This window comes from Lissotriton vulgaris, chromosome 7, assembly GCF_964263255.1.
Source record: "Lissotriton vulgaris chromosome 7, aLisVul1.2, whole genome shotgun sequence".
Lineage (NCBI taxonomy): Eukaryota > Metazoa > Chordata > Amphibia > Caudata > Salamandridae > Lissotriton > Lissotriton vulgaris.
Genome location: NC_141695.1, coordinates 1362167639 through 1362311817, shown reverse-complemented (window position 1 = coordinate 1362311817; position 144179 = coordinate 1362167639). Strand labels below are relative to the sequence as shown.

The following is a 144179-nucleotide window of genomic DNA, read 5'->3' as shown; positions in this document are numbered from 1 at the left end:
GCTTTCTTCTAGAACAGTTTAACTTCGAGATTGTCTAAAATCTCTGTTTCAAAGCTACCATATCGGGGCCACTGTGGACACCGTCTTACCTGGTATACCTAATCCATACTTCATTATACGTGATGGGGCCCACACCATGTTTTAAATAGAGCTCATAGGTCGGAGTTCCAATCGGAGGAACCGGACGCGAGTCCTCCAATCGGGAATCCCTATTACAACCACAACAAAATATCTTTCCAAGTCTGCTAAGACCAGGCATCTTCGCTCACTAGTCTAGCTTCAAACTTCAAAGGAATATCAAAGACGATAGTCTCGCGAATACACGAGTCCCTCGGCTTTGGGGCCTGCAGGTCCCAAATCAAAGAATCCCAAGGGGATAACCAAAACAAAACTAAGGACTGGGAGACGCTCCACTCATACTTAACTGAAATTTCGATGGCGTCGCCAGAAGACCCGTCTATTGTCTCGCTTTACAAATCGTTTAATGGCTCCAAGACAGGTTGACAGTCAGGGCAGCAGTCCTTCGTAGCCGTCGGAAAGCGGGGAACCTCGCAGCAAAGACTTTCGGACCACGACGACATACAGAGGTCGATGAAGTGGCAGGCCTTCCTCCAGAATTTTCACACGAAGCTCCTCATGATCTTCAGGCTTGGACCGGTACCGCTGAAGTCGCCCGACGTTGGGCGCCAACTGAAGAACCGGGTTTTAGAACCCAGCGGCGCCAGGGGAAACGCCCGATGTCTTCGGGTTCACCTGTCTTAGAATACAGAGACACGGGATACTTCTCGGTGATGTCAAAGACCAAGTTTATTGGCTGCAACCAGGAACAGAGGTCTACGAAGCACAACACGGGTGGTTCGCTAGAGACTGCACAAGTTCATAGAGCGAAGCATCGTCTTTTATGCTAAAAATCACATTCCTGGCTAGCATCAGTTACATACAAACGAACCAATCAGATGATGACATTTCAAACATATCGCATGACGACAAACCCACTTTCCGTTGTCCAGCCCACCAGAAATGACAAGGCAAAATCCAACATTCCTGCTCGGACAGGCCGGACGAACACATAATAAAAGACCTCAACCCAAATCAGAAATTAAGCCATAAAGGAAGGAACAGAAACAGATGAGAAGCAAGATAGAAGGGTGTGTGCATGTACCATAAACTCAGCAATGTCCTGCTCTTGGATCTCTATCTGACCAGCTGCCTAACAAGGAACTGGCTCAACAAGGTCAGCCTCGGGCAAGGGAGTCAGCTCGTTCAGGTCACACAAAAGTCAGCTAAAGGTGTACGTGTCCCAAGGAATCGTTCGGCCCTAGTCATCAGCCTATGTGAGGGCAACCACAAAATGGCTGCTGTACACAAAATGGAACCCGAAGGTTCGAACGAGATCCCTGAATACGTAGTGTTTCCATAGATCGATTATGACGAAAACACTCGTACATACCGCACTCGTCATTTGCGGTCCGCTGATACCAAAATCGTCTTTATCCGACGACCTTTATTGAACCGGTTATGTAGGCAGAACTTCGAGAAAAATAAAGACACAAATTATCGAACACAAAAGCATGATCCACATTAGAAATCTGAACTCCTGTGTAGCCACACATTGGGTTAACACTTCACATACCATTCCCCAAATCAGGTTTACCATCTTAGAGAAAATAGATCAAGTTCCAGGGTTAGATTTGAATACATTTCTTGCACGCAGAGAAACGTTTTAAATAAAATATCTGGGTACTATAATTCTGGGGGGCCTCAATGACCATTACGAATTATTGTATTTTGTATAATTATTTATCTAAGTATTTGCCATCTGTATGCAGAGTTATTGTTACCACACGTTTATGTAAAGGATTTGCACATGTTTTTTCTCTGGCAGAGACATCAACACACTTCACACAGGACATATCGCTTCACAAAACATCACTTATGTATATTGCTTCGGTCCGATATTTGGGACGGATCGATTACACATCGGCATACCGTTCGTCTTTCGATTTTTAGCGATACTAGGTCCTTTGGGGATCAGCAGTTTTGCATTCGTCCGAGCCTTTATTTATTCTGAGTTAATTTTTGGAACATCTTTTGCATATCACATTGAGCACGCTTAACACTTACCTTCCTAGACTAATGAATCGAGTTTCATGAAAACATGAGTGTTACAATAAAGTTTTCACGGTTGCTAAGCGTCTTCTATTGGTTGCTATGCTTTTTTCCCTTTAAACGTAGCACACACTAACGCACGTCATGGCGTCTGCTTTCACTCGATGAGAGTGGGGTTTCGGCGGTTGGTTTGCATAGACTTTAAGGTGAGCACAGAGGACAGCACGTTCATTAATTGTGAGTTTCACATAAATCACACTTTTACTTAGAGTAGTTGGTTTATGCGAACATCTCTCGTTTTTTGTCTTTTAGTATTGAGCTATATCAGTGCTGTGTCTGGTAAGCTTATGCCTTTATTTATGATAACTCACTAACCTCTACCACAGCGTGTACGCCTAGGAAACTTCATGTTTTTTTTCCATTATCAGGGACGAACCCGGTTAAAGTTGCAGCGCGGGTGAGATTTTAGCTTGCACCGAGGCACTATGCTCGCATGTGAATTTTACACGCTTACAATAAGTAGGCTGCAAAAAACACAGTTGATGGACAGAATGCAGAACAATGTCTTACATTCACCCCAGTACAAAGATCTGGGCCTAAATCTATCATTTTTTTGCACTCCACACCACCCTAGGTCAGACAATGGCTATATGCAAATCAGCCTTGACCCTGTGCCTCATGGGAACAGTCCAGCCCGAACTACCAAGCCATGTCTTTCCCAGACCGGAATCAAGAATCCAAGGACCGGTTTCTGGCTATCAGCCTTCTTCAGCCTGGATAGCTTGACTCCAGTGATGTGGAGAGCCTGGGACTCACGTCTGAGTGTACCCAGCCCACTTGGGGTGAAAATTGCAAAAAACACAGTTGATGGACAGAATGCAGAACAATGTCTTACATTCACCCCAGTACAAAGATCTGAGCCTAAATCCATCATTTTTTTGCACTCCACACCACACTAGGTCAGACAATGGCTATATGCAAATCAGCCTTGACCCTGTGCCTCATGGGAACAGTCCAGCCCGAACTACCAAGCCATGTCTTTCCCAGACCGGAATCAAGCATCCAAGGACCGGTTTCTGGCTATCAGCCTTCTTCAGCCTGGATAGCTTGACTCCAGTGATGTGGAGAGCCTGGGACTCACGTCTGAGTATACCCAGCCCACTCGGGGTGAAAATTGCAAAAAACACAGTTGATGGACAGAATGCAGAACAATGTCTTACATTCACCCCAGTACAAAGATCTGGGCCTAAATCCATCATTTTTTTGCACTCCACACCACCCTAGGTCAGACAATGGCTATATGCAAATCAGCCTTGACCCTGTGCCTCATGGGAACAGTCCAGCCCGAACTACCAAGCCATGTCTTTCCCAGACCGGAATCAAGCATCCAAGGACCGGTTTCTGGCTATCAGCCTTCTTCAGCCTGGATAGCTTGACTCCAGTGATGTGGAGAGCCTGGGACTCGCGTCTGAGTATACCCAGCCCACTCGGGGTGAAAATTGCAAAAAACACAGTTGATGGACAAAATGCAGAACAATGTCTTACATTCACCCGAGTACAAAAATCTGGGCCTAAATCCATCATTTTTTTGCACTCCACATCACCCTCGGTCAAACAATGGATTTAGGCCCAGATCCTTGTACTGGGGTGAATGTATGACATTGTTCTACATTCTGTCCATCAACTGTGTTTTTTTGCAATTTTCACCCCGAGTGGGCTGGGTATACTCAGATGTGAGTCCCAGGCTCTCCACACCACTGGAGTCAAGCTATCCAGGCTGAAGAAGGCTGATAGCCAGAAACCGGCCCTTGGATGCTTGATTCCGGTCTGGGAAAGACATGGCTTGGTAGTTCGGGCTGGACTGTTCCCATGAGGCACAGGGTCAAGGCTGATTTGCATATAGCCATTGTCTGACCTAGGGTGGTGTGGAGTGCAAAGAAATGATGGATTTAGGCCCAGATCTTTGTACTGGGGTGAATGTAAGACATTGTTCTGCATTCTGTCCATCAACTGTGTTTTTTGCAATTTTCACCCCGAGTGGGCTGGGTATACTCAGACGTGAGTCCCAGGCTCTCCACATCACTGGAGTCAAGCTATCCAGGCTGAAGAAGGCTGATAGCCAGAAACCGGTCTTTGGATGCTTGATTCCGGTCTGGGAAAGACATGGCTTGGTAGTTCGGACTGGACTGTTCCCATGAGGCACAGGGTCAGAGCTGATTTGCATATACCCAGTGTCTAACCCAGGGTGGTGTGGAGTGCAAAAAAACGATGGATTTAGGCCCAGATCCTTGTACTGGGGTGAATGTATGACATTGTTCTACATTCTGTCCATCAACTGTGTTTTTTTCCAATAAGGAGGCGGCGTACCTGGTAAGCCACAGTCCCCTTTATATTTTTTTCAACTACCACCACAAACATATGTGCACGCCGAAGAAGCCTCATGTGTTTTCTTTATTTTCAGCGGGGAACCTCGCGTTTGTTGTTGCAGCGCGGGTATGATCTTATCTTATATCCTAGCATGATGCTTGTACGTTCACATTTCACGATCCCGGTACCTCACTTGAACTGGTCTAGACACATAAAGTCATTCACATGTAGCACGAGTTACAATTCACGATTGCACATGCCGATTGGGCAACCTTGGAGTCCTGGCTGGAAATGCCTTGATCATTGTCCGTCATTTTTTCACTCTTTGGGCACATTGTTATTCACGCTTTTCTCTCTTTTTTGTTTTTGTCCTCATTCGCCTCTCCCCGTCCCTGTTTTCACGATACCGCCCTCGGGCGCTTCATCTCATATAGTGGGATTGTTTAGCTCTTAGGAGGTAATGCACCACCTTGTCCGGTCTACCTCAAGCCTTGTATCCGCCGAGATTTGGTAAGACTTAATCATAGGATTTGTTTTTAAACCTTTACCTTAACCCCCCCCCCCCTTCCCCCATCACCCAAAACATAACAAAAAGGGAGTCCAAAATCTATATCTTTTCTTTTGCCGATCGCCCAAATCTAGCCTGGCTATAGTTCTCATTGCTCTCAACCAATTCAGTTCTGAGGGAGGGTCTGCGGACACCCACATCTTACAAATCTCTCTCCGGGCCACCAGTACAGAATAAAACACCAATTTTGCTTTATCATCCAAGCCCTTACCTTGAAGGTCCGCTCTTCCAGTCATGACAAGTTTAGGGCTTACCTCAATCTGGAGGCCCAATGCTGTTGACAGGCACTTACTTACAGCGTCCCAGAAGACATTTAGTCCCGGACATGTAACGAACATGTGTAGATCATCTTCATTTAAGCGGCTGCATTTAGGACTTGCCACCATTCCGCCGGGTTTAAATTTTGCCAGTTTTCGAGGAGACCAATATGCCCTGTGGAGGGTAAACAAGTGATTTCTCCTTAAATTCTCAGCTTTTACCACCTTGTATAGAATCAACATAGTTACTTGCCATTGATCTTCTGTAGCAATCCGGGGCAAGCACTCTCCCCACAGGGTGTCCGGTAGTGTAAAGGGTCCATCCTCCAGCTCCACTAATGACCAATACCACTTTGAGACTTCTTTCTTATATTTAGTCTCCGTAGCCAGCTGCTCTTCAAGATGATTATACTGACCAATACAATTTTCCTTCCAGGCCGCCCAGCTTTGTATCTGTAAATATTTAAACTTACAAAAATGTACGTCCCCACTTCTGCTCACAGTATCTCCAAGGTGCTAAGCTACCCTCTATAAAGAGTTCGCCCCACCTCTGGGGACCCTCTGTTTTCAGTGCCAATGCCAAGACATCCTTAGTCCAGGGCGGTGCTCCTGGTGTGTCCCATATTGGTGCCATATCACTCAAAAATTGTATTTTTGTTGCCCTCCTGATTCTATACCAAACCGTCGCTAAATCTTTCAACACTTTTAATCTTATTTTTTAAAGTACTTTGGGTCTGCAAATTTATACATGAATCCATTCTGCTTCACCCCCTCCAATTTCAGCAATGCAGACAACATTTTGCCATTGTCCGAACTCCCAAGGGTGGCTAAAAGCATTCTGCAGTTTTTCAACAAAAAGCCCAAGAATAGATCTGGAAATCAGGAGCCGCCAGTCCTCCCTTCAAAAGTTGACCTCCTAATCTTTTTCCATGATAGGCAGGACCCCTTAGACGCCCAGATAAATGACCCTATCTCACTCTGCAACTTTATAAGCCAATCCTTCTCAAAAAGAAGCGGTATGGAGTCAAACAAGAAAGTTATCTTGGGTAAAAGCATCATTTTCACTAGGTTAACACGGCCATATATTGTTACCGGCAGGTGTGCCCATCCTCTCAAAGCTTGAGAAATTTCTTTCCTAACTTTAACTAAATTAACTTTAGTAAGCTCTCTTAGGTCTTGTGTTATTCTCACCCCTAAGTATCTTATCTCTGATTTACAGACTATATCTTCTGTCTTTCTTAAGTTCCAGGACATAACCTCCGTTTTATCTTTGTTTATAAGATAAGCAGAAACCATCCCAAACTCCTTTGTTATCTTATCTAGACACCTCATCGACTGCTGGAGGTTAGCAGCTAGTATAACTATATCATCCGCATACAGCCCAATCTTTCTGGCCCATCCCTGGAATTCAAAAGGGGCAATCCTCTCTGCCTCTCTAATTCTGCAAGCTAGCGGTTCAATATAAAGATCGAACAAGAGAGGAGATAGAGGGCACCCTTGCCTCGTACCTCTCATTACCTTTATTGGCTGGGTTAATGTCCCATTCACAAGTACCCTTGAAGTGGGAGATTGATATAACCGTTCCACAACTGAACTAAAGTTTGGCCCCATTTTTAGATGATTTATTAGGGCCTTCAAGTATGTCCAATTCACCTGATCAAACGCCTTGGCGGCATCTAGAGCTATTACCGCCTAGGGAAGGTTATGTGTAACTGCCACATCGATACTACCTATAAGCGAGAAAGTTAGCTCTTTCAAATACCTGCCTTGATTAAACCCCTTCTGGTCCTCATGTGTAATCTGGGGAATAACTCTACCAAGCCTGTCCGCCATAATCTTCGCAAATAGCTTATAGTTGCAGTTTAAAAGCGATATTGGTCTATACGAGTCCATGTACTTTGGTGATTTCCCAGGTTTAGGGAGTACTATAATATTCGCCTCATTCCATGATAGTGGGAGAACAGCTTTTCCCAGAAAAACATCATTAAACACTTTTGTTAATATAGGTGCCATGATCCCAATCAACACCTTCTATACCTCAACGGGAAGCCCATCCCGACCTGGTGCCTTCCCTTTCTTCGCCTGCTTAGTTGCCACCACAACTTCTCCCTGCAAAATCTCTTCATTCAAAATTTCCTGAAACTCTTCTGATAGAGGTTTCAGTTCCTTCACCCACTGCTCTACTGCCTGTTTATCCGGAAAGAGATCCTCACTATATACTTCTTCGAAATGCTTAAAAAAGGCCTCCACAATATCTTTAGTGTCGGTAACAATTCGCTCTGGCTCTCCACTTTCACCTCCTTAATCATATTTCGTACCCGATCTTTCCTCGCCTTCCACTCTTACAATTTACTTGTACCTTCACCGTACTCAAAATGCGCCAATTTGCCGGCTTCCCATATCTCCTTAACCCTATTACTTAAGACCATATCCAGCTCTCCTTTTAGCTTTTCTAGTTCCTGGAAATTCTTATCTTTTGCCTCACATCCCCCTGCTCTCACTATCTCTGCCTCATGCACACTGATTTCCTTTTCCAGATCAGCAACTCTATTATAATAAATTCTCCTTTTAGCCGCACCCAAAGTTCCCAGCCTCCCCCGAAGGAAAGCCTTGCAAGTCTCCCAGACAATATCTATTTTTGCTGAACCCACATTCACATCCACAAAGCAGTCCATATCCTGTCTTAATTTCTCGATAGGAGGGATGGTGGAGGAGGTTCTGACACACGACTGGCTAACAAAAAAAGAAGCAGAGTTCTTAACACAAAAGTCACCTAGAACACCATACTTCTATTGTATTCCTAAAATATATAAAAACATGCACAATCCACCCGGAAGACCCATTGTCTCGGGCATCGGGTCAATACTTGAACCCCTATCAAAGTTTGCTGACGCCTTCCTCCGACCCCTAGTGCAAGCCACGGACACCTATCTCAAAGATATGAAGGCAGTCTTACAATTACTACAAAATGCAACTTTCAACCCAGACACTCAGCTCTTGCTCAGTCTGGATGTGGAAAGCTTGTACACCAGCTTGCCACATGACGAAACGTTAGCCATCATTGAAGAAGTTCTGTACAGCACCAATTGGCAATATCAAACACCCAGAGGAGTAGTGCTGGAATGCATAGCACTAGCACTCACAAAGAACTTCTTCGAATACAAGACAACGATCTATCTCCAAAGCCATGGTACAAGCATGGGGAGCACCTTCGTTCCAAGTCTAGCGGGACTCTATGTACACCACTTAGAGACAAACAAGATTCTCCACGACCAAAATCCCTTTAGACAACACATTATTACCTGGAAGAGATACATCGACGATGTGTTTGTCATTTGGCAAGGTGATCTGGAATCAGTAACACAATTCATGTCATGGTTAAATACCCAGAACACCTACCTGAAATTCACGCACACAGTGTCAAAAGACACACTTGTCTTTTTAGACCTGAATATTTACCATGAAGAGGGAGTCCTCAAAACGACGACCCACTTTAAGCCCACAGCAAGGAACTGCTTGTTAAGGTTCGACAGCTTCCATCCCCGACATCTCCGGGCGAACTTACCCTACGGCCAGTTTCTTCGCCTAAGGAGAAACTGCACTGACCTAATTGCCTACAAATCCCAGGCAAATGACCTCTAAATCAAACTACAGATGAGGAAATACCCAGACAGGATCATAAATACTGCCAAGAAAAGGGCCAGAAACAACAATAGAGACGCACTGTTGGAAAATAAAACACAACCCAATTCGAAACAAACAAGACCCATATGTGTGACTACATACAATACACATTCCAACAAAATATCAAAGATAATCAATAAAAGATGGGGCATTCTATCTAGTAGAACACTAGGTTTTGAAAAACCACTATTCGCTCACAGAAGAGGGAGGAATCTTAAGGACATGCTGGTCCACACCCGCCCAAAACCAGACTCATCAGTGTCACTTTCAAAACATGGAATACAAGGCCATTTCCCATGCGGAAACTGTGCCAGCTGCCATTTAACAAAAAGGAGCAAACAATTGACATTCAACAATGAAACTAAGTGGGAACAGCGCACAATGACCAACTGTAACAGTCGCAATGTAGTGTACATGATCACTTGCCCCTGCAGCCTAGAATATATAGGCATGACCACAAGAGCAGTGAAAACACGGCTAAGTGAACATATGAGCAACATACGTTGCAAGAAGAGCACAACCAAAATGGCTACACACTTTCTGGAAGCTCAACATTGTGTTAACGATATCTGTTGGACAGTCATAGAACAATTACCATCAGAATCTGGTCTACTCGAAAAAGAACAACGATGGGTGTTCCGTCTGGGGACCCACGTTACAGGCCTAAATGATGAGATCCCATGGGGACAACTGACATAAACCAGAAAGACCACACCCCGTTTTTTTCCCCATGATCATCCGCCTATACTGTGTACTTCACCACTGTAGCGATTCAGGTTGATCATCAAAGTACATACTCTGTAAGGCCTAATGTAACAATGGCCTTTTAAAGGGCGTCATCATGGATAGGATCCCACAACAAACTAACCATGATAAACTGTAAATGCCCCTCAAATGACAACATCATAAAACCTGGTATGTTAGAAAATTCTAGCACACACATTCTGTAAACTTGTGTGCGCATTATTTCATTATGATCGGACCTTCTTCTGTATTTAAAAACGCTTATGTATGCGAGCGTGAACGAACAGATGTGTCCCAGCAGCATCCTTTCGCACTAAACAGCACATGCACACGACCGGGAAGTAGCGTCTCGCCAAAAGCCATGCACAGGAAGTAAGAACGTCCAACACTGAAAGGGCGCATACGCGGAAAGCCGGTGCTCTGCAAAGACACGCACACCTGACTGCCAGCTTACGGAGATGAACCGGAAAACCCATGTTTGGGCATATCCGGCCAATCAAGGGAAATAATTAAACAATTAACGGCAGTACAAAATCGACGAACCCTCGGGAACCACCGTACTCTCAGCGGAGCCACGTAAGGGGTAGTCAGGCAGCAGTGTCTCCTAGACTTCGTGAGTATGCTTTACGAACTAAGATGAACACCGCAACGAGGATGTAAGTACCAAAGAAAACTTCAATTATGCATCTTTTTACAGGTAGCGAATCTGCACGTTGACCCCTACGTTCCTGAGGCTCATGAGGCATTGGATTTGACTAATAACAGTATGCCATTTCATTTCCCTTTCCTCTCACTATTTCTGAACCCTGAATATTATTATCACCAAAAAAAGGAATGGACAAAGAACTCGTTCTTAGAGTGTGTGTTTTATGTTGAGTGTATTGTATGTCTTGTATATGTCCTTTTTTCACGCCAGGCACGAATTCACAAATAGAATGACATTTCTGTCTAGTGATCGGAGCCCACACAATGATTGCATATTTTTCCACAGGTCACTGCGCCTAGTGTTTTATTTAAAGGAGCGGACCACCCAAAAATATTTTTTGTCCCCTTCCTTTACAGGTCGACCATCTGCGACGTTCTCATCTTGTAGGTACATATTAGGACCTGCACTAGTTTGCACTTTTGTAAATAACTACATGTTTTAAGTAGAGGTACGTGAGTAAGGTGGGGATTTGTGTACCCTGTCCTGAAGAAAGAGCTTAGTCTCCGAAACATGTCGACACACACACACATGGGAGGTAGTGCATATAGTCTTGCATATTACACCTCCATTGACTGCACGTTTTTAATAGCGCCAGCCAGAGGGCAGATTAAAATTGTTTTTACCCCACGAGCCAGGCCCTTTTTAAACCTCACTCACCGTATATAACCTCACTACTCACGCACATAATAATTCCTTCACACACACCACACATAGTCCAAATAAGTGCTCCCGCGTAGTCGCTTGTTGAAGCACACCGCATCCCGTAGAGGGGTACGAAGACCCCAATGATGAAGCATGACACCAAGGGTTCTTATGGTGTGTGAGGGGTATTTTACAACACAGGGTGTTCCCAACCGGAGTAGGGAGACCCTCCCTCAGTGGATTCCTATTGTTTATTAACTATTGACCAGGGAGAACAAATCCACCTTTGATCTCTCTCTCCTCTTCTTGTTAATTTAGTTAATTTCTCCAAAGCCTCATGGTCATATAACACAGTGCGATCCAACCTCCAGACTGAACCAAAATCACCACTTTCTGTCCTTAAAACCAAAGTAACTGCTGAGTGGTCTGATATATGGACCCCTACATAACTTATCTGTTTCACACTATCCATCAATCTCAGATCTATTAAAATATAGTCAATCCGTGATCTATGACTATATTTTTTGTTATAGTAAATAAAGCCTATTGCCTGACCTGACCTCTGTCTCCAAACATCACATAGACCTAGCTGGTCCATCAATCCCCTTACTCTATTTGACATTTTACTATTGATGAACGCCCTACTGTTAGATGATCTATCTAGCTTGTGGTCCAGCACTGTGTTGAAATCACCAGCAAAAACAGTTTTACCCGAGAGACCCACTATCTCCTTAGCCAGTTCATCTAATGGCCCCACATCATCTTGATTCGGACCGTAATATCCTATGATATTATAAACCTGACCTCTTAGTTTGAGACTAACAATCAACCATCTGCCTTTAACATCCGCCACCTCACCCTCAACCTTGTAGTCTAGCCCTTGTATAACCATCACAGCGATACCTTTCGTGACTGCTGTTTGACATTCTTATCCAATTTTCACTTTTGTTGCAGTTCCATACGGAAGGAACAGAGTTCAATCTTCTTATTTTAATTTGGAAACACCCCTGGAGAAGGGTTTAAATAACCCGAAATGCATTAGGAATTCTTTTGAACTTTGGATGTGAAATGTATTTTAGTGTTTAAGAGCACATCAGCACGCAACAGAGAGTTGCACATGTTTATTGTTTAATTTTGTATCATTTAAAATTGCTGGTACTTTACAATATAAGACTTTAATAACAAAAGGTCTTGAAATCTTTTGGTGTTACATTGTTTTGACTTTTTTAAGAAAATAAAAAGTTGAAAGAAGAATCTCAAACCGTAGGGACATAGGCTGTGCGTCTCACAGACCTGGGTGTTCCCAGGCCTTGCAAAATGTTATTATAGTACAGGGGTTAGGGCTATACCCCTCAGTGAGAGAGCACGCTGATACATCATAAAACATTTGCTCAACCTTTTGCATAACATTGCATGCATACTCTCCATTAGGTGTGCAGGTCCACCCACATACACGGCCACTTGATTCAGCCATCTTGAATCTTAGATGAGCAGAGGCCCCTAGAAGCATCTGATTGGTCAGTCCACCAGAGTAGTGTCCTTGGGCCCCGATAAGTGGGTAACTGCAGAAGTAGTCCTACCCTCTTTTTGGGGTACATAAGGGCTCCCCGAGAGTTAGATTAGTCCAGACTTCGTTTTCAAGAAACGACTGGCTTTGCCTGAACTTTTGTCTAAAGACTCTTCTGTTGTTGGGCAATGAACTCTGCTGCTGGACCAAGTCCGGAACCAAGACAAGACTACCTCTGATAGGAAGACTCCTACTGTAACTTTGTCTCTGTGCTCTTCCAAGTTCTGCTACTTCTGTGGATGTGCATCTTCTAGAGTCCCCCACGGCTCTGCATGCACCAAGATAGCAAGAAGGAATTTCCCTTGGATTGAAGGAGTCACTCCCCTTCATCCACAAGCACCTTGATGACAACAACCAACTTGTGAATCCTGTATGCCACGGACAGCTCCTGGCTCTAAAACATAGGTAGTTGTTTGTTGGTTCTCTATAGGCCTGACCAGGCTTTCCTGCTACTTGGGAGACTGTAATCCCTCTCCAGCCAACCGGAACTGCATCCCTGTGCACTGAGTCTGTTTAAAGTTACAAAGGCACGTTGTCTCTCCTGACCAGTGGTGGTTTCTCCATTAGGGCTCGGGCTGTGCCCCTCTGAAATTCCTCGCATTTACATGAAAACATATTAAATAGATCTATTTATTTAGAGATACGGTTGTATCTCTAAATAAATTGATGTATTTAAGTCTGAGCTGTCTGTTTCAGGCTGCCTGCCCTGCCCCACTCTGAAGCAGGAGACGGAAGCCAGGCAGTAAATCAACTTTCTGGCTGTAATGCATGATGCAGGGCTTTCTGTTTTAAAGCCCTTCATTGCTATTGTGATCTAACGCTGTATGCACTCTGTAGGCCAGTGATGCAATCAGGGTCACGGTTTTGGGAGTCGGAGACTTAATCCCTGCCTGACTTCAGACGTCCGTCATTCAAGGGCATAGATCCCACCCTTTCGTCATACGTGAGAGTGGATGGAAGTACGTCTGAACTGGTGCCTTGTTCTCGGTCATAGTAAGTATTTGCATGCTAATGGTGTGTTATGTATATTGTCCGGAGACCCTTATCCCACTAACCTCCCCCACAGTGACACCCCAGGCCCTCGCTGCAGTTTGCTAGCTCAGTGAGAAGTGGAGCTGCTGTATTTGTTCCCTTGAGAAATGGTTCCTAATAACGAGTTTGGTACTTGTTCCCTTGCAAACTTGATCCAAATATCCGAGTCAAGCAAGGCGATTAATATGTGCTTACAGTGGACAGTTTTCTGATGTATGACATTAAAACTGGCTGTGTCTTCATGCCCCTAAGTAAGTTAACACTGGTGCCAAAAACATGGATTGACGTGCAAACAATGAATGTTAAAAACATTAAGGGAAATGCATTTCTGCGATTTAGTGCCTCTCTTACTTCACATGCTTCACTTACCTAAGACTAAGCTATTTTATAATGTTGATGTTTATCTGTATTTTTTTCTGTGCATACGTTAAGGCTTGAGCCATGCCAGGTGTTTATGCGGGGTTTAGATTGAGCACACAGGCGCTAAGGCTGAAGCAAAACAAAGTCCCTGTCAGTCTGTTGGCCTCTCTACAAAGCACACAAAACAATGTTTATGTATTCCATTTGCAACTGAAATTATGTGGATATGTGTGTGAAGAGGGTAAACAGATGTCAAAATATTTACAAGGCAAAAGTTAGAGCGATTAAAGGGCTTAAATTTGAGGAAGTGCAATGCATGTTTGTGGGCAGTAAAGTGACAGAGATGCGAGGAAGTGCATTCAAGGAAGAGTGAAAATAGGATGCTGAAGAGGAAAGAGAGGTGGTTGAAGACGTGCAGATGGTAAAGAGATGCAGAGAAAAATAGGATACATATCTAACATAACTGAAGGCCAGAACTCCTTCCACAGGCCGCAATGCTATTTAATTCACATACTCACAGTTTCAGAATTGAAACATTTGCAATGTTAATTATTTATAACAAATCATTGTTGTTACTCGTTTATCGTAAACAACTAATACCCATTGACAAAGCCAATCATACTTACAGGCTTTAGATCCATGTCAGTTGTTGTGTCATTTATCTGGATACAACTACATCTCAGAGAGAACCCAAAATACTGGTCAGGTGGCACTTTATGGGAATCACAGAAATGTATTTGACATCAGGGCTCAAAAAATCATAAAAATTGCACTAGACCTGCAGGTCTAGTAACCTAAAAAATCTCCTCGACCTAAATGAAATACACTTGACCTATGACTCTGAAAGCAAGCAAATGTGACAAGTTAACAAGATTTAAAAGCATTTTTGTTGGTCATTAACTTTGTGAGTAATAAAGATGCCTTTAAATCTTGCTATCTGGTCACATTGCCTCTGCTTTCAAAGCCAGAGGTCAAGTGTCAGTTTGTCTTCCTACCCGTCACAAAAGGTGGGTAGGACCTAAAAATAGCTCGTCTCGCAAATGTGAGCGGTTGAGTTGATTTTTCGAGTCCTGGAAATGGTCCTTTATAAAGAGCCCCTACTTTTTTCATCCCACTTAAATACCTGTCTGCACATATTCCTATATGACTGGTTGTAGCCAGCAGCTGTGGGTGCTTCTCGAAGTCTGGTTAGAGCATATTTTCCAAAGTTAATGCTGTATACAGTGGAAGACACTGGACAAGCATACATTTTAAAGGGCTAAAGCTGTCATGCTGTAGAATTTACACATTACAGTAACTGTTGAACATATTAAAGCAGAAGATATAGGGCAGTTTTTAATGTGTTTAATATTTCAAGACTATCCGTTACCATTGCATCTTAAGCCTTGCTATATCGCTACATTCATTTGCTTTAAAATGCACCATTTGCCAATCTTTTTTCCATTTCTTTCTCGGGAGAGGGACTCACCCTGGACCCCAGGTTTGTCCATTGAACTTGTTCACATCGCTCGCTATATAAAAGTCATGCTCAACATTTATGCCTCACCAATTTCAAATGTCACCAGCCACCAATGCTCCTGACCGAATGTCTTCGAGCTCCAAGAAGACCCAGTACTACACAGCTCCAAGAGAAACATCCTCCCTACATCTCCTGCGATGTGGGCATCCATTTTCTGTGTGCTACTGAGGTCTCCCTGTGATTCCCTGTGCCTGCTGACAGAGGGTTCTCCTGAGGTCTCCACTGATTCCTACTAGCTCTCCTGCTTGCTGAGGGCCGGCCCTGATATACCCTTGCTGGTTGAGTCCCCAAGACCTTGTTGGTCTGTATCTAAGCACTTCTTCATGCAACAATTCTGTTGCGTTTGCCAAGGCTTGTTGGTGGTCCTGCCCGCCACTGACCTTCCTGCATCTTGCCAGCCGACGTGGGATAGCTCATTGACATCTCGTGTGCTTATGCCATTTCACCTGGGCTCCACAGTTGCAGCTTCCAGACCCCCGTGCTACAGTAAAGTACCTCCAACAAGAGCTGGCATCAGGCTCCTGCTCTGGGTGGTTTGGACTCTGTCCCCTTGTCTTGCACGCCTGTGGAAAAAGGTAAGGCTAGGACCTTTCTCAGGATTTGCCCGGCGCTAACCGCCCTTGTACCATTCAAGTTTACCAAGCAATGAGGCAGGCGCCGGAGACCAGAAGGCAGGAAACAGAAGTTTATTCCGACGGAGCAGAACACATCAGATCAGACAACAAGGTATCGTCTCGAGGTGCTCTAACAGCCTCTCGGAGGCCTGGCCTCTTATACACTGGTTTATGGCATGTGACCTTTCTTTATTACAATCAGAACATTTGTAGCATAAAGGAAAAGACATCCCCGTAATCCTCGTGTCAATCCCACCCCCATATACCTTCACAATAGAGGTCCTCAACCTGCTGATAAGAGGAGGGGGTCATCACGCAGCTAAGTGTTCCGTCGAGTCTTAGGATGTGTGCGCCTGATCATATCACAGGGGGTGGGGAGGCCTGGATCAATAGAGGGTCCTTTGAAGGAGAGCGACCTCATACAATAAGGGGCAGTAAATGATATCTCCCGGCTTAGGCAATGGCCTCGGACCTGTGTGGACAGTCGGACACGGGGTGAGGGGCCATCAATGGAGTGGTATTCATGCTGCGTGGACAATCCAGTGCAGAGGGGAGGTTTATCAACAGAGGGGCATTCATGGGAGGAGAGGAGGTGTTGGTCAGGCGCTGGTGTGACTCCCAAGGACAGGGTCATGCAGAAGGGTCACGCTCATGAGGGGGAGGGAGGGGGAGCCAGGGTGTGCGGAGGCTGCTTGCTGGGTCAGAGGGGCGTGCTGGTGATCGATCGTGGACAGGGAGACCATGATATCTAAAATGGCTGCCGTGCACGTAGTACATAGGTGACAAGCTGGCGCAGATGATGTTCAGATCGCAAACTAAAATTCCACAGTCCTCCCTTTTAACATGTCTCGCCAACTTGTCAGTTCGGATTTATCCCCATAAGGCCACGTATTTCTACTTCATAGAGGGGGCTCATGTGCTCATTTCGGAAGTCCAAAGTCTTTGGGCACATACAGTTAGAAACAAGGCCGCACAAAGGTGGCAGACATTGGATACCTAAGCAACACCCACATAATATCACAACAGGTATCAGCACGAAGGAAAACAACTTCCAACCCCAATTCTTCAAAGTGTCCCAAAACCAGCTCCCAAGCGACCATCCTTCCTGTTCTTGGTGAACCTCTGAGGACAGTCTGTGGAGGTGTTCAATGGCTTTGTAGACTGAAGGCGAGTTGTCTTGCACGTAGGTGCAGCAGCTGGATCCGATGATGCGGCATGCTCCTCCTTGGTCGGCTAGGACCACGTCTAGGACAAGACAATTTTGAAGGGTCACGAGGCGGACCGCCTGAAGCTCCGCAGTGTTGTTGGCGAGGATGCCAGCCGTGATGTTGATCGTTGTTTCTACTGCCTGGGTCAGGTGTCGGATAGCACGGCTGTTTGCCATTGGGCCCCACAGAGGAACAAGACCCTTTGCTGCATCCAGGAACTGTGCTCCGGTGGAGTCGGCTTGTCCAAGGTCGTCTGCACGCCTCTGCCGCTGATGGTTGGCAGGGGCTACATATGTGGGTGGAAGAACGAAGGCAATGTAACAGATACCCCTCCAACCCTTCGGGAGCCAGGTGTAAGCTTTGGTGCCACACACAAAGTACATGTTCGGAGAAGCAACAAAGGAAGGGGGGTCAGCTGAGTCCAATGTTCTGGTGATTCGGCAGGCGCTGTGACCCACCAGCTGCGTTCCATGGCCTTCGAGACACACGAGACCTGTGACATTGATAACAGACAGGGCCACAGTTAGAGTGGCGGTAGTTTGTTTTTGCAGATGAGTGAAGGTGGTTCTGGCTGGATTGTGGAGCACCTGTACTTCGACTCGTTCTTTGGCTGGAATGTCTTTGATGAAGGTGGCGCCTGCGAGCGCAGGACACAGGGCAGCAGGGGTCTTTCCTGTTTTGTTCAGCCAGAACCCAGAGTAGAAGTGTGACACTGTCCGGCTGGAGGTGGCGTTGTCCTTGTGGCTCTCTTGCATGAGGATCAACCAGGCGAGGCAAGAGCCGTGAACTGAGAAGGGTGAAGGGATGAAGGGGATGGAGTGTCCAGTGGCATGCGGGAGCAACCCGCAGATCCAACAGTTCGTAGCATTCGCAGCAAGGTTGTGTTGCAGACAGATAAGGCACTGCTGAACTAGGCGTCTGTCTGAGTCAGGGATTTTGTCGTTATGCCAGACTTTGGAAATGAGTTCGATCATGGGTGCAGATCCTATGTGTGCGGGGGAGTGAGCCATTGTCAGTATGGGAATCAGATATGAGTCGGGCAGCAACCATTTGCTTGCATCCTTCGTTCGCCAGCAGCCCTCCTCATCCTTCAAACCCACCCTTGCCCACTTAGTCAGCTCGTGAGGGGTGCTGGCCGACTGTATGTCTCTGATCATTATCCTTGTGTCACTCCATGTTTCTGCTTGTGACCTGGTCATGTACATGCGTGTCACCGTCCTATTCTCAGCTGTGGTTCGTGCAGTGATGTCGGCCAATGCATTCCCTTGTCCGACCAAGTCTGTCACCCTTTTGTGTGCCTGACATTTTATCACCGCTAATCGTTTGGGGAGGAGAACTGCTTCAATCAGAGCGGAGACTAGATCTCCGTGGAGGATCGGGGTGCCGTGGGACGTCAGGAATCCCCTCTCCCTCCACAGGAGCCCAAAATGGTGGACCACTCCGAAGGCATACTGGCTGTCCGTATATACGTTCGTGGTGGTCCCTGCGGCTATGATGCATGCTCGGGTGAGGGCTATCAGCTCTGCTGCCTGGGCAGATCGTTGTGTGATGCAGGCTGTCTCAACTACTGTTCGGGCTGTCGTTACTGCATAGGCAGCTGAAGTGGTGCCATCTGGGAGTTTGATGCATGAGCCGTCTACCCATAGCTCTCCATCGGGGTCAGGAAAAGCAGTGTCTCGGAGGTCAACCCTACTCCTAGTTTGTTCGTCCGTGAGGGTCACACAGTCGTGGATGGGAGGAATGTCGGGGTCATTTTCAGGCAGGGGTAACAATGTGGCAGGATTCAAAGTCGTGCATCTCTTTAGTGTGATGTGGGGTGCAAGCAGAGTCAACTCGTACCCTGTCAGTCGTGCGCTAGTCAGGTGTTGGGTCTTGGTCTGGTTCAAGAGGGTGTCGACTGCATGGGGTACTAGCACTGTGAGGGAGTTGGAAAGTACAATTCCCTCGCTCTGACGGATAGAGACAGCAGCGGCGGCTACTGCTCGAAGGCAGGCAGGCAAAGCTCTGGCTACAGGATCAAGAGTGGCGGAGAAGTAGGCACAAGGGCGCTGCTTAGGACCAATTGATTGAGTTAGGACAGACAATGCGCATCCCTCCCTTTCGTGGGTGAAGAGGGAGAAGGGTTTGGAGTAATCCGGGGTTCCTAGGACAGGCGCTGAGCAGAGTGCATCCCGTAATTCCTTAAAGGAGGCTTGACACTCAGCGGTCCAAGGAAGCGGGGAGGGGACATCTTTGGTCAGCAGGGCAAGTAATGGTTTCACAATGAGGCTGTAATTAGGCAACCACTGTCTGCAAAAAGAGGTTAGGCCAACCAAAGAGCGGACCTGCTTTTGTGTTTTTGGGATGGGGGTGTCTAGGATGGTTTGGATTCGGTCGGGTGTAAGTTTCCTCCCTTCTTTGGACAGAAGATGGCCTAGGTAAGTCACCTGTGGCTGACAGAACTGTAACTTCTTTTTGGAGACTTTATGGCCATTTTCTGCAAGAAAGTGTAGGAGTTGGACGGTGGCTGTCGTTGCAAGCGGGGTGGTGTCGGCCGCCAGAAGGATATCATCGACATATTGGATCAACACCACTCCCTCTGGTAGCTGGAAGGCATCCAGCTGTCTTTTGAGGGCCTGGCTGTAAATGCTGGGACTTTCAGTGTACCCCTGGGGAGCTCTACAAAATCGGTACGAGCGGGATTTTAAAGTGAAGCCGAAGAGATAACGGCTGTCTGGATGAATGGGGATAGAGAAAAACGCGTTCTTAAGGTCGATAACAGAGAAGGTGGTGGCAGTGGACAGGATGAGGGTCAGAATGGTGGTGATATCAGAGACTACAGGATATTGGGGTACAACCACTTTGTTAATCTCTCGTAAGTCGATGATGAAGCGGTACGCTTTCTCATCTCCTTCACCTTGCTTCTTAACAATAGGTAGGATTGGGCTGTTGCAGACGTTGCTAACCACCTCTTCAACCACTCCTGCATCTACCAGAGACTGAATGATCGCTACCAGTGCCTTCTCACCCTCTGGCGATATCCGATATTGCGGGAGTTTCGGGAGCATAGCGTCCTGTCGTACAGTTATGTGAATAGGATCAATCATCATTCGCCCCACATCAGAGTCATTTTTGGCCCACAGGTACGGAGGCAGGGTGTCAAGCAGGGACAGGTCAGCGTCAGTTATGGAGCACATGTGTCGTGGGGGGCGGGATCTGGGCATGTCTGGGTTGTCGTACAGGATGACTCATATTCCATCTGGGGAACACCTAATGGTAGCTCGAAAATGTTTCAGTAAGTCAATGCCCATAATGGCGTCAGGGGAGTTGGAGGAGAGTAGAAATGTCGCGTCAGTGGTGTTGTTTTCTAGGTCAAAGGTAATAGGTACGGACAGGGGGTTAGTGGAGGGCGTTCCATCGAAACCTATCGACGTTATGTGTGAGCCAGACAAGGGTGCCCTTGGAATCAGTCGTTTTGATAACACACTACGTGTCGCCCCAGTGTCTACCAAGAATGGAGACTCTGTACCCAGGACCTTAGCGGTGACATAAGGACCTTGCTGGTCAACACAGAGCTCGACTGGATCCCTCCCTTGCCCCTGGCAGTCCTATGCAAATTCGGGGGCATTTTCACCTTCGGACAGCTGATATTGGTTCTGTCGGGGACGGTCAAATGTGTTCAGTCTCCCTGATCTGTCATTGCTGGTGTCGTTGGTGCTCCCTCGTCCTTGTACTCTATTTCTCGGACCACCTGCCACATCCCTGGAGTCTCTATTTCTATTCACTTCTAGCAAAACCGGACACTGGGATTTCCAATGGCCGAACCCTTTGCAGAAGGCGCATTGGTCATTGCTAATGTCTCTCCGTCCAGTGTGGGATGTTGGGGTGTGATCTTTAGGAGGTAGATCTCTGGGGGTGGTTGATTGGTAGTTCCCCCTTTGGTGTTCCCGTCCTACCGCTATACCCTGTATCTGGGCTATCATTACCCTTTCCTTTAAATCTTTCTTCTTTTTCTCGGACGCCCTATCATTCTCATTCTTTTGGTGCTCGTAATACTGAGCCATCTGAAGGATAGCTGCGGGTTTGGAGGCCCCCCAACTACTCTCACTCGTCTGCAGTTTTTGGGAGACTTCTTGTGTTAGTCCCTTTACATAATTTTGCACAAACAGGTGCTGTCCGGTTGCGGTGGTCATGTCTTGGCCACTGTAGTCGGAGAACACTGTCTCGAATCGGGAGAAGTATTCTGACACATCTTCCTGGGGTTTCTGTCGACAGGCCGTGACTATCGACCAGTCTACTTTTCTTTCCGGGACCAGTGTTTTTAACTTCTGGACCAGTTTGTCTGGGAGTTCCAGTATGTCTTTCACTGGTTTACTCCCCGGCTCTCGCTGTCTATCTAGTTTACCGAGTTGGTCCCAGGTATGTCCAAACAGATCCGTGTGGTCAGCCTTCCGGATTTGCTTCCACACATCAGCTGGCAGGCATAACCCAAAGAACAAGTCAATGTCCGCTAAAGTCATTATTGTCGAAACCAAGGCTGTGCCTAATTCGGTATAAAATGCCGTCGGGTTCTTTCTTAAATCGGGCAGGGTTTGTTTGAAGGTTAGGATATCCTGTCGGTCCCATGGTTGGTAAACCCAATTGTACACAACCCTCCCCTTTGCATTTTCATTATTAATATCATCGCTCGTTCCCTGGCCCCGTGGCGGGATCCAGTAAGGAGCCGCTTCTCTGATAGGCATCATAGTATTGGCTACTTCTGCCGAGGTTGTTTCAGGGACCGTAACCTTGGCTTCTGGTTTCTGTTCCGCGAGGTGGCGGAAGACCTCAAGCATTTGCATGAAGAGCTCCGTCGCCTCACGTTCGGTCCCATCTCCAACATCAATCTTCCTATACAGTGTTGTTAGTTTAGCGGGACCCTTACTCTGATACCTATCTTCATACGCGTTCAGGGTGTGGTAGCTGAATCGCAAGATGAAATGCCGTCTGTGGCTGTCGGCATGTGAATTATATATGCTCATTGTGTATTCTTCGCTCTCCCTTCGTTCTACCAATGTCTTTGCTATTTTGTCGATCCCATCCCGCTCATCTTTGCTTAACCTACTTAGCCTGGCTGATGATTGTTTGCTAGCCTCGGGGTCGTCTGACGAAGTTGTTAATGTGGCTGGTGCGGAGGCCGTGAGGGCCGGTGCACTAACACTAGGGTCACTTTCACTCACACTCGGGGCTTGCAGGTTTTGTTGGCTGGGAGCATATGGAGGGGGCATGTAGATGATTGGGGGACCTAGCAGTAACTCATCGTTTGTCCGTTGTTTGGAGGGCAATTCAGGGTAGAGTGCAGAGGGGGTCCTAACAGGGCATTGGCCTGTTGACCCTGATTCTTGGTTTTGTGTAGCTTCTTTTCTTTCTTTTATTTCCTCTTCTAGTTGCTTTGCGGCTAGGTGGGCTGCCTTTCGTAATTCTTTCCCTATTTTTGCTTCTTCTCTTTTCTTTCGTTGTTCCGTTTCTTTGCGCCACATGCCGATACTGTCGAGCATAGTGGGCGTGGTCTTATTCTTCTGGAGCGCTATTTCTAATGTTCTTATTTTATTTTCATTAAAGGACCCTATCAGTGGCCACTGACTTTCAGGGTTCTTTTTCGTATATTTATGCCATAGTTTAGTGTAAGCTATAGCGACTAGTCCATACTTAGTGAACATGTCCTTATTAGGGGTGCCCTCCAGTGGAGCTGGATGGTTCATCTCTAATAAGCGGTCCGGGCTAAACAGGCTACCAACCAGTGGGGAGAAGATAGGCATGACGGATTACAACGGGGACAAAAGTCTGCACTACCTATCTTATCACGGCGGGCAAAGACTAGGCAGAATATTTCTATTCTCCGTTGTTTGCCGGCGGTGAATACCTCAAACGAACCAATACCGAATAATCGGTCAATCAAAACAATTCAGTGGGGAGAATAAGTGGGCACGAAAAGTTATCGTTACCTACTCTTTCTCTCCCTGCAAAGAGAGACCTTGTTCTTCCCTGTTTGCAGAAAAAGAATCTCCAGACAATAATCCACGAACGACAGTTCGGGAAACAGTGGGGGAGGAAGATAGGCACGACGGATTACAACGGGGACAAAAGTCTGCGTTACCTATCCTTCACTGTTTGCAAAGAGAGAGCCTGTTGTTTTTCTCCGTTTGCAGACAGCGAATCTCCAGAGGTTTCAACAAAGCGTAATACTAGTATTATCCAAACAAAAACAATTTTCCTCAATTCGTCGTGTTTACACGACCTTACCCGGACCGCATGGACGGTTTCCTGTCCTCTGGATCCAGCGCCCGATCGTCCTCTCTCCTTCGTGATGTTCGCGGCACTCCTGATGGTTCCCAGTCAGGACCGTAGATCACTCGAGAGAGGTCTGTTCAGAACTAGTGAAGGTCGGATGATCGGCTGTCAGACGAGGGTCTATCGGACACGAGCTCTTCCCGATCGTTGCAGTCGTTCACTCTGTCATCGGGACCTCTCCCACTGAATCCACGTGTCGCTGATGGGCCCCACGCTTTGGGACGCCAATTGTGGAAAAAGGTAAGGCTAGGACCTTTCTCAGGATTTGCCCGGCGCTAACCGCCCTTGTACCATTCAAGTTTACCAAGCAATGAGGCAGGCGCCGGAGACCAGAAGGCAGGAAACAGAAGTTTATTCCGACGGAGCAGAACACATCAGATCAGACAACAAGGTATCGTCTCGAGGTGCTCTAACAGCCTCTCGGAGGCCTGGCCTCTTATACACTGGTTTATGGCATGTGACCTTTCTTTATTACAATCAGAACATTTGTAGCATAAAGGAAAAGACATCCCCGTAATCCTCGTGTCAATCCCACCCCCATATACCTTCACAATAGAGGTCCTCAACCTGCTGATAAGAGGAGGGGGTCATCACGCAGCTAAGTGTTCCGTCGAGTCTTAGGATGTGTGCGCCTGATCATATCACAGGGGGTGGGGAGGCCTGGATCAATAGAGGGTCCTTTGAAGGAGAGCGACCTCATACAATAAGGGGCAGTAAATGATATCTCCCGGCTTAGGCAATGGCCTCGGACCTGTGTGGACAGTCGGACACGGGGTGAGGGGCCATCAATGGAGTGGTATTCATGCTGCGTGGACAATCCAGTGCAGAGGGGAGGTTTATCAACAGAGGGGCATTCATGGGAGGAGAGGCGGCGTTGGTCAGGCGCTGGCGTGACTCCCAAGGACAGGGTCATGCAGAAGGGTCACGCTCATGAGGGGGAGGGAGGGGGAGCCAGGGTGCGCGGAGGCTGCTTGCTGGGTCAGAGGGGCGTGCTGGTGATCGATCGTGGACAGGGAGACCATGATATCTAAAATGGCTGCCGTGCACGTAGTACATAGGTGACAAGCTGGCGCAGATGATGTTCAGATCGCAAACTAAAATTCCACACGCCTGGGTTCCACCAACCTGATCCCAGAAACTCTGTAGCAGCTGGACATCCAATGGTTACCCATGGATGACAACAGGCAGTTCCAACACCACTTCACACCTATGCACCCGGGTTCCCTGGTGTAGGTATCCTGGTTCTCTGGGTATCCATGAGTGGGGGTGTCCTCCGACCTACCTGGTTCCATGGGTTTCCTCTGGGTCCTCATGGAAGAGTCCTGAAAAAGTAAAACTCTAACCACAACTCTCAACGTTATTCTATGGACTCTGACCCGGGGTATCACCTCTGCACACTAGCTTTCTAGCTTTTTATAGCAGCACACACAAACCGTTAATTTGAGTCGCTTTCGCGCTTATGCTAGATCCCTTACGAAGGGAGTACCTCAGGGCTCGTGCCTTAGTCCTACACTATTTAGCATATATGTGGCCTCCTTGCAAATATCATTAGAGATCATGGCTTTGTTCCCTTTTCATATGCGGACATTACACAACTGCCTCTTTCGTTTTGACAATAATTCGGTGGCGACAAAACAGCTCTTTGCTGACGGTATGCAAGCTATTTCTGACTGGATGATGAAGAATTTTCTCCAGTTGAATGCCGATAAAACTGAAGTACTTCTGTTCGGCAAACCACAAATTTTGTGGTCCCCTGATTGGTGGCCGTCAGAATTAGGCTCCGCCCCCATCCCCACAACCGAGGCAAAAAATCTGGGAGTTTATCTGGACCACTCCTTACCTATGAAAGATCACGTAGCAACCACTTCAGGCACCTGTTTTTATATGCTGAAGCTCGTACGGAGAGTGTACCACCTTCTCCCCTTATCAGTACGCAAGACCTTGATCCAAGCTCTGATAGTCAGTCAACTCGACTACTGTAATGCACTTTTGGCAGCTGCAAACGATACTGTGTTAAACAGGTTGCAAGTGGTCCAAAACATGGCAGCGCGCCTGGCTCTTAATATGCCTCCTAGATCGGCATCTCTACCATTATTAAGACGCCTCCATTGGCTACCCATCCGTGACAGAATCAAGTTTAACATCTGTTGCTTGGTCCATAAAACAATCAATGATATGGGTCCCAGGTATCTAGCGGAAAAACTCATCCATTACCTTCCATGCAGATGTCTGTGCTCTGGAGAGAAGGCTTTGCTTGTTGTCCCTCAGTTTAACAAACTACGAGCCTTGGCAAAACCTTTGCCTACCTTGCCCCTCGATACTGGAACTCGCTTCCCGTCACTTTCCACAAGTACCTGAATTGTCTTATGTTCAGGAAACTTCTGAAAACTGAACTTTTTAATAATTGATTGACTGCTCCCTCCTGCTGTTAGCGCAGAGATACCCCTCTGGGGGTGATTCCTGCACTCTATAAATCCTTAATTCATTCATTCAACTCTCAGTTGCTTACCTGTGGTGGTTCCATGCTCATCCTGGTCCCCAGTTCCTTGGGTGTAAGTCTTGGTTTTTCACTCACCTTGCATTGCATTTTCTTAGTGTATTGTTTGCCCCCTTCCACTCCCCCATAGTGGCCCATGTGCTTTACTTCAAAAAACCAAGGCAGCAGACCAGGTCAAGCACTACGGATCCTTTAGTTCTTGATTTTGGATGGTGCAAACTTCTTCCTACACCTGCTACCGTTAGGTGTATGGGTCAAAGATATACAAAAAAGAAACGGGAGGTGCACACAATTAGAGTCAGTAGAAATAATGTATTAAAGTTTCTTCTTCTTTATTCAACAGTATTCATCGGACATAGGCACAGCCAACCCGTTTCGTTCCATTTGCCTTTTAGGAACTTCGTCAGGGCGAGTTAATGTAGTTTTAGCTGACACCAATTTGGTCAGAGAGGTAAGGATCAGTGGCGACGACAAATTGTGGGTCAGAATCACATAACCTTCAGACTTGTGAAGATGAGGCCTACAAAGGGCGACCTTAGGTTATTCCAACTGGTATCTTAAGGTCATATTCGAAGTTCGCAAAAACTAAAGTAAAGTTCACGGTCAAGTAGTGTTTAAGGTTGAATCTTTCTTCCACAGAAATTCTAATGGTTTGAGTCAGGAAAGTCCCTTCGATCCCCGCAATGTCGTTCTCCAAGGTGGAGGAGTTGTATAGACGTAACCGCCACCAGTCCGCAGTGTAGCTCAGTGTTCGTGGCAGCTCAAACTTCATTAACTCGCCCTGACGAAGTTCCTAAAAGGCAAATGGAACGAAACGCGTTGGCTGTGCCTATGTCCGATGAATACTGTTGAATAAAGAAGAAGAAACTTTAATACATTATTTCTACTGACTCTAATTGTGTGCACCTTCCGTTTCTTTTTTGTATACATGTGCTTTACTTACCTGTTTAAAGGATATTTTATTGTGTATTGATATACCAAAGTAGTTTTAATGTTAGTGTATAATAAATGCAAGGTATTTTTTCTAAAAGTGGTGTGGTTCTTTCTTGTGTGTAAGCTCCCTGACTGTGTGGTAATGTACCTGTTCACCACTCTCCTGAATAAGCCTTATCTACTCTCATACCCATGAGAGCTTTGGTCATCAGGGACACATACAACCATAAGCAAAACAAAGAGAAGTGGCCTGGTCAAAATTACTGTAAGTGTGCCATGTTGAGTCTAGAACCGTGAGTCCATTAATAACACTAAAGCGATAGCACAGGGCTAGAAGAAATTCCCATCAGCCCACCCATCTGGTGGAGTATCGTCACATGGGAGATGTATCATAAATCCAAATCTTGATCAGCGCACCTGGTAATGATGCAAAGGTGGATTTTGTAGATATAATCTTAGACCACAGTGCTTCACTGGTGATGCTAATGGAGTGCAGTACAAGTGAGAAGTGAGAGTGAAGATAAAATTGACTCAGAGGACCAAAAATCAGTTTATTAGGTATGGTACTGGGGTCAAACTTAAAAACAACGCCCAATAGTTTTAAATAATAACTATATCAAGGCATGGTGTATTGAGGTCGACATGTTTCAGCTAGATGGACAACTGGTCCTAGCTTTCTTCAGGACCTAGTGAATAATGCGACTGCAAGCTACAGGAAATAAATTACAATAGTGGTGGACTTGTACACTTGTTATGGATAAATGCTACCAGTTACTCTGAGCCCAGATGTATACTGGTGGTAATCCAGTCGTGCGGTATTTCCTGAAACAAAAAAGAAAGTGTACAACTAATAAAGTGTGTGTAATGGTATCAAGGATACAACAGACAAACAACAGGCACTCAAACAATACGGAAGAGAAAGTCTCCCCGTGACTCAGTAGTCATAATTTCCTACTGGATTAGTGTGTAAAGAATCACAAATAGTCAAAATAACTAGAACTCACCCAGCGTTCTGTGGGAATATGCCTCACCTCACCCGGCACCCACTCAGGAATAGGGAGGCCCCGCTCTGGTAGAGTGGAAATAAAATAAGGACCTCAGAGAAATATCAGAGGTACCACAATACATATAGTTACATATTTCCAGTACTCTGCTAACATAAACTAGTTGTAAAGAAGGAGATTCAACCTCAAATGAACATATGGCACAACCTATGCAGGGTAGTCAAAAAATGCAGCCAAAGCTAGGTAAACTGAGTGCCTGTTGTTTGTCTGTTGTATCCTTGATACCATTACACACACTTTATTAGTTGTACACTTTCTTTTTTGTTTCAGGAAATACCGCACGACTGGATTACCACCAGTATACATCTGGGCTCAGAGTAACTGGTAGGATTTATCCATAACAAGTGTACAAGTCCACCACTATTGTAATTTATTTACTGTAGCTTGCAGTCGCATTATTCACTAGGTCCTGAAGAAAGCTAGGACCAGTTGTCCATCTAGCTGAAACATGTCGACCTCAATACACCATGCCTTGATATAGTTATTATTTAAAACTATTGGGCGTTGTTTTTAAGTTTGACCCCAGTACCATACCTAATAAACTGATTTTTGGTCCTCTGAGTCAATTTTATCTTCACTCTCACTTCTCACTTGCACTGCACTCCATTAGCATCACCAGTGAAGCACTGTGGTCTAAGATTATATCTACAAAATCCATCTTTGCATCATTACCAGGTGCGCAGATCAAGATTTGGATTTATGATACATCTCCCACGTGACGATACTCCACCAGATGGGTGGGCTGATGGGAATTTCTTCTAGCCCTGTGCTATCGCTTTAGTGTTATTAATGGACTCACGGTTCTAGACTCAACATGGCACACTTACAGTAATTTTGACCAGGCCACTTCCTTTGTTTTGCTAGTTGTTGTAGGGGCCCAAGTTGCCTTGGTCGTTAAAGATGCACTTTTGACCCCCCCCCACCTCATTTTTTCAACACATACAACCATCACTGAGGGTTTCCTGGACTCAGTGCCAGGTGCTTCACTAACAGGTGTGTACCATATACTGAGCCAGCCTCCTACAGTCACACCTGCTTTTTGCCTGGTATCTGATTCAATCTTGACAGAAGTGTTTTGGGTTCCTGCTATCCAGGTCCCCGACCCCGGTGCAGACCTCTTGCCTTAAAACAGTAAAATTGTTCCCCCAATTGGTAATACCTTTAGCACCCCCTAAGTTCCTAGTGTATGGTACCCCTGGTACGTAGGGCAAGTAGGCTATGGAGGATCCCTAAAGTTCTGCAGCATGTATTGTGCCATCCTAAGGACTGCAGCAGAAACCCATTGTCCCCAGCAGTATTATAGTTGGAGGGGTAGCCCCGTCCATATATTTCACACCTATGCTGACCACTGTCTTTGTTCTTGCACGAGGATTACTCCCCGGTGCTTCTAACTGCTCTAGGCAGGAGCTGCAGCTTTAGCTTTAAGTTAACTCTTCCTCACACACTTCCGCGCTCTGTTCTGTGTGCATTTCATGTTTGTGTGTCTGCCGGGAGGGGGAGGAGTGCCTGGGTCCCTCCCCGTGACTCACTTCCACCCTGGTCTGGGTGCGGAGAGATCACTGGGGCTGCACAGTACAGTGCTTCCTGCAGCCGGCCACTCGACCCCCTGCTGCCCAGCAGAGATCAGTTTCCCCAGCCTGAGGCCCTACAGAGGGTGGATTGCTCGCTGTCAGTGAGGCACGCCTGCGGGGCTTTCCTTCACCGACCCGTCATGAGAGTACATCTGGAGCCCTCTACAGAGCTCCCTCTGTGGTAGTGCCCCCTGCGCGGTTCCTTCACGTGTCTGTGTGTCAGCCCGTCAGTGCCGCTCTGTCCAGGGCGCGCTCGGGACGTCCGGTGTCTGCAGCTGCTCCCACCTGCGCCCTCGATGACAGCGGCTCCTCCCTCCTGTTTCCTGTGACAGGGGCTGCCGGCGGGGACTCTTTCATTCCCTTACTTCAGCCTTCCCACACTCGCCACAGGGGCCCAGGCGCTGCCCCAGGCCGGTGGGTGAAGCGGTGCCGCGCCCCCCCCAGTGGCGGGGTGGAGAGTCCCTGCGCGCCCATGCAGCCCGCGGCGGAGGTGGGTGGCGGCAACAAAGACGACGCCAGCGGCGGCGAGGAGGAGCAGCGCAGCCCGAGCCTGACTGGGGAGGCGCCGGCCGTCACCTACCGGGACTTCGTGAGCCGCAGCTACGTGGAGCTGATGAGCGTGAACCAGCACTCGGTGCACGCGCTCAACTGGAGGCGCCTCTACCTCAGCCGCGCCAAGCTCAAGGCTTCCAGCCGCACCTCGGCGCTGCTCTCCGGCTTCGCCATGGTGAGGGTCTGAACGTCCGTCTGTCTGTCACTGTGCGTATCTCCAATTATGTGTTCTTCCTCAACTACCTCTCTCACAGCTTCTGTCACTGTCATGCACGAGTGCATGTTAGTATCGCTGTTTGTCGCCCCCTGTCTTCCCGCCACTCTCTTCAGCTCATTTTATTAAATGTGCTCTCACTGATCAGCACTATCTGACAGTATGACTGTTCAGAGGCGTAACGCAGGCCTCTACAGTCCCTGTGAATGTCCCGGGGTGTGTGTGTGTGTGTGTGTGTGGGGGGGGGGGGGGGTGTATTTAGGGAGTCTCCATCCCATTCAAGGACCCCCCATTGAGCCAAGACCAAGGAATATCTGTGAGCTATGGGAGACTGAGGGATGCAGGGGGCTCGCCACAATCTACAGGAAGCCCCATCATGTTGCGTTACAATACTGACTGTTGGGTGTGTTTGTCAGAAGGGGCTGCCCCAGCCTAATGCACCCTTTGTATGATTCTGTGCGTTAACGTGTTGGTTTCTGGTTCCAATCCTGGTGCTGTCACTCAGGGTAATACTCCTGAGGTCGGTTGAAATGAGTACTATCGAGTTGGGTCAATCTGCTACGTAATCTGTCAATGTTTACAAAGAAAATCGTTCTAGCTCAAACTGATTAAAAGTTACTAAAAGCACAGTAACCTGTTGCCTCTTGCTTATTGCTGGATTTGGGTGCTAAACTAGTTCTAATGAGGTGACACCTTTGCTCAGATAGTGTTGACCCTTGTAAAAATGTCAAATTAAAGCTAGCGCTAAATGTGCAGCATTATGCTAATTAATGGTCTTTTACTGCTGCATAATTTAGTCAAACATGCAACATAATTTGGTCCCTCCCTACTGCATAATCCCAGAGGCCTTCGTCGCGATTAACTGTTTTTAACCCCTAGAGATCAGAGAAACTGTAAAGAGCGCTAGTCAAAGTTTAGACATTATTCTTTATCTTTTCCTGCAAATCTCAGTGCTTGTTTATCCCCAACTCTTTCTGTCTGTTGTTCTTCTGTGTGTAGGTTCACTTCTGTTTTCACTTTAAATGTTCCATGAAAGCATTCAGGCCTCCCGCCCTTGTGCTTTCCTGTGTTATTGAACTAGGTCGGCGCAAAAAGAGTAGCTACTTTCATTTTAGAGGCAGCCCTTAGGGTACGGAAGGTGGGGATCCTTCTGGGGTCCCCTATTACCTCAAGGATACATTATCTGAGATATGAGTCTCAGGGCCCCTCCCAATATTCTGTAGGGGCCCGTCATATTTTTTTGTGTTATGTAAATGCTTCATATATATCTGTATATGTCCATCCCTGTATATTCGTGACTTTTTGGATCCAAGGTGTTCCTGTGGGTCAGTACACAGCTGCTTGCCTGTCTTTGGTATCTTTGTCTGCCAATCATGAGTACTGTACTACTTGGTAATCTGAGTTACAGTCTGGAAGCTGGGTGTATTTTTGCACACATGCTATGACTGGGCTGAATCTCGTTCTTGATGCCTGGGGGTTGGGTTTGCGTTTCCTATTACTAGTGATGTTAGCCGCTGGGGTCTTCTCAGAACTTACATTGTGCGAATGATTAACTCTTTTCAGGCAGGATGATGCAGCCTGGAAGCCACAAGACATATAGAATGTAAAAAAGGCTACTTAAATGAAACAGGTGCATTCTGTAGGTAAACAAACCCTTGGCAATGTGCCATTCAGAATAATTTAAAACCACAGCCCCACTAAGCATCCGCCTTCCCCTCCTGTAATAAGCGTTAAACATAACCTTGTAGAACAACAAAAACTTTAATCACTCCAAACCTACATTCATCCAAACATTACTACATTTAGGACTTTAAAATCGCCAACCAGCTGCCACCCCTGCGCCTTTCAACCTGAGTCTCAACAGAGCCCTGATTTAGATCTTGTGGGCGGGTTACTCCGTCACAACGGTGATGGATATTCTGTCTGCTGAAATATAAATAACATGGGAAATAATGGGCTCTATATTTCGGAGGACGGTATAATTGTCATAGTTGGAGTAACCTGTCCGCCAAGATCTAAATCGGGCAGCTGCCACCCCTGCGCCTTTCAACCTGAGTCTCAACAGAGCCCTGATTTAGATCTTGTGGGCGGGTTACTCCGTCACAACGGTGATGGATATTCTGTCTGCTGAAATATAAATAACATGGGAAATAATGGGCTCTATATTTCGGAGGACGGTATAATTGTCATAGTTGGAGTAACCTGTCCGCCAAGATCTAAATCGGGCACTAATTCCGTTAAAATCTTGACATCCTGTCCAAAAAAAGACACCCTACCTGCACACCTGCTAATCCGCAACACTGTAACCATTTCCATACACAGTTGCGCACTGTCTCATCAAAACAAGACCCCTCAATAACCAAGTAAAAGCAGGCCCTTACTATCCGCTGACTATGGGGCTTTACTTCACTAGAACAAAGATGGGGTCAGTCCTAACTTCCTTCTCCTTTGAAGAGTCTGGCACCAGCTGTCTAACTTGCCCACTAATGGTATCCCCTGTGGTCACTGGACCACACCACCCGCCCGAAAAGCCCTGGGTGGTAGGGCTCAAAATCACTCTCTCCTCTTAAACCCCCTTGGAGTTGATAGGGTGCTGCTCCGATTTTTTTCCTAGTTCGTGTTCTCTTTGCTCTTGTTAGCTCTGGGTTTGTGGTAGCATAGTTAATAGCTGTTATCTATGCTTTCAAAACTCGCTTGTAGAAGCTCTGTTTTTAGGTGCCAAGGCCCCCAGGCTTTCTTCTGGGGCCTAGCTAACAGTAGTGCCGTGAACCATAGTTGTGGGGACCCATTTAGTCTCAATTAGTGTATGTTTTTTAATGTCAAACTAGGAGATGGGTGTGTGTGGTAGGAATTTCTAGCTTGTGTTGGGGCCTATAGTGCATTTGCTGGGTCACTGGTTTTACAGCTTCCCCTTTTTGTGGAAATTAATATATTGCTGATCGACTGAGAAAAGTCTTTACATCAATTGGACTCAAACAGGGGTGTGTCCTTGCCCCTCATCTATTTAATCTCTTCATCTCGGATCTCACCGTGAAACTGAACAATTGTAATGCTCACCCACCTAAATTAGGAGACCTACAGCTGTCCCACTTGGCTTACGCTGATGATATAGTACTCATGAGCCTAACGAAAGTTGGTATAACCAGATTAGTTACTGAACTCTCAACATTTCTGTTGGCAAATAAGTTGGCTTTAAATGTTTCAAAAACCAAATCCATGTTGATAACCAATCGCCGTGGATCTAATTGTAACATCTGGCTAAAAGGAAAACCATTAGAGAGAGTCTCAGCATACAAGTATTTGGGTTTCTATCTGGATGATAAGCTTGATTTTAAAGAACAGAAGAAATATCTGACGCAAAGAGCGGGTGCCCTGATATTCGGACTAAGTACATTGACAAAAAAACTTGAAGGTCCATCACTTAAACCTTTAATCATTGTAATGGCCAACAAAGTTCTTCCAACACTGTCCTATGCAAGTGAGGCATTGCATGGAAAGGATATGGTCCTACTTAACAGTTTAACAACAAAAATCTACAAGAAGGTCTTACGATTACCCAGGATGGCGTCGCCAGCCCAAATGCGACTAGAATTTGGAATAAAAAACGAAACTGTGGGCAGATTATACTCCTATATCAAGGTATGGTATCAGATCAAGCAAAAAGCAACTAACAATAACCTTAATACACACCTATGGCAAGAGCTTGAATCCCAAAAAAAATCCAAAGCAAATCAGTTCCTCACGCACGCTTTGGAGGTGACTTGTTCAAAAACCCTATGGGATAAAAATCTGTCATTTGCAGCACTAAAACAGGCATTAAATAAAGCGGCCAAACTCCATTCATTGGTATTGGACAAAGAGATTTTTTCCCATCGCTCGCACTCCTGGGCTGTGATAAACGGCTATAAAACACTAACCCCAGCAGTGTACCTGGAAACAACATATTCCATTTTCATTAAAAGAAAGGTGATGTTACTGAGATTTGGCAAATTCCCGACATTGGCAGAGGAACCAGCTTGGAAACAGCATGTAGCTGTAAAATGTCGATTGTGTGGTAGCCCCAAAGAAGATTTAATACACATAATCTGCCACTGTAGGAAGCTGTCTAAAGAACGTTCATACTTTTTAAAGCAAAGCTTTCGGATCAAGAAGCTACGAACATGTAGATCTGCTATAATTGGAAGCTTGGATACAACTGCCCCTCGAATGCATTGCAAGTTGGTGAAGTTCTTGCAAGCATTTGAGAAATATCTTAAAAAACAGGAAGATCTCAACTGTTAATAATCTGGAAAAGCATTGACTCTCAATTCTTGCTCTTATAAAACATTTTTAATCCTTTTTAAATGATAATTTATACATTTTTATAATGTGTGCGAAATATATCAAATTGTTATGGTTTTAACTAACTAAACAATAAAGTTTAAATTTACAAAAAAAAAAAAAAAAAAAAAAAAAGACTGAGACCATTAAAGAAGAATATAGCTGTACATGAGTGCCCGATTATTTTTGTTGTTGAAAAAAAAAAGCATTTGAATGGAAACGTGTACCTTCGAATGGACACTCGCTTACACAGCGATGAAAGCTGCATTTAAAACTACTGACATTTATCTGATCTCTGAACGTGTTGTGATCTGCGGTTCGGCAGGCTCGGTAGGCACAGATGCCTATTTCTGAGCAGTTGGTTGTTGTTTTCCACCAGTGTGCTGCCAGCGCGCGGGTCTTGTGGATGAGCCCAAACGCGCTGTGTTCTAGGGGATAGTTTAGGAAAGGCGCTCCATGTGCATTTTTACCCGTGGCATGTCAATGTCGCAGTGTAGTTAGATTTACTCGAACTGTCAAGATGCAGCTCTGCTGATAACCCTGATCCCGCCCTGTGCCACGCCCTCATGTCCAGACACAGTCTTGAAAGACGTCTGAACCGGCGTATACGCATTTTCAGAACACTTTTTTTAAGGCTATTCTGTTTTGCACGAGCCCTCAGCAGTTGCATCAGAGATCCATGACAAAAGATTCCTGCAAGCGTACCCCTGGTACGAGCTGGGGTGCGTCATTATTTTCGGAGGCGGAAGGGGAGGAAAGAGCGAGATGTCGCACCCTCTTGAGATATCTTTACTGGGGGAATGGGTGTGGCTTTTCAGCTGAGAAATCTTATAGCCTGCACTGCCTATTGAAAGCAGTTCGAAGTGTATTAAAATGACTCCTCAATTTAATTTCTTGTTCTCTTGCATTCCACGTGTCGGAAAATTGCCTTTTTAGTTTTTGATTGGTCGGTGCTTTTTCAACAGTCACCGAAATTACCTCCAACACAGGGCTCTCATTTCATCCGTGCATACTCTGTGCTCATTTGTAACGATTTTCTGTTTTTACACTGCATGGTAGCCTAGATGTAATTTTTTTAAATGTATTAATTCTTATACATTGTATTCCTAATCCTAGGAGTGTGGTATTTTTACTGTTCTCTCTGTTGATGCGAGCACACGCTAAGCATCGCCTGTCTTTGAATGAACATGTCTTTTCTGTAGCCATAGCTGCCAAGGTTTCAAATTGCTAAGTGTGACATTTTTCATATTTTCAGAGTAATTATGAGTGACATTTCAACGACTATGAGTGACACTTTCTCGCGAGTAAAATCAAGTTATGAAGACGAGGAAAACATAAACACCAGTAATTACACCCATTGGAGCTACGAGAAACTCTAAGTTAACTGCTGCAAAGCGCAAGAAATAATTGTTAAACGACTTCCATTTATCAGTCGCATGTCTAAGTAAATATACTGAGAATAGCACAAATATCACAAATCTCCTTTGCTACAAATTAAATCAAGGCTCTGAACAGTAGCTCAAGCAATTTTTTTTGAGTTTGTGTGTTTTTTTAGGCTTGTGCTTCTGGGTGGCCAAAAGCGGTACAAAAGGGGGTGGTGATGGACGGAGCATCTGAATCAATCCAACACTCACACCCAGTCAAAAGATCTGGGTTTAATCCATCACCGTTCTTTAGCCCACTCTGTCATCCCAGTTCAGACATGGCTATATGCAAATCAGTCTGACCCAGTGCCTCATGGGAACAGTCCAGCCCGAACTGCCAAGCCATGTCTTCCCTGGACCGGAAACAAGCTTCCGAGGACCGGTTTCTGGCATTCCAGCCGTCTTCAGCCCGGCTTGCTTGAATCCAGTGGCAAAGTGAGCAAGGGACTCACGTCTGAGCATACCCTGCCACACTTATGGCGGCCAAAAGTGGTACAAAAGGGTGTGGTGTTGGACGGAGCATCTGAATCAATCAAACACACACACCCAGTCAAAATATCTGGGTGGCCTGCACAATGCACCCAGCCATGGAAAGCCATACCATTTGGCAGTGGGGTTATGCAGAACTTCCTCTTGTGCAAAATTGATTGGCGTCACTGTCTTTATTCATAGCTACAGGCTGTCACTCAGACTAGTGGTGGGCAACCCAAATAAAGAGTGAAGGGGTGGGTGGAGGGGGTGCGGAGGGGGCGAGAGAGCACACAGCGGGAGGGTTAATAATAAAAACGATTTTAAAGAGATACCTGGTTGTGCCCACCGTCTCACCCTCCTCTGATTCCAGTACCTGGTCCCAGCAGTACCTAGGACAGCATCACAGTCTCTCCATCCAATCCCCATGCTGCTTTAAAGAATAAAAAGAGCAGCGTGGGGATTGGCCTAAGCATGCTGGAGTAATGCATGCTCAGGCACAGGGAATTTTGCTGTTTCTGCAATACAGCTGGGCTGGAGAAACCTGAGTGCGCACATCCGCTTGGTCGGCCTAGGACAGCCGGCCAAACTGACATGCACACTTAAAAGTGAACCTACCACTCCTCCCCCCCATGGCCCGCCCTAACCAATACACGCTGGCTCAGCCAGCGCCTGAAAAATAAAAAACGAAAATTAAAATAGTTTTATTTTTCAGCTGCTGGCTCTGAGCCAGTGGTGCGATGCTCCTCTGCCACTGACTCAGACTGTACCTAAGAACCACCAGTTCTGCATGAGACCAAGGCTTCGTCTGTGCCTCAGAAGCTCAAGGAGCACGAGGACAGACTTCGAGTCCCATCATTTTGCCACCTGTAGCTATGCAGTTCCACAAGTGGGCCGGGTCATCTAAATCCTGTGCGACTGTGACTGCCCACCTCAATTTCAAGTACAAGGACGATGCACTGTGTGTGTACAGTAAATCTTACCCCTTACCTGTTGCATTCCGGTGACGCAATGTGCCTGAAACTCTATGTACAAGAGAAGTAGATTGTGCATTTGCGCAATTCTTCTTCCACGTCTAGAAACATGCCAAGCCTATAAATGAACTCATTTGGTTTACAGCAAGAATGCAAATCGGGCACATTAAATGCCAATTAAATGTGTGGCAGCTTCTAAGGGTAACTTTTGTTTTCATCACTTGGTGAGGGAAGCAGGAAATCACTAGATTCCCTCCTGTGAGTGGAAAACAAAGTTCATAGTATTGGAATTCCCTTTTGCAAATAATTCTAGTCGGATGCATTAGTTCAATGAAAGCAAATACTATCATTCCCAGACTAGCACAAATATGAAGCAGACCGAACCCAGGGGATTTTACCAACTTTAGGTGTAACATCAAGCAATCCAGTAGCAGAGAGTAGCTGTTCCCAAAGTACTGCACCAACAACATCTGCCTTCCTATAACAAACAAATCCAGACTGCAAACAGTGAAACTGGGGGTTTGCATGAACAGCCTGGCTTGGCCAGGAGAGCATAAATTCTCAACCACAGAGTTCGGGGTTGTGCCAGACTGTTTGGCCCGATGCACCACATAATTGTTGTGAAGCATGTGTCAACACAAATGAAAGTGAAATACTATACCTCAAAATACCAGTGACCATATTTATAGAAATAAGGGAATAAAAAAGAAAAATAATCTGTGAGCCCCAATGCATGTTGTTTAGAACCAGTGCTTTAACACACAAGACTTTCGGTTTAGCTTGAGCAATCCAAGGGAATGGAATACTCAGATGTACCAATATAAGGAGGCATATCACCTGCACAGTGATTAACAGAGAAATATATGAGGGTCCCTGGAAGGGTAAACCAGCCCACTCCCACCCCACCCCTGAATCCAAGTCGATAATGTCTAACCTGCTACAGCCGCTATAACCAGGAGAGTTGCTCAGCTACCGTCTAGTCAGTGGCTTGTAGTCGCACCCCCACCCCGTCCCCCATCCCCCATCCCAAACCACTCGAGTTAGTCAGTGTGCTACTAGCGCAGCTGAAAAAACAAGCAGAGACAGGGTGCATGACTCAGTACAGGGTCCCAGGCAGCTCAAAATGAAGCAAATAGCAGTCTGATAGCAAAGTCTCACTGACCTGACTCTCAACACACACTGGCAATTGGCAGGCCCACTGGCCACAAGCAACAACTGTGCCATGGACCGTCGCCGAATGACCCGCTCTCCCACGGCAATGATTCTGGTCAGTCCTGATGGCAGACACGCTGGCCGTGACACGTGTGGGGGTCTGGTCCGGTAGCAGTCGCCGGATACAGTGGGTGTGCAAGCAGCGACCTCTCCCAAAAAAAGTCATGATTGAGTGCGGTACACAATCTGGGGTCGGGGGCCTATCGTGGGATTACATATAGCGCAATAGCATGCCGTGCAGGCTTTGCTGCCATACTTTAATCTATTGCCTAGCAGCTAATTTTGAACTGTGCTGCGGCGTACCCGCTCATGCTGCAGGAGGCAGGAGCCAGACCTGTCTATGAAGTCACATTTCAGTCAACTAACTCACACTCTGTAGCAATTGGGCACATAGACTCTGACCCATCCTCCTGACATCATTGATATCACTGCGCCGTGTCAGGTGCACTTAGTAACTTATTGTTACATTGTAGCACTACTCTCTGTGCAGCTGAGCTCTAGCAGCTAAGCCAGAGAGACCCCGAGCCTGCCGGGAGCAGCGTGCACCGCGCACTGCACTGCAGCTTGTATGGTGCTTTATTATAGCAGCGCTTTCGGATTGACAGCTGAGGAGGCGTTATAATGTTTGACACTGCATTTCAGTCCAGGGATGCGGGACACCACACTGAAATGTGTTAATGTAACACCTGATGCATGGTACTTGGCAGGGCTGAGCTTCTATGGTGCCTTATTATAGGAGCGATCCTGGCTTGACAGCTGAGGAGGCGCTATAATGAGTGACATTGGATTTCAGTGCGGTGATATGCACCGCCACACTGAAATGCGCTAGTCTAACGCCTGATAAGTGGTACTTGGCAGGGCTGTGTAACTTGTGTCTGGAGCATCATTTTCACCCTCACTGGCCCATTCGACAACTCTCACACTTAAACCTATTCTGAAACACACACATTTTTTATAGGACAGGGATCGCAAAAATGGGAACTAAAAAGAGACTACCAAACGATAAATAGAAACACAAATAGAAACTGTCAAGACCTGGAACCTAAACAGAAGACAGGTCGATGTACCAAGGAGAACCGCCCCCCCCCCCTCCCCCCAGAAAAGGCTTTGTCAATGTGAGTACCAACCTATTGACTTTGGCAGTGCTTGTCAGCATTTGTTCTCCATTCCCTCTTTAGAAGAAAAAAAGTTATTTAAGTTTACTGTTTTGACGTAACAATCAGCCATGATGGAACGGTCAAGTTTAAAAAAACAGCCAAGGTGGCCAGTGGTGCCTCTGACTTATGAGTGTGGCATTTCAAGATGGTTGCATGTCTAGTGTTTCAAGCGCACACAGGTAACAGTAGTGCTGGTGGACATTTTGGATTATTTTTTCTTTACTTTACAGCCATGCTGGACCAGTAAACTAAAACGATAAAAGAAAGTGTCTTAGGCACTTAAAACGGAAGCAAGCAATGTAGTAACACTTTGCAGCTGCAGGCTCTTGGAGAAAATGAAAAGGATTTAAAAATTATGTGGATGAGAAGTAGTGCACATCCATGAAATATCATGGGCTTATACAGTGCTAAGAGACATCGTATGAGTCAGTGCTTATAGCCAGCTGAACCATAGTATGCAATGGCTGAAAGGGCTGTGCCAAAAGCCCTTTCTGTATGTATGCATGGGTGTGTTATGTGATGAAAGGAGCTCATGCCAGGTATCTACAAAAGAAAAGGAGGAAGAAAAGCGAGGACTTTGGGTGCTGTTTTCTCTGATCTTTTCCGAGTACTTGTAAGCCTAGGTGAAATTTAAATTTCACCAGTATAATTCACATAAATTTGGGAATTTATCATTACATTTGATACTTGAAATTACCCCAGTCGTGGGATTAAGCTGCCACTCGTGGTACAAACCTAGCGTAGGAACAGTCTGAACAACTAGAATGTGCATGACTGTAGTTCTTAGCAATTGTGTTTTGTTGCACTATTTTTTAAAGCTGGAAATGTGTCTTTGCAGCAAAATATGACGTGAAGGTGCATTTCACACTAAGATCTAGTGGTAAATGATGGATTTGCATTATGCATAATTATGCATAATTTCGCAAAATTTCCCCAACATTTCATGTAATTAACCACATTTCTAACACCCCTACTTACTTGTAGAAGAGTGACTACTGGATAATGAAAGCAGTGCACATTTCAAGTCACAGAATTTCACTTTAGATAATCTCAACGCAACAGATATGGGAACAAAATGTATTGCAGTGTTTCTAGGCCCTACTGGAAGGAGAAGCTCAGAGTGGGTAAAGCAGACAAGAACAAGGCATGAGAGGATCAGAATGAAAGTAGGGTTTTAAAAGGCAAGAAAAAAAAACAAATGTAGGACACCCAGCTAGGTGAGACCTTCACTATAATCTTGGGAAACCATACAATGTTGCCAGTCAACAAAAGAATAAAGATCACACTTCCTCTCCAAGTAGTTCACCTGGTGAACCAAAAGTGAGGGACCCAAAACATTAAGGATTTACCATTGTGTCATTGTGCCTAGCTACCAATGTATGATCTATCAAAACTTACAGACCATGCGTGTCTTGGCGGGCTCATGCGCCAATGTTTATGAAATATGCGGAATTTTTTTCAAGCCCCTTATCCCTCTGTGAAACACTGGGCAGGAAGACGCATCCTGGTACACCGATCCGAATGGGGAAGCCTCGGCGGGATGTCCCTTAAAACTCTAAACATTAGCTGTGGAGCAGTGCCTGCATTGGGCCATTGTTTGTTTACAAGACATTTGCACTGAAGAGACGCTGCACCAAGGTGTCCTGAACAAATTGTTTTAAAAAAACATGTTTTACCTTTACAGGTAGAAATATGGAGGGGTGTGAGGGGACCTATCACAAAGCCTGTAGTGCATTAATGTGATTGAAAAACACAGGGGCAAATGCAGCCAAGGCCAGGATGACTATTCCCACAGTGCTCTTCATTGCCCTTTATCCTTTTAACCATATGCATCTGCCTTTTGATTGACCTCTTTAGATTATTTGGCTGGAGAGGAATATCCCAAACAGATGACCCACAGAAGATCATCCAGCGAGAATAGAAAGCCTCATCATCTACAGTGAGGCAAAGTCGTGTAGGAAACTGACTCTATATATAGTTCACCAAAATGAGCTATAGTGTGTATAGAGTCCAGGTGACCCTAGAGGTAGGCAGAGGTTAAAGTTAGATAGAACCTTGCTCTATATTTGTGGTAGAGTGGTCGAGCAGTAAGGCAGTATCAGAGGACAGTGTTAAGAATTTGATGTACACACTCCGTCATCAAATGAATTCACACACTCGAGAACTGAATTCTAGGCCATTTATTTTTTTGTACAAAAATATATACTGTTGTTTTATTTTGGGAACCAAGCAAGCCTGGCACAGGTAAGCATGAAATACTTTACAGTAATAAGTTGCTGAATGTAGAACAGTTTAAAAAAGCAATAGGACTTGTACTTTGTTTTGATTTCCAGGGGATGCAGTAGGTTGCAATACCTAGCAAATACAGTACATTGAAATATATAGGCTTTTTCAGTAAATTACAGGTAAGTTACTTTTTACGTTACTTTTCTAACTCAGTGCTGGATACCTAGATTCAGCACTGGGACATTTCCTGCAAACAGGTATGTAAATACGTTTTGGTTATTTGTGCGATTTTTAATGAATATTTTTAGATTTCAAAACTCCACAGTTAGAAACTTTTTGGAAGAAAATTGTCAATGTTATCCTATGGAGGAAAAACAGGTTATCGGTTCACAGGTAAGTTATCGACGGCGGGAGTTAAGGTTCTGGCGTTAGACTCAGGGGTACCCCAGGGTCAGTGATGCACTCTTGTTACACTCTCAGCGGTATTAGGGCGGCCGGGTGCAGAGTGTAGAGGCCCAATGTTATCCAATGGGGGATAGTGGGCCACCGGTTGGTGGGTGCTGGCAAGCAGGCCACTGGGTTGTGGGAGCAAAGCTCCTAGGGTTTAGGTCTGTGCAAATGGGGAAATAAAGTAGCACAAAAGGTGCACCCTTAGCGGCACTGAGGCGGCCGGGTGCAGAGTGCTGTTTCGACGTTGGGCGCCCTGTTGTTTCTAATAGAGAACCTCTGGTTTGTAAAAGCACTTCAGGCAGGGAGACAACGGACTTCTGGGTGCGACCACCACTTCGAGAGGTAAGTTGGGAAGTTAGGGGGCGGTTAGGCACCGTTGGTTTGGGCACACAGAGCCGTGGGATGTCGGGTGCAGGGATGCCTTTTGGGGTTGGATCTTCTTACCAGCTCCTGGTCGGGGTTAGGGGGCCTTTTGGATTTAGATTGCAGGCATCGGCTTGAGGCAGGTCAGGGGTCGCCGGATCTCGGTTCAGGATCGCCATGGTGACCTTGTGGTGTTTTTCCACTCGAGCTCGGGCCGTGTTGGGCGGGTGCAGAGTGGGCTGGATTCTCTGTTTCCGGCTGCTGCCAGAGGTTGCTGTTGAACAAATCCGGGGTTCACGGGAGAAGCAGTCTTTGGAAGTCAAGGCAAGGCAGGTCCTCCGGGTTTTTTTTAAGGTTGCTGGCTGCAGGACACATCGGGATTTCGCAGTAGCAGGTTCGAGGGGAGACCATCCTGTAGGGCTGGGGCTAAATCAGTGGGCGTCATCCTCTTGTAAGCTCTACATGGCTCTTTGGTCCTTCTTCTTATCTTATTTCTTGTTGTTTTTGGACATGAGGAAGCAAGGTTCAGGGTGCCAGCTAAATACTAGATTTAGAGGGTTACAGGTAGGTAGAGGGCAGGGACCAAGGGGTCACTTCCCTTGGGTGGGTACACCCCCTATCGTGCCACCCTCCAGTGGGAGGGGGTCCTAAGCCTGTCCATGGTTGGTTGGGTCCCCCATCCTCAAGATGGCGGGAATTCGGAGTTGTGCTTCACCTCCCCTCCCCCACCTGAGGGGTGGAGTTGGTAGAGGTGGGCACACCTCTCTTCCTCACTTTGTTTTTCCCACTGGTTCTCCTTCCCAAAGTGGGGGACAGAACCAGTGGGCACCAGTTGCTGAAAGCAGCAAGTGGTCCGGGGAAGCTCACAAAGGCGGCATGCCTTTCAAGCTTCCCCTTCGTGAACCCTGCCCATCCTGGAGGAGGAGACTTGGCACCTCGTCCCAGGATGTGCATTGTTTCAGGCCCCCCGAGAGAAGCAGGCTCTCAACCCAGGGGTCAAGAAACATGTCGGTTGATGGCAGCCTAAGCAGCCACTAAGTCGGGACACTAGAGGTGGGTTAGTTTTCAGGGGGCATCTCTGAGATGCCCTCCGTGTGCATTTTTCATTAAATCCCACACTGGCATCAGTGTGGGTTCAATGTGCTGAGAAGTTAAATACCAAATATCTCAGTTTTCAATGTAGCCATTATGGTGCTGTGGAGTTCGTAATGACAAACTCCCAGCACCATATACTCTTAATGGCAGCACTGCACTTACAATGTCTAAAAATCAATTTAGACACTGTAGGGGTACAGGGCTCATGCACCTGTACCCTCACCACTGGTGTAGTGCACCCAACTAGAGGGGTGACTGATCTGTGTCAGGGCAGTGGATTGTAGGCATGGCACACTGGGATGTGTACCATGTCGACTCTTCACTTTGTTCAGCACCAAAACACGCAGCCTGCATAGGCAGTGTTTGCATGTAGTGGTACAGGACCTCTAAGGGGGCCCAATAAGTGCTACAACCCTTAGAGGCCTTCTCTAGTCACAGTGCCCTGGGTACCTGTGGAACCATTTACCAGGGACTGACCTGTGGCCAGAGATGCCATTTGGGTTAGTTTGAGGGAAAGAACACAGGCCCTGGGAACCTGATTGGCAAGGACCTAAGGCACACCAAGTAAAAGTGCATCAGTAGTCTGGCAAAATGTGTGTGGGGGGGTTACTGCAACAGAAACCCACTTTCCTACAAGTCGGCCTGTAGGCAGCCCATCTATGTGCGACTGCAACTTTCTTAAACGGAGAGCAAGTAAGAATGGGCAGCTTGCCGTTGATTGTTGGGACGGGACTGTACGGCAGATTTGCATGTTACCTTTTTCTGTCCCATCAGCGGAATAAATTCCCAGAAGTAGTTTTCAATGTCAAAGCATCTCTTAAAAAACAGGTGACCTCTGAGGTGAGGTCCTACCTTGTTACTGTTGTTGAGAAAAGCCTTGCATTTTCTCCTGAAGTCTCAACATGTCTCGTTAGTAGCTGCCTCATTCCTCTACAGGCTGAAGTACTGGAACCGCTCGTATCTAGGACTGTGTGGGTTGTGGGCTTCGGCGGGCCGGAATAACAAGCGGGGAGGCCAGATATAGTGCGCTATGGTTAGCTGGTTTTATTGTTGATTCAGACAGGGGGTGATATATAGTCTCTGGGAGAGGGCCGCTGGTGTCCTTGATGGAATCCGAAGTACCAAAGATGCCCGATGTGGATGTAGGGTAGGTGACTTCCCGCTGCTGGGCTGAGGTCGTCAGGCCGGCGAACACCTTCACTCTCTGTAGCGTCGTCGCGTCCTGGCATACACCGGTGGGCCTCGGAGGTTTGGGATGAGAGGAAAAACAAAGGACAGGGCCGTTAGTCTTCCGCTCTCGGTAAGCAACGTACTACCACCGACACCGGGAGGTGGGGGTACGGAAGAGGTGATGGTGAGGGAGGGATGGATGGGGAGGTGGAAGATACCGACAATAGGGGGACAAGGGGTGAACAGGGTGCTCACGGGGTGGAAGGGACCTATATATATATATATATATATATATAGTGCTATAGTGCTCAGGGTTGTGCAGCTTTACACAATATTTACAACTATCTACAAGAGACACACGGAGACGGATAATGGTTACTCACGTGGCCCGCCGCAACTCCCTGGTGAGTTGCGGCCGCTCTCCAGCCACCTCCTGAGGACTCCACCAGTCCTCAGACCACACGTCCCCGTCGGCGTCCTCCTCCTCTGCTTCAGCTCTACTCTCCGACTCATCGCTCCTCGCTCTCAGCTCCGGTTCCTTCCTTGCTGCCTCCTGCCACGAGTCCGCTGGTTGGAACGCCCTTCCTGGTGGATCGTCGGCTTTTCTACCTTCCGGGCCGTAACTGGGGGCGGGACTTCCGGGATCGTGGAGAACTGCTTCCGGTATCCCGTTTTCCGTGTTCGGGTCCTGGCGTACCTGCAGGGGATGAGAGAGAGAAGAACTCCTGGGGAAAGGGAACAAGGTGTAATCGGGGTTAGACAAGTCGGCACTCGCGCGAGGTGGCCGCCCCGCTAAGGTTGGGACCGTGACCTTTCCACATCCCCTTTCCCTAGCTGTCTTTCTTGTAGGGGTAGCGGAACAAGGGAAACGGGAAAGGTAATCTGCATTCCTCTGTTCTGTCCCTTTCCGGTGTTCGGTTTTGAAACGGTATGGTTGAAGGGAAAGGAACCACCTGAGGACGCGATCATTGTGGCCTCGATTGCGGGCCATCCATTCCAGAGGGGCATGGTCCGTATACAGTATGAATTCTCGTCCCTCGAGGTAATAGCGGAGACTGTCTACTGCCCACTTGATCGCTAGAGCCTCTTTTTCGACACAGGCGTAGTTCATTTCCCTGGGATAAAGTTTTCTGCTAAGGTACAATATGGGTCTTTCGTTCCCTTGTGGGTCTCTCTGGGATAGGACGGCGCCCAACCCTTGGTCGGATGCATCCGTTTGCAGAATAAATGGTTGGCGATAGTCTGGGCTAACAAGGACAGGTCTTGACACCAAGGCCTGTTTTAGATGTTCAAAAGCCTGTAGCAAAGAGAAGGAGGGATGGCGAAGTTCGTCTTCGGTTTTGGTGGCCTTCTTCAGTAAATCGGTTAGGGGAGCAGCTGTTTGTGAGAAGTTAGGGATGAAACGTCTGTAGTAGCCCAGAAGCCCCAGGAAGGCCCTGAGCTCTTTCTTGGTCTGTGGGAACGGAATGGATTGAATGGCTTCTATTTTGTTGTCTTGGGGGCGAATGAGACCTTCGCCCAAGAGATAGCCCAGATACTTGACACTTTGAGCAGCTAACGTTGTTTTGGCGGGGTTTATAGTGAAGCCGTGGCTACCCAGAGAGGATACCACCGCCCGAAGATGTCCCATATGTTGTTCCCATGTTTCACTATGGATCACTATATCGTCCAGATACGCCCCCGCATATCTGGAGTGGGGCTGTAGCACCTGATTCATGGCCCTCTGAAATGTTGCGGGAGCCCCGTGTAGCCCAAAAGGCATCACCCGAAATTGAAACAGGCCATCAGGGGTTGAGAAGGCTGTCTTTCTTTTATTGTCTTCTTTCAGGGGTATCTGCCAGTACCCCTTACATAAGTCGAGGGTACTGATGTATTTTGCTGCGCCTATCCGTTCCACCATCTCGTCAACCCGCGGGAGGGGATAGGTATCAAAACGAGAGACTTTGTTTACTTCCCGAAAGTCAATACAGAAACGCACCGAGCCATCGGGTTTCGGAACCAGGACTATTGGGGAATTCCAACTACTGACTGACGGCTCGATGATACCCATCTGTAGCATTTGTTCTGTCTCCCTTTTTATGATGTTTCGGCGGGCTTCCGGGACACGATAAGGCCGCTGTCTTACTGTTACTCCTGGCTCAGTCTTAATGGCGTGTTCCACTAGGTTAGTGTGTCCGGGAAGGGAGGAGAAGACATTCTGTACGGGGGACAACACCCGTCTCAGTTCCTGTTTCATCATGGGAGGCAGGTCCGGGTCGAAGCAACCCTCAAAGGGTAGCGTGGCACCCGCAGGGTCAAGGGATAGGACGGGCTGGGGGCCCTCCCATTTCTTCAGGAGGTTTATGTGGTATATTTGACGGACCCCTCGAGTAGGTTCAGTCTCTATCTCATAGGTAACAGGTGTCACCTGTCTGATGACGGAGAATGGACCCTGCCACTGCCCTAAGAGCTTGTGATCTGAGGATGGTAGGAGTAACAATACCAGATCCCCGATGGCAAAGGACCGCTTCTTGGCTCCTTTGTCGTACTGTTGTTTTTGGGTTGTTTGCGCGTTTTCCAGGTTCTGTCGTACAATGTCTCTGATTTGGGCGAGAAGGGTCTTCAGGTTGTCGACGTACTCGGGCAAGGGCCGGGTATGGTCGGGCTCTGTTTCCCATGCTTCACGAGCCATATCCAGCAATGTCCAGGGAGGCCTCCCATACAACAGTTCGTACGGCGAGTAACCGGTGCTGCTTTGGGTTTTACACCTGATGGCGAATAAAGCCAGAGGTAGCATCTCTTCCCACCTCTTGCTTTCTAAACCCAATAATTTCTTAAGTGTGGCTTTCAGTGTTGCATTATAGCGTTCCACTAGACCGTCTGTTTGTGGGTGGTATGCTGAGGTTCTTATCTGCTTAATGCCTAACTGGGAGCATACCTGGCGCATTAAGGCTGACACGAAAGGAGTCCCTTGATCGGTTAAGATCTCCCGGGAAAACCCACCCGGGCGAAGATAGACACCAATGCTTTTGCTATGTTTTGGGTGGTGGGTTGTTTCAGGGCTACCGCCTCCGGGAAGCGCGTAGCATAGTCCACCACCACCAAAGCGTATCTACAGCCGCTCCTAGAAGGCAACATCGGACCTATAAGGTCCATTCCCACCCGACTAAAGGGGACATCAATGAGGGGAAGAGGACGGAGGGGTGCCTTAGGGGGTCGGTAGCGGCTGTTCTTTTGGCATATGGGGCATTCTTTACAGTACTGTTTGACTTGGCTATATACTCCGGGCCAGTAGAATTTTTCGAGAATTGCCTGTCCTGTCTTTTCTTCACCGAAATGGCCTCCCAGGAGATGGCTATGGGCCAAGAACAACACCTTGTCCCGGAATGGACCTGGGATGACTAGTTGGGGTTTTTGCTGTGGTCCAGCCTTCCGGTATAACAAGCCTCTAGACCGGAAGAAGTAGGGACCTACATGTAGCGGGTCCTCGTGGTCTTTGGCCTGTCCCCAGGCATTCTGTAGCACTGGATCTTCCTGCTGTGTTGCTCGAAATTCGCGGTCTGTCTCCCAGGGATGTAGTGCTTCTTGTACTAGATATGCTCCAACATACCCTCTTCTTTCCTTTTTCTTTTGATTCTTGGTTTTGATCTGTTTCAATGAAGAGTGACTCGGTGTTTGGTTTTGTGCAAACGGGGCTTCTTTCCACCATTTTTCAAGGGAGCATGTAGTGTCTCGTAGAAGGAGGGGGAGACCACTATAATCGCTTCCCAGGATTGCTTGTTCCGGTAAGTTCGGGATCAGTCCCACGTTCAGGGCGCTTCCCTGGTCGGTGCTATTTCGTACAGTCACTCTTGCAGTGGGGTAGTTCTTGGTGTCTCCATGTACACATTTGATGGCCACGGACCCCGTGATAGGACCGACTGGATGTGGCATGTCCTGAGGGCGCAATACACTGTGTCTACACCCGGTGTCAGCAAGGGCCATCAGGGGATGGTCGTTGATCTTAACAGGACATCTAAATGGTGGGGGTGATGCTCCTGCCGTGAGGCATACATAATTCCGGGTCACACCCACTTCCATGGGTTCTTCCTTTTGCGGACAATGACGAGCGATGTGTCCGAAACCACCACAGTGATAGCATTGTGGTCCGGGTGGGTTTGGTCGAGGCATTACTGGATAGGGCACAAAAGGGACTGGGTCCGGCTTTCTGGGGACAGGTAGTCGTGGGGAGCGGAGGTGACTACTATGTGGCCCCCGAGGGAGGTGTTCTTCTTTTATTTTCTGCACTTCTTGAGCTTTACTGTAAGCGCTGGCTATCTCAACCGCCCTGTCCAGTGTCAAGTGAGCATGCTGTTGCACCCATTTTTGGGTGGCCGGGTGAAGGGAAGCGAGGAATTGTTCGAGATTGATTTTAGCCACTATCTCTTCTTTAGTGGACGTAGCGGGTTTCAACCACCGGGTGGTTAAGTCCTGGATACGGTAGGAGAGGGCCCGCGGTGTCTCTTGTGGCCCTTCTCGGACTTGTCTCAGGCGCATCCGGTAGGAGTCCTCGTCTATCCCTAATCGCTCGAGGATGCAAGCCTTGATGTCAGCATACGGGGTCTGCCCTTGTAGGTTGGCCTGTTGGTAGGCAGACTGCAACTCACCAGTCAACAATGGTCCTAAATAATGGCCCCAGCGATTTTCAGGCCAATTTGCTGCCTGTGCCAGTCGTTCAAAGTTTGTGAAAAAGAAGTCGGGGTCTTCTCCCGTTACATATTTCTGTAGGACCACCGACGGTAGGGGCGCCACTGGTCTTTGTTGCCCCATGGCCTCCGTGAGCTTCCCGAGGGCCTGATCGTGGGCCGTGCCTTGTCCTTTCAGAACATCGTGCAGTTGACCACGGTCATCCTCAGCGGTTTTCATGAACCTTTCCAACATTTGTCCAAGCTGTTCCTGGCTGTCAGCCAGTTTCTTGACGGCGGCCTCCATGCCTCCGGGAAATCCCACTTCTGACACCACCTGTGGGGTGTGGGCTTCGGCGGGCCGGAATAACAAGCGGGGAGGGCAGATATAGTGCGCTATGGTTAGCTGGTTTTATTGTTGATTCAGACAGGGGGTGATATATAGTCTCTGGGAGAGGGCCGCTGGTGTCCTTGATGGAATCCGAAGTACCAAAGATGCCCGATGTGGATGTAGGGTAGGTGACTTCCCGCTGCTGGGCTGAGGTCGTCAGGCCGGCGAACACCTTCACTCTCTGTAGCGTCGTCGCGTCCTGGCATACACCGGTGGGCCTCGGAGGTTTGGGACGAGAGGAAAAACAAAGGACAGGGCCGTTAGTCTTCCGCTCTCGGTAAGCAACGTACTACCACCGACACCGGGAGTTGGGGGTACGGAAGAGGTGATGGTGAGGGAGGGATGGATGGGGAGGTGGAAGAGACCGACAATAGGGGGACAAGGGGTGAACAGGGTGCTCACGGGGTGGAAGGGACCTATATATATATATATATATATATATATAGTGCTATAGTGCTCAGGGTTGTGCAGCTTTACACAATATTTACAACTATCTACAAGAGACACACGGAGACGGATAATGGTTACTCACGTGGCCCGCCGCAACTCCCTGGTGAGTTGCGGCCGCTCTCCAGCCACCTCCTGAGGACTCCACCAGCCCTCAGACCACACGTCGCCGTCGGCGTCCTCCTCCTCTGCTTCAGCTCTACTCTCCGACTCCTCGCTCCTCGCTCTCAGCTCCGGTTCCTTCCTTGCTGCCTCCTGCCACGAGTCCGCTGGTTGGAACGCCCTTCCTGGTGGATCGTCGGCTTTTCTACCTTCCGGGCCGTAACTGGGGGCGGGACTTCCGGGATCGTGGAGAACTGCTTCCGGTATCCCGTTTTCCGTGTTCGGGTCCTGGCGTACCTGCAGGGGATGAGAGAGAGAAGAACTCCTTGGGAAAGGGAACAAGGTGTAATCGGGGTTAGACAAGTCGGCACTCGCGCGAGGCGGCCGCCCAGCTAAGGTAGGGACCGTGACCTTTCCACAGACTGCCTGGTTGTTCTGTTGGTATCTATCCGACAAGTTCAATATTTTACTAGGAGAGCGGTCACGGAGTTCCAGATGTTAGATAATGGATTCAATGGCCAAACAGGGCTCCATTGGCTAGACATTGAGTAAAGAATACAATTTAAATGTCTTTCTCCTCATTACAAGATCTTCCACACTCTTGATCCCTTCTTTGTAAGGATCATCCGTAGGGTCTTCCATCTCCCTGCTGTCTCTTGTTTCCAAAGTGAACTCATCTCGAGCTCGGCACAGCGGTGCCCAATTCTTGGCACCCAAGATGTGTGATGAACTGCTGCTGAAGATGTGGAAAACTGAGAATCTCTGAAGCATAAATCACAACTGTCTTTGCAACAAAAAGCACAGATGTTTGTTGGTCTGTATGCCTAGGTGCTTGAATGTCCTCTTGTGTGTATGAGACACATGTTTGTATGTTTTTTTACGTACGTAGTTGTTTGGATGTCGGTGCGCGTGGACACCTTCATGTGTGTCGATTGGTGACCCTTGGTAATTTGTGTTTCAAGCTTTATAACGTTGTGTATCTGAAGAGGCTATTTTAACTTGTTGGTAGTCTCAACAGCGATGACGGGATTAGATCTCCATTATGCCCTTTCTAGTAGTTCTGTTGCTCACTGGTAGGAGGTTTGAATAGTTACCCACTCTCCTCACTAGATCTGCTATATTGTTAACAGGACAGTTCAACTTCATTCAGCATCACTCCCATACACTGAATGGGCCAGTGTCATTATATCCCAGCATTGCTGCTATGCCTTATGTCAGAGACTGCTGCACTTCTTATCAGGCCAGCTAAGGGTTTAATGGGGCACTAGTTGCGATGATTAGCAGGGCTCTTACATCCTAATTGGGACGGCATGGGTACGTTTTGTAGGTTTGCTGTGTGGTACCTGGACCCTTTGTGAGTATGTTTCAGTAGGGTTGCTGCCCCTTTAAATGGACAGTACCTGCACTTCATCGCTGCTCTATTATATCTTCAGTGGGACAGTTCCGGCTCTTCCAGCAGGAATAATGCTCTGAAAGAATGAAAACCTTGTAACTAAAGAGCCTTCACACTCCAGCTGGAAATCTACTCTGTGCAATGGTTCAACTTTTGAATGGTGCAGAACGAGTAGTGTAGCAGTATGTCCTGGCTCTAGTGCAAGGAAGAACGTGGCCCCTGGCTTCTGTTCCAATGATAAAATACAACAATAATTAGGGTTCAGTGGGCCCGGGTGAGCTGCACCAATGGACAATACTGCCCTGCGAAGAAACCATGGCGCACACAGTGGCACTGCTCGAGCGGTCAGAACTGTATGGAGCCAGGTGCAGTGCAAGGGGTTCTGGAACTTCCCCATGAATCTGCTGCAGTTCCTTCCATTGTTGTGATGCATGTGTTGATCCCAGCATTATGCATTGTACCTACTGGGCCACAGTGCCCAACTGCCACTGATGATTAGGAAAACTGAGAATTGCATGACTTTAGGAAAGTCATTAAAACACTCTCTGTCCTTGTGACCAGAGAAGCCCAAGCTGGTGTAGTGTGGCCCTGGCACATGTATTTTTGGCAGCTTGTATTTCAGGCAGGTTGTAGAACTTGCCAGCTGATGCCTGTGTTTTTTGGTAACTTGCCTATATTGGGTCAATTTCCGTTTATCCGGCTTGTGTTTTTTTTTTTACATTGCTTTCAAGTTCTTTCGGGTATTGTTTGTTTAAGCAACCTAGAGTAGCGCCCACGCGTCTGTGTAAGCCTTTTGATCTCCTTGTTTGATGTTCTGATCGCTATCTCGTAGACTGTAACACTTGGCCCTTTTTTAGGTCTCTCCTGAGCCAGCGCATGCAGTGCTCTGGCGAGACATTTAGTGAGTGGGCTTTAAAAAGCTGACCACAGCTTTTTGGTGTGGAATACTGTGTGCGGTTACGCACACAGGCACGAGCAGAGGCTCCATCTGGCTTTCCTCTCGCTCTCCCAAGCGGGCGTGCCTCTCTCCACCTCTCTGTCTTGCTTGCGCTTTAATTCCCTCCCCCTCCCCACCACCCTTCCCTCTCACACTCAGCGCCTGCACTTTGCCCTTCTCCCACCACAGAGCGCGTCTTGTATGTTGGCCCCCTTCGACTCCACTCTGCTGGCCGCCATGTCCGTCCTTCCTCCCTCTCATGAAACCACCTTTACCCCTCATTCTTTTTTCTTATTAAAGTTAAGATAAGCGTAGGGATGATGCTGACACCGCCACAACATTTATCATCCATTTTGCAGAACGGTGCTCTTTCATCTGATGGGCTCTTCCAGAAGTATTTCGGTTTGATGCACCGTTTCTGCACTGCTCTTGTGAGGCTGTTTACAAAATGCACTCCCTTATTTCCCGTGCTACGTTGCAATCCAGGGGCTCCTTTGTGATTACAGGGGATGGATTCAGACTGTCATTGTCTCGTGCAGCATCAGCCGTGTTTTCACTTGCAAAAGGCAAAGTGAAAACCGTTATTTATTACGGGACGAGCAATCCAAGATGTTTTGCTTGGACGCGGGACCTGTAGCCAGTTGTCGGGCATTCCTGGCTGCTTTTCTTTCATTGGCTACTTGAGTTTTACCCTTAATTTAATTCTCTTAATCTGGGGTTAAAAACAATATACTAACACTTTGATTTTGTTTTAAATAGCAGTCGCCTATACCTTCTACTAATGTACTGCAAATTCTGCAAGCCAGCTTTAAAAACAATTAAGCTGTCCGAGACAAAAACAGAATCTTTGCTTTATAGCCACAATCATTTTTCATCTGCTAAATTGTTGCCACAGATGACATTAAGATGGGACTAGTCCAGTTGCAAGCCTACACCACATTATCACTCAGGGCCAACACTGCATCACTCAACAACAATTATATCTTCAGTGGGACAGTTCCGGCTCTTCCAGCAGGAATAATGCTCTGAAAGAATGAAAACCTTGTAACTAAAGAGCCTTCACACTCCAGCTGGAAATCTACTCTGTGCAATGGTTCAACTTTTGAATGGTGCAGAACGAGTAGTGTAGCAGTATGTCCTGGCTCTAGTGCAAGGAAGAACGTGGCCCCTGGCTTCTGTTCCAATGATAAAATACAACAATAATTAGGGTTCAGTGGGCCCGGGTGAGCTGCACCAATGGACAATACTGCCCTGCGAAGAAACCATGGCGCACACAGTGGCACTGCTCGAGCGGTCAGAACTGTATGGAGCCAGGTGCAGTGCAAGGGGTTCTGGAACTTCCCCATGAATCTGCTGCAGTTCCTTCCATTGTTGTGATGCATGTGTTGATCCAGCATTATGCATTGTACCTACTGGGCCACAGTGCCCAACTGCCACTGATGATTAGGAAAACTGAGAATTGCATGACTTTAGGAAAGTCATTAAAACACTCTCTGTCCTTGTGACCAGAGAAGCCCAAGCTGGTGTAGTGTGGCCCTGGCACATGTATTTTTGGCAGCTTGTATTTTAGGCAGGTTGTAGAACTTGCCAGCTGATGCCTGTGTTTTTTGGTAACTTGCCTATATTGGGTCAATTTCCGTTTATCTGGCTTGTGGTTTTTTTTTACATTGCTTTCAAGTTCTTTCGGGTATTGTTTGTTTAAGCAACCTAGAGTAGCGCCCACGCGTCTGTGTAAGCCTTTTGATCTCCTTGTTTGATGTTCTGATCGCTATCTTGTAGACTGTAACACTTGGCCCTTTTTTAGGTCTCTCCTGAGCCAGCGCATGCAGTGCTCTGGCGAGACATTTAGTGAGTGGGCTTTAAAAAGCTGACCACAGCTTTTTGGTGTGGAATACTGTGTGCGGTTACGCACACAGGCACGAGCAGAGGCTCCATCTGGCTTTCCTCTCGCTCTCCCAAGCGGGCGTGCCTCTCTCCACCTCTGTCATGCTTGCGCTTTAATTCCCCTCCCCCTCCCCACCACACTTCCCTCTCACACTCAGCGCCTGCACTTTGCCCTTCTCCCACCACAGAGCGCGTCTTGTATGTTGGCCCCCTTCGACTCCACTCTGCTGGCCGCCATGTCCGTCCTTCCTCCCTCTCATGAAACCACCTTTACCCCTCATTCTTTTTTCTTATTAAAGTTAAGATAAGCGTAGGGATGATGCTGACACCGCCACAACATTTATCATCCATTTTGCAGAACGGTCCTCTTTCATCTGATGGGCTCTTCCAGAAGTATTTCGGTTTGATGCACCGTTTCTGCACTGCTCTTGTGAGGCTGTTTACAAAGTGCACTCCCTTATTTCACTTGCTACGTCGCAATCCAGGGGCTCCTTTGTGATTTCAGGGGATGGATTCAGACTGTCATTGTCTCGTGCAGCATCAGCCGTGTTTTCACTTGCAAAAGGCAAAGTGAAAACCGTCATTTATTACGGGACGAGCAATCCAAGATGTTTTGCATGGACGCGGGACCTGTAGCCGGTTGTCGGGCATTCCTGGCTGCTTTGCTTTCATTGGCTACTTGAGTTTTACCCTTAATTTAATTCTCTTAATCTGGGGTTAAAAACAATATACTAACACTTTGATTTTGTTTTAAATAGCAGTCGCCTATACCTTCTACTAATGTACTGCAAATTCTGCAAGCCAGCTTTAAAAAACAATTAAGCTGTCCGAGACAAAAACAGAATCTTTGCTTTATAGCCACAATCATTTTTCATCTGCTAAATTGTTGCCACAGATGACATTAAGATGGGACTAGTCTAGTTGCAAGCCTACACCACATTATCACTCAGGGCCAACACTGCATCACTCAACAACAACACAGCATCACTCCGCACCACTACAGCATCACTCAGCACCACCACAGCATAACTCAGGGACCCAACCATATCACTCAGCGTCACCACAGCATCACGAAGAGCCAGCACAGCATCGCTCAGCACCACCACAGCATTAGTCAGCACCACCAAATCATTACTCACCTTCACCACAACATCACTCTGCAGCTCCACAGCATCAATCCGCATCACCACAGCATCACTCGGGGCCAGCACAGCTTTACTCAACGCCACAACAGCATCACTCAGGTTTACCACAGCATCACTCAGTACCACCACAGCATCACTCAGTACCACCACAGCATCACTATATGCTACCACAGCATCAATCAGCAGCGCCACAACATCAATCAGCAGCGCCACAGCATCAATCAGCAGCGCAGCAGCATCAGTCAGCATCACCACAGCATCACACAGGACCAGCACAGCATCACTCAAGGCCAGCACTGCATCACTCAAGGCCAGCACTGCATCACTCAAGGCCAGCACTGCATCACTCAAGGCCAGCACAGCATCACTCAAGGCCAGCACAGCATCACTCAAGGCCAGCACAGCATCACTCAAGGCCAGCACAGCATCACTCAAGGCCAGCACAGCATCACTCGAGGCCAGCACTGCATCACTCAAGGCCAGCACTGCATCACTCAAGGCCAGCACTGCATCACTCAAGGCCAGCACAGCATCACTCAGTGCTACTTACACTTTTTAATTACAACTTCTCAGCATGTTGCACAGCAGCCACACTGTTCTACTGTGCAGCTTACAAACCTTGGCAAAGTCAATAGCTCTCCCTAAACATTTATAAGGCCCCCCTGATGCATAGCCGATAGGTCTCGCCTTTAGTACATTATAAGTGTTTACTTATCCAGCATAATATCCTTACTTAAATAGCATCAAGTGTTGCATAGCTAAACACTTACAAGCAAGGCAGGACTGGGAACCAAAACCGGCCCGGCACAGTTCTCGGCTGGCACCCCGGGGGGAGGTTGGGGGTGCGACTGAGCTTTTACTGGGGCCGGTTTTCGGACGATTTTGTTAAAGAGACGATTTTGCAGCTATGCTGCATTAACGGCCCTGTAACAAAATCGGCCCCCAGGGGCCCAAAACCGGCCCCCACCCTTGTGGCACCCCGGGGGATTGCCCGGTGCCTGCAACGGCCAGTCCGGCCCTGCTTATAAAGTCCCAAAAGTGAGACCTATTGGCTAAGCCAATGCTTGTTTATTTTTTGCCTCTTGATTCATTTAATAAATAGGTAGACCAATGTCCGCGAACGGAGAGGGGGGAAGAGGAAGCCTTAGACACTTTTATTATTTTTCACTTTTTCTTCAAACTTGTTAGTGCTACATTTGTGTTTTTTTGTTTTTTAGTATCAGTAACATCGTAATAAAGCATATCCTGCGTTATGTTTTTTTGTTGTCAGGACAATCAAGTGGTTTTTTTTTTTTTTTTTAACATCATTTTTATTGCATCACCAATATATATGTACAGACAAGATATTCAGCAAGAAATAAAATCGTACGACATGAACCGATTCGATTGAGGACATTCGATCTTCATCCGGAGGGATCACCCCGCTCTTGACGCGGATGGCTTCATGTCCGTTCTGGTCCCGTACTTCTTACATTGTCTGACCTCTTTATTTTGCACAGAACCCTGGAATGCTTTTGTGATTTACGCCCCTCCCCCTCCCCCAATTTCGGTACCCCAACATCCCTCCAAACCAGCTTCCCACCCGCCCTCCCCCGTGGTCGCGCTGCGCTTTAGTAACCATGTATTAGTGCCCGGTGTGTTGTAGGAGGAAGCTGACAATCGCTAAGGTGTGTTCTCCTGTATAGTGTTGGGGTCTGCTCCAGCTAGTTCGCTCTCGCCTTCCTGCCCCTCATCGTCCACTTCCCTGAGCGCCTGCACCATCACCTCCCATGCAGTCGCCCTTTCCAGTGCTTTCTCGTCATTCGACCTCCAAGCCATCTGGTATCGTAGGGTACTATCACACGCTGCCCATCTCAGACACTCCCCATACCATCTTTTATACGTGGGCCCCACTCTGGACTTCCAATTTCGTGTGATCTCCCGCTTGGCCAAGATAAGCCCTAAATCTATAAATTTACTTGACATCGTATTTCTAGGTGTATGTGGGAACCAGTGAAGGATGCCAACTGCTTTAGTATACTGGATATCCCTGTCCGTCGCGCCGTTAAGGGCCCGCCCAACTTCCTGCCAATAGTCGCCTAAAGAGGGGCAATCCCACAGCATATGACATAAATCCGCCCCCGCCGTATTACATCTGGGACAAGCAGCGTCGGTCGCCCCAAAGTACTGTTGAATTTTCCCGGGCGTGAGGTATGCCCTGTGGATAACATAAAAGTGGATCAATTGGAACCTGGCATTCCTCGAGCTCTTCCGCGCCCTCCTCAGCAGTTGGCCCCAGGTCGTGTCTGGTATCTCCACCTGGAGGTCCAGCTCCCACTTGGCCTTCAGGGCTGCCAAAGGTTGCAAGGCCTCCCGCTGCATCCTCGAGTACAGGCACGTGACGGCCTTAAAGGTTCCCGCCGCCATCATGGCGTACTGGCAAGCCATCGAGGTGCCTGGTTCCTGCAGCCCTTCCCCCCAGTGGGCTCGCATGGCGCCCGTGACTGCCGCGTGCAGCAGGTAGTCACCCCTCGGTAGGTCAAATCTCTCCTGCAGGTCCCGAAACGGCAGCAACACCCCATCTTCGTAGAGGTCACCCAGCACGTGTACTCCCGCCTCCTCCCACCCTAGCAAGCGTGACCAATCACCTCCATGTGGGAGGGCAGTGATCATTCCTAGCGGTATTTCGGGGGCATACATAAGGCGGACACCCGCCCGCTTACGGGCCCGGTCCCAACATAGCCGGAAAGTCTGTTCCTCGACCGTCAGGTCTCCCACTCGGAGTTTCTGGTGCATCGTAATATAAGCCAGAACGTGTCGCGGGGTGCCTTCGGCTCTCGCGTCCTCGGGACCTCTATAAACTCTCGCCACCTCCTGAGTAAAAGTCTGCAGCTGTGCGGCGAGGTAATATCCTTCGAAGTCCGGCACTGCTATACCTCCCTCATCTTTGGGGCGTAACAGCGTGTCGAGCGCTATGCGTCTCCTACCCGTGCCCCACAGGAACGCTATAATCAGTGACCTCAGGCGTTTGAAAACCGAACTCGGGATCCATACCGGCAGTGTCCTAAAATAATACAAAAGCCTGGGCAGAGCTATCATTTTAAGCAGGGAAATTCTACCAGCCAGGGAGAGCGGTAGGGTCGCCCAGAAGTCCATAGATCCACGCAGGGCGTTAATACAGCGAATTATGTTGCCATCCAGCAGGTCGGACGGGGCGTGGTAAACATAAACCCCTAGATAATGTAGGCAGCGCGGCTCCCACCGGAGTTCCTGAGCAGTGAGTGGGCACGGCTCTCCCGGCCTCAGGGGAAACAGACAGGATTTAGACCAGTTGACCCTCAGGCCCGATAACCTACCGAACTGCTCCAGTAGCCTCCGCGCCCCCTGAAGTTCGGCGCCGGCATCGGCCAAAAACATCAACAAGTCATCCGCATATAGGGAGATGAGGTGTGGCCTCCCCCTAAAAGGCAAGCCTGCGTAGTGGCGGCCCAGTCTGGCTACCGCAGCGAAGGGTTCCATTGCCAACGCAAACAGTAGCGGAGATAGGGAACAACCCTGTCTAGTGCCACGCCTAATCGGGTATTGTCTTGAGATCAGTGCGCCCACCCGGACCCTTGCTACCGCCTCAGTATAGAGGACCTTGGTCCACTGTATATATCCGTCTCCCAACCCGAAGCGACGCATCACCTCGTATAGGTATCCCCATTCGAGGCTGTCAAATGCCTTCTCAATGTCGATGGACAGGACAAATGGGGAGACGGTGTCTGGCCAGTCCGCACCCATCAGTCTCGTAAGTCTACGGATGTTATGAGTGGTATTGCGCGTCGGTATGAAACCGCACTGGTCACCATGAACCAGGCCCGTCATGTGCACTAGTAATCTGTTGGCCAGAATTTTACTGAGGATCTTGTAGTCCGTCGTCAACATAGACAACGGGCGATACGAGGTCAGCGCCGTACCCTCCCTGCCCGGCTTCAAAAGTGGGATCATAAGGGCCTCGCACATAGAGCCCGGGAGTCGGCCCTTCTCCTGCGCCTCATTGTATACCTCGCGCAGCCGCGGAGCAAGATGTTCTAGGTATTTGACATAAAATTCGATCGGTAGACCGTCAAGGCCCGGGGTCTTGTTTCTAGCCATCTGTTTTATAGCACAACCTATTTCTCCTAGGGAGATGGGCCGCCCTAACTCTTCTGCCTCCGAGTCCTCCACTCGCGGCAACTCTAGCCCGTCCAAGAACTCCTCAAGCTCCTCCGTCCCTCCCGTGTCGCCACTCAGATAGAGCCCTTCATAATAAGCTCGGAACTTATTCAGGATCCCGGGTTGGGAGAGGCAAGGCTCCTCTCCTGGCTCCTGGATCCTCATAATCGGCCCTCCCCCCCGGATAGGGTTAGCAAGCCAAGCCAACATCGCCCCCGCCTTATCACCTTCCGCATGCGCCCTCGTCACGTACGCCTTGTGGTCGAAGCTACGCAGCCGCTCCAGCTCCACCGCCAGCCCCTCCCGCGCCCCGCTAAGCCCCTCCTGCAGTTCAGGGTGATTCGGGCGCCTCTTCTCAAGATCCCTCAGCAGAGTCTCAGCCTTGTCCAAGTCATCCAACAGTGTCTTCCGCGCCCCTGCCGTGTGCCCAATACAGTGTCCCCGCACCACCACCTTGAAAGCATCCCATTCAACCGCCCTCGTGGAAGCCGAGCCACTGTTCTCCTCAAAATACCTCTCAATACGTTCACTCAGGGCCTCCCTGAACAACAAGTCGTCCAGGGTGTCAGGTTGCAGGCGCCATGTTGGCACGCAGTTAACAGTCACCATCCATTCCAGAGACATCAACAAGGGGTTGTGGTCCGATATCGTCCTGGCCAAGTATTCCGCCCCTCCCACCGCGGGGAGCACACATTCCGAACAAAGAAACGCATCCAGCCTCACATGTAAATCATGCAGGTGCGAGTGAAAGGAGTAGTCCCTAGCGGTGGGGTGCAACGCCCTCCATGCATCCGTGAGGGCCCAGCTCTCCTGCCATTCTGATCTACGCTTGGCGATCCTATGTGCTGGGGACGCGCGCAGCGGGGGATGGGACCTATCTAGTAGCACATCCTCAACTGAGTTGAAGTCCCCTCCCAAGAGGACCGGCCCTGCCAAATAACCCGCCAATTTGCCCGAGATGTTAGACAAGAAAGCGGGCAGATCTACATTAGGAGCATATACATTACAGAGAGAAATCATCCTGCCTCTCAGCCTTCCTTCCACCGCCACAAATCTGCCCTCTGGGTCTATCGACGACTTCGAGACCTGGAAGGGGACCCCCGCCCGTATCCAAATCAATGTCCCCCTCGCGAATGCTGAAAATGACGTATAGAATAATTGCCCCCTCCAGCGCCTTTGTAGAGCCGCCCCTTCCTGCTTATTGAGGTGCGTCTCCTGCAAAAACGCTATGTGAACCCCCCTACGCTTGAGGTACGCCTGAACCTTATGTCTGCGCGTCATGGATTGCATACCCCGCACGTTCCAGGTCACACATTTCAACGCTCCAGTACTAGCCATTCCCCCCTACACAACCGGACCCCACAGCAAAGAACAGTGTTCGTATAAGTCCCGCGACCACGGGCCCCCCCCCCACCCTCTCCAAACAGGAAGCCAAACCCCCCCAACAACTACAACCCCCTGAGCAACCCCAACTGCTCGCAACTCCCACCCCCCCAGGACAGGCCCCCCCGCAACTGGAAGTACCCCCATCCAAACCAACACACCCGACCACCCCTCAAGGAAAGGTGGTAATATTCGCAGTCCCCACTGCGATGACCTTAGGAGCCAGTAAGGCGCGGCTCAATGCTATAAGACCTCCAACAAATCAGCCCCGCGCGCTCCACCCCACAATCCCCACATTACAGCTCCCCAAAACCTCAAACAATATCTTTCCACTGCTGCGGGTCCATCGCCCCGGCGTCCAACCAGCGAGTCCATTCCGCCATACCAGTTCATCACGCCTCCAGTATCTCTCCCGAGGTCTGCGGCGTCACAATAGGGCCCCGGGCTCCACCAAATTCCGATTGTCCTGTCTCTGAGCCCGTGCCCGGGGCCTCCGAATCCGTACCCTTCCCAGACTGAGTCCTGGCGGCTCTAGATAAGTCAACCACCGCCTGTAGGGCCGCCTGCCTCTCCGCCTCCGTCTGCGACATCGAAGGTTTCCCGGTCCTCTTGCGGTTCCTTCTGATCCGTTGGGACTGCCTGATCGGCTTTTCCACCTTAGTCTCTTCCTCCCTGGCCTTAGCACCGTCCGTTCCTGCCTTATAGGTGTCCCACCAGTCCCATGCGTCCGCGGAAGTCGTGAAGAATAAAGACTTCTCATCCACCACCACTCTTAGCTTGGCAGGAAACAACAGGGAGTACTTGATGCCTTCCTGGCGGAGCTCCCGTTTGAGGGACAGGAAGTTTGCCCGGAGTCGCTGAGTCTCAAACGTGTAGTCCGGGAACATGGTGACTCTGTTGTTTTCCACTTGAAAGGGCCCTGCCTCTCTCGCCCTCTGCAAAAGCCAGTCTCTGTCCCGGTAATGGAGCAACTTGAACACCACCGGGCGAGGAGGAAGGCCCAAGGCTGGCGGACGCGCCGGAACTCCATGTGCCCGCTCCAGGGAGAAGAAGGGGGACAGACCTTCTGGTGCTACCTCCGTCCGCAGCCAGTTATCCAAATAGCCCACCATGTCGTCGCCTTCAATTTTCTCCGGCAGGCCCACTAGGCGTACGTTGTTGCGCCTGTTCCTGTTTTCTGCATCCTCGGCCCTCCTTTCCAGCACCTTCAGACGGTCCATCACGTCGGCCATCTGGGCCTTCACCGTTGCCTGGGCCGGGGCTAAGTCCTTAACCGTGGACTCCACGGATTTCACCCTGTCCTTAAGTTTGTCGTGGTCGGCCGTCAGGAGGCCCAAGCCCGTTGCCACCTGAGCTATATCTTGCTGCAGGGCATCCTTTGTGGTGGCGATGGCTTCCAGGATACGATCCTGCATCCGCTGTAACGCCGCTTGGTCTCTCTCCGCTCCTTCCGCCGCCTCAGTGTCGGTCGCGCCATCTCCCTTCCCCTTCGGCTTCCCCATCTGGGCCGGGGTGGGCGGCGGTCCTCAAGTGTGTGCTTGGTCGCCCTCCGAGCGTCGCCGGGCACCGTCCTCCGGCCGGGTTCTCAGGCCTAGAAATGTCACCAAAAAGCAGGAAGCACCGAGCGGTCGTGGCCCGGCCAGCGCCAGTTGCGCCAGAGGTCTGGGGTCCTCGTCTCCGGGTCACTGTCGCACCGTTGTTGCCCCAATCAGGAGACGGTCCTCAACCACCGCCCAAGGGCGCGCCAAAAGTCCATCCGGCACCTGGGGAGAGGCGCGACTCGGCCACCAACACCTCTAGCGTGTCCGGGAGTGGTCTTCAGTGGGTCTCCGGGCAGATGTCTCCGTCACAAACTATCCCATGCCCTCGCCGCCATTTTGGGGTCCGCGACTTCTCGGCCGAGTTCAGCTTTCAAAGTTGAGTTACTGCTGTGGGGAGGCTCGGTGTCGTCCTCCGTGGGTCCCGGACCCTCCGCAGTACCGTCCAGTACCGGATAGTGTCCTTTATCTCGGGGTTCAAATGAATTTTCAGGATATTTTCCGGGATCGGGCACGGAGCTCCGAGCTCACGCTGCCTACCTCCTCGGCATCCAAGCCACGCCCCCAGGACAATCAAGTGTTAACATGATTTTTAAAAGCGCATCTCTATCCCTAGGGGTGTCGGTACACTTTAAAAATAACAAGTAGCTAAGACAAGTAACTAAGAGTTCATATAACCTCGGGAATACACTGAAACACGAGAGAAAGCGATAAAGCGAAACTAAGGGACAACGCATTTGATTTTCAAAAGTATAAAAGCAGCTACAGCGAGGCGGGTTTTTTTTATGGGCCTTTTTGACAGCAACTCAACAGACCGAACAGCAGAAATATTGAATGGAAGAAAGAGTGAAAGAAAGGTAGCATATCTGATTGGGGGATGGATGAGTGGGTGAAAGGCTGAGTGGAAGGATGGCAGAGTAAAGGGAAATTGCGATTCTCCTATTAACATGACCAGAGAATCTGAATTTCATTAAAGACACGGAGGCTGACATTATGCATTATCCTTTAATAGCAACTCACACAGCCGCACTACATCATAAAGGATAAGTTCTAGAGTTTAGACAACAGTGAACATAGGATGTAACTAGGAGATGATCTGCCTCTTTTAAAAGCATCACAGCAGGAAAGAACTTGAAGAACGGAGGAGTCCAACTAGAGCTTGAAAACATCTTGAAATGAAACTCAATGAATCGAAAGGAAGCATCACAAGGTTAAACGGAATTACCTGAAAAGAAAAGAAAAGGATTAAGAACGAAATCCCTAGAAGGAGTCTAGAGAGCAAAACTTTTAAATTACATACAGTAAAGCATAAGCACAAATTCAAAGAATAGCAACAATTGAATAAGCTCAATTATACATATTGAATAAGCTCAATTATACATATCAAAAGTTGTAAAAGGGAGGAGGGAGGGATAATGTCAGCCTCCGTGTCTTTAATGAAATTCAGATTCTCTGGTCATGTTAATAGGAGAATCGCAATTTCATCACAAGACCGGAGGCTACATTATGCATGTTCGTAGCCCCGAAGGACAACATCAGACATATGCTCGATAGGCTTACAATAATGACGAGCAAAGGTGTTAGCATTTGACCAGTCCGCAGCTTTCAGGATATCATCCAGTTTACCGCCTGACCAAAAGGATTTACTGGCCATAGCTCCTCTGATAGAATGTGCTTGAAACTTAGAGAGGTCAATACCAGCTAGGCTCATGGTAGATTTAACCCATCTAGCTATGGAGGTTGAGGAAACAGGTTTAAAGGGCTTAACAAAAGAAACTAAGAGTTGGTTTGCATCATTAGGGCGTAGAAGAGACATTCTCGCGTCATACTCTTTCATACAAGCAACCACACAAAGTTTTGGGAAACTGTCAAAGCGAGGGTAAAAGATAAAATCTGACATGGTTTTGGTTCTCCTAAGTAATTCAAACTTAACACCAAACATGTCATAACATCTTTTAGAAATATCTAAGCTTCTGATGTCAGACACTCTCCTACAGGAGATTAAGCACAAGAGAGTGGCGAGTTTGAAGGAGAGAAACTTTCTGTTAAGGGAAGAATTATCAGGCCAAGAACAGAAAAGGTCAAGAACAGACTTAACATCCCAAAGGGTCTGATACTTAGGTTTAGGTGGTCTCCTTAGCCTAATACTCTTAAGGACTCTACAAATAATAAAATTTTTACCTACCGATTTACCGTTGATAGGAGAATGACCCGCAGAGATTGCGGATCTAAAACAATTAATAGTACGATAAGAGAGGCCTCGATCGAATTGTTCGACAAGGAAATTTACGATATTTACGACAGGAGCCTCCACGGGATCCAGACTCCTTTCCAGGCACCAATGAAACCATTTCTTCCAAATGCTGTTGTACCTAAGGTGTGTTCCAGGTGCCCATGATTCTCCGAGAAGAGAGAGAGCTGATGACGAAAGTCCAGACAACTCGTTAGATTGCCTGACACTTTCCAAGCAAGAAGGTTCAAATTCCCCTCGAGAATAAGATGATGATCTTCCCCGTCTGCGTTTGAGACCAGGCCTGGAGACGCTGGGATCAGAAAGGGAATGTCGCATGCTAGTTCCAGGGCTGTCGGGAACCAAGCTTGGGACGGCCAAAAGGGAGTAACTAGGATCAGAAGGCATTGTTCTGATCTGACTTTCTGGAGGACCCTCTGAATCATGGCGAAAGGGGGAAAGGCATAACCCAGGAAGTGGGACCATGGTTGGAGAAAGGCGTTCACAGCAAGAGCGCCGGGGTCTGGCATCCAACTGAAGTAGTTGGGAAGCTGGAAGGTAAGCCTGCTGGCAAATAAGTCCACGTCTATGGGACCCCAAAAGTGGAAGAGGGTATCGAAGACGTTCACATTGAGCTTCCAGTCTGAGAAGTCCAGAAGGAATCTTCAATTCCAGTCTGCAGAAATGTTCGATTTCCCTGGAAGATATTCCGCTCTGAGGGAAATTTTGTGTTCCAGACAGAACATCCAAAGTTTCCTGGCAAGATTGGAGAGATCTGCAGATCTCGTTCCTCCAAGACGATTGATATAGGCCACAGCAGAAATGTTGTCCATTTTCAGAACAACAGACCTCCCTTGTATGGAGTGTTTGAAGCTCATAAGAGCGTATAAACCAGCTGTCAATTCCGGAAAATTTATGTGTTGGGAAGATTCCGTAAGGGTCCAAACCCCACCGGTGTTCTGGTCTTCCAAACGTGCACCCCAGCCATGAAGACTGGCGTCTGATTCTAGGACAAAATCCGGGGATGAGCCAAAGATAGCTTTGCCATTCCAGGCATCTAAGTTTTCGAGCCACCAAAAGAGCTCTGCTCTGGCATCTGGGTCCAGAGAGACAAGATCCCCATACCAGAGACCTGAATTTAGCGCTTTTCTCTTTATTCTCTGAAGCGCGCGATAATTCAGGGGACCAGGGAAAATGGCCTGGATGGAAGAAGAAAGAAGTCCGAGAAGTCTGGCTAGTTCGCGGAGTGTCAAAGACTCTTGTTTCAAGACGGATCTGATCTCCTTCCGGATCTTGGCAATCTTCTTGGTAGGAAGAAGGAGGAGACATTTGACAGTGTCCAGAGTGAAGCCAAGGAAATCTATGGTCTTGCAGGGAGGGAGAATGGATTTCTCTTTGTTGATGATGAATCCTAGACTCTCTATTAAGTTCATTGAAGTATTTAGATCTCTTAGGAGGTCTGAATGGGATTGGGACATAAGAATATCGTCCAGGTAGATGATGAGACGGATACCCCTTTCTCTTAGAATTGTAACAATACACTTCATGATCTTGGTAAAACACCAAGGGGCAGAAGAGAGGCCGAAGGGAAGAGCTTGGAATTGGTAAAGACGTTCTTTCCAAGTGAATTGAAGGAAAGCTTGATGTTCTTTGTACATAGGGATGGTGAAGTAGGCATCCTTCAGGTCTAACTTGACCATCCAGTCTCCTTCGAGAAGGAGATCCCTTAGAAGGTGGATACCTTCCATTTTGAAGTGACGATAAACCAGAAATTTGTTGACTTCTCGAAGGTTTATTACCGGTCTCCACCCTTTGTCCTTTTTCTGAACCAAAAAAAGTGTGCTTATGAATCTTGCATCGGACCAGGGAACCTCCACTATTGCGCCCTTTTTGAGCATAGAGATAATCTCTTCCTCCACGATCTTTTCTTGATCTTGAGAAAGGACGAAGGGTTGGGGTAGGCGTGATTGGAAGGGGACCTGTAAAAAGTCTATTTTGAAACCCATGACGGTTTCTAGAACCCATGGATCTTGGGTGATCGAATTCCAAACATGATAAAACTGTTTTAGTCTGCCCCCTACTATGGGAGGGGAAGAAGAAGAAGGAGAAGTACTTACTGGTAGAATTGGAGGTGTTGGGAGTACCACGGCCTCTGGAACCACGGTTTCTTGGACCCCTTCCTCTTTGGGGAAAGAAGGGTTGTCTAGGCGGGTAGAATCCTCTTCCAGTTCCTCTGAATGAAGAGTAGGGTCGTTGGTTGCCTCGGCCGGAAGATCGACCCCTTCTGCCGGCCTGACCAAAAAGGTTGGTGTTAAATACCCATCTCAGGTTATTTTGAGCCCTATCAAGAGCAGTGAATGTAGAGACGTATTTACCAATCTCCTTGATAATATCTTCCCCGAAAAGGAGGCCCTTAGGGTTTTGAGAGGGTTCCTTCTCTGCTAAGTCACCTAATTTGGGGTTAATTTTATTCAAAATGGACCTCCTCCTCTCAACGTTTAAACTTGAATTAGCGTTGCCGAGAAGAACAACGGCTCTTTGGCTCCTTCCTCGAATAAGATCGACATTCAAGGGGGTAGAGGAGAGGTGGGACTGTTCCGCCATGTCCAATATTCTAACAAGTGGACCTAATACATCCAAAAGTCTGTCTTGGCAGCCCTTAAGAGCTCTCTCCAAGCCCTTTCTAGGGTCTCTGCCTAATTTAAATAGGAATTTAATTAGATCTGGATCCAAGTTTGGAGTCTGACAGACTTTATCATCGATAGAGGGTCTGGGAGATTCAGATCTCATTGTATTTCTAGTATCTCTATCTAGAAGGTTCCTCAACCAACGTGTGACGAAGTGGGAGACATGTTCCTGTGGGAACCACTTTGAGCTGTTAGGTCGAGAGATATTAAGGGGAGAGAACATTTCCTCCCCTATAGGGTTAAGGATGGTATTTTTAGAGGCGGGTTCCGAATCGGGTTGGGAGTTAAAGTCATGTTGGACCTCATCTAGGTCAAAGATGAATTCATCTGAGGGGTCTCTGGAGGAGTCGCCGTAGGAGGAAGAGGAATCAAAACCAACGTTTTTTTTGGTTAGCACTACTGAAAAGTGTGTCGCGAGGGACACCGTTCATATTCGTGTCGCCATGGACACCGGTCAAGGGAGTGTCCCGAGGGACATCATGTTCAAGTGAGGCGCGGTGGCCTCCCATCCAAAGTGAGGTGCTAGGACCTCCTGAATTATGAAGGGCGCTAGAACCTGTAGTGCTTTCGCAATGTTTTGTTTTTTTGGACCTCTTAGTATGAATAGGGAGGTCTTGTAAGTCAGAGGATCTCTTAGAGGACATGACCTCTTTAAGGGAGGACAGCATACAGGATTTAATTTCCTGTTGAAGGAATTTTTTGAGGGAGTTGTCAATAGGTGCAGGAGAGCTTGCGGTAGCATCATCCGAGTCCATGTCAGACATGGTGAATAAAATGTTCCGGGGTATAAGCGATAAAAATCAAGGGAAATAAGGTTAAACCAAAGGGTAAGTATTTAAGTCGCTCCCACCGTCCTCTCTTTTTTTTTTTTTATATTAAAATTCAGAGCTCCTCTCTTTCCTTTATATATCTATTTAATTCATTTAATTTAATAAAATAATTAATACGAATAGGGTGGAAGTGGATTGTAGAGTCGAAAAAACTCTTCCAAGTAAATATCGCCCCTAAATGAAAGTAAATATCGCCCCTAAATGCAAGTTTTGGCAGGGAGACACTAAAAAGAAGTAGGCAAGCTATCTCCGGTGGCTGAGGCAGAGCAATCGACAGTTAAAGACGAGCGCTCGAGCCCAGCCGCCGGAGACGAGGAGAGAGGAAAGCCGCTAGGCAAGGGAGGCACGCAGCGTCAGCGTTGCCAGCGGTCGTTCCTCAAATCCTTTCATCTCCGTTTGGCTCCGACCGGAGAACAGGAGTGTCTACGGAAAGGGCAAAGGAGCGAGGAAGCTTTACTTTGAGGCTCCCGAGTACGCGAAGACGCGCAGGAACGGGGTAAGGGTTAACAACGCGGACAACCATAAATTGGAAGTCCTGGGAGGGAGGGAGGGGGAGGGTAAATTCCGCGCCACCCACGATAATCGGCAAAGGCAGTTTGGCAAGTAACAAATCATGAAGCGCAAGTAAAAGTTGGGCCTAACGTTCCCTCATTACATAAGGTTAAAAACATGCAGAAAAGACATGTATAAAGCGAATAATATGAAACAAAGGTATTATGGCAAATATAAAAGCCGCAAATACACAAGTGTAAACTTAAGGCTGATAAGCAAGGCAAAACAGAGAGAGATAGAAAGTAGTGACTTATCTGCTGGCGAGCCGCTTTTAAAAGAGGCAGATCATCTCCTAGTTACATCCTATGTTCACTGTTGTCTAAACTCTAGAACTTTTCCTTTTTTGTAGTGCGGCTGTGTGAGTTGCTATTAAAGGATAATGCATAATGTAGCCTCCGGTCTTGTGATGAAATTTGAGTGTAGATGAATGAATGGCTTTGATGGAGGTGTAAGTTAAAGGATGGGTGAATGTATGGGTGTGTGAACGGATTGATGGAATGGGTAAAGATTGAATGGTTGATGGAAGAATGAATGGATGACAGAATGTAAAGGTGAAATAGTGGATATCAGCTTGTAGATGGAAGGGTGAAAGGATAAATGGATAGATGATGAATTAAATAGACAAGGGAGCTCTTCTAACAAAGTTTGGGCTCACTTCCTTCGTTGGCTGGCTGCCATCAAAGTATTAGTTCAAATGGAGGGTATTTTATTTTTCTAGCTTCTGCCTTGGCTGTCAGTTACAAAGAACACAATTTACATTCATCTGTTGAGTGGAAAGAGGCGATTTAATTGTACACCAATAAAGTTTTAAGTTTTATTTTTAACGACCAATGCTTTACAGGCTTCTCACGACTTCATGCAGTGAGTTTTAAAGAAAAAGATTTATGAATGGGATTAGAATCTTTTAGTTTTGAGCCGAAATGTTTATCTGCTTCTGAAGCTTTTCACCCCTTCAGAGACATTCAGGGAAAAGCTGAGGTCTTTTTGTTGTTGTTGATGTCTTAAGGGCTTTGAAAGTGAAGGAGTCCACCTGAAGTGGGATTTCCGCCTTCAAAAGTAGCCAGTGAAGGTTATTCAGTATAGGAGTTATTGCGTTTTCTTAAAACAAGCAGTCCTGCTTTGGCTGATTTCACTGTGTGTTTTCATGTTGAGGTCTTAGCAAATAAAATCCAAAAATAGAGATCTCATTTCTTCTGCCAGTTTGGGCAAAAAGCTATTTTTAGTTCCTCAGTCCAGTGTGTACTGCATTTCGGCTAGTGTTTCTGAGTAATAAGTATGAATTCCATCTTTTTCAGAATTTACTTTGAAAAGCATTGGATAACATCCATTTTAGAATGTGTTGTAATCAGTTTTTTTGGGGGGTAATAATGTTGCCAGAGAAGCCAATATTATTTTAAAGTTGGGATTAAACACAACAGCATATTGGTGGATGGTCGCACCCGACTCCTTCCTCAAGACGCCTAGCTGCTCAGTGTACAAATAGAACAATGAGGGGACTCGTGTGGAGCTTTGTGGGACTCCAAGGGGCCTGACGAGAAATTTCTTATTCTCACCAGCTGTTTACTGTCGCTGAGGTAGAAAATGAAATAGTTTAGAACTGATAGCTCCACTCTTGCAACAAGAGCGTCTCTTCACCCCAGCAAAAATGCTCAGGTTTGACCAAAATGGGTATACCATATTTCTTGAGTGAAATAGTGCTTATTGTAGTTTAGGCATATTTTAGTGGCCTTGTGACTGATTTTCAATTCCCTTATACTTACTTCCCTGAAGTAGCGACCCGTTGGACCACTGGAGAAGGAGACACATTGCTTAGCTGATTCTGGCCTTGTGGAAATGTTTTTAGCACAAAGACAACGCCTCCCTCGCCATCTGTTGCCTGCATGTGATTCACTGCTGGGCTCCTCAGTGATACTCTGGTCTGGTACCTTGTTGTAGATATTAATTCCTTTTAAGGTCGAGCCTGGCCAGCACATGCTCTGCTCTGAGAGGCATGCTGTATTGAGCTACAGCATAGAAGCTCTGCCCATTTCCCGTCCATCTTTTCAATTGGCTCCTGTTACTGTCCTTCCTAAATCGTTCCTTTTAATTTGTGAATAGGTTTTGTAGTCCCTCCTTGGTGCTGCCTGGTCTGCATTTGTAACCTCCCATAACGACTGGACTTTTTACTTTTACTGTTACACGGTCTGCTCTATAAGTCAGTGAGCACTATTTACTTTAATGATCTTCCCCTATTCCACCCACGACACCACAGCAGGCCGCCTGCATTTATCGTATTTGTATTTAAATTATATCACGGTCCGCTTTCACTATAGCGGCCATGCTTATTTTATTTACAGCACGGTCCGCATTAACTATAGCAGCTGCGCTTATTTAATGATTTAATTTACAGAGCGAGCCGCTTTCACTTTAGTGGCTGTGCTACAGAACCTTTTAAATTAATAATAATTTTTTCTCTTTGGGTGAAAGCGCACCATAGGCGCTTCCACTTTAATGTTGGCCACACCCCTTTCTTTACACGCTACTCGCTGTAACGTGAATAGGGCGAGCAGCCTCTAATGAAAGGGGCGTGGCCACCATTTGAGTGGTCTCTCATTTGAAAGAGTTTGAGCTATTGGCATTAACCCCTTCATGCTTGTGACGTAACGGTTCCGTCACGAGCGCCGGTTAGGCTGTGCTTATGACGGAACCGTTCTGTCACAGGCCACACCCGTTTCTTAGAACCTTCAGCACAGTGCGAAAATTCGCGCCGCTCTGAAGGGGTTAAAAATGACACTGCCTTTTATTTATGTGTTGCTTTAAAAACTCATAAATAAAAGGCATTGCCATTTATGATGCCAATAGCTTAAACACTCCCAAATTCGAGACCTATTGCATTGAAAATGCTTGTTTTCTCTGCTTTGGTCTTGCTTGCCCTCTGAATACAAAGAAACAAAGGGAGAGGCAGGGAGATTAAAGAACACTCTCTTGGTCCCCGGTTTTTAGATACATAACAAAAAAAGAGAGGTTACATGTGTCTCAAAAGCCACAGACGGAGCCATGTAAAGAGCAAGTTTGCCAACCCAATTTGGATGGATAGGAAAGCCCTCACACACCGACCTAGTCAGTGTCATGCTTCATCATAGGGCCCCACCTCGGAGGCCGAGTGCCTCCTCGGTGTGCTACGACGCCAGAAGACTGCAGAGCTGGTTGTGTGATAGGGCGTGCAGTGAGGAATATTAATAAAAAGTGTCTAAAGGGTATCTCAAAATTTTTTTTATCGATAGATCCCTACGACACAGTTAAAAAATGGTCTTATGTGTCTGAATTTACAGCCAAAGGTAATGAATTGGTTTAATTCAGAATATTAATCAGTCAACATGTTTCAGCCTTTTAAGTGGTCTTAATTTACCTAGGCATTCATCAGGACTAGTGTAACCCTGGCGGTATGGACTCTCTATTCGTCCACCCTAACCAGAGGACGTGAAAGTGAAAAAGAAAAATTGGTGAAAAAGTGCAAAACGATAAACGAAGGGGAGGGCTAATAGCCCATTCCCAACACTCCTGATTTAGGATGTTATCTGCACCTGTAGAGAAAAGAAACAAAGAAAAACACAAACAAACACAAAGGATAGACATGTAGTCAATGATAAGTGTGAGTCCAATTGTTTGTCCAAGGTGCTCCAAACTGTGGCAAACTAGTGTCAGCTGATAAACCCTAACGTTATCACCATCCATATAACCCTATAAGGATGATACCACTAACTCTAGGAAGTGGAGTGAATAAGGGTGCTTAAAATGTGCTAAGTAGCAAAAGGGGATTTAAAATCAATGTGGTAGTACTCCATAGGAAGGATCAATGGACCAAAGGTCAGTGACCTCCCCATACACAGTTCGTAATCTCAGATCGAAATCTCACTTTAAAATATGGCGCTAGCTGCACCATGGGTCTCGGGAGGGGGGTAGGAGCGTACCTGGCACATCCTGCGGGAAAAGAAGCAGAGGTTTGAATGCAATTGCAATCATTTCTACTTAGCTCTGTAGTATCGGTAGCGCGATGTGGAGTTAAGGCGAGAACTCCGCCCTCAACGCTCGCTACCCGTTTCAGCACCTAGCTTCTCCTCTGAACCGGACCCTGACGATGGAGAGCCGGGTCGGTCGGAGTGTTTTAAAGAGAATCTACGCTGATCGGTAAACTTCCGGGTGGGCGTGGTTCAGCCCAAACAGAGGCTTGGAACGCATGGGTCACGCCGCCGGTGGGAGTGGGTCGTACTGACATCGAGGCTTGGATGGAATAACCAATCGAGGCATTGAGTCGGATGTTGCTAAAGGGACCGATGAGATCAATTGGCAAAACACTACTGAATACTTTCTTCGGATGCCTCGAGAAACACAACCGGGTGGCAGAATAAAGCCCCCCGTTGTGATCAAGAGTGGGAAAAGTGGGTCAGTCACATGAAACGCTATGTGACTGACCCAAATAATCGTAGTCGCATCCTGGTACATTCACTACCACAAGTGTGTAAGGGTTGAGATGACTAGGCAGAAACAAGGTGCTAGATTTTACCACGGTTCATTTATTTGGGTCAGTCACATAGCGTTTCAAAATCACTATTTATGCAACTGAGATTAAGCCAACTTCTGACGACTTGCCCTGTATCACTTTTCCCACTCTTGATCAACAAAAGGGTTTTGGTTGCCAAACCGAGTTTTGTAAAATCCTGGACTGCTTCTGGGTGCGGGTCTTGAGTCTATAAACATGAATTAATAAGGTGCATATTGGCCTTCACTAGTGACTGAAACAATTCGCCACTATCAACACCCCTCTATGTTAATCTTAAATTATCAGTTGAGGGCATTAGATTTCTGGCCCCACATTCAGAAGAGAACACGGGCCGTGGGGCCAAGTCTCCGTGCTATTTTAATTGGATTATGGTCCCCATGGCTCGTAACAATAACTTCTGCAACCATTAGATGGTCCGCAAGAAAAGGGGAATTAAAGATTAAATCTATGGTTGAAGAACAGCCCCTTCCTCTGAATGTTGGTGCTTGATGTTTGATAACGTGTGATGTACCCACAACATCCATAACGTTGGCAAGATTATACGAACTCAAGAACACAGCCGTCTCTACGCCCCTACGAGAGGGAGGACCTGGGTTATGTGTACCAACACCTTGCGGCGTATCTATATTTTTCGCATTAAAATCACCACCCAAGAGAATCCCAGTAATCTCATCTGAGCCTTGCTGGCAATCTAAGTTAGAAATAAAATCAAAGAGCTCAATAAAATTCCTATTTGGGATGGAATAAAAATCATTATTGTAAAAATGTATCAAATAAAAAGAGACTCTCCTTTTGTAAATCAAAACTTGGAAGTTGCGGCTGTTGGTTGATAAAACCTTAAAGCTCCCTCCAGTGGCACCATGAATCCCAATAAAAAGGCCCCGATGGTCGACCAAATTTGGGGTTGGGGGCTACTATGCTAAAACAATGTAACCCCTCAATATGTAGATTGTGAGTGGCCCAAGTCTCTTGGAACATAAGTAGGTCATGTTCCGTTATTAAGCGCAGTCAATCCGGGTCACCAAGCCTCGACTGTAAACCTGCTACGTTCCAGTTTAAAACGCTCAAATCAGTTTCAGCATTAGCCTTATTTATAGGTTGCTGTTTGTTAGACTCGGCGGTCTCTAGTTGGCAGAGGTATACACTTCTGACAAATAGGGACTCACCTCTTCTAGTCAGGGCAAGGGGATCACACACTTAGATAACCCCTGCTCACCCCCTCGGTAGCTTGGCAAAGCAGATAGGCTTATCTCAGAGGCAGTGCGTTAAGCATTTACGACCACATATAGTAATAAAGTGAAGACACTACAAATGGACACGACACAGTAGTATTATAAAAATACGAATGTTTATATAAGGCTTAGCACAAGACCAAATAACGACAAAAATATACCACAATCTTAATAAATACTCTTGGAAGGAAAAATAATAGTTCAAGCGTAGTTTCTTCTTAGCACAAGTCTTTAGTAACAAAAGCAACTCTTCTTCTTTAAATCACAGTTCTTGGCAACAATGTAACCCATACGGAGTCACACGACGTCGAGGTAAAGTTAATCCAAAGGTTCGGCGTCGACCGCGAGGAGCGCTACGTCGAGCCCGGAGTCACACGGACCCCCAAAAACACAGTACCTTGGGAAAGTGAAGCACACGATGATCAGCGGCGTCGAGCAATCCGGCGTCGCGTCTTCGGTGTCGATCAGGCCTCAGCAGTTGTTGATGTCGATGATGATGTTGCAAGAGTGAGCAGCGCTCACGGCGTCGAGAGGGCTCAAAGTCGATGCGATCAGCAGCGGTGCAGACACGAGGTCACTTGGAGCTGGAGCCGAACTCACTACTCACTGGCGTTGCTACTGGCGTCGATTGGGCCCGGCGGCCGGCGTCGAGGAAGCGGGACACTGGAGCCGTTACTCACGATGTCGAGCTGGATTAGGCGGCGTCCGTCGGCGTCAAGATTGCTGGATTCTTTCAGAGGTGCTGGACCTTCAGGTTCCAACAACAAGCACTTTCGGCAAACGTTGAAGTCCTTTAGCCCTGTGACTTCAACAGGAGGCTGGCACTCTTCCAGCCCTTGGAGATTTCCTTGGCAAAGTTCGAGAGTACACACTCAGTTCCTCTCTCCTGGTTCCTCGGCAAAAATAAAGAAGCAACTGCAGGATCCCCCCCAGCAAACAGCACACTGGCAGAAGGGGGAGGCAAGTCCTTAGTTCAGCAGGTTTCTTGTCCTTGGTTCAGGGTTCCTTGTCAGAATTGATCTAAAGTCTTGGTTCAGGGGTCCTTCTCTTATACCCCTTGTTGGCTTTGATCCCTTTGTCCATGCAGGGGAACTCCCCCTCATTCCGGGTCTGTGGTGGGTGTAGCCAGGTGGCGACACCTGGCCGATTCACGGTGCAGGGCAGGGTCCTCAGACGCCCAGCAGGAGGTGGTGCCAGTATTGTCACTGGCAGGAGCAGAGCTATCCGTCGCTCGGCAGGAGGTGGAGCCAGCATTGTATTGGGCAGGGCCGGCTATCAAGAGCTACTCTTCCCCTACTCTCAATGCAGATGCACCACTCATCCCCCACTGACTCATTCAGAACTCTGGAGCCACCCAGCTCCTGTCATACACACACCAAACCAGCAGAAACCAGAAATAGTTAGACAAGAAAATAGTCACTTTCTAAAAGTGCTATTTTCAAACCCAGAGTCCAAAAACCATCCACCCAAACGGATGCGTTATCAAACTCCGAGTTCAGGGATACCAAACTCGACATTGCACCATGCTCCCTGAGCCTGCTAGGATCATACCATTAATAATCCCAGCGGCCCATCCTAACTAAAGGAGAGCAGGCGACCTTACGATAGTGAAGTACGAACATGGTGGTAGTTCACTATCAGGACATGCCAACCTCGTCAGGCTTGTCCTACCTTATACATACAATGCACTCTGCCCTCAGGCCTACCATAGGGGTGACTAATATGAAGTTAAGGGAAGGTTTGGAGGACTGGCAAGTAGGCGTACTTGCGCAGCCCGCGTGACAGTACGAGACTGCACGTAGGTCTCGTAATGACAGACCCGTAGACATACTTTTACTAGGCCGCTCGTGTGGGTGGCACAACACGTGCTGCAAGCCCACTAGCAGCATTTGTATTTACACGCCCCGGCACTCCGCGTGCACTAGACTAGGGACTGACAGTAAACCAAATAAGCCAAACATGGAATTCAATCAATACAGTAATTCAACATAGGGAGCACTTGCACTGCGGCACTGATCAGCAGTGGCACAGTGCCCAGAGCGATATACCAGCAAAAACATCGTAACCGTAGGAGGCAAACAGAAAAATGGAGGAGAGACTCAAGCCAATGATGTCAGGTCTAACACTGTTCAACTGGCATGTCATTGTGGACTGTAGGTACAGTACCTAAAAGAATTTCTGCATGATTTGGTTGGTCTGCCAATAAAGGTGGTTGTCAATCCTGAGCTTCCAGGTTAGAATTGGCCTGAAACCTGTTGGTTACCAAGGGCGGTGCGTAAACTTTCCTAATAGGTGTAAATTGTGGTTTATATGAATAAACTAAGGGGAGTGCACAAATGCTGGGGTTTTGTATGAAGGGTTGCTCACAGATGCTTAATAGGCGGCGAACCATGTGGGGCCTACGAAAATGAATGACCATGCAGTCACCATTTATGTTCTTTGGAGAATGACCAACCCACCCTACTCGTCTTGCCATAAGAATCTAATTCATGTCAGAGGGGTGGACTCTTTTTTTGTGTTTACATAACCAATCCACAGACTTATTGCATAGGTCAACCCAAGACTACCTCTGGTCCCCAGCAAGATTTGGTACACCCGCCTAAACCAACACATGGACAAGAGGCTGGGGGTAGGCTCAAAACATCAGCATTGGGTCTCGGGCAACTACTCCTAGAGCAGTCCATGGCACCCCTACTTGGTTAGTGCCAAAATGTGGATGCTTATGGTGGCTGCTATCTCGTTCTGGGATATTTGCAGTAGACGCTCAAGGCATGTTTTGTGTATTCCTCTGCTCAACGCTAGGATTAAACACAGGAAGTTTGTTTGGATTGCAACATGCTAAACAAGAATTACCAGATGGAATATTTTTATGCAGAGTGGAACTTAGCAATGGTAATTCGTACCCATGGTTATTGTCTACCGGCATTAATGGAAATCCTCCTCCAACATCATCGGAAACACAATTCACCTTACTCCCACTTAAATTGTCCATTGCAGAGTCCATGAGTTTTAACTTTCCCCAAAGGAGATCAACATTCCTATCGATAACCTCCATAATATGGGCCACTGCGGGTTCCAAAACTTTCTCTATGGTGCCAACAAGAACAGCGTCCCTGACAGTGTCTACAACAGTATCTGCAACAATGTCATGTCTTGGTAGATCAAATCAAATCAAATCAAATCAAATTGTCTTTATTCGGATTTCCGTAATTTTTGAAATTCCATGAAAGTACATAAAATACATTGCAACTTTTACATAAATAATTAAAAAATGATAAAAAGCGATTTGAATTTTACACAGCTTTTAAAAACTAGTTATACATGAATGTACGAATGAAAAATTTAAAATATTATACATTTATAAGAAGCTACTTTAGCCTACGCTTAAAAATTAACCACGAAGCACTCAACTCATACTAGTGTCATCACAGGATACTATAGGCGAACAAACATCATAGGTTGCGACGATGGCTAACGCAGAATTTGAAAAAACAGACTAGGGATTTAGCAATCAATTCATGTTCCAAGTGCTGGAGAACCAGATATGCTGGGCGGCACTGCCGCAACCCCATTACCCTCAGAATAGGAACAACCCACCTCTTGCGTGGAGCCGTATAAAACTTACAAAAAAATACCACATGAATGGTAGATTGTAGGGAGGTGGAATCACAGGGACAGAGGCATAGGTTTGGGGACCAATCATTTTGAAGAGGAAAGGAAAGCAAATGATGTAGCAAATTAAATCTAAAGCGGGTCAACAGAAATTTCCCATATTGATTTATACTGTAATTTAGGTACGGCTGAATTGTGGGTGCAGTTTGGATTAACAGGCAGTGTTGGACTGATGTTTTCCCGGCCTCCTTCGATAGGCGCAATTCGCTCAAGTGTGACAGGCAAGCTGTTCTTAGTTCAGTTTTTGTTATGTCCGCTATTGCGGGGGGATCGTCGAAGTATTTCTCAAGGCCCATGTCCGTAAAAAATGTCTTAACATAGGCCAGCCAATTGATCTTCCTCATGTTATCAAACTTCAGACAATCCTGCACAATTGCCCTTGTCAGGTGACACTGGTCCGTAACCCAAATTCGCCGCCACAACATAAGTGGTTGAATTTTTATTATATCCGAGAGGTAATCTAATCCTAGTTCGTTATGGCACCCGTATGTAGTCGCGCTTCTCGGCAGCGATAGCAAGTACCTTAGAAAAGAGTTCTCAATTAGTTGGAGCTGGTCCGTATTAGCTTCTCCCCAGACCCCTGCCCCATAAGTTGCTGCGCTTATACACTTTGCCTTATATATTTTAATCATTTCTGATGGTGGTTTTTTCCCTAGCTTTTGCGCAAAGGATTTGAGCGCTGTTACAGTTCTGAGAAATACTAGCTTACGAGATTGAATAGCTTCCCTCCATTTAAACTTATTATCAATTAAAATTCCTAGATAAGGATATGTTAATGTTTGTTCAAGGGGCACTTTGTTGACACAAATTGTCTTCGAGTTTCTGTGTTTTGAGCCAGCATGCATTACATAAGTTTTTTTAATGTTTATTTTTAAGTTCAGGCCAGCCATGAATGAACAATACTTGTCCAGGACCCGTTGAAGCTGTACTGGGGTTCGGGCCAGGAGAACCGCATCGTCGGCATATAATAGGGCTGGAATATGCCGACGACCGATGGCTGGAAGGTCATCCGTGCCCTCAAGTAGAGCAGCCTCAAGCCCATTTGTGTACAGGGTAAAAAGGAAGGGGGCCAGAACACACCCTTGTCTGACCCCCTTCTCTACCTGAAAGCTATCCGTTAACTGGCCGTTGGTTCCATATCTAACTCTCCCTGTAGCCCTCGTATACAGCTCTCGCAGGAAATCTACAATCGATGGGTCAATGCCCATCTGTAGTATGATTGTCCACAGCCTTGAGTGCACAACGCAATCAAAGGCTGCGGACAAATCAACATATACCATATGGAGAGAGGCACCTTTAGCATGTACATATTTCTCAGCCAAGAGCGTCAGATTCAGTGCCTGGTCCACCGTACCCAGTCCCTCCCTGAACCCGTATTGCAAATCCGAGATCACATTTTGTTGATTTGTCCACTCCTGGAGTCGCTCGAGAAGAATACGTCCAGCCATCTTCCCGAGCGAGTCCAGGAGTGAAATGGGTCTATAACAGGATGGACTGTTCCTATCGCCCTTTTTGTAAATGGGGACCAGTATCGAGGTTGACCACGACTTTACCAGGCCAACCTCTTTGGCCGCATTTAATACATTTGTAAGGATCGGGGTCCAGAGGTCTGGATTTTGTTTGAAGAGATCTACTGGGACCGTGTCTGGACCTGGTGCCTTCCCCCCTTTAGATAATTTTAATGCATTTTGTACCTCTTTATGATCAAAACATAGAGTTAATGGATATTTAACATGGGGGAGAGCTTCAATTGAAGCCATCTCATGGGAATTCTCCGTACGAAAGACCTCCGAAAAGTAGTCAACCCATTCTCTGGCGTCAATAGCAACGTCCAGAGTTGGAACGTCTGCCTGAGCAAGGAGGAAAGGGGATCTCACTACCTGCCAGAAGGCAGAACTATCCTTTAGGGCGCTGCTCTTCTGTAATTGGTCCCACAGATCGGCTTTGATTTCCTTTTTTCTATTTTTTATAGCTAAGGAGTAGGCCTTCCTTAAGCTAATAATCTCGTCTTTATCTCTCCTTTCCTTAGCTAGGGCCTTTCTTAATAATTTGTAAGCTTTAGTGCATGCCTCTTCTTATGTTTGCAGACTTTGGTCAGTTCCTTCCTTATAACTTCAACGATCGTGGCATAGCTAGCTAAAATTTTAACCGAGGTAGCCAAAGGGTCAAGACACTTCATTATGTGAGAGTTGGTTGCCTCCACTATTTTTGCCACTACAGCCTACTGGTCTAATTTGCCCCATTTTAAAGTGTAACCATTCAAGCGATCCAATACTAATTCTTGCTGGTCCAGAACGTTTGACTGCAGTGAATCTTCGTTGATTTGACTATTCCCAGTCTGAAGGGTCACACTTAAAGGAGAGTGATCGCTGAGTGCATTATTAATAGTTTGAAAGGTCTTAATATGAGGGGCTTTGTTAGTGGAAACTAGAATATAATCAATCACAGTTTGTGCACCTCTTCCATTAAAGGTTGGCGAAAATACAGCTGCTGGGGTTTTTAATTCATTGGCAAAGCCCATCTCTAATTCCACCATTGTCTCATACATTTTTATTCCCTCAGGCGTGTGTGTGAAATGTGTGAGCCCATTATCTTGTTCATCAATGATCCCACAATTAGGGGTATTACTTTTTGTGCACAAGTGCAAATTGAAATCCCCTCCCCAGACTAAAGTGTATGTCTTACTTGCGTATTTTAAACGCAAGGCTTGGAGGAGATCAAAGATCTCAGCTACCAATAATATGAAATTGGGTGGGTTCAGATTAATATAGAAATTAATTAAGAAGTAAACTACCTGAATAGATCTTTGAAGGATAAGTAGTTGATAATTAAGTTCTACTTTCACAGGGGTAATATCATAGCAGGGCAAAAGGTTTGAGATATAAGTAATTAGCCCTCCCTTACTCCTACCAGCGGTGGACTTTTTAGCTGGAGAGAAGTAGGTCTTACAACCTAGAAGATGTATCGGTTCATTAAGCCACCTTTCTTGTAAGCAGATAATATTGCTTGAGTTGGCAGTCTGCAGGTAAGTGGTTTCCGTATGCTTAGAGGCTAAACCTGCTATGTTCCAAAAAAGAAAAGTGACTTGTTTGTCAGAAGTTACCGAAGTAGACAATCTAGGTAGCGTCTGCAGCACCTCAGTCAATGCCATGGAAGAGTTTACCCTCCGTGTCTCAGTAGTTACTTTCAGAGTACTATCTATGAGGTTGGGACTATCTTTTACAGGTACTGCAGTAGTGGAACAGCTTTCTGGGACAACTATAGTATAATGGTTTTCTTTTTTTTTTTTTTTTTTTTTTTTTTTATATCCTCATTTGCGTGCATAGCTCCAATCTATCCAATCCGGAATATGCCACAGAGATAAGAAAAACCGGCTGTGCTTCAGTACCATCTCAGCGTTAGCTGGGAGGGAGATCTTAGTTGGAGGGAGTGGAAGCCAAATCCCATCAGTACATTCACACAGGCCTGTAAATTCCTATTTAGGGCTGTTCGTTGGAAGATAGTGCCCGTGAAACCGTAGCCCCATTTGTTCCTTGTTAAAAACAATGGTTGGCAATGCTCGCATTAATCATAGGACTCCTGGGGAAGAAAAAAAAAAACCCCCAGGCTCAATATGACCGTGCCAACTGTGTCCAAAAAGCTCTCCTACTTGGATTTCCACCTCTAGCTAGATCAAGTTTGGAGATCTGGAGTACCGAGGTTCGCCATTCATGAATTGTGGGAGGCTGAGCGTCCTTCCAATGTCTACAGATCTCTCTGCGAGCTGCCAAAATGGAGTAAAATACGAGGTTGGAAGCTGCATTACGTATTTTATTCTTCAGGCCAAAAAATGACAAGAGCAAGATCTATGGAAAGGTGAGAGCCCAATGCCAAAGATAAATCATTTCCTATTGACTCCCAATATGTTATTTCTGGGCATTCATAAAACATATGGATATCAGATGCGGCAACCATTCGGCATCTTGGGCACGAGACCGGACCTGTCGATGAAAATGTTGACAGTCTCAACGGGGAGTAATAGGCCCTGTGAATTGTGAAGATATGATTCCGACGTAGCCAAGCTGGCTTCACCAGATCCCACAGTACCTCACATGAAGCTAACCAAAGCTCCTCCAAATCTATATCTTGCATTGTGTATGCCCATAGTGTTGCTGGGAGGCAAAATTTACCATCTAATTCCTCCATGATCTTCTTGTACCACAGAGATATTTCCTTTTTTGCAGGGGGGCTATCTAGCAGACACGTTACTAAATCGCTAATGGCTCCTATAGGTAAACTGCTACTTCGGGATGTCTGTGTGTTGTATACATGGGACCAGCTTGAAATTTGTATAAATTTGAATCTGGACAAACTTGGCCCCACCTTGTTTATTAAGTAGTCCCAGGGGAGTAGTGTACCGTCCATAAACAAATCACCCCAGGTGTTGATGCCAGCCGCTCTCAATGGTTGGATTAATGTATCTTCTTCCCAAGCTGGGGGAGATGGTAGGTCCCATATTGGAGCTCTCTCTGAATAATAACCTAATTTAATTGCCTGCCTCATTCTATACCATGTGGAAGCTATCCCCTTTAAGGTCTTTAGGTTTTTTTTTTTTAATTTTGGGTCTCCGAATTTGAACAAAAAACTGCTCTGTCCGATTCCCTTGCAGTTCAATAACATAGAGAACATTTGGCCTACCCCTGTTGCTGCTGGTACTTTTAGAAACATGCGAGTGTGTGAGAGCTGAAAAGCCCATGCATAAATCTGAAGATCCGGTCCCGCTAACCCTCCAGTATAATGGTTTTCAATGAGGCCTGTGGATTCCTTCACTGTGTGTGGTGTTAATTTACTTAAGTGCATAGGACCTGAACTATCATATTTATTATCTAATAGTGGTCAATCAACCATCTCCAGGCCACTGTATCTATTAAATGTTGGTATCCCTCCCCAGGTGTCCCTGTATGGTAGGTTTCTCCTATCCCTACCTGTCCATACTGCCCAGTCGTTCCTCCCCTGCCTGGTGTATTCTGTGTCCCCACCCCATTGATAATTAACTGGTTCGTGCCAGGGCCAATATAGCCCTTTGTTGTGACGGGATGCTGGTGGGTAAAAGTAAGACAATCGTTTAGTTGATATCCCGTCAGGTTTACTCATCGAGCCCCACGAGCAGATGTGATACGCTGTATGTGGGTCATCGAAGTTAACTATAATACAGTCCCCTTTGATTTTTTTTGGTTGATGGCCTATCCAGGGGACTCTACGCGCTGCAGTAATCCTACTAGTATAATTTTGTGGAAGTGGTCTGTTATTGTTCAACCAATACTGGACCTTATTTTTTAAGGACCAGTTTGGTTCCTCACTATTGTGAGTCAATTCAGGGACCCCTGTCATCACGACTACGTAGGGAGTTGCTTCAGGAGGGAGTTTATCAGTTTGCGCCCCCCTCCCTTAGGCCTTTGTCCCAGCTGACTATGTCTTAGCGGAGGGTCTTGTTGGACATTATTTATCTGGGTTGGTTTGGAGAGGATTGGAGCAGGATTTGGAGTTACAGGAGTGGCAGCTACTGGGGGTATCTTTTTCTGTTGTAAGGGGACCTTATTAGCAGTTTCTTTTCGGGAATTAATTTTTGGGGTAGCGGATCCTGACGCAATTTTCTTTATGCCTTCCGTTTTTTTAAGATTGGTGTCCTTGGTTTTCAATTCTCCTGCATTTGTCGCCCCCAAGTTCTTTTGATGGGAAGATGTCTTCAGGGTTAACGTTAGGACTGCTAGTTGTTTTTCAATAATTGCTAGACTCAATTGGAACGACTGTAATTGCGTTTTTATTAGTTCTCTAATTTGAGCTAGCAAGAATTGGTCAGCCCCACATGTATGATTGCCACCCCCCGTTTGATTACCCGATATGTCATTGTTAGCACGATCGTCTGTAGTTCTATTTGTTACGCTAAGATCCACAGCCGTGGAAAGGAGATTTATGCTTTCATTATCTGTGTTAGGTGAATTAGAAGTGTGCGTTGTTGGGGCTAATGTAACATTACCCTTCCCCTGAATGTTAGATTGCAATTTATGTCGGGTATTACTTGAGTTTAAATCTTTTGTTTTCTTTCTCTTATTGGTTGGCTTTTTCTGTTTTTGGATAGCGCCCTCCTTAATTCCCCTTTCTGCAGCTTGCGCCTGGTCAGTTAGCATTTGTGTCGCAAAAATGTCAGGGGTTTTTTCAAGGGCCTCGGTGGTTTGTGAGTCCGACATAGACAATGTAGCAGAGAGATCAACTAAACTGGGAATACCATGTACATCTGCGTCTACTTCTAACATTAGGGCCTTCTCACGTTGATTAGCGGGAATCTGGGCCATTGCCAGAGACCCAAGTGAGGATCGTCTTGCCTGTACTAAATCTTGTGAGACTCTTCTGTCCAACAATATTATCCCTTGATCTATGGCTTCGTTGGCTTTAATGATGAGCTGGTCGATAGGACCTGTAAACTCTGCCATATGTTGCTTTGTTTTGCTACGACTACCTCGAGGAGACATGTTAATGATTACAGGCACAGCTAAAATGGTGGATACACGTTAGGAGTAATTTACACCCTATATATCTATATACAGACCAGCTAGTTGAACGTCCCGTGTCTGTAAGTGATAGAAGATGTTGGAGGGGGGCCCAGTCCAGTCTATTCCGGGCTGTGGCGGGATAGGACGGGCCCGCCCTTGGCCCGGGCTTCGCCCGGCGTCCCGCTTGCGTCCTGCGAGACGGGGGTGACGCTGGATTTAAGCGCCTCCTGGCGCGCAAAGCTCGTGGTGTGTGCCGCTAAGGTTGCTGGGGCTTGTGGTCTTTGTGCACCACCCACGCTCCACTCGGCGGCCGGACCCCAAGGTGGAAAGAGGAGTTGGGAGGCGGGCGGGCAGAACCCCAGACAGTGTCCAACCTCTGGCTGATAAATCACGGCAGCAAACAAATACGGTAAAGGGCACAGTTGAAACAGAGTCCCCCCCCCCTCGACCGGGGTGACGCTGAATTTAAGCGCCTCCTGGCGCGCAAAGCTCGCGGTGTGTGCCGCTAAGGTTGCTGGGGCTTGTGGTCTTTGTGCACCACCCACGCTCCACTCGGCGGCCGGACTCCAAGGTGGAAAGAGGAGTCAGGCGGCGGGAGGCGGGCGGGCAGAACCCCAGACAGTGTCCAACCTCTGGCTGATAAATCACGGCAGCAAACAAATACAGTAAAGGGCACAGTTGAAACAGAGTTTTGATAGATCAAAAACAGTGTCTGTCTGGGTACCCCTAGAGTTAGTTAGAATGGCTACGTGATCAGTTGCAGGGTTGGCAGTTCGAGGACCCTTTAAGCTTTTTGTTTTACCTACGCTCCGCTTCCATTTAGTTGGTGTTACTTTCATCTTAGCAAATATTTGGGACTTGGCAACCTGTGCTCTGGTATTAACACAAGACACATCTGAAGCAGCTATGTTAGGTACGTCCTGGTGTGGTGGAGAGGAATTTGGGGAGACAGAACAAATCATAATGGGTGGTGACTTTGTGGGATAAAGTGTGATGCACTGCCTGAGTTGGGGCCACCTAGTGATAAGAGGGACTGTAACATTGCGGAATCCAAAGAGAGGCGTCGCTCAGTCATTACAATTTCGTGGATCAACAGAAACTCCGCCCCCCACTATAAATGCATCTAAGGTCCCGGATACTGTTCTACGTTTATTCATGTTGTAACAGCAAACTCAAATGGCCCAGGTGCAAAAAGTACGAGACAACACAAATGTCAAGCCAGGAATAGCAATAAGCTTCACGTTACCAGGGGCTTGAAGAATAGATCAAATGCCAAAGAGTAGATATCAGAGGGGTGGCTCAGCCCAGCCTCCTCCGGGCGTGGACGGTCCCGGGCGTGCCTGTGCTCATCCCGCACTGCGGGAGCCCGCCGCTGCGCAAGTGCACCTCCGGGCGCTGCTGGCGTTCAGAGGCGGTGCAGGGGAGCCCGGTAATTGGAGTTCTGTGGACCCACTGCGCGTGGCTCTCACCCTGGTGCTACTGGCGTCTGTGGTAGCGTCCCGCGCTGCGGGAGCCCGCCGGTGCTTAAGTGCGCCTCTGGGCGCTGCTGGCGTGACAAGGCAGTGCAGGGATCCTGAGAGTTGGAGTCCTGTGGACATGCTGCGCGTGGCTCTCCCCCTGGTCCTACTGGCGTATGGTCGTCTTTTATACTCCTCGCTTGCGCTGCCTCCTCTTCCTAATAGCGGCCCATGCAGCTGGCCCGGGCTGGGACTGGCAACAGTTTGGTGTTTTTCACAGAAACAACCCTTGCACCACCTGCGCAGACACCTGCTCAGAGCACTCTCTCCCTCGGCCTGGGACTCTGCTTAATCGACTTGCTCGTTGTTTTGTAAGGGCCTCTGTAACATTACAGTGCAAGTGAAATCTGGAGCAAATTAGTGCAGCGGTGTCATTTGAGGACTCCCATTCCTAAATGAGATCTATATAAATGGACTCTGCTTCACCCCATCTTTTGAAACCTATTTACTGCAACTTTCCGCAGTAATTGTGAAAATGTCTATTTCTTAAAAGGGGATAATTTGCTGAGAAATTGCTTAGTTATGGGGAGGTGGAAGAGATCTTTCGTACTAGGCCTCCAAATATAGCAGGATAACTTTTAGGAGTCTGTAGTATAATGATCTCTTCGGGGGTTAAAACAATTCTTATCTTAATTGCCATTCCTTGTGGGAGTATTTTAAGTGGGTGAAATTCACACATTTTTCTTTAAACCATTGCTATTTGTTTTAATGTAAGAAACTCTTTCTTTGTAGCTGGAAATTTACCTACATGAAATTATGTATTTTCTCCTTTATGTCCAACTTCAAACCAGGGAGGGCGGCAACTATTGTATTGAATCTCCTCTGAAACATCACTGTTGATACTACTGATCTAGATGGATTTCTAGAGCAGCTGGGGGTTAGATATCCAGTATTGTACTCTTTGCCTTGATACCATTTGCCTGATTACCTTTATAGAAATAGGCTTTTAAAACACCTTACTGGCTGGGCTACATGTAAACTTAACTATGGACCCATATGTTAGAAATCAAATAAGACGGGTGGTGTATTTAATGCTTTAATTACTCGCAGCCACTGTAATTGCTGTGGAAGCTTTTCAAGGTAATAATATTTTCTCCGTGCCTCTACAGACAAGGACCAACATTTCACAATCAATCTTCGCCCAGCCTAAAAGGGACAGTCGACTGAACTGCTTTGCCTTGTCCCATATTTTGGCCTGGTTGCACCTAATCAGTAAGGATCAACCTGAGTCTTATGGCACAGGTATCTACAGGGACTCTGTCTGCACCTCTTTAATGATGCCCAACAATACCAAATCTGGTCCAGAAGAGTGTAGGACACACTCAGTAACAGTAGTCACCCTTCTGATCATGTCTTAGTGCGGGGACACACCGGTGGTGTAACCATGCACTCTACAAATGAATAAATATATATATATAAATATATAATAGTGTGCAGGAAGAAGGGTGATGGAAACAGACCTGCCATGATTGGGTTGAGTAGGAGATGTTGCAAGAGAACCGCAGGTACCCAGAGCGGTAGCGCCATTTCTGGAGGCTATGGGGACAAAGCAGTGATTAATTTCTAAATAAATACGTTCCAGGGCTCTCATCAGAACACTACTGCAGGTTGCACCACAAATTGCCCCTGCCATGCTGCCAATGATGGTAACAACACAATTTCTAACCATCACACCTACATGTCTGACAATTCGGACTATTCCAGGCCCCCAAAGCTATAATATTGGCTTGGCCGGCAGGTAATAGTAGTTTTTATTGTATATTGGATTAATAATTGACTGTTGTTGTGGTCCTCTCTAAATTAGCCAGACAGCGCTACCATGTGGCAGAGTGTCACAAGTGCTGGTATTGACAATTAAGTGCTAGTGCCGAGCAGCAGAAACTACCTGCTCAAATTAAGCACTGGGACAAATACCCAGAGAGCTGCCATGCAGGATCATCCCAGAAGCCTAGACGTGAAGTACCAAAACTGGGAGGGATGGTATATAAAGACCAGGAACCCTATGCCCCAGATGTGAAGTGCTGAAAGTGGAGGTGATGGTGAGCTGCAATATAGAGTGAACTCTAGGTATCTTGATGGCAGGTGCCCCTGCTGCTGGACGAAGACCAAGAGAGCAGCCATGCAGAGTGAAACCCAGATAGGGTCGTGCCGTTACTGGGTGTGACACGGGATAGCCTCAGAGACAATTTGGTTCATAGATCTAAGATATACAATAGGAAAGTGCCACAGAAACCCATTGTCAAGTCCTCTGGTATTTCACAGGCTTCTTCCGTGCCAATCTTGTCAATTGGCTTTACAATCAGGGACCTGTTATGATATATGCCGAGAGGAGGGTAGCAGCTTGAACAGCTCTCCAGTACTGGAGGAGATGGAAACATAAGTCCCAAACTAGTTTGGCGCTTTAACATATTAAAGCTGGCATATTCCCAGGTCAAACACTGTAGCTTGGCAGGACCTGTGTCGATCATCCTTCCATAGATATTAAAGAACAGCTTAGGCTGGCACAATACATGCCTAAGTGCTGCCAAGGCAGACGTGGCAGCCTCCACTGCATATGCTGTAACTTGCCTGGGGTAAGAAAATGGCAATCAACCTGGCCACAGTCCTGAATTTAAGTCTGCTGAGAGAGATACATACGTCAGGGCTGAGCATAAGATATTAGATCATACTTATTTTCGGGACATACACGATCTACATCTTCGGCAGTCATTGCCCATTTCCTACATTCCAAATTTGGCCTGATATGCGCATGTGCATCTGAAGTCTGTCTATGGTCACCAGTTTTTCCCTTGCAAACGTGTTTGCTTCCTTGTGTCTGTTGCACACCTTCTTTAAACTATGGTAAATGAGGTCAAAAGACCTTCCAACTAGAAGGATAGGGAGATCTTCTTGTCCACCAAGGAATGTGGGGGATTTGTTATCCCTGGAATTGCACAACAATCATCCAAGTATCCTTCTGCCTAATAAAAAAGGGGGGTGCATACCACGACTGAAAACCACTTCAGTGAGAAGTGGCAAAAAGGAAAAATAATCCTTTTTAGGGCTCGCAAGCGAAAATCTCTTTTGTAGGGGTTTAAAAAATGGACCCGGAAATTCCAAACAGCTCGTGCGTGTTATTTCCTAGGTCCATTTTGATTGGGCTTTGCGTGTGTGCTGTTTTTTAACAGAACACGCAATAGGCCATAGGCGGTCGCGTAGCTCCGCCTATGGCCTATTGGTGTCTGTTACGCGCACCAAAGCCCATATGTCTTCAATTATCGCGGCCAGACTCAGGCACGATAATTGTAGACATATGCTCGCAGTGGCACGCGCGCGCACCACTCCCGTGAGTATTTTGATTTTTTGTTTACAATAGCGATCGCTTTCAGTGCGGCTTTTTTTTCCAATAATACAGCTTGATTTTAGGACCGGCTTTTTTTTCCATCCAGGCGATAATAAAAACAAACCGCTTTTGTTACTCAAATGTATGTGCTCCGACACACTACGCAGATATATATATATATATATACACCCGCGAAAACATGTATCTATGTGTCCTTTCAAATATAGAAATGCACAAACATGCAAAAACATCGAACATTTCCTGAATAAACGTCCCATATATTGTGGGGTGCACAACAAGATGTTGTTATCCATGACAAAAATGTGCTTAGAGCAAAATTTCTTCTTGTTCAATAATCAAATATTTCAACAAGTGAGAGGGGTCACCATGGGGGCCTGTTTCTCCCCCAGTTACACGTGCTTGCACATGGGGCTGTGGGAAGAACAGATCCTGGCGGGGGAACTCCAGGCAGTCATGGAGCAACGTGCTTGCACATGGGGCTGTGGGAAGAACAGGTCCTGGCGGGGGAACTCCAGGCAGTCATGGAGCAACATGTGGTCACCTACCTTAGATATATTGATGACCTATTTTTTGTGTGGAGGGGGACAGAGGAGTCAGCTAAACAGTTTGTCAATAATTTAAATAGTAACAACTTGAATCTAAGATTTACTTCAAATATACATGCAGATTCTGTTAGCTTTCTGGACATGGAAATATACATTAAAGAAAATCGTGTACAAACCAAATTGTTCAGAAAGCCTACAGCGGGCAACACCATCCTGCATGCAGCAAGTCACCATCCACGACACCTGATCCGCAGCATCCCCTATGGGGAGATGCTGCGTATCGGGCGGATCTGCAGCAGTGATGAGGAATGTGGGATTGCTCAGGAAGCTAGCAGGTGCAGATTCCTTGCAAGGGGATACTCTAACACCTTCGACACTCATGACGAGCTCAGCTCGTCATGCAGTGTACTGCTGGTACACTGATGACGAGCTGAGCTCGTCATGAAACCATTATTTTGGATCTTCCCCAGCACAGCAGGGGAAAATGCCTAGCATCGATGTGGCTAATACCATTATTGAGGCTGCTCAAAGAAGGACGCAGCTTATATCCCGAGAAACAGCGTTAATCCCTAAAAGTCAGGATGCCCACATCTTGACTTTTAGGGATTATGGTGTGTTGTGTGAGTTGATACCTTTGTGGAGTCAGGAGATACGAACGGATAAAATATTGGATAGTTTCCCTAGTATTCATAAGTATAACAAAGTTTTTTTATGACAGTTTGTACAATTTTTATTGTAATAAGATGTGACATTGTGAGAATTTTTCTAAGCATTAAGGAGTCCGCACTTCCATATGTTATGATTAAATGAGCTATTTTAAGAGGGCTACATTTGTTTCCCCAGGAGGGATCCTGGGGAAACTAATATCAGCTCTGCACTTTGAATATAAATTCTTTTTTGCACTAGCACAAGCACTTTTTTGTATACACATTTTTGACCTCTTTGTATGCCGGTTTGTGGTTAGAACAAGGGCGAGTTTTTAATAATCCAATTATCAGCAACAGTAGGTTTTAGCCCACTTGGGCTTTATCTATTCTTCCAATGTCAAGTACACACTTGAAGAAGTGAGGTAGTTTGTAAGACAAAAACATAGAAATAACTATTGGGATTCAAAGATGAAAATTAATTACTGAACCTTTTACAAAGTCTTGCTTGTATTCAAACATGAATTTGCAATTAATTTTTAAATATTTAAATACTTATTTATGTATTTTATAAATTGTTCAATTGTGTAAATAACATTGTTTTTGCAAACACCACAATGTACAACAGGTTGCAAAAGTATTTCTTCCACGTTGTTTGCTGTAATTTGTGAATTGCCCGCGCACTAGCACTTTAAATACCGGCATTAGCTCTTAGCAACTTGCCATGTGATCAAGCTTTGTGGAAAGCGAAAGGCGTAATGGCGGCTGGCTTGCTGGAGGAAATAAAGCACCTTGATTAAGCACGAAAAAACGGGTCTGCTCTTTCATCATTTGAGATTGGGCGGGGGCGGCTGCCTCAAGTCGTTTGGCGAATTTACCTGCATATATATATATATATATACACACCCGCGAAAACATGTATCTATGTGTCCTTTCAATTATAGAAATGCACAAACATGCAAAAATTATATGAGAATAAATAGGAAAATATATACTTACGTATATACAATTTCAACTCAATAAGTTATCCTGGTTTATATAGACTTTTAATGTTGCTTTGCAATAGGATGGTGAGTTTGTTTTCCATAAGTGCCCATTCAGTGTGTAAATATTTGGAACCGTTCAAAGCGGTGTGGCGTTTTATGAAGGCTGGTTCTGGATCCTCGGAAAGAGGCCTAGCTTTGGTTGTGAGTGACGGGCGCAGAGATGCTCACCCTGGCATCAGAGTGGCACTCCCCGTGGCCCCTGGGCTCAGCCTGAGGGTGGCAGCTGTGGACTCAAAAGGAAGCGCACAGGTGCAAATCACAACTCTCGCTGCCGAAACAGTCAGTAACAAGCATTTACAATGCAACGGTTTCGCCTTTGCAAAAGTTAGAGCTATTGGCATTGTAAATGACAGCATTTTTATTTATGTGTTGGTTTTGAAAACAGATAAATAAATGTCATTGTCATTTACCATGCCAATAGCTTAATCTCTCGCAAATGCCACACACACACACACACCCATAGAGTCCCCCCACACAGAGCCCCCCACACGCACACATAGCCCCCCCACACACACCCACACTGAGCCCCCCCACACACTGTGAGCCCCCCCTCACACTGCGAGCCCCCCCCACACATCCGTTATCCGCTATCCAAGAGCAAAAGTAAAGGAAAGTGGCCAGGGTGGGCAGGTTAAGCACAGCGGCCCTGTCATGGAGGTAAAGAGGGTGAACGCCAAACACCCCAGAGGGCTTTACAACCTGAGACGACCCCCGGATCACGACGCTGCACCTCTGATGACGCGCTCCCCTGATCCTGTCCAATGGCAGAGCGATCCAGAAACTTTACGCCACCAGCATTTGGCGTTATGGTTCCCATCGTGTGGGGCCCTATCGCCGCCCCGACTGACTGCGGCTGCCCCCTTGGTTTTGTGATTTGGTCCTGCCATTGTTTGGTTACACTTTCATAAGTACTCCTGTTTGCCATCGCCCTAGTGTCTGTTCCACCCGAGTCCCTATAACTGCCCCGCCAATCAGACCCACGCCACGCCCCCATTTTCACAATCACCTACCATATCCGTTCCACCAAAGCATTCGTAAATGGTCTATTTTTTTTTAAGTAGGGGAGTAGTTGCCATGTGGCCCGGGAACCAGAAGTGAGACTCCTGCTTACGCCCTTGACTAATATGGCTTTATCTTGCACAAATTCATGTATTTCACTGAGCTCTGGTTTGGCTTCCACACTAGGGATCAGTCAGAGTGGCTAAATTAAAAGGAAACATTCTGTAGCGCCTGGAAGCGCCTAGCCGAGATTCAGTGTACAGCACTGATGCACAGCTCCACTCACTCGCTGTCACCTCCCTACATTCTCCCGTCATTTAACCCCGTTCCATCGCACCTTCTGCTCGCAGTCTCTCCCTCGATCGCCTCTAGCCCTGCCCTCCCACTTACATTTAACGCCTTGCATCATCCTCTCCCCACTCTTGCTTCCACCGCAGAAATATAGATTTTCTTCGCCCCCTCATACCTCCAGTCCTCTTTGCCTCCCCCATATTTTATTCTTAACTCCGTTTCCCCAAAACTGTTTCTTTGCCACGTCTAACTTACGCCTCTCACGTCCGTCCCCTGATGTACCCACCATCTCCCCATCACGCCTCTCCTTTTTGCCCCTCTTTCTGCCCTTCGCCCTCGTCCCTGCCTCCCCCGCACCTGGCCCTTATTCCATGAAAACCTCACCTGGCGCACGTGAGCGTCCGCATCGCTACTTCCTCCGCCTACTACAGACGCTGCACTCTCTGCGGGTCCCCTCAGCACCCCGGTGCCCTCAAAGAAAGCAATAACAAAGAAAGGACATGCCCATGCCAGCCTTCCGTGCCATTCTCCCAGCCCCTCTGCCTTCGGCTGCTGCTCTCCACCAAGCAACCCTGGAAACGCATTCACGCCAGGCCCCCCTCGGCGGAGAGAGCCCGACCGTCTCCGCAACTAACTGTGAGCTACCGCAGGGCTGGAGGTCTCGCTCAGTAGCTGAGGGCAACCCTCGGCCGACCGAGCCTTTCCCGCCCCCGGAGCAGTCTAATCGCCCACCTTCATTCATCCTCACTTTTTCAAGTTCTCACCCTCCTCGGCGAGGGGCCGCTGGAATCCGATCAGAGGCGTTCGAAGCCGGCTAAGTTATTCATGCAAACAGCACGAGCGCCCCAAATCTTACCTATTCAGTGAGGAGCTAAACAGGCATTTTTCTGGGGCCAGCACATTGGTGGGATGACAAATTGTCTGCAATCCTAGCCAACGCTTTAAAAACAAGCATTAAGCACGGGCACACGGACAGCGGGAGGGGTGGGGCGGGAACGGGCAAACGGACATCGGGAGGGGGGCGGGTTAATGGCACACGGACAGCGGGAGGGGGGGCGGGAACGGGCACCTATACAAGATGGCTGGAAAAATAAAACAGCACTCACCTGAACATCTTCCGGCGGCAAATGATCAAAACATGGCGTCCCAAAAAAAATATATAACATCCGCCCACCGCCGCATGACGTGGGCAAAAGGGAAAAATTCTCGGGAACGCCCATGAATCGCCTCGCACAATGACGGACGCCTCTCTCTTCCAATGGCTAGCCTCTATTTATGGAGCTAGCCAATGGAAGAGCGAGGCGGAACTAAGGCCATACTGTTTCTAACATAAGATTTCGCCTGCGCGAAACGCTGCTGCGCAGCTTTCGACAGGCGAAACCTAAAAAGCACCTTTACGCTGTAATTTAGCGCCCCCCCCCCCCCCTTCAGTTCTATGGCCCCCACACATCTGCGCCTCTGGAGTGTGATGGGTCTAAGGTGACCCGCTGATTCACTGTCCCTGATCGATCGCTTCTGCACTAGTATGCACATCCGTGCAGTACAGCTGCATGCGCGCATGCTCAGAATGGAAGCCTCATTACTCCCAGTACTGTCACCTCAGCCTGGCACTTTAGTGAAGTGGAGACTTGTGTATGCGTGCACAAGCATGTGCATGCGAGCACCTGCGCGTTTTTGTATGTCTGCATGCGTGTTTTTATGTGCACATGTGTCTGTGTGTTTGTGTGTGACTCTAGCTATGTGTTTTGTGTGAGTGGGTTTATAAGCTTGGTCTTGTGTCCGTGTGCATGACTCTGTCTGTGTGTACTTGTCTGTGAGTGTGTGTTTGTGTGCCTCTGTGTCTATATGCCACTGTGTGTGATTCTACCGGTGTGTTTGCGTGTCTGTGTGGCTGATACGCCTGCTCTCGCGTGTGTGTTTGTATATGACCCTCTCTGTGTGCGTGTGCCACGGTGTACATCTATGGGGCCGTGTGTCGACACCCTGGTTAAGTGTGTCACTCTAAAAGGCTGAGAAGGGTAATTGCATCGCGCGTACCCCAGGGAGCGGCATAAAAAGGTGAGGAAAGACCCCATTTAGGAAGTATTTGGATAAAGTGTTGCGCCGAGTGCACCAGATCAAAGCTCCCCCCTCCCCGAGGGATTGGTGTCCGTGTGTTACAAGTATTGGAATGTCTACAGTGGCTTTTTCACACGCTCCTGCTCTCATGCTGAACCAGGGGCAAGCAGACAGCTCTGGGGTGGGGAGGCCCCGGTTCTCTTTCTAGGAAGATTTCTGACTTCCTGGGGGGCTACGAAGCTGGGGGAGCTGCGGCGGTATTTATGCAGCGGTATTTATGCGGCAGTATTCATGCGGATGTATTCATGCAGCGGTAGACATGTTTCGGTATTGTTTTATTATTGTTCTCAGTGAATGCAGGAAAGTACCTATTTCTATATGGTGCATCTTGATAGGAACAAAACACCACTAGAACAATTAAACTAATTATAGTACAGAAATATGCCTCTGACGTGGCTAATAAAGTGGACAGAATGTTGGAGCTGAACCCGATAAATAAATAAATAAATGATAACATCGTATTCCATCATGTTTGGAAGGTTTGGAGCTGTGTCTTCTGGCATTCATGGATCTCGCTGATACAAAGATAAACAGCAGAATAGTTCAGCTCTAAAGTCCACTAGTTCCCATCAACCAACCTCCTGTTTTGCCTTAGTAGTTTTCAGTGTAATTGAAACAGTTTTTTTTCTGTAGGCACTGAAGGCATTGAGTTCATGAGGCACAAGTTCAAGAGGTGGCTCTCTCCAAGGTCGCAGATAGACTTGTTTTTTTATTACACTAGCGCGGCAAAGTGCGAATAGAACGTACGCATTTTATCCTTACGTTCCCTTTACATTTTCTAATTCCTGGCCTTCGCAGTTTGTGCCTTTATTATTGACATGCCTCTTCATCGTGTTGCACCCTCCTTTGCTTGTCCTGGTCACATTAGGTTGCAGCATCTCCCTCTCTCTCTTTTCTGTTTATAAAAAATGCCATTTTAATAAATGCAGTATTGGTTAAAGTTTATTTATGTTGTTTGCAAGGTATACTTTACGCGGTTGTCTCGGCGTCTCTGACTGTCTCGAGAGCACAGGAATCGTATAGATCAAATACAGCACTGGAACAGACTTTATACTTAACTGCACAGCACACTGATAATAAGGGAGAGTGTCAAAACATCGCCATTGAGTGTTGTAGGTCTTTGTTTAACCCCATCTGCTGATATAAAACTGCAGCATCACGAATGCTGCAGTCCTCAGTACAAAAAGTGTGCACAGGGTTGGAACATACAGGTTGTTATGTGTATGCCTAAACACCCCTGCTTCTACTGTGGAGCGCCTCATGAAATGCAGCTCTAACACCCACCAGCTGGCTTCCATTACTGCCGGTAGTAGAAGGAATGTTCCACTTACCCTCACTGCCTGTGTCCACTCCACTGCACTATATTTCATTGCAATATATGCAGCGCCACTTCATGCAACTATACTCTACACCACTGCGTTCTACATCACATAATTTAACTAAATACATCATTCCATTGCTCATATTTACGCTACACAATACACTCCACACCACACAATTCCACACCACACAATTCCACATCTAACAATTCCACTCCAACCCACATAATTCCACTCCAACAACATACATCCACTCAATTACACAAGGGTCAAAGACATTGCCATTTACAACGCCAATCGCTCTAACTCAAAAAAATGCGAGCCCTATTGCATTTTTATTTTTTTGTTAGAGATATTTTTATTGAAAGTACAATAAGGAAGAAGGAAGAAAGTGAGAGGAAAGATAGAAACACAGTAAATGCGACAAGGGCCCTCGCAGGAGCTCACTTTACATGGCAGAGGAGACTGAGCATTGCTGAAGATTGTTCAACGCGGCCACCCTAGCCAGGATGGCTCTCAAAGTTCGCCAGCGAATAATGTTGCCCCAAGGGGGAGTCCATATGAAGGCACCGGCTCACAGTGGCGCCAGGCACAAGCCACCCAAGTCGGGAGCTCAGTCGATCAGTCTAATTTGCGCCTCCTCGTCTCTCCGCCAAAAGAAAAACAATGCAGCGAGATGAAACACAAAAAGAAAAAAAGAACCCACCCCCCATAGAGATAAAAGGAACAGAACACCCTCCCCCCAAAACTCCTTCAACCCTCCATCCCCCCTCCCCCCAGTGGTGGCAGCTAAGTAACAGGCACACATCAAAACATCCTCTCACACCTGGAACAAATGGAGTGCATGCAGTGTGGGCGGGCAAACCGCCGACGGCAGGCCCTGAGAAAGGAAGCGTACCAGGGGGCCCCATCGAAAAACAAAGTTTTTGAAATCCCCTCTGAAAAAATCCACCATACGCTCCATGCTCAGCAGTTTCCACAACCTCGCATGCCAGAGGGAGAGTGCAGGAGCCTCCTTCTTTTTCCAGGCCGCCGCCAAGGTCAGCTTGGCCGCACCAATGCAGAGCCAAAGGATTTGTTTATCCGCCTTGGTCTGATGCTCCAGAAGCGGATCACGGAGACCCAATAGAACAAAGCCTATCGGGTCAGGTATCGGGTAACCCAGCACATCTTTGATTTGGGACAGTATCTCCTCCCAGTAGGGGTGAATGACAGGGCAGTCCCACCAAATATGGCGAAAATCCCCCAAGAGGCCACATCCTCGCCAACATCTATCCGATGTGGAGGGAAAAATCTTTTTCAACCGGGCTGGGTAAAGATACCAGTCCAACATCGTTTTCATGTGGGCCTCCTTAAGGTCAATGGAATGATTAAATCTGTGCAAGTCACGCCAGAGGCGAGTCCACTCCTCGTCGGAGATATCCCGACCCAGGTGCTCTTCCCACAAACCCATATATCGAGGGCGAGGCGAGATAGCCGTAGCAAGCAGAAGGCCATAAAGGAATGAGATCACCCCTCTCATGGATGCGGTGCGGGTGATAAAGGTCTCAAAATCTATAAGAGGCCTTGTCGCTGCGTCCTGCACCTCAGGTGACAATGCCCAGTGTAGCATTTGAGTATGCCGGTAACGCTCGGACGGTAGCACCGCATAGTCACACATGCAATTATGGAAGATAAGTGGCTCATAACCGTGAAACAGGTGCGTAAGCGCGTGACAACCTCCCGCCCTCCACACATCAAAGGGGCCCTCCACAAGCGCCGGCGGAAAGGCCGGGTTAAAATGTATAGGGGTGAAGGGGGACGGGAAGGAAGTCCACCTCTCATCACTGGAAACCGAGTCCCAGACCTTCAGGGTAGTGCTCGTAGGAGTGCTAATATAGGCATTCTGAGGACGATCCCCCTTCGCTTTCCAGACCAGGTCCCATATCGACCTCCCCGCCACACTCCTATCCATATGCAACCAGTGCTTCTCCGATTCCATCTGAGTCCATTCCACCAGCACTCGGAGTTGTGCCGCCTTGTAATAAAGGTGCATATCCGGGAGGCCGACCCCTCCCTTCTTCAAAGGCCATCGCAGCGTGAGGAAGGAAAGTCTAGCGCGACCCCCTTGCCAAATGTAGTGTAGGATCATGGTCTTAATGCGCCTAAAAAAGCCCCCATCCAATGTAATAGGGAGCGCTTGAAACAGATACAGGAGCTTGGGGAGCATCTTCATTTTAATAGCATGGATTCGGCCCAGCCAAGAAATGAACATGGGCTTCCACCGATTAAGCTCATTCTGTATCTGGGTCAACAAAGGCGAGAAGTTGGCCGCATACAGAGTGGTGACGGACGAGGTCAGCCGGACACCTAGGTACTGTATAGAGGAGCTGGCCCACGACAGGGGCGAGAGCGGCCGGATGCGGTCCACCTCAGCAGATGGTAGCGTGAGGTTAAGGATATAGGACTTGCTAGGATTGACCCTAAAACCCGCCACTGCCTCAAACTGAGAGAGTACCTCCTGTACCCGTGGAAGGGAGCTTCCCGGGTCCGCCATCGACAGCAGAACATCATCAGCAAAGAGGGAAATTTTATGCTGCTCTCCTGAAAAGGGGAGACTACTGATGCCCAGGTCTTCCCGTACCCTAAGAGCTAGGGGTTCAATGCTGAGCGCAAAGAGAAGGGGAGATAAGGGACAGCCCTGCCGCGTACCCCGGGAGTGCGCAAAGAAGGGTGAAACATGGCCGTTAACAATGACTCTCGATCGAGGACCGTGGTAGTTGGCCCGCAGCATAGCTATGAATCTGGAGGAGAAACCATAGGCCGCCAGCGTTCCAAAGAGAAAGTTCCAGTCTACCCGGTCGAACGCTTTTTCAGCGTCAAGACCCACCAAGACCGCCGGGATCTTGAAGCGATTGGCCTTCTCAATCTGGTGAATCAGCCTTCTGGTGTTGTCGTGGGTCTGGCGACCCTTTATGAATCCCGACTGATCGGGATGAATGAGGGCAGGCATAAGGTCCTGGAGTCTTGCAGCCAAGATGGAGGAATATAACTTGGCATCTACATTCAGTAGAGCTATGGGCCGGTAGGACTCGCACTTCGAGGGATCCTTCCCGGCTTTGGGGATGATCGAAATCATCGCCTCCGCCATAGAGCCCGTAGCCTGACCCGCCTCCCTCATGCCATTAAAGAGTGTCACCAAAAAGTCGCCCAACTCAGAGGCAAAGGTCTGATAGAAGGGTGCCGTGAAGCCATCCGGGCCAGGCGCCTTAAGTGGCTTAAGGGACTTAATCGCGGTCAACACCTCCTCCCTAGTAAAGGGGGCCTCCAATAGTTCATTCCACTCCTTGGAAACCTGCGGAAGCGAATGAGCCCTCAGGTACTCCTCCTGATCCTCCGGCACCAGGCTATCCGCCGAGTACAGGGCGGCATAAAATTCGCCGAAGAGCTCCGCCTTGGCCGCGTCTTGATGCTCCAAGGCGCCCGAGGGCGCCCGGATGCCACCTATGTATTCTCTCTCGCGCTTATCGCGAAGCTATCGAGCCAGATGTTTCCCTACTTTATTGCCTTGTGCGTAAGAAAGACGCCGTAAGCGCAGGAGGGTATACTCCGCTCGGTTATTATAGTGGGCCCTGAGTTTACCCCGCACTGCCGTAAGCGGACAGAGCGTCCTTCGAGAAGGATTCTGCTTGTGCGCAGTTTCAAGTGTTGTCAGCTCCGCCTCCAGTGCCTCCCTTTCCTCACTCCTAAGTTTGTTCAAGGCGGAGTTCAAAGCAATGCACGTGCCCCGAGTCGCCTTAAAGGCGTCCCATTGGGTGAAAACCAAAGTGTCCCCTTCCTTGTTTAACTCAAAGAATTCACCAATGGCCGCCCTGAGTTTTTTGCATGACTCCTGATCTCGCGTGAGAGAGATAGGGAAGTACCATTTGCGGTGCGGGGACGTCCCCGGGGCCCAAGTCAGGCACACTGCCAGGAGGCTATGATCCGATACAGAGAGCGGGAATATCCTACTTTCCCTCAGGTCACCCTGTAACGACTGGCTCAGAAAGATGTGATCAAGACGCGAATACGTGTGATGAACATGGGAGAAGAATGTATAGTCCCTAGTGCGGGGGTTGAGGGCGCGCCAGCTATCAATGAGACCCAAGCTTTCCATAGCGTCACGCGACTCAGAGGAAAAGAGGCCTGCCTCCGTCCGCTGCTGGTGCAAGCGATCAAGTTCTTTGTCCCAAACCAAATTGAAATCTCCCATGACCACCAAAGCACCCTCCCCAAAGTCCCCCACCTCCTGCAAGAAAGCCTCAAGGAACCCATTTTGGCCCGTGTTCGGCGCATAGAGAACCACCCACGTGCAGAGCTTGCCAAGGAGCATCCCCTTCACCATCAGCCATCTACCCTCCCTGTTGCTACGCACACCCATGGGTTGGAATTGTAGTGTAGAGCGAAACAAGAGTGCCACCCCCCGGTGTTTAGTGGGGGCCGAAGACCTGTTAATCAGTGGGTATTGCCTATTCTTGAGCCTGGTTTCGTCCCTACGAGCCAAATGAGTCTCTTGCAGTCCCACCACATCCAGATGATGATCTATAATGTATTTCCACACCTTCTGACACTTTTGGGGGGAATTAAGGCCTTTAACATTCCATGAACCTATCGTGACTGACATAATTTAGAGATTCCCGTCCCCCACCCCGCTCCACACAGAACCCCCTGTAGTGCCATAAACAGCCCGAATACACCCACAGTCATACCAGATCCACCGCTACCACCACTGAGCCCACTCCAAATCAACACCCCCCCAACCCAAAGGAGCCCCAAGATACTAAACAAAGAAAACAGCCCCAGAACCTTAAAGAGAAAAAACAGTCCAAAAGAAGAAGCAGCTGGACATGACCATAAGGGTCGGGGGTAGAAGACCCAGGTAATGCCCCCCTCGAGTTCAGGGTCGGGGTAACCCTCCATTGGAGCAAGGTCCCTTAATTTACCTGAGGTGGTAGAGCCCCACAGGCCGATATTTGGAAAGCCTAGGCTGCCGAAGAGCTGTCTATCCGGCTCGAGTCAGTCACCAGAGCCACCGAGGCAAGAGCCTCTCCCCTCTCACTTTGGCTCGCTGGTGGATCCGGGCCTTCCGCCATTCCAGTGCGGCCCACTCTTTGCCATGCCGGGGAGCGGGAACGGCGTCGTCTTCTTGGGGAAGTGCTGGCGCCAGCCGACGCGGCCTCTTCCTCCATGCCCAGAAGTTCCCTGGCAGCCGCCAGGGATCGTACTTGCACCAGTCTGTTCTGCCATCTAAAGATGAGCCGAAAACTGGAACAGATGCACCAACGCACAGGGGCGGCCAGGGCATGGCGACAATTGTGCGCCGAGCGGAAAATGTTGGCGGCCTTGGATCAGGACGTGGCGGAATACGCCGCTATGCGCCTCAAACACGTCTACTACACCGGAGGCGACCGTTGCGGGAGGCTTCTGGCGAGCAGACTACGGGCGCAAACCCAACGGCAACAAGTGCGCTCTCTCCTGTCGGCTAATGGCGGCCAGATTACGGAGGACGCGGCGATTGCGGCGGCCTTCGGCAACTTTTATGCGGCGCTCTACGACGCGGACCACCTGGACCCCAATGCCGGCCCGGCCTACCTGCAGGGCGCGGAGCTCCCCACCCTCACCCAAGCCCAAGCGGACTTTCTGGAGCGGCCCATAGGCCTGGAGGAGGTCATCTCTGCTATTGCCCGCCTCAAAGTGGGGAAATCCCCGGGACCCGACGGCTATACTGCGGCGTTTTACAAGACCTTCTGCCAGCAGCTTGCCCCCCTCTTGCGCGACCTGTTTAATACATTCGACAAACCTGGTGCCATACACCCGGACCTGCTAGAGGCGTCTATCTCTGTTATTCCCAAACCGGGCCGTGACCCGGCGGTCTGCGGTTCATACAGACCCATCTCGCTGCTGAACGTAGACTTGAAGCTCTACACTGGCATACTGGCGAGCCGCATCGCACCATATATGCAGCAGCTGATAGACCCCGACCAGGCGGGCTTTATCCCCCAACGGCAGACCAGCGACAACACCAGGCGGGTGCTGCACCTCATTGAGGCCGGGTCGCGCACTAAGCCGGGCTGCATGCTCCTCACCATCGATGCGGAGAAAGCATTCGACAGAGTGCATTGGCCATACCTCGATCAGGCCCTCCGCCACTTCGGATTTGGGGAGAAACTCCGCCATCGCATCTTCAACTGCTACCGCCGGCCCAATGCCGCGGTAAGGGTGAACGGTCATACCTCCCCGAGATTCGACATTGGCAGAGGCACGCGCCAGGGCTGCCCTCTGTCGCCGCTCCTATTCGCGCTATATATGGAGCCGATGGCTCAGAGAGTGCGGCAGCATACACTCATATCTGGTATCAAATTTGGTGCTGACACGCATAAGATCAGCCTGTATGCTGACGACGTCTTGCTGTCCCTTACCGACCCGATGCAATCCCTGCGTGCTCTCTTTGTGGAGCTTCACACCTTTGCCCTGGCTTCGGGTTTTAAAATCAATGAAGCCAAATCTGAAGCCCTGAACATCTCCCTAAGCCCAGACGTGGTGGCCGAGATTAAGTCAGAATTCAAAATACAATGGTCGGATGCAGCCGTCCCGTACCTGGGCGTTCGCCTGGCTCCTACTGTCCGGGGTACTGCGCGAGTCAATTATGAGGCACTCACACTCAAACTCCGGGAGCAGCTCCGGCGTTGGAAGCCGCTCACATTGTCATGGCTAGGCAGAATTGCCGCAGTTAAAATGACACTGCTACCGCAGATCTTGTATCTGTTTCAGACGCTCCCCTTGAATCCCCCGAAGGGTTGGCTTCAGCAAACTCAGTCGGAATTGTCGCGGTTCATTTGGAACGGCCGGCGCCCTAGGTTTAAGCACACTCTCGCCACTCTGCCCCCAGCGAACGGGGGGGTCGGTGTGCCCGACCTCACCCTGTACTTCCAGGCAGCGCAGCTGCGCACTTTCGTGGAATGGTTTCAACTGGAGTCCGGCAAACACTGGCTCTTCCAGGACCAGGCGGTGGCCGGCCGTACCCTCCAAGGCGTGCCTTTCCTGCCACGCCGACACCGACCCCCTAACCTGTACGCCTCTGAAATCACAAGCACCGCCCTACGAGTGTGGGACAGAGTGGCCGTGGCCAAGGGACTGACCACCTTCCCCTCGCCTATGACCCCCATCTTTGAGAATCCGGACTTCTCGCCGGGCTTGGATGCCGGAGCATTCACGACGTGGCGGACGACGCCCTGTAGAGCGGCGGGACACATGTTCGACCTCAAGGGGGTCCTCCCGTTCCTGCAGGTCAAGGCGGACTACGGCGTTGCCGAATCGGAACGCCTGCAGTACCTGCAGGTGCGCCATTGGGTGCTCCACCCCTCGATCCAGCCCGGGGCCCAACGGCACCTCACGCCCTACGAAAGGTGGCTGCTGACGCGCACCTCGGACAAGAAATTGATTTCGGACCTTTATCAGCAGCTACTTCTCACTCAGGCGCACACGTACAACGCGGGCCAAGTCAGGTGGGAAAGGGACCTAGGGCGGCAGCTCACTAGGAAAGAATGGGAGGGGGTGTACCACAGGGCCAGACACTCGGCGTACCACACCGGGCTCACCGAGACACTAACTAAAGTAGCCACATACTGGTACCACACCCCTGAGAGACTACACCACTGGGATGCCCGAGTAAGCGACAGATGCTGGAGGGGGTGCGGGGAACTAGGGACACTGGAACACTTGCTATGGAGCTGTGAGGCGCGGCGCCCCTATTGGGACCCTATCCTGGACCTTATAGACGCACATCTAGACACACAACTGCCGCGCTTCCCAGCATACATTATTCTAGGCCTCCCAAACGCCCTCATGTACCCTCTGAAGTCCTGGAGGGGACGTTTGATCGCGCTTGCGCTTGGGGCAGCGGTCCAAAACATTGTGGCCCACTGGAGAGCAGTTCAGGCTCCGCAGCAATTGGGGTGGCTCCACCGGCTCTGGGCGATCCTGGGAATGGAGAAACTATCACTGGCAGCAGCAGGGAGGGGAGCGGACTTTGCGGAACTCTGGCGACCATTCCTCGCCCTGCTTACCGGGGAGTTTCGTGAGGTGAGCTGCCCACGCTACCTGCGTCTGCTACGCCTAGCAGAAACACCTCTCCCAGAACCCAAGACACGCGCCCGTAAGCGCACAGGCCCATCGCGCGCAGCACCACTTGACCGTTAATGGAAGACAACAACCGATTGATTATCCCCGGAAATGGACAAGGAGAGGGGAGGGTTGGGGTGGGAAGGGTAGGGGGGTTGTTTACAGTTCTTTGTTCCCTCAGGTTGCACTAGTACTGCTCAGCTTGCACCGTTGTAGCACCTCTTATGACGCGGCCGGCCCAGTTGGGTTGTAGGCGGCTTGCTGTGTTAACGGACGATATGCCCGCTGGCCTTGTGATAGGGGTCAGAGGGGTTGCTGACTTAGGCCTCCCCGGAGTGGTGACTGCCCCTACAAATATCTCGGAGGTGCATTTTGTTTGCCTATGCTCAATAAAAGATTTAATACATAAAGATGAGCCGAAAGGGGTGGCCCCAGGAATAGGACACCCTGTGCTCCCGCAGGAAAGCCGTGACCGGGCGGAAGTCCCGCCGCTTCTGTAATGTGGAGGCCGCCAAGTCCTGAAAAAGCTGGGGGCTGTGTCCCCGGAATTGTAAATTGTTAGTATCCCTGGCCTTCCGTAGGATCCTCTCTTTCAATTGAAATTCATGGACACAAACTAAAATGTCCGGCGGCGGTGAACGCGCGCCACGTGGCAACCCAACTCGATGAACTCTGTCCATGCGGATCTCCGAGAGATCCGCCTCTGCCAGAATTTGCAGAAAAAGGGCCTCCACATACTCCCGCAAGTTTCCACCTTCTCCTTCCCAGGGCACCGCTCGGATTCGAATGTTATTACGGCGGGATCGATTTTCCAAATCCTCGCAGTGGGCCTTAAGGTCTAAATTTTGCTCCTGGAGTCTGAGCATGTCCTGCTGTAACTGGTGGACGTCTCCAGCAAGGCCTAGATCGTGATCCTCCAGGGTCGCCACCCGCTCTCCGATGCCATCCACATCTCGGCGGACCTTGCGCAGATCGGAGGCCAGCTGGGACTTCATCTCCGTGATGTCGTCCTTGATGGATGCAAAAAGTTAGATCAAGAAGGCCTTCGTGACAGGGCCGTCCCCGTCCTCCTTCGGGGGTCACTTGCTGGAACCGGGGGGCGATGCAGATGGACCCTTCCCAGGACCGTCCTTCCCTGGCTTGGTCGTGCGGTTCCTCGTCGTCATGATGGAGAGCCACGGCTAACCCCCGCGCGCTCCGCGATTGCCAGGAGCGTCCCGGGATATCAGGCCACACTCCCTCGCACCCCCCGGACTCCCTGCTCTGCCATCTCCGGGAAGCCGGAGCTATCAGGGGACAGCGATCGCCGTGCTCACTCAATGTCCGTTGAATCGTCCCCGGGCTGTATGGGGTAGGGTCGGATCAGCTACGCTTCTCCTCTCGTCCCTCTGCGCTGTCCAGCAGCCGCCAAACAGGTCGGCGCCTCCTCGTCACCTCGTCCAGATGATGTTAGCCGAAATGATCCACAGGGGGGTAGATTAAGCTCGGGACGGTCCCAGTCAGGGCGTCCTGCAATTCGATTGTTCTTCTCCGCAGGTCGCGGTGGCCCAGGGTCCCCCGGGTAATAGCAGCCGAGGATCTCCGGGTGAAGCAGTGTAGGCTGCACCAACCTTGTGCGTCGCCGCCTCGTCACCTCGGCTAAGTCCGCCGTTCTTGGTCGTAGCTCGACGGGGAAAGGCTCAAAAGCAATCAGGGCACCTCAGCAACCCCAATAAAGTCGATTCCGGAGCAAAGATCGCCCCAGGAAAGCTATACAAGGCGATGAAGGGCTCGAGGCGCCGGAGGAGCTCGCAGGCAGGTCTTACTCCGTAGCCATCTTGGCCACGCCCCCCTATTGCATTTTTAATGCTTGTTTTATATACAACCCTAACCAACTCTAGTAGTGTCATGCTTCATCATCTGGTTCACCCTGGCCCCTATAAATCAGGGTGACCTCAACCGTGTTCCAGGAAGCTCTTTGTATATTAGTCTTGAAATGTGCCATGAAACTGTGAAATCCCCGTGGTGATTCATTGAGAGGCTACAATGAACATCATGATTTAAAGGCACTACTAACCTAGGCGCCATAAAAAGTAAAAATGCAGCATAAGGTGCCGTGAAAAGTGATGAATATAATTACCAGACATAATTATGTTGTGATACATACCAGAATCATTTTTTAATTAATATAAGGGCCGCTATTGCATTGTCATTAGCATACTAGCCATTATAAGATGGCTGCCGTGAAAAGTAATGATGGAATTACAATGTATGTGCCTTCTTTTATGTTTGTTTATTTTGTTGGTAACACGTGACATATGGTCACTATGGTTTCATTTAAATAATGATAGAAACAAACGTCAGTTTACACTGACGAAGGCGGCAACGCCGAAACGCGTTTGTAAACTGTCTTTGCTGAAAGGTTTTGCGAATAAATACCTGGCGAACCTACGCTACATTGGCTGAGAGTGCTCTTATTTTGAATGAATCCCGAGGATTGGGGGATTTTTGAGTTGTTTCATATATATATATATATATATATATATATATATAATCTTTTTGGGAGGAGACCCCCATACTTACCTGAAATACGTGGTAAAAACCTGCATGTTAATAAATGCGTGGCAAAGGCACTGCGATGTAACAATTGATTTATAAAGACTGTTTCCTTTAATTTTAATAATTTCACATGCACTCCGCTAATAAAGAGATACGTTGGGAGTGGGTGAGGAATTTTTATTTACACGTAACTTCTTCAGACAAACCAATATACAAAGAGCTCCCTGTAACACAGTTGAACCCATCCTCACTTATAGGGGTCAGGGTGAACCGGATGATGAAGGAAGCCACTACTAGAGTGAATGAGGGTTGTATATAAAAAGGATTATCTTTCCCTCTTTCCACTTCTCACCGAGAACAAGCTATAAAGTTAAAGGAAAAAGCCATACCTGTGGGACAAATGTTAGACCTAAACCACTTTCTTTTAAGGACGAATTAAACAGGCTATTGGAGAAACTTTGTTAAAAGGGGATTATAGAACCCCCGAATTCTTCCGAATGGGCATCAGCGAAATCGGCCCAAGGAAGGGGGCTGTGCACTTCCCCCTAATTTTTTGATTATTTATGTAAAGGCCGGGCCCCAGGGGATGGTGCCCCAGAGCAGCAATTGGCCCGGGAGGCAGGCGCGGTACCCCTCCCTGTAAGTTTATAAAAAAATTTCTTAAAAGCCGGACCCCTGGGGATGTGGTCCTCGGGGCCAAAATTGGCCCGGGCATGGGGTCCCCGGGGCCGAAATCCCCCCAGGGATGGGAGCCTCATAGCCCCTCTAACCTGTAAGTTAATTTTTTTTTTTTTATATATAAAGGCCGGCCCCAGGGGACTGGGACTGCTCGGCTTCCCTCCCCCATTCATGAAAAGCCTGGTCCCAGGGATGAGGTCTCCGGGGCCCAAATCGGCCCAGGTAAGGGGGGAACGTGGTCCCCTCCCTTAATAAATAAATTGATATTTTTTTTATTATTAAAAAGGACCAGCAAGTCGCCAGAGGCCCTGTCCCCTTTCTCCACCATTCTGCAAAGTGCCTCCTGTGGCACTTCTGGTTGGGGGAAGTCCCCTTAGCTGCAGAGGCTCTTTGGCGCCAGTAAGCCACCCTGTTACTTCCAGTAAGTCCGACACAGTGATTTCTGAGAGGTCTTGGGAGGCCATGCCCCCTTTCTTCAGCACTCTGCTAACGCGCTTCCTGGTTCACCACTGGTTGTGTGATTAAGTCCCCTTAGATGCTGAGGGTCCTTAGTGGCCAAAATACCCTCCTGTTACCTCTAGTAAATCCCACATACCATGATTGCTGATAGGACTTTGGGTGCCACTCCCCCTTTCTCCAGCGCTCTGCAAACACGCCTCCTGGCACACTGCTGGTTGGGGATGAAGTCCCCTTGGGTCTAGAGTGTCCTTGGGCGTCAACAAGCCCTCCAGTTACTTCCAGTAAGTCCAACACAGCAGGATTCCTGAGAGCTGATCAAAGGCCCGTCCCCTTTCTCCACCACTCTTCAAAAGCAGCTACTGGTTAAAAAACATAGAAATTCACTTAAAAAAAACAAAGGTTACAGAGATGTTATAGTTATGAAATTGAATTTGAAAAACATTGGAAATTCACTGAAAAAAAAACAAATGTTAAAGGGATGTTATAGTTAGGCTCTGATTTAACTTGTACAAAACCAGTGAAATTCAGCAGATATATTTACCGGAGCTAACTGTAACTTACTCCCCTGCAATGCACTGCTTATGACCTGACATGTTGCATTATGAGTGACATGATGAGTGACATCCCTGATGACATCTCAAATTACATCACTCATGACTTCATTCACAGAACCACTCAAACACCCCCATACAACCTGTCATATGCCCACTCACACCACTCACATATTCATACAAGCGCTCTCACATCCGCTCGCTCCCCCATACAGCCATTCACACAGACACTCAATCGCCAATACAGGCACTGACACACCGACTCACTTAATCAAACACTAACTCAAACAGCTACTCACTCACCCATACAGCCACTTACCTTGCGCTCACTCATACAGCCATTCCGACACCCACTCACTTACCCATACCGTCACTACATACCCAGGTACCCACCCATAGAGCAACTCACACACCCATACACACAAATATACATATAGTCACACAGCCACTCATATAATAGTATCACTCATGAGTGATGTCACTGGCATTGTCATGAGTGATGTAATATGTGAGGTCATACGCAGTGCATTACTGGAGCGTAAGTTATAGTTAGCTCAAGTTATTATAACTGCTGAATTGCCCTAGTTTTGTACAAGAGAAATCTGAGCCTAACTTTAAAGTCCCTGTAACCTTTGGTTTTTAGGTCGAGGCTAATGCAGCGCGCAAGCTCTGACTAGGAGATGACCTCTTAGATTCCTCAGGACTTTTTCGGAAACTCATGCATGTACTGCACTGTTTCCAATGAGCACTCGTGCAAGTATGGTGTTTACCTTGCTGGAGCGAGTAGCTATGCCATCTGTTTCCAATTATTGCGGCCGCGCTTGTTTACATTTGCCTGTCTCGCGGTCACGTTAATTGATGGCGGTCGCATTCACTTTTACGGCTGCTTGTTTATAAAGGTCTGACTGTCTCATCTTGTCCAACTACTAAATCGATTTCAGCATTTTCTCAATCCGATAATCCGACCTAAGCACCCTTTCTTTACAGATAAAATATTTCCAATCTAGTTCCCCTTCTTTTACCGCACACAGGGCTTCAGCAGCCACTAAATTCAGTCTACATAGTCCTGTCCGATGCCTTCCCTTTGTATGTTTGGCTCACAGCCTTCTTCATCTTGCCTGCCTAACTGTACCAGCATCCTCCCTTGGACAATGGTCTATATCACCTTGTGTCTAAATCTTCTCTGTTTCTTGCTTACGTTTCAAACGCCTAATATGCCTGAATGTATGCACTAGCCCCAGATAACCCCGTACAGCGTTATCCCATTGCTGAGATCTGCCTCCCCAACACACCTTCTTACCACAGAATGCACTTCAAGCTGTCTGGGCCCACTAGTTAGTGCTCCGAGGTAAGTCTGTCTTGCTTCTCTTAGGTGGAGCACGGTGTACAGTGATACGTCACCGGCTTCCTGTCCTGGAGATAAACAGAAGACAGTGACCGATGTCATACAATAATTAGTACTCCTTGAAATCTGCGTAACCCCTGCTCCAAGACTACCTTCAAGACTCCTCCCTCCTCCTGCACTATTGGCTCTCTGCTCATAGTCCCGCCTCCTCGTGGAGAACAGCTTCTCGACCCTCTCCTGCTTCTCGGCAAGAATAAACCCAAGAAGCTGCATGCCTACCTGATTTGTCGGCAGCAAGATCTTTAAACAGGAGCACCCGTAACTTAACGGAAAGAAGTAATTAATCTCAGTGTCCAGGATCATTGTGTCTGTGAAAGCACCAATTAAGTCTCTAAACTACAAAAATCAGCATAGCACCCTTTTTAAAGACTTGACTCCTTACGACAACTGGACGTCCTGTTTTTTGATAGTGGAGAGTTTGGGGAATAGTACATTTATGGCATCCTTATAACCAATTGACTGAAATTTGCCAATGAGTACTTATGTTTCCTTACAGTGAATGGGGTGGGCAGTAACCGATCTGTTGCAAAAAGGAAACACATGTTGTAGACTTTGACTGCAGCCGATTACCAATGAGAACTTTACAGGTAGGACAGTTGAAGCCGTCTGCCCACACATGATAGAGGTGGCGGTCATATGTATATGGTATGCTCTGATGTGCACAATACGAAATGCCATACATCGAGCATGTTTTCATTAACACCCTGACCCCCTAGGCCTCTTGAGCAGGTCCCAGAGAGAGCCAGCCAGGGCAAAATAAGATGTTTAAAAAAAAATTAAAAATAGGCTGGAGCCGCGCGGGAACTGCGGCTCCCGCCGAAAATTAATCACAAGCTCATGCGTTTCTTTAGAAATCGGGACCCGGATAGACCATGTCTCGGGGGCATTTTGAAAATAAAGGAGGGAGCGCACAGTTCCCGGCCCCCCCTGGGGTTTAATGATGCACTGTGCAACACCACCTCTTGATGCTTATTCATTCTTCAGTTGGGAGTCCTATTGGACTGCCCTCAGGGGACCACCACCTCCCCAGGGCCTATGCATTGTTATGGAGTGGCCTCTCAGAACCCTCCCCTCCCCCTGGGCCTCGGGTATTACCACGTCCCTGGAGAAATAATCAATTTGTAATGGGGGGTCTCGGGGACCCACCCCCCGGATCAAGGGGACCACCACCTCCCCGGGGCCAATTTTTTTTTTTTTTTTTATAAGTGGTAGGGGGGTGCAGCACCCCACTGGAGCTGTTCTCTTCCCTAGGGACTGCCACCTCCCCAGAACAGGTTCTACGAATAAGAAAGGAGGGGGGCTGTGTGCCCTTCTCCCGGAGCTATATGTGATACTGGGGACCACCACCCCCCGGGCTGGCTCCTGCTATGTCCTCCCATGGAGCCCACCCATGGGACATAGCTGTTTGCTGTGCTTTGGCAGGAGATTTACTGCTCCCGCAAAGCCACAGCAAATGCTCCGCTTCCAGCAAGCGAGAGCTCAGAAATGTTCTCGCTTGCTGGAAGTGGAGCAGGATTGCTTTCAGATACAGGGAGCTGCATGTTTAGCAGCTCCCTGTGTTTGAAAGCAATGCCGGTTCTCGCAGAAGGTGTGAGCCAGCTGGGACTGCAGGTGCCTGCAGGCTCCCCCTGCAGTCCCAGTGGAGAGTGGGTGACTTGGGGGCACCCACAGAAAGATGGCCAGGCTCCGGGATTAGGTCACCTGGCCGAAATTGGTCCATGGAGGCACGGGGTGCACACACCCCTTCTCCTTTTGAAAAAGGTGGGCCCCGGGGATAGGGTCCCCAGGGCTGTAATCGGCACGGGAAGGGGAGCTGTGTGGCCCCCCTTCCACGAAAAAATATGAAATAGAACAGGCTGGGCCCCGGCTGATAGGGTACCTGGGAAATTGGCCCTATTAAGGTGATTCACTCAGCCCCCTATCCCTAGTAAAATAAGAAAAAAGACCGGCCCCAGTTGAAGTCACCAGAGGTCCTGCTCCCTTTATCAACCACTCTGCCAAGGGACCTCCTGGTACACAACGAGTTGGGATATAAATTCCCCTTGGCTGCTGGGGCTCCTTGAGGGTCGAAAACCCCTTGTGTTACCTTCAGTAAGTCCCACTTAGTGGGATTGCTGAGTGGTCGCCGGAGGCCCGCCCTCTTTTTCCACCACTCTGCAAGCACGACTACTAGTAAAAAAAATACAGAAATTCACTTTAAAAAAATCAAGGTTACAGGGAGGTTATAGTTAGGAAATAGCATTTAATAAACCTTAAAAATTCACTGAAAAAACAAAGGTTATAGGGACGTTCTAGTTAGGCTTCGATTTCACTCATACTAAACCATAGGAGTTCAGCAGTTATAAGTTACCTAAGCTAAGTATAATTTATTGGATTAGCCCCTTTTATTATAGTGGGTCAAAATATGGTCATCCCCAGAGGCTGGATTCATCACAACTTGTATTTCCGATTGTATGTTATTAAATGGGGTGGACTAAATACAATGGTTAAGGTATTAGAAGGTCACCTTTGACAGCTTGGGTCTTCTTGATCTTTATAAATCCCCTAATACAATTGGCCATTCATAAATCACGCATTAAATAACTTTGCTTCGAGAGCTGTATAAATAATTGGCTAGACGCTGCCTTTGCCAAGCATTCATTTGTTAATTGCGCCCAAGTCTCAGCAACCCTTGATATAGAGCCCTAGCTGAGGTGGAATATATCTTCTGCACACCGCCATTGTCTGACCTTGTTTAGACTCTGCACTTTAAATTTGCTTTTCCTTTTCCGCAAGAATGGCGATGGGACATATCTTTCTGTGTGTGATAATGCCTCGACCCAAAGCACCGGCCATTTATTGCTGTTTGTTTTTACTTTGTATCGAGAGCCAAGACACCGTTTTCTGGCGCCGTTGCTGCGCAAGGCCACTGTGAGACCGCACAAGGATGGTCTACATTTTTAGCAGTCTCGATGTTCACTCAAAATTTGTTTTGCGGTTTTACATTTCACAAAATCAGTGTCCCATATTAGAAGGGGATATGAATTTTAATGGTTATTCCCTAAAGTTTTAGCTATGATTTAGTGCACCTGCTTCGGATTCTTTTATCAAAACTGTTATATGAAAACCGGATACTGAATATGAATTTTGTATAAGATGAAATTTTTAACTTATGTTCTACTACTATCTATCTTTTATGCTTTTATGGACTTCGGTCAAATAAAGTTTACTTTGACTTTGATCTGAAGTGCGTTGCTCACCCTAATATCACCAGTGTGTAAAAAATGGTGGTTTGCTGAGTGAGTGTGGGCATAACAGAAGGTTGTCTTTATATATTACAACCTCCCTTTTAGGAAAGGGAGCAGGGCTTTGCCAGCACTGCGGGTAAAGAGCTCGCTGCTTACATGTGTGTGTTACCTGCCCACCACGACTTAAAATTCCCATTAAGCTAGGCACTATTAATAATGCCTGTTGTTTACATTTCTTACAAACGATTAAAATGATGGTATGTGCAGTGTGTGAAGACATGTTATTATTATAATGTCTTTACGTTCCAGTTTGTTTCTTCAATAATCGTTTGTGGAACTTCTGTTACTATTAGTAGAACAATATCTTTTTTTACATATTAGTATATGCAACAGATTGTGGTAGCACCCTCTATGAGTATACTCAAATAAGGCACGTCCCAGGCTTTCTGGTCTATGTAGTCTTGAAGTATATATATATATATATATATATATACACATACACATACACACACAGTGAAGTATACATCAGCCACTGGCATCTCCAGTAAACGTGAGTTCAAATCTGTCGGGAAGGACAACTCCGTCCCTCCATCCCCTTTTGAAGTTGGTAAACTGAATACAATTAAATTTGGGATTATTACCATTTGTTATTTCCAAGGCTCCGAAAGGGTAGAAATAAGAAACCTTACATGAAAGTACAAGTTGTCACTATAAAAATGTAAATCAAGAGGCATGAAGGCGAACCGAACCAATTTAAGTCACCCACACAGTCCAGTTGAGCAGCAAAGTGAAACCGACTTCAGGGGAGTCCATTTACTTCATTGTTAATCAAACAGGAAGTCTGTGTCAGGTCCAGCTTAAAGTTGGACATGGTATGTGGATGGGATCTGTCTGACGTCAGAAAGTCAGTGGCAAAACTAGGATTAAATTGAAGCACACGAAGGAGAGAAGACTGCTCTGACCTGAGAGACCTGAAGGTCAATGGGCTTCCCAAGTCACATTGTTTTTTTCAGACAGAAGTGAGGTACATTGACCTGAGGTCAACATCTTCCACGAGGAAACACAGTCAGAGCCAGTAAAGTGCGGAATACTGAGGTACGGGGGCTCTGCCTGCCATCCCAGAGAGGAATGATGAGTGATCCAGACCTGAAACGCCTACTCTAACTCTGCCCCCTTTCTCTTCCCACAGGTGGCCATGGTGGAGGTGCAGTTGGTAGATACCTACGACTACCCGGCTGGCCTGCTCATCGCTTTTAGTGTATGCACCACCGTCCTTGTGGCTGTCCATCTGTTCGCCCTGATGATAAGCACCTGCATTTTACCCAACATCGAGGCAGTCAGCAACATCCACAACCTCAACTCTGTGAATGAGTCGCCTCATGAGCGCATGCACCACTACGTGGAGCTGGCCTGGGGCTTCTCCACTGCCTTGGGCATCCTGCTCTTCCTTGCTGAGGTGGTGCTTCTCTGCTGGGTCAAGTTCCTGCCTGTGGGGGCCACCATGACCAACGGCACTGCTGCTGTGCAAGGTGGTGCTGCGAGTGGCCAGGGTCTTCAGGCAGCCATCACCTCTACTGTCATCATGGTGCCTGTTGGGATCATCTTTGTCGTTTTCGCCATTCATTTCTACCGCTCACTGGTAGGCCACAAAACTGAACGTCACATGATAGAGATAGAAGCTCTTCACAAAATCAAGTACCAGCTGGACGGGGCTGATGCCACATTGCACACCGTGTGATGCTTGACAAGTGGTACACAACGTACACTTTCAATATTTTTTCGAGGAAGGTATTTAAGGTGGCACGCCAAGGCTACTGCAGCTTGTTCTTGTTGGAAATTTACTGATTTGGTGGAAATCTAGTTTGGCTATTTGGTCATCGAAAGGAACATTCTGTGAAGGCAGAAGTGTTTGTGCCTTGTTGTGTATCAGTGGTGGGGCAAACATTGTGTTGCAGCTCATATTTAATGGGAGAAGAAACAGTTTGTTGAGTTTCCTAAGTTTTTGTTTTAGTGACTTAACAAAGGAATGCATGCAAAGGCAGCAGAACGTACGTAAAGGTACCTGGTCCCAAGTGGGTCCCAACAGATGATGCAGTATCTCATTTTTTATTGGGAACCCACCCGCTGGCAACTAACTAAAGCTTTTAAAAAAAAATTCGGAAGCAGTGTGCCTACAAGTTACTTAAATAAAATACATGAGGGAGCCTTAGAGCACTTCACTTGATGCATGGAAGGTGCCATTGGTCTTGGGATTGGAAGCATCTTTTGACATTATTGCCATTTTTTTGCCAACATCTGAAAGACTGTTCTGGAAAATGTTTAGAATGTAAGAAGGGAATCTTGGTAATGTGCAAAGAGCAAAAGGTGGTGCGTGCTCAAGCGTGATCTGCTTCATTGTGACTGAGAGACAGTTGACAAGGGGCCATCTTTGTCATTATAGCTTCTAAACGGACACTGTCAAATGGCTGCACCACAAAAGGTGGTACACACAGGAGGTTACAGCTTTTTATTAAGGAAAAGTGACCAACTTTGTGGGTCATCTTCAACTTTTGGATTGTTTATCAATAATTTAAAGCAATGTTCCAGAAAGACCGCAGAAGAAGGGCCTCTTATATTACTGATTCTGGAAATCAACACGCTTGAGTGATGCTTTTATCTTTTATTGTTTTTTGGTTCATCATAGCATGAAATGTTCCATAAATGTGGTGTAACATCTCGGCAAAACACCTTGGCATAACAATTATACCTATCCTGTAGAAGTCGACTCCTGAGGCTGTTGGAGAGACAGAGTTTGGAAACGACTGGATCACAGTGGCTGTACCATGTCTATGCTGAGACTTTTATATGCATCATATAACGGTTGTGCTCCTTGCATCCAGTACTCCTTTCTCTGTGTGCCCTATAGCCTCCTTAGGACCACTAAATTCTGTATTTTCTTCTTTTTTTCTACCACAAAGTTTAGATTAATTTGTTTCGTTTATAGCTCAGATACTTGAGTATTTCAAACCAGTTGAAGATTTTAGTGCCCCACATCAGAAGGGGGTCCCACAACATATTGTTCTTCATGTGTGCCTTACTGTTACAGTATCCTACACCGACATCCAGTATGCTGCCCTTACTTCACCCGCCCAGCCTCCCAGGAGTCCCTTATTACGAGGTGCCTGCAACAAGAGGCCCACCTTGATGGCAGATCCAAATGGAAATAATCCAACAATTGCCCTCCATAGACATGTTCTTCAGTCCTGCATTAGTCTACACTGCACAAGGTCTGCCATCCCTTGCACACAGAATTATTTCAATGTGCCTTCTGTACTTGGCTCACCCAAACCTCAAATTCTACCTCTTTGAACTTTCAGAGTGTTGTACATATTCAGCTCAGGTGTGTCTCCTCCACTGTGCTCTTCCCCTATCCCCACTTCTCTTCTCCAAGTTTCTTCTCCTGAATTAGAGGACTCTAGAAGCTTGAAATGACCAGTCAGCCCCATTGCCCTCTCCAGAGCCCCACCGTCTTGGTCCAGTTATCTAGATTTGTCTGACCATAGTGTCCTTTTTCCCACATTTGTATGAGGTTATGAAGTTGGGCTAGGTGAGCGCTGCGTCATAGAGAAATCAATCTTTACAGTAGCAACACCCAAAACCATGTCAAATTGGCATATCTATACTGATATAATATACTTCCTGATCTCTTGTACGATGAGGCAAGTAACTGTGTAGATCTCTGGGTACATTGCCACATATTGTGAAAGTTCTTCTGAAGGTAGCTCAGTTCAGAGCAGTCTTGACTAACATTGCATATGTGCCACGTCATATATACGGTGCCAGAGTACCTTACTCCGTCTTGTTGAAATGTAGCTTATTAGTGTAGTAGCTTTTGCGCGGAGGCAGAACTAGCACAGGAATTTTCAAGTAGGGAGTTAAAAGGTAGGCTCACTAAGAGCAGACAAGCGTCTGGTCCCTAAAAGACTGCTTTGAAGAAAGGACCGCTGGACGTCTTGGTGCAATGTTTTTGTGTCCTCTTGCAGAGAGGAAAAGGTGAGTTCCTTCCCTTCGTGTGAAGTTTTTCTGGGACCTCCATGCCTAGACAGGCAGGTGCACAAGACCAGTTTTGAAATATTTTCTTAACATCGCTGGCAGGGGTGGTTCCTAAGAGAGCATGGGATCATGGGCTACTGAATGGGATGCACCTTTTCATTGGGCCTTGGATAGTGGATCCAGCTAGAACAAAGTATCTGGACCTGCAACCTCAAAATGTTGTCGAAAGAATATGGTGCAGGAGTTCCTTGGTCCGGATCTGCTGAGTGTTTGAAAAGCAAATTCCAGTCTACATCACTCTGCTTCAAAAGGGTCGACATTTGAATGGGTGAAAGGAATGTGGGTACTTCAACTTTGTGCCTAATGTTTGGTCGTAGTGGTGAAAAACTCTGACCATCTATGAGGAACAATTTCTGGTCCAACCACAGTGTCATAAGGCACTTCCAGACTAGAATGTGGAAGCCCAGAATGTTGAGTGGCCTTAGGGTGTTTACAGCACAACCTTGAGATAACCTATAGTGCTTTCTTGCCCATATAAACAATATAGCAGTGCTGCTCTTAGATTGATGAATGCTTTCATTATTTACGGACCGCTCCAAAAATAACAAACGGCCTGTACCATGCCGTGGAAGAGCGAGAAGTATAGCAAAGATCGATAAAGTCATATGATTGTGTGGCTTAGACAAATTCTGCATAACTAGGGATTTGCTGTGGTTGCCATTATTTGCTACACCACTTGCAGATTTCAGCAAAACTATGAATTTTTCTAGCTTCAGTGGATCAAATGTTACAAAAATGTTGGCCATTAAATGCTGCTCCTGGGTCTCTTCCAAAATTACCTATGGGAGGTCCACATGGCAATGGCTGTATTCACATTTTGAAAACGTTTAATCCTGTCTCCAGGTGGTGTAAATGTCCCTAATGTAATTTTGATCGATTAGGGAAATGCCTTTGTGCTTTGTCTTTGTCTCTGCATGTATTAATACATTTAAAGCATGGCGAGGCGAACAGTTATTGTTTTCTGTAGGGGATTTAAAGAACACATAACTGTGTTTCTAAGTTAGGGTCAAATGAATTACAAATGTGATGAAAAACATCAATCGTGAAAAGCTGTCTTTTGAGGTAATTACTCAAAAAATTGGACTGATATCGAAGTTTACATTTTGTAAATTATTTTCTTCATTTACGTGCAGAGGTTTTGTTTCATTGTATAAACAATTCCTATATACAAAGTGGTCCTCTAACAACCGTTTTTGAAGGCAGTAAAAATTTAGAAGAGCTTGTTATAGCTTCTACACTATGCTGTCTGCAGTTGTAAAGTGTCTCTTTTAGGCACACTCACAAAATTCCAGCGATATACTGTTCAGCAAAGATTTTCTTGTTACAAAGTAGTGCTTCCAGCAGCTATATAATGTGAATATATAGCAAACTTAAAAAAGACCTCCAGAAAAGGCGTTTTAAAACACTGTTGCTTTTTTAAACGTATTGCGAGAATTCTATACGTGTCAGTAAAAAGTTGTGTTCTTGTTTGCTTCTTAATGTATATTTTTCATTAAAAAAACTACATATTTTCTTAAATGTTTGTATTTTTTTAGGTATCAGTGCATAGGTGACCTAATAGACAGAAGATAATACTTCCTAGTGTGCAATATAAATGACCATTTCCCACGTGTTACTTCACATTATTATCCTTTTCGGTGCCACTGAATCCTGCCAAGCCAGAGCTAAAATCGGGTTTTGCACTGCAACATAGTTCAAGTGAACCAGAGTATTACTATGAATTAGTGGAGTATAAGAAGTTGGACTTCTTTCATTAGGATATCACCCAAGGTCTCAATTGAACATGCTATCCTGACCTCGACTGGCCCTCCAAACGTCGAAGTGTTGAATTTTTAGACAGATCAAGGGTTGTTAGGGATAACGAGAGGTACCCCCATGGCTCTGCGCAACTACAACCTGCCTAGCCAGTAACCGTAAAGGGCCTACACTTTAAAATTTGGGGGGGGGGGGGGGGGGGGGCAATAAGCTTGTTATATATTAGTTAATTACTGATGTTGATATTGAATGTCAATACTACAAAATAAATGCAGAGATTACATGTATTAGCATACAGTTGTTCTACAATTATGTTAGTGCATCTTAATTGTTATATTATATTTCTGAGAAGAAAATGAAGGACAGCTGAAAAAGAGATGATGGTTAAACCAATACGTGTTTCGTGGATGCGAGTCTTCTGCTTCTTCAGGGCTGTCCAGACAGGTAGTTTGTATTTATACATAAAGATAGAAAAATAATCCAAGCAGACACATTTTAGACCACAGTTACTACAAAAATATAAAACCAGAGAAATATAGTTCCAGTGCATCCACAAATAATTATTAATTTCTGTTACAATTATAAATAACAAATAAGTTTATTTCTAGAAACTTTCAGCAATTCCTTTTAGCTTAGGTTTGGGCTGCATTTCATTTCATCTAAGTAAAAAGCCAAAACTGCCTCAAGGTGACACAAGCCATGAGCTCACAAATCAGCTATTAATGTTTAAAGCAAGCTTTACTGGTTTTGCACTTTATCCACATTGACATTGGTATTTCTGTACTCCTAGAGCAGAGAAAATGGCAATCGCAGACAATAACAGATTTGTGGATTGACTTCAGTTCAAAGAGAGACCAATGATGGTCTGAAGTTCTGCTCTGAAAAATTAACCTTTACCCGCAAGGTCGTCATTATTGACTGGTTAGTGTTGGAGTGCATAATGTTGCTTTAACTTTTTAAGTGGGTCACTACCTACCTGTCTGCATCAAAAAAACAACTGTAATGCCGGGAAGAGGGGACTGGGGATAAGAAGGAGGGGGGAGAAGGAGGTCTGTCAGGGACTCAAGTAAGGATTCGAACAATCACAGGGAGGGAAGGATGACCGGGCCTTAAAAAGTAGTTAAGTAGAGAGAATGGACAATGCATGGTCTACATACCCGTGTAAAAAGGTGCCCAGGAAAGGAGTGTGGAACCCTGGTCTGAGAAATGCGGACAACCTACAAGCTGAGAGGATCATGTCGTCTCAGGTTGGAACTACTTGGGCGGCCGTCTCTTTAACCCCTTCGATGCGGCCGCGATTCCCCTGGTCACCCTGGTGTGCTGTAAACAGCACGAACAGGGGCGGGCCGTGACGAACCCCAGCCGTCATCAGCACACGAGCACCGTAGTGCATGACGGCTGGGGTTCGTCATCAGCATGGAAGGGGTTAAGGTGTTCAAGGAGAGTTCCTAGGTCGCCATGAGTGGACATTTAGGAGAACCTTTAGCTTCTCTCCGTAATGCCGAGCTCTCAGCAGTGCCCATTTCAATAGGGTCCAAAATTAGGATGCTATGTTGGGAGGAAGATTCGATTTTCTCAGTGATGTAATCGCCATCTTCGCTAGGAGTGCCAGATTAGCCAGCTTGGATGCTGTGCGCTCCCTTTTGGCTCTTGTCTACATTCCCAGTGCAATGGAGGGCCAGTCTAACAAGACAGGTCTGCTTGCACTGGATGAGAATAAGTTTGCATTGTATGTCCAGAAGAGTCTTGGGGGGGGGGGGGGAAGTATTGTATTGCCGTACATTTATAATTACAGGATATCAAATGAGGAAGCACAAGGGACCATTCCTTATCATTCGTCTCTGCCAGCCTCATCTTTCCAATTGTGTCTCATTTGAGACAAGGTAGGAGATGTCAGCGGAGTTGGGCCCTATAAAACCATGAGATGTGCCTGTGTCTGAGGCCCATGGAGTACAGGAGTCGGCATATAGTGCGCTGGGGAGTACTATATAGGAGGTACTGAACTAATGAAGATGAAATTTAATCCATTTTGCAAAGGAGAGCAATCGGTCCTCCTCAAAGAGATCGACTACTGTCCGTATATTTGATTTGTGCCAGTGAGTGAGTGATGCAGAACTAATATCAAGATAAGATTCTTTTCCCTTGTATATAACCCCACAAGATCCCCTCACCTGTCTTAGTGTTTTCATGTAGTATGATTGGCAGTATGAATGGAGAGATTGTGAATTTTGACAGAACAGTAGTTGATATTTGTTGTGTCTTGTAAACATCCCCGCATCACCCACACTCCATTCCCATTCGAGAGAATATTTGATGTATTTTTTGGTCTAATTGTTGTTATTTGATCTTCTTTTAATGTATATATAAATTTTGCAAAAAGCTTCCCAAAAAAACAAAAAACCAATCACGAATTTTTGGAAGTAAAAAATAAATTTTCTTTTGATATACATTAGGTGTGGACTGAATGATTGGTCAAAGAAGCTGAGAAAGGACCACTCAGCTCCTCTTATCGTTGATAAATTATCAAGAGCAGTACTGGCAGTTGTTTTGTTTTCGAACTAATATCAAGGCAGCTATTCACAACTGCTTTTCTTGGGATGGCGTTGCTCTAAGGAATTTTTTTTAGTCTACAGAAACGGTCCAATTGCTGACATTTTTAGAATTTCCCTTTCTTGCAGCCTCACGGCAGCCAAAGGTACGACACACATTACCAATTCTTGGCCTTATGATTATCGTAAATTACAAAGGAACAGGCAATAACTATGGGTGATAGATTAGTGGATTACTTTTTGAACTATTCCTCCAATGCAGAAATCTGTGTGTAATCTCAAGAGTGCAGGTGAATTCCAAGACAGTTGCTTCTTTTCTTCATCTTGTCAAAGATTTCGGTTAATATTTTGGCAGTTAGGTGGCCAGCCACTTAATGTCAAATAACCTGCATGTTGGCTGATCGTTTTCCTCCAAGACGTATTTCATTGCAGAAGCCCTTGTGGCGAAAAAGTAGGAGCAGGTTCCACATAGCTACTATGCCTGGGGTCCATCCACAGAGGCAACATAACTAGTGTGCTCAACACGCTGGGCATTTTCTCAATTTCAGCACATTTTCTGTTTCGGAATGATGTGCCTAAATGGCAGATCCGCAGAGAAAGGATGCAGGCCGAAGTGGCATTCAAGAAGCCTCCCTAAATTGGGCAGACCTTTTATGCCATTTCCACTTGAGTCATATTTACCATAAGGGAGGTCAAACAGAGGAGCTTGATGCAGGTCCCCCATCCATTTGTCCTTCCTTTCCTATAACTAAACGACGCATAGGGATCGAGGTGGTGGTGGACAGAACAGCTACAGGTTTTGGTAGATGCTTGGATGAGAGAAATTATTACTCACCAAGGCCGAAGGGTCTTCGCACTGCAATACTTCTAGTCCCTATCTGTACGTGTGCTCCACTAAGCTTCTTCCTGGGCTTGTTCAGGTTGGCACTGTAGTCCAGTATTTCAGACCAACGTTCGGTGGCTGGGCAAGTACTGAGTAGCTTTTGACAGCTGCCAAATCTCTGTGGTGTAGGGGGCATATAATTAAGCACACTTCCACTGTTGACTAAAATAACAACTGTACCACAGGGGTAATCGAGGAAAGCAGCACTGGCAAAGTCCAAAGGTTTCACCTATGTGAGATCTATTGGCTTTGTCAATGTGTGTGAGAAGCTGGCCTGGTTGATATATGATGTCCACTAATGTAGGTGAACACCTTGCACCAGTCCAGACAACCCTTATGGTGATTTAGGAGGTCACAGACAACCTTAGAAAGCGGTTCAAGTGGTAGTTGTTGACAGCAGCCTTCAGGCTTAGTCTTGAAGGAGTGTAAAGCTGCTTGTTGTACTAGAATGCAATCTTATAGTACAGATTCAATGAAAAGGAACCACACAAAGTATGTATAAAAATATGTATTTATTATAGAACACTCTAGTACATTACAGTATCTCCTACACGGAGATAGACACAACGCAACACAATACTTTAGCAAAGAAATCACAGTGGGACTTGGGGGGCAAACCATATACTAAGAAAGTGGTATAAGAACCACGACTGCAGTCAGGACAATGCCGAGAGGACAGAGAATTGCTGGGGAACCACAGAACTACTCAAGGTAAGTAGATAGGGATCCCACGGAGAGCCTGTGCAGTGTGTGAACACGACTGCGTGCTCCGTATGTGTGTTGGAATTTTAAAGGTTAGGGACCCTTCCCAGTGGACCCTGGAGAAACCCTGTGGAAGACAGATGGTTGGAGAGCCAACCCACCCGTTGATACTGTGTTACCCAAGTTACCTATCCTAGGGAAGCCGGGTGCATAGGTGTGAAGTGCTGTCGGAAAACCGCCATTGAACCCAATGGAAGACTTTAGGAAAGTGCCACTGCTGAAAGAGGATAAAGGGTCCAGAGGAATCCAAACGTGGATTCTTGACGAGGAGTACCTGAATGCAAAGGGGACAGAGTCTATGTCACTCGGGTGACCAGGAGACTTGGAAGAAGAATGCCCTCCTATGTCGAGTGCTTCAGGAAGGTTGACGGTGACTGTGACTCTGCAGTTGCGAGGACCAGGCGACACTGAGGATGACCAGAACTCGGATGCGAGCTGTCCGACGAAGGATGTCGAGTGCTGAGGGATCAGTGTCCGGCGGGAGCACCAACAAGCCTTGGCAAATGCACCCCATACAGGAAATTCAGAAGGTGCATGTTTGGGACCAGCAAGGTCCAGGAGACTTACCACAAGCAGGGGAGTCAGGGCAGGCCTCAAGCAATCCGGGGAGCCCCAGGAAAACAAAGATGACCCTCAATTGGACACCCAGGCCGGAGGCACCGGGTTCGCGAGAGGACCTCAAGCAGCTCACAAAAGGAGCAGGTCTGGTGCCCACGAGACGGTGTGGCTGAAGATCTTGGTGGAAGGAGTTGCTGGAGGTTGGGGCTACTTGGAGCCCAATGCACTTGTCGGAGAGTTGCCAACAAGCATTTGCACTTGCAAAAGTACGCTTTGCACAGGGGTTCTGTTAATGCAGCCCCCACGAGGGATTCTGACCTCAGACTTGGTGAGAGGGCAGCTCTGGCCTCGGTAGATGTAGATAACCACCACCTGTGTTCTTGATCCCTTCGGAGTCCACAGGAGCTCCGAATCAGCAGACCGGTCAGCTGTGTTGGGTTGCCTACGAATGTAGGGGAGTGACTCCTTCACTCCAAGGGAGATTATCTTCAAGTGTCTTGGATACTCCACCGTTCCTGCACGGATCCTGTGTGGTGCACATGCACAGACGATGCAGCAGACTGAAAGGGGGACGAAGTCAGGACCAAGCGAAGTCCAGAGTGCCCAGACGGTAGAAGTGCAGTGGTTTCAGTTCTGAATCTTCTCAACGATGAATCTAGGGACCTACACCCAGGTAAGCCCTTAAGTACCCTAAGGAGAGGGTTGGGAAGATTCAGGGGTCCCTCCCAGGGGAGGATCTGGACAGGGTGGAGGTTACTCCGATGTCCTTTGTCCAGTTTCGCGCCAGAGCGGGAGCCAATGGCTCCCAGGACTGGTTTGAACTGTAGTATGCACAGGGACACCAAATGTGCCCCTCATGCAGACTTTCAGGTGCTGGCAAGCGCACCCGCCCAGCCCTCATACACTAAATTCTGTCTGGAAGGTGGTCACACCGCCCTGTGACAGGATGCCTATTGTTCTGCCTTCCCCTGCTCAAGCTTGGCTCTGCAGCAGGAAAGCAGAAATGTGTGTCGTCGGCAGCAATCTTTTATTGCTGTCCAGGACTAGAAGGCTGGTACCGGTAACACCGAGAGCCTAATGGAGGGCTCTTCCAGTGCTTGGAATCATACCTCCCACACCGTTTAACATGTGGGAGTATGATTCCAACATATTTGATACCAAACATGATGAGATTTGTTGCAGCTGTTTTTGAGATGGTCATCGTGCGGTCACGCAATGCCCCTATATATAGTATATGGCTGCGTCACTGACAACCCTTGAGAATGGACTCTGTAGGCTGCAGGGGTGTCCTGCTCATGCAGGAGCACCCTCTCACTTTGAACCAAGCACCTTACCCTCAGGATTGTAAAGGCCTGCTAGAGGGGTGACCCTTAGATATAGTAAACCTATATCTTTCGTAAGTCGTGCATGCACCAACTTAGGCAGGCTGCAATAGCAGGCCTGTGGTTCCATTTTGAATGGTCTCTCCTGGGTGGCACATTTCATGCTGCATGGGAGACCTCTGGGGTACCTATGCCGTGGGTACTGAAGGAAGTGACCCGATTAGGGCCACCTGGGTCACTCGCGACCACCTCTCAGCCTTCCATACAAATGACGTGTCGGTGAGACGGTAGAGAATACAAACCATGTATTTATTCAGATACACTCAAAAGGAGCCCAATCTGCCCAGTCTGAGGATTGCTGCAGAGTGACATCAGAAAACATGGTGATACATTATGTATGAATCAGAACCAACGAAGGCACTCCCAGACTGGAAATTTTCAGATGGAGGCAACTACACAAAGGAGGTACAGAAGGATAAGTTTTGATCCTGAGACCAAGCACACACTATATCTATGCCAAGGTAGTTTTGCCAGCGCCCACCACTGGACTAGTGGAAGCAGGCCTCTATCTAGTGGGAAAGGTATGCCCTAATAAGAACAGTGTATACATTAGTACAGCAAGGTCCAACCTTGGAGAAAACAAAAATGACCAAAGCTGCATCTCGCAGAGGCAGAGAGAGGATATGTTTTGGTCATGGCTCAAAATGGCAGCCAAACATAAAATGGTGCTTTGAATGCTAACTTATGCAGGACATGAGAAAGCGTGACCCTGATTGGGTGACGTCCCCTAGTCACAGCCGAGTCCCAAACATGTGGGTTGTAAAGTTTAAGTTATAATTTCACAATATGAGTTCAAAAGTGTTCGTGTTTTCAGATTTCTTTATTCTTTCATCTGATTATATGTTCAAATCCTCAAATTAATCCAACAAAAATCAACGGTAACCATTACCGCCGGTTTGGAAAGCTGTACAGCTTTCCAAACCGGCGGTAATGAACGCCCGGCACGAGTTCTTCAAATAAATCCTGTCCCCGATGAAGGCTAACCAAGCCGAAATGCATTGGACAATATGACATTGGATATATATTGGAGGTTACCGTTGATTTTTGTTGGATTAATTTGAGGATTTGAACATATAATCAGATGAAAGAATAAAGAAATCTGAAAACACGAACACTTTTGAACTCATATTGTGAAATTATAACTTAAACTTTACAACCCACATGTTTGGGACTCGGCTGTGACTAGGGGACGTCACCCAATCAGGGTCACGCTTTCTCATTTCCTTTTTATCAGTACTCCTAGACGGAGAGTACACCCTAGAGCACGCAACAACGGATGAATTTCCATTGAACTTCAGTGTGTAAGCGTGATACACTTTTTTGCATTAACTTATGCAGGACAACATACAAGCAACACAACTAAGACACTTTTATTCTAACAGACCCTCCTTTTAGCAGAAGCTAACAATTTTATGTTACTCTCAAGAAACTTATAACATGTTGCAAGGATAGGAAACATCACTGTGAACTGGTACTTACATAATCAATATTCAAAGACACGCTTTTCGATCTGCATCATGTCATCATCAATGTCCTTCTGCAACAGGATAGCAGTACTAGTATCATGAACTGATATCTTCTGTTTAGGGGTGAGAACATTTACACAATAGGTGCAACATGCCGGGAGACAGTGTATAGAGAGGCAACATGTAAAAATAATACTAGCCACCACAACCAGAAAGATGAGGATCTTCCAACCTCATGTTGTTAGCAGATTCCAAAACTACCCTGAGAGAGACCAAGGACCTGTTTCTTGGTGTATCTCAGCTGATAGCCTATGTAATTTCTGTATTGCCAAATAAATATTGGGAGCATTATCAGGTATGTAAACGCAACAGCTGCTGCCAGTGAAGCGACTGGCCCCTCCTTGATCTGCAAGGACTAATCTCATAGCCTGGATCTCAGCAGTGATATTTGTCATTATCCCAGCAGTCTTATTGATAACCCCTTCAACAACTCTTGTTAGCTGACGAATGTGAAGGCTATTAGCCATGGGACCCCAATAAGTTAGTAGGCCCTTCAAAGTATCCCCAAATTGCTGTGCAGTAATGTCTTTATAATCTATATCTTTCATATAAACTATCCTCTTGACTCAGACAGGATGGACTTCTACGTTGCAACTGATGGGTTTGGTGATAATTTGATGGGGCAACATACAGGGGGAAGATGAAAAGAGAGGTAACCTGTACCTGACCATCTCCTCAGGAGCTACACATGAGTTTGTGACCTACAAACGAAATAGACATTATGGGGCAGAATCAAAGGCAGACTATTTGTCGTATTCAATTTGTATGTGAAATTACACTTACTCTCACCAACCTTTATCTTCACTGTCCCCTGGACACAACAACTAGCTGTCGTATTAACCACTGGCCCAGGTATTGGCTTATCTTCAGTAAGATTTCGACTACGGAAGGTTTGGAAGTACTCAGAAGTGTTAAACCATTGGAAATCAGCTAATTACATTCAAAACCATGCACTGTTCTTTACTTTTTGGTACATTTTCAAACCAGACTCTGAGGACATCACCCCTAAAGTCCCTTGTCCTGCCGGTCTTATCGGTGGAAACCCTTGAAAGAAGCGTATATATTCCACCGCAGTGTGAGAATCAGAGGTCGTCCTATAAAAAGTGTAAATGTAATAAAAAGTACTAATGCTGCTGCGTAAAGGAGAGGGATGCCAATAAAAGACCTCAGATTTGTTGTCTGTAATGCTTCATCTCGGTCTGTGGAGGGAGCTGTCATAGTACTTTTTCTATGCTTATGACAGCTGTCAAATAGTCCTACTTTTATGTCGATGGTTACTGCAAACTGTAGTCCTACTTCTATGTCTATGACCCGTCTCTGTTTTTTGTTTTGAGAATCTGGTCACCCGATGATGTGAGGAGTGTCTTGCCTTCTACCTTACCTGGTCGGATGGCAGCTTCTTGATCCTGCCAGGTTCCTGTTACTGGTATTCATCTGTGTCCTGCATGAGAGCTATAGTGGTTGCAGGAGCACGACTTTGTTCAACACCTAGGTTTGTGTTGTCCTGGCTCTCTCTTCATTATGAGGAGTGTGTGAGGCGTATCACACCCGCCTGCTGGTTTACTTTCATACTGTTAGCACTTACTCTCAAGGAGAGAGTAATTTCTGTGCCTGCCTTTTTGTGTTGACACTTGCCTGATGGTACCTCCGTACCTATCCTTCTGACATCCTGGCTACGTTGCATGTATGGGTTCCATATAAGTGAAATGATACTGGTGGGGGTAGCTAAGTGACCATCTCTCTGGCTCAGAGTATTCTTATGTGTGTGGTTATGGAAGTAGTAACTGTTCTTTTTGTTTCGTTATTTCTTTTTAGGTCTCGCCTACAGCATTGCTTTAGCAATGCTTGTTTGGTGATATTATAGTAAGGCTTTCAAAAGTCTACCCAAACTGCAGATTAGGTACAGTGCATGTGAGCCAGGCGCGTGCACATCGCCAGTTACATCGCACATCGCACACCATTTGTCTGAGCCTCGGCATCAGACTTCAAAGGAATCCGCTCCCCCACCCCCGCATCAGACTTCAAAGGAATGCGCTCCCCGGCCCCCGCCACAGCAATGACGAGAGCTTGTGAAATAAACGTTCTCCTAAATGCATTGCAGCTTTCTTCAAAGGTACTGCAATGTTTTTAAATAAATGTTCTACTAAATGCATTGCAGCTTTCTTCAAAAAACGTTTGCTCAAATGTATTGCAGCATTCTTAAATAAACTTTCCCAGGTATTGCAACGTTTTAAATGAAATGTTTTCTCAAATCTATTGCAGAGTTCTTAAATAAACTTTCTCTCAAATGTATTGCAGCGATTGCAGCGTTTTAAAATAAAATTTCTTTCTCTTTACCTCTCTTGTTTCATTCTTCACTCCTTTTTTTCTCCTTTCATCCTTCCTGTTCTCCATTCACCTAATTTTCTCCCTCTTCTCTGTATCTTAATCTCGGTCAGTCTCCCTTTCTCTCTGCCTATAATTTTACTTCCTCAGATCTTTCTCTGGCCCTTCTACATCCTTTCGCACATATCACAATGTTTCTTTCTTCCTTTTGTTGTATCTCCCACTCCATCCTCTTTCTCCTCGCCATAGCTACATAGCGCACTTTTCATTCACTTTCCTTTCGCAGCTTTCTCGTCACTCCTCATTTTATTCTCTTTCATAGCTCTAACTCACCCACCTCTTTCCGTTCTCCCTGTCTCTCCCACCCTTCCATTTTTCATTCTTTCTTCTTGCCCATCTCGTCGCACTCTTCTCTTTCCTCGCATATCTCTCAGACTTGCTTTTACGTTTCCCTCTCACACATCGCTTCGTTAGTGGTAGGACGCGCTTTGTAAATACAATTACTATCTTCAGCCACTCTTCCCTTTGTATCAAATCACTTTTTCTCGCTTTCTTCTCTCCCATTCTTCATCTCCACTATCATATTTCTTGCAAGCTTCATGTTCACCCTTCCTCTTTATTATTATTTGTGTTCCTATTTCTTGTTCTCCCCTTTCTCCAACCTTGAGCTCACACATTTTTTCCCTCCACTGTCCCTTCTCTACCCTTGTCACTTTTCATATTTCCCTCTTCCTTATCTTCATTTTTGCTTTTCCATTCTCCTCCTCTTGCTGTACTTTCACTCCTGCCACTCATCTTTTTTGTTCTCTCTTGTCTATCTTCAGTTCTTCCTTTCATTCCGCCCCATATTTTACATACCGTCCCTCCTTTCTTCTCTTGTTTCTCTTCCTTTTTATCTCTTTTTTCTCCCACTCGTTTTAGCCAGACTTTCCCTCTTTTTAATTTTCACTTTCTTCTCTCCATTTTCTGCCTGAAGCTAAGGTTAATGGGTCTGTCTGATTTCATGAAAGCCAATGAAACAATAGCAGTAAGGACATAAAGTAACTACAAGGATTCTACTTGTTTGTTTACAGTCTGTGTCACCTAATGGGCGCTGCGCACGAGCCCTCTTAAACCTCTTTGTATCTTGAAAATGTAAGGACGTCAAAGTAACACACACTCTTGTGTATGCACTCTTGCTCTTCGTCTTGTTTCCGACTAGCCCCCTCTCTTCTACACCTTTCTGCTCTCGTCCCTCCTCTGCTTTGTAGTCTCCCTTCCACGACCATGCCACCTCTCCCCACCCTGTCCTCTTTCCTCTCATCTTGACTCTCTTGCATTTACTGTATCCACCCCCCTTCATCTTGTCTTCACTGCCTGCCCTCTACGCCACCCCCTGCTTTCCACAACTTCCCTATCCGCCACTCTCTCCCTCTCTACTTCCCGCTTCGCTTCTCTCTCCCTTGTCTGTCTCCTTTTTTTCTCTCTCACTACCTCTCGTATTCAGCCCTCCATACCACCACACCCATCACCACAACATCCACCACCACGTCCACCACCACCACCACGTCCACCACCACAACTTCCACCACCACGTCCACAACCACCACATCCACCACCACTACGTCCACCAACATCATGTCCACCACAACCACGTCCACCATCACTACCACGTCCACCACCACCACGTCCACCACCACCATATCCACCACATCCACGACCACCACCACCATTTCCACCACAAACACCATGTCCACCACCACGTCCACCATGAGGCCTCTACCACGTCCACCACGTCTACCTCCACCACCACCACATCCACTACCACCATCACGTCACCACCAAGTCCAACACCACATCCACCACTACATCCACCAAGTCCACCACACCACGTCCACCACCACCATGTCCACCACATCCATCTTCATGTCCACCACCACCACGTCCACCACCACCACGTCCACCACCTCCACGTCCACCCCCACCACATCCACCACCGCCATGTCCACCTTCATGTCCACCACCACCACGTCCACCACTACCACCACCACGTCCACCACTACCACCACCACGTCCACCACCACCATGTCCACCACCGCCGCGTCCACCACCACCACCACATTCACCATGTCCACCACCACCTCATCCACCACCACCACCGTGTCCACCACCACCACGTCCACCACTACCACCACCACGTCCACCACTACCACCACCACGTCCACCACTACCACGTCCACCACCACCATGTCCACCACCGCCGCGTCCACCACCACCACCACATTCACCATGTCCACCACCACCTCATCCACCACCACCACCGCGTCCACCACCACCATGTCCACCACCACCACGTCCACCACCACCATGTCCACCACATCCACCTCCACCACCAAGTGCCACCACCACGTCCACCACCACCATGTCCACCACATCCACCACCACCATGTCCACCATGGCCACCACCACGTCCACCATGAGGCCACTACCACGTCCACCACCACATCTACCTCCACCACCACCATATCTACTACTACCACCACCACGTCCACCACATCCACTACCATGTCCACCACCATGTCCACCACTACCACGTCCTCCACCACCACTGCATCCATCACCACCGCGTCCACCACCACCACCACGTCCATGTCCTCCACCACCACCACCGCGTCCACCACCACCACATCCACCATGTCCACCACCAACACCACCACATCCACCACCACCACGTCCACCACCACCACGTCCACCACCACCACATCCACCACCACCATGTCCACTACCACCATGTCCACCACATCCACCTCCATCACCACCAAGTGCCACCACCACCATGTCCACCACACCCACCACCACCACCACCATGGCCACCACCACGTCCACCATGAGGCCACTACCACGTCCACAACCACGTCTACCTCCACATCCACTACCACCACCACGTCAATCACCACGTCCACCACCACATCCACCACCAGGTCCATCACCACAACATCCACCACGTCCACCACCACCACGTCCGCCACCACCGCGTCCACCACCACCGCGTCCACCACAACCGCATCCACCACCACTGCATCCACCACCACCATGTACACAACCACTACGTCCACTACCACCAAATCCACCACCACTACGTCCACCACCACTACGTCCACCACCACCAGGTCCACCAACACCTCCACACCCACCTCCACCACGTCCACCACATCCACATCCACCGCCACCACCACAGCCACCACCACGTCCACCACGAGGCCACCTCACTCTATCTAACTATTGCCCTCACTTTATCTATCGCCCTCACTCTATCTGTCACACTCACTCTATCGATCTGTCGCCCTCACTCTATCTGTCGCCCTCACTCTATCTGTCGCCCTCACTCTATCTGTCGCCCTCACTCTATCTGTTGCCCTCACTCTATCTATCTATAGCCCTCACTCTATCTATCTATCGCCCTCAGTCTATCTATCGCCCTCACTATCTATCGCCCTCTATCTATCTATTGCCCTCACTCTATCTATCGCCCTCACTCTATCTATGGCCCTCACTCTATCTATCACCCTCACTCTATCTATCTGTCTATCGCCCTCACTCTATCCGTCCACCACCACCATGTCCACTACGTCCATCTTCATGTCCACCACCACCACGTCCACCACCACCACGTCCACCACCTCCACGTCCACCCCCACCACATCCACCACCGCCATGTCCACCTTCATGTCCACCACCACCACGTCCACCACTACCACCACCACGTCCACCACTACCACGTCCACCACCACCATGTCCACCACCGCCGCGTCCACCACCACATCCACCATGTCCACCACCACCTCATCCACCACCACCACCGCGTCCACCACCACCACCACATCCACCATGTCCACCACCACCACGTCCACCACCACCACGTCCACCACCACCACGTCCACCACTACCATGTCCACCACATCCACCACCACCATGTCCACCACATCCACCACCACCATGGCCACCACCACGTCCACCATGAGGCCACTACCACGTCCACCACCACCACCACATCTACCTCCACCACCACCATATCCACTACTACCACCACCACGTCCACCACCACCACATCCACTACCACGTCCACCACCATGTCCACCACTACCACGTCCACCACCACCGCGTCCACCACCACTGCATCCACCACCACCGCATCCACCACCACCACGTCCATGTCCTCCACCACCGCGTCCACCACCACCACATCCACCATGTCCACCACCAACACCACCACATCCACCACCACCACGTCCACCACCACCACGTCCACCACCACCACATCCACCACCACCATGTCCACCACATCCACCTCCATCACCACCAAGTGCCACCACCACCATGTCCACCACATCCACCACCACCACCATGGCCACCACCACGTCCACCATGAGGCCACTACCACGTCCACCACCACGTCTACCTCCACATCCACTACCACCACCACGTCTACCTCCACATCCACTACCACCACCACGTCCACCACCACATCCACCACCACGTCCATCACCACAACATCCACCACCACCACGTCCACCACCACCGCGTCCACCACCACTGCGTCCACCACAACCGCATCCACCACCACTGCGTCCACCACCACCATGTCCACAACCACTACGTCCACCACCACCAAATCCACCACCACTACGTCCACCACCACCAGGTCCACCAACACCTCCACACCCACCTCCACCACGTCCACCGCCACCACCACAGCCACCACCACGTCCACCACGAGGCCACCTCACTCTATCTAACTATTGCCCTCACTCTATCTGTCGCCCTCACTCTATCTGTCGCCCTCACTCTATCTGTCGCCATCACTCTATCTGTCGCCCTCACTCTATTTGTCGCCCTCACTCTGTCTATCTATAGCCCTCACTCTGTCTATCTATAACCCTCACTCTATCTATCTATAGCCCTCACTCTATCTATCACCCTCACTCTATCTATCGCCCTCACTTTATCTATCTATCACCCTCACTCTATCTGTCTATCTATCACCCTCACTCTATCTATCTGTCTATCGCCCTCACTCTATCCGTCAATCTATCGCACTCAATCGCCATCACTCTATCTGTCTATTTATATATCGCCCTCACACTATCCATCTATCGCCCTCCCTCTATCTATCGTTCGCCCTCCCTCCCTCTATCTAACGCCCTCCCTCTATCTATCGCCCTCACTCTATCTATCTATCGCACTCACTCTATCTATCGCATCATTACAGCATCACTCAGCACCACCACGGCATCACTCAGGGGCACCACAACATCACTATGCGCTACCACAACATCACTGAACGCCACAGCATCACTCGTCGCCACCACAACATTACTTAGCGCCACCACAGCATCAATCTGTGCAACCATTCAACAACTGGTTCAAATATGTTCTCTCAATGTTTCAAGCTTTATTACAAATGTCACAAAAAGATGTTAATATTTCACTTCCGTTGTATTTTCGTCACAATAAAATACACTGAACATAATCTTCACAAAAGTTATTTACAAAAGTTTAAGCTATTACCATTATAAATTACAATAACTTTTATTTAAGTATTAATTATTTTAAAAAAATTAAAGCCATTGTTATTTGTAATATCAATACAGCTAAGTCACGTAAATACAACACATATTGCATTACAAATGCTATTGGTGTCACATTTGCGAAAGTTAAAACTATTGGCATTGTAAATGACAAAGATTTTAATTTCGCTATTTTCAAAAACAACACATAAATAAAAAATTTGTCATTTACAATACCTATAGCTCAAACTTTCCTAATGCGAGACCTATTGCATTGCAAATGCTTGTTTCCCCTTTCCCTTGTGTACCACTGTGCAGGGTGGAGCGTTTCTGACCGCCAGGGGAGTAATACAAAGGGGATTTGGGAGCAGTGCATCGCCCTTGCTGGATCTGTTTCTGGAGGTTAGTGCGAAACTATTCTTATTCTGATAGGGTCTCGGAAAAGACACTATCTTACAAGGTAGTGTCTCTTCTCTGGTTCTGCAAGGAGAGCAGAGAGCTCAGACTCGCCTTCTGAGTAAGCTCTGAACCGAGCCACTACTCGGAATTGTGAGAGTGCTCAAAATAAAGACACTAACTTCACACAAGGTTACAGGATTACCATGACGCTGCCGAGAGACCAAGACGATGGCCAACGATGTCACTACCCTGGCTAATCTTTCACAACGACGAGCGTTGACGGGATCCGTCTCTCCGAATCTCTTCAGGTGAAGTGCGAATTCCTCAAGCAGCGCGAGATTCACATTCTAAAGCAAACCGGGAGGAGGAAACACTAGTGTGCTAACTGGAGAACAGGGCTGGCAGACATTTTAAGATTTCATGCTGAGAGCTCAGTCTCCATTTATTGTTTCTTGGTTTCTTTTGTCGTTTGGTCACTCTATGAGTGACAACACTAGCAATCATAGGGTGGTGGGTAGGGACTCTCCTAAGGAGCCTGACAATACGACTTGTAAATGACCTCTGTGAATATCAAAAGTCGTAAAGTTAGACGTTTGTCTCAGATTGACTTTGTGGATTGGGCCCCTTGGGTTTATGAAGAGTAATGAACTAATTAATGTTCTCACCCCTCTTTTCCTTTATGCAACAATCTATTTATGTTTTATCCTGATGATGACTTAATGAATCCTGAAGGGTCGAAACGTTGTTGACAATATATCAGAATGATATTGATTATTGAACACATATGTGCAATTCAATTACTATTAATTGTTCTCTTAAACCTTTCATGCACATTAATAAACTGTGGTCTCTTTCTGCCATTTTTGTTTTTCTTTACATACTCATTTGGGCTGCTTGCACAATCCTGAGCACTTTGTGTACACTCCACACTTTGAGCACCTTATCCTTCATATGTATTTTGATCCTACTTAATATTAATTGTTATACTTAATGTAAATGTTTTCATTTTTGACAATTTTTAGCCATACTGTTCCTTATCTTCTTCATTGACTGGTGGTGAATAACAATACATTTTATAGTATTGTAATAATCTCAATTCTGTAAATACGAATGGTATCTTTAGGACATTGTTGATTATACCAGTTATACCTAGGGCCTTTTAAGGTTTATGGGTGAGTTCTGCTGTGTGTATCGGCCGTTTAGGATGGCAGGGTTCCATGTGGGCCTATGTTTACTTCTATGCAAAACTTCTTTCATTACAAAAGGAGAACCTACACTTGGGGGCCAGCCTCTAACTTTCAACACACTTAATCCCTATTGTGTGCTAGCTGGCCATCTCTCACTTGTCACTCAGGGCTACTATGGGTGTCACTTTCATCACTTTTATCTCATGCCCAGAACCCATTGTAATATCCTCCCCCATCATGACCAGGGGGCTTAGGGCCATACTAGATAGGAACATCTGGACTCTCTTGATGGAAGTTTAGGCAATGTTTCTGAACCATTAATTTGGTCTTAAAGGAGGTAGGACTGTTAACAGCCTTAGTTCAGCCAACAAAAAACTCTCAAAATTAGTTTCAGTAAAGATTCAGTTCCTATTAGAAAAGATGGAGAGTCTCTTTAGCAGCCCTCTTTCCCCAAAGGCAATCTGTCTTGTGTCCTCACCATTGTGTGCTCCCTATGAAAGGGTGGGAAATATCGTTGTAGGAGAGTAGGGTCTGCTTTCCTATGGTCACCCCACTTTTTGCTTTTTGCTTCACTGGTTTTCACTTAATGTGGCTGTGGGCCTGCTAATCAGACCCACAGCCCTGCTGTTCTCTCTCTAAATTGACAACCATGTACTTTAGGTACATCACCAATTGGGTATTGGGTCACCTTATCAGCCCCTGTACAGTGTACTATAGGTACCCAGGGCAAAGGTGCATCCAAGGCCTACCAGGGGCTGCAGCATATCTTTTGCCTCCCATGGCTGGCCATCCAAACTGACACAACTGGCTGATCACTCAGCTGGGGCAAGGTGGTGTAATCACCCCTTGCTTAGATATAGTATACCTATGTCTAAACCTATATCTGGACACATATGCACCTATAAGTCACTCCTATGGCAGGCCTTAACAATCCTGGAGGCAGAGTGCTTGGTTTTATGTGAGATGGTGCTCTAGCATGAGCTGAGCCTGTCTGCAGCTTTCGGAACCATGTCCTTATAGCTGTTCTGGGTTATTGCCATACCATATACTCTTAAGTGCATTATGAACCTCGTGGTTAAATGCTATCTATGGTTTGGCTTTATCAAAACATGTTGTGTAATGTGTCATACGCTTTGGAATACTACCCCCTCGCCAGTCCTGGCGACGGGGGTAGCATTTCACCCTTCTAGAGGGAGAAGACCTGTTACTTTCCTTACACGCGGTTAAATCTAACCAGAGCCTCAGCATCACAAAATGGATGCTGCTGCCACAGACACAAGTCTGGCCTCCTGCTGCTGACCAAAACTCTGGCAGGGGAGGCCTGGACAAAAGGTTTCATGTCACAGGGAGGTGTTAAACCACCCCAGACAGGAGATGGTGGATTGGGGCAGGGAGGGCTGAATGAAACTAGACACTGCCTGGGGCGCACAAGGTGTCCCAGGCAAAGCCCAGTTCAAACCAGTGCTGGGGCACTCCAGCCCCAGCTCTGGCGCGAAACTGGACTAAGGGAAAGGGGTGTAACCACCCCCTTCCTGGGTCCCACCCATAGGAGGGACGTAGCAGGAGATCCAGCCCCTTGATTTGGAATAAAGGTAGGAGCTGTGCCATGAAACATTAGATCATCCTGACTGAAACTTTGATTCGAAACTCTGGACCCTTTGACATCCTACTCGACGTAGAAGACTGAAGAATCTCCATTGTGGTCAAGGAGTGGCCACCCTGTGCAAGCAGGCACCATCAGGGGTTTTCTTTGCTGTTGCTCCTGCCGGAGCACGAACGACAGAGACCGATAAGAACTGGACTCACAGACTTCCAACAGCCCGATCCACAGTCCTAGCAAAGCTGAGACCCGTGGAGGCAACGTGAGACGTGGGACCGGCCATCTTGGAAAGCCAGCGAAGTGCTTCCTGTGCAGCTCCCGAGGCTCCCTCGAAGCTGTGCATTGGGGATTGAGAAGCCCCAGCCCCGAGCAGCTTTTGCACCAAAAATCACCTCTCCACAATGATTGAGTGCTGCGTGGGGCCCTTTTGCATTTTTCCTGCTCGACGCATTGTCCGGTCCCTTGCCCGCTGGCTAGTGGCCTCTGTGACGACGATCCTTCAAATTTACACTGCTGGGCTTGTTACTCCAGACTGGCCCTAGCTCCCCTGAAAAGGAGCCACCGATCTATCCTTGCTGGTCCGATCCAGAAGCCATCTTCGATACCTGCGTGGGTTGCATTTGCCAGGGCCTGTTGACTCCGATTCGAGAACCGACACCGCCGACAGCGAGAGCCTCCGTGGGACAGCCTGTGTTCAACTCCTGGTAATCATCCATACTTCGTGGTCCACGTGGCAGCGGAGACAAACTACTCGACATCACCTGATCGCAACCCGACATCGCCTGGTTCCTTCCTGGTTCCATCCTGGCCACTGGCTAGTGACCTAGACTCTGTCCCCTCTGCTTTCAGGTACTCTACATCTTTGATCCACCCTTGGATCCAACCAGACTCTTCTCTCCTGGTCGCCTGCAGCATCTTTTCCTCCAGGCTCCATAGAACTCCACGATGAAACCTGATGCACTTTGACACCTATGCACCCGCTTCCTGTGGGTGAGGTAACAAGAGTACTCCGGTGCTCCTGTAGTGGTTTACACCTCTAGTGTCCTAGTTTTAAGTGGTTAAGTTCTAGTCCAGTCGGAAGTCTCCTAAAACAGTAACTTTCTAACTTTTACGCACCATTGACTTCTATTGGTGCAACGTTTGCCTATAGACACTGCACCCGTATCCTGCGGGCCTCCCCCGACCTAACCTTCGTTAGTCCAGTGTAGCCCCAGTGATTCTCAAGGCCCCAGGCCTTACCATTGTTCGTGACGTGGTTCTTATACAACTATTTTAGTACATGGTTTGAGTGGCCACCCGGCCTATCCATATTTGTGCAACTTTTGTATGTTATATTAAGTTCTTTGTTTAACGCTTGTGCTTCTGTGCTCATAAAGAGTATAGGGGATTATTCTAGTAATAAATACATATATTTTATAATATATAACTTGTGTGGTGTCCTTTCATTTGATGTTAAAAGGATTGCATATGGTAAAACAGCTGGCTTCACATGCCCTCTTGAGTTTAGCCTAAGACTGCTTTTGTCCATGCTACCACTAGGATAACTGGTCTATAAGGTTGACTTACAACCAATCACCATAAGGGTCATTTGGACTGGTGCAAGGTGCTCACTAGAATAGTGATCATCATATACCAGGCCAACTTCTCACAATCGTTTTGTCTCTGCCCTAGCCACAGAGAAACTCAACATGTGATTCAACTCTTGACGCCTCCTTTGATGATGCAATCAAGCTGATAATCGAGGCTGCAGGAGATGCCCTACTGGCCAAGGCAACTTTTGCGCTCTTACGGTGGCACCCAGATAGCATCCACTTCCTGGGCTTCCATAGATGGTTACCATACGTGAACATTCTCCCAACATGGTATGTAAAGCAGTGACTTCTGTAAGTGAGCGTCCAGCTAGAAGTAGAGAAAAGGATGGAGCCAGAGGAAAGGGAGCTGATACCCAGTGTCATGAATGTCATATAACTGGAAGTGTACAGAATCACATTATGCACAAATGTTTGAAAATGTTAACATAACTGTTTGACCACCCATATTTACTGGCATGGACTGAATAAGGAACGAATGATGAGAGCACACCAAGACAGGAGGAAGGTTCATGTTAACAGAACTGTTTGACCACCCGTATTTACTGACATGGACTGAATAAGGATCGAACGATGAGAGCACACCAAGACAGGAGGAAGGTTCTTCTCCTACCTAGCAGCCAAGGCCAGGAATGATCTTCGCCTCCACCTCCGACAAGACCCCACACTGCCGCAGGGGCGTAACAAACGTCCCGCAGGCCCCGCGGTGCGGAGGGCCCCACTCTTTCATTAAATAAAAGGGGCCCGGATCCCCCCATTCCTCTTCAGTGAGAGCTGTGAGAGAGGCTTGCTTAAGCAAGCCTCTCTCCCTCTGAAGCAGGTGCTGTCTGCAGTCTGCACAACAGAGAAAGGGTATTAAGTATACGGGAAGTATGGGCGCTCGAACAATATTAGCATGAATGTTATTGTAAATTCAACAGTAACTGGTGCTAGCAGGGAGGGGGGATCCCAAGAACCCCTCAATTTAAATGTGAAAATTCACATCTAAGACTTAAACACAAAGTCCCGCGCACACAGATTCAGTATAACAAGTAAAGTGCACGTGTTTCGTTATAGGTCTGTACACACACAGATGCTGTAACTCTTCAGGGCTCAATGGCTGGATCCTTATTTGTTAGGTCCCTAGTCCGGTGATAATTCCAACCCGGCAGGGTGACCTATTAGTTAGGAGGTGACGATGTATTGATTCCGATATTTTTGAATTACAACGTTCGTAGATGACGCCAGTATTCCACACCTCTGTGCCACAAGTATTTAAAGGTCCAAATCCCAAAGACGTAAGAAATCCTTCACAGAACACCAAATGGGTACGTGTGGTGTATGGGCTTCAGGGTCGAATCACCCTCGCTGCACTGGCATTCCGGAACCCTGAAGAGTTATAGCATCTGTGTGTGTACAGACCTATAACGAAACACGTGTCGGCTGGCTGTAAATTACCATTGGTGTGATGATCTAATAAAAGGAGATATACATCATAACTCCAGGAACCAACGTTGGACATTTGTCTTTGTTAATTATATATAGTAGCACTCTACTTGTTATAATGAATCTGTGTGCGCGGGACTTTGCTGTCTGCTCTGAGCACCTCGCCCCCTTCCTCTGACTGAAGAGAAACAAAGTATCACCTTACATTGTTTCTCTTCAGTCAGAGGTGCCAGGGCCGGAAAGAGGATGGGGGTGGGGGCCCCAGAGAGCAGGAGGCAACACAAAGCACTGCTCGGGACCCTGACAAGGACGGGGGCTGGGGGCCACAGAGAGCAGGAGGCAGCACAAAGCACTGCTCGGGACCATGACAAGGACGGGGGCTGGGGCCCCAGAGAGAGAGGAGGCAGCACAGAGCACTGCTCGGGACCCTGACAAGGATGGGGGCTGAGGGGCCCCAGAGAGAGAGCAGGAGGCAGCAAAGAGCACTGCTTCGGACCCTGACAAGGACGGGGGCTGGGGGCCCCAGAGAGAGAGGAGGCAGCACAGAGCACTGCTCAGGACCCTGACAAGGATGGGGTCTTGGGGCCCCAGAGAGAGAGGAGGCAGCACAGAGCACTGCTCGGGACCCTGACAAGGATGGGGGCTGAGGGGCCCCAGAGAGAGAGCAGGAGGCAGCACAGAGCACTGCTTCGGACCCTGACAAGGACGGGGGCTGGGGGCCCCAGAGAGAGAGGAGGCAGCACAGAGCACTGCTCAGGACCCTGACAAGGATGGGGTCTTGGGGCCCCAGAGAGAGAGGAGGCAGCACAGAGCACTGCTCGGGACCCTGACAAGGACGGGGGCTGGGGGCCCCAGATAGAGAGCAGGAGGCAGCCCCGAGCACTGCTGGGGACCCTGACAAAGACGGGGGCTGGGGGCCCCAGAGAGAGAGAGAGGAGGCAGCATAGAGCACTGCTCAGGACCTTGACAAGGACGGGGGCTGGGGGCCCCAGAGAGAGAGGAGGCAACACATAGAGCACTGCTCGGGAACCTGACAAGGACGGGGGCTGGGGGCCCCAGAGAGAGAGGAGGCAGCACAGAGCACTGCTCGGGACCCTGACAAGGACGGGGGCTGGGGGCCCCAGAGAGGGAGCAGGAGGCAGCACCGAGCACTGCTCGGAACCCATACAAGGACGTGGGCTGGGGGCCCCAGAGAGAGAGGAGGCCGCACAGAGCACTGCTCGGGACCCTGACGAGGACGGGGGTGGGGGCCCCAGAGAGAGAGCAGGAGGCAGCACAGAGCACTGCTCGGACCCTGACAAGTGTGGGAGTGGGGGCCCCCAGAGAGAGCATTCTCCAGGGCAAAGCTCATATGAGAAGGGATGAGGCAGCAAAATGGTGCCCTCAGGTAAGCACTCTTGTTAGAAACACCATGTGGGCGTCTGCAGGTGGGGGGAAGGGGGGCTGAGAAAGGTGCAAGGCATAGGGGAGAAGGGTGCAAGGTAGAGAGGAGAAGGGTGCAAGGCAGAGAGGAGATAGGTGCAAGGCAGAGGGGAGAAGGGTGCAAGGCAGAGGCGAGAAGGGTGCAAGGCATAGGGGAGAAGGGTGCAAGGCAGAGGGGAGTAGGGTGCAAGGCAGAGGGGAGTAGGGTGCAAGGCAGAGAGGAGAAGGGTGCAAGGCAGAGGGGAAAAGGGTGCAAGGCGGAGGGGAGAAGGGTGCAAGGCGGAAAGGAGAAGGGTGCAAGGTAGAGAGGAGACGGGTGCAAGGCAGAGGGGAGAAGGGTGCAGGGTAGAGGGGAGAAGGGTGCAAGGCAGAGGAGAGAAGGGTACAAGGTAGAGGGGAGAAGGGTGCAAGGCAGAGGGGAGAATGGTGCAAGGTAGAAAAGGGTGCAAGGCGGAGAGGGAGAAGGGTGCAAGGGGGAGGGGGAGAAGGGTGCAAGGGAGAGGGCGAGAAGGGTGCAAGGCAGAGGGTAGAAGAGTGCAAGGGGGATGGTCATGAAGTAAAAAATGTGCCCCCCCGGAAACATTTCTGCGGACGCCCATGGCAACGCTCACTACTTTGTGAGAGAGAGTGGAGTGAGAGAGAGAGTGGAGTGAGAGAGAGAGTGAAGTGAGA

The 144179-nt window shown here is 47.7% G+C and overlaps 1 protein-coding gene across 2 annotated transcripts; it reads left to right on the top strand.

Moving 5' to 3' along the window:
* Positions 1–29713: 29713 nt before the first annotated feature.
* Positions 29714–120117, top strand: LOC147703701 (protein orai-2-like). 2 transcript variants are annotated; one of them, XM_086932052.1, is made up of 2 exons: positions 29714–30478; positions 115697–120117. In XM_086932052.1, the coding sequence occupies exons 1-2, from the start codon at positions 30224–30226 to the stop codon at positions 116243–116245; spliced, it is 804 nt and encodes a 267-aa protein (XP_086788178.1). In that variant the 5' UTR covers positions 29714–30223; the 3' UTR covers positions 116246–120117. The 2 variants fall into 2 exon arrangements, with proteins under 2 accessions (XP_086788178.1, XP_086788179.1); XM_086932053.1 differs by having other exon boundaries at positions 30387–30510.
* Positions 120118–144179: the final 24062 nt, after the last annotated feature.

What these genes read in the sequence shown, in the direction of transcription:
- LOC147703701 (XM_086932052.1), top strand. Translation starts at nt 30,224, where the DNA reads ATGCAGCCCGCGGCGGAGGTGGGTGGCGGCAACAAAGACGACGCCAGC. An exon ending in TGCTCTCCGGCTTCGCCATG is followed by an intron (nt 30,479 to 115,696) that starts GTGAGGGTCTGA and finishes CTCTTCCCACAG; the next exon opens with GTGGCCATGGTGGAGGTGCA.